The 144179-nt window shown below is 42.9% G+C and overlaps 6 protein-coding genes across 16 annotated transcripts; 1 reads left to right on the forward strand and 5 right to left on the reverse strand.

Annotated features, from left to right (window-relative positions):
* Window positions 1–2131: 2131 nt before the first annotated feature.
* On the reverse strand, window positions 2132–17693 carry wapla (WAPL cohesin release factor a). Of its 2 annotated transcripts, XM_053436259.1 has the most exons (21): window positions 17389–17693; window positions 16380–16793; window positions 16128–16211; window positions 15509–16043; window positions 13870–14177; window positions 13613–13734; window positions 11851–11946; window positions 11029–11190; window positions 10203–10339; window positions 9205–9316; window positions 8773–9003; window positions 8505–8616; window positions 8250–8347; window positions 7860–7936; window positions 7191–7366; window positions 6426–6541; window positions 6066–6296; window positions 5514–5724; window positions 5209–5297; window positions 5008–5103; window positions 2132–4059 (listed from the first exon to the last, which is right to left on the reverse strand). In XM_053436259.1, the coding sequence occupies exons 2-21, from the start codon at window positions 16765–16767 to the stop codon at window positions 3994–3996; spliced, it is 3447 nt and encodes a 1148-aa protein (XP_053292234.1). In that variant the 5' UTR covers window positions 16768–16793; window positions 17389–17693; the 3' UTR covers window positions 2132–3993. The 2 variants fall into 2 exon arrangements, with proteins under 2 accessions (XP_053292234.1, XP_053292233.1); XM_053436258.1 differs by having other exon boundaries at window positions 15509–16211.
* A 2962-nt stretch (window positions 17694–20655) lies between these two features.
* htra1a (HtrA serine peptidase 1a) lies at window positions 20656–46108 on the reverse strand. Its single transcript, XM_053435866.1, has 9 exons — window positions 45483–46108; window positions 36797–36896; window positions 35981–36185; window positions 24881–25075; window positions 24768–24800; window positions 24547–24661; window positions 23825–23882; window positions 22826–22921; window positions 20656–21344 (listed from the first exon to the last, which is right to left on the reverse strand). The coding sequence occupies exons 1-9, from the start codon at window positions 45949–45951 to the stop codon at window positions 21176–21178; spliced, it is 1440 nt and encodes a 479-aa protein (XP_053291841.1). The 5' UTR covers window positions 45952–46108; the 3' UTR covers window positions 20656–21175.
* Window positions 46109–48395: 2287 nt separating this feature from the next.
* On the reverse strand, window positions 48396–64483 carry LOC128453148 (pleckstrin homology domain-containing family A member 1). 5 transcript variants are annotated; one of them, XM_053435865.1, is made up of 14 exons: window positions 61067–61205; window positions 60521–60739; window positions 59269–59325; window positions 59095–59140; window positions 56726–56823; window positions 56218–56349; window positions 55742–55882; window positions 54985–55053; window positions 54351–54415; window positions 54143–54206; window positions 53921–54010; window positions 52700–52773; window positions 51372–51446; window positions 50017–50379 (listed from the first exon to the last, which is right to left on the reverse strand). In XM_053435865.1, exons 1-14 carry the CDS (start codon window positions 61151–61153, stop codon window positions 50151–50153), a joined length of 1446 nt encoding a protein of 481 aa, XP_053291840.1. In that variant the 5' UTR covers window positions 61154–61205; the 3' UTR covers window positions 50017–50150. The 5 variants fall into 5 exon arrangements, with proteins under 5 accessions (XP_053291837.1, XP_053291835.1, XP_053291840.1 ...); XM_053435861.1 differs by lacking the exon at window positions 51372–51446; XM_053435862.1 differs by lacking the exons at window positions 51372–51446; window positions 52700–52773; window positions 61067–61205 and adding an exon at window positions 64351–64483 and having other exon boundaries at window positions 48396–50379.
* Window positions 64484–65898: 1415 nt separating this feature from the next.
* Window positions 65899–97116, forward strand: phactr2 (phosphatase and actin regulator 2). Of its 4 annotated transcripts, XM_053435890.1 has the most exons (12): window positions 65899–66195; window positions 85265–85450; window positions 87062–87136; window positions 87231–87371; window positions 90280–90784; window positions 90948–91126; window positions 91407–91563; window positions 91819–91874; window positions 92614–92675; window positions 93106–93243; window positions 95055–95131; window positions 96635–97116. In XM_053435890.1, the coding sequence occupies exons 1-12, from the start codon at window positions 66006–66008 to the stop codon at window positions 96648–96650; spliced, it is 1782 nt and encodes a 593-aa protein (XP_053291865.1). In that variant the 5' UTR covers window positions 65899–66005; the 3' UTR covers window positions 96651–97116. The 4 variants fall into 4 exon arrangements, with proteins under 4 accessions (XP_053291865.1, XP_053291862.1, XP_053291864.1 ...); XM_053435887.1 differs by lacking the exon at window positions 96635–97116 and having other exon boundaries at window positions 95055–96614; XM_053435889.1 differs by lacking the exons at window positions 65899–66195; window positions 96635–97116 and adding an exon at window positions 72435–72582 and having other exon boundaries at window positions 95055–96614.
* Window positions 97117–106785: 9669 nt separating this feature from the next.
* On the reverse strand, window positions 106786–107867 carry sf3b5 (splicing factor 3b, subunit 5). Of its 3 annotated transcripts, none has more exons than XM_053436384.1 (2): window positions 107794–107867; window positions 106786–107401 (listed from the first exon to the last, which is right to left on the reverse strand). In XM_053436384.1, exon 2 carries the CDS (start codon window positions 107369–107371, stop codon window positions 107111–107113), a length of 261 nt encoding a protein of 86 aa, XP_053292359.1. In that variant the 5' UTR covers window positions 107372–107401; window positions 107794–107867; the 3' UTR covers window positions 106786–107110. The 3 variants fall into 3 exon arrangements, with proteins under 3 accessions (XP_053292359.1, XP_053292360.1, XP_053292361.1); XM_053436385.1 differs by having other exon boundaries at window positions 107811–107850; XM_053436386.1 differs by having other exon boundaries at window positions 107733–107839.
* Window positions 107868–117459: 9592 nt separating this feature from the next.
* oprm1 (opioid receptor, mu 1) lies at window positions 117460–141628 on the reverse strand. The gene is made up of 7 exons (XM_053436941.1): window positions 141360–141628; window positions 121453–121805; window positions 119897–120072; window positions 118993–119171; window positions 118211–118391; window positions 118033–118100; window positions 117460–117469 (listed from the first exon to the last, which is right to left on the reverse strand). The coding sequence occupies exons 1-7, from the start codon at window positions 141626–141628 to the stop codon at window positions 117460–117462; spliced, it is 1236 nt and encodes a 411-aa protein (XP_053292916.1).
* Window positions 141629–144179: the final 2551 nt, after the last annotated feature.

Here is a 144179-nt window from a genome sequence, read left to right on the forward strand (position 1 = left end):
CAGGGAAATTTGCAAACGCTTTTCTTGGTGGACGTGGGCAAGCTTTAATCTTGACTTGACCAACTCTAAGATGAGACATTACGACTCATGAGTCATTTTCATGGAAAACTTCCTCATCTTTCTGAGACAGTGACTGAATCCAACCTGAGCAGTTATATTAAAAGATTAGAGCCAAACGCAGGAAAGCGAAGGTTTGTAATTTTCCAGGAAAAGATACGGATCAGGCGGCGGATTCAGGAAGTTGTTCCACTTTCTATGACAGTGAGATCTAGCTTTCTAGGAATTTTTTATAGATTTCCTAGGGAATAATTTATATCATATTCAGGGGACTGTAATTTCTCAGAGTTTAGGGAATTTGGTGCAGACTCTAGTTCTTACGCTGCTTTTCCTCTGTGCCGTAATGTTTAATTTCATCTTCCAACCATGTGTATTCTTGAGAAAATACATTCCTCCAACAAATATTATAAAAGATGTGCTATGAATAAAAATAACGCACTGGGGAGCTTGTAGATTTGAGGCACAAACACTTCAGCATGTTCCCGTCTGTTTCATATCTTGGAGCGCAGGTGGTAAACCACTTCCCCCAGCGTGTCCAGTCAATTTGTAAATTTACTGAATCCAGGCGTTTACGCTCGAGAAGTAACTATTGAGCTTATTCATAAATGTTTCACCGTTCTCCGGGGCGTGAGGCTGCATCCGCGAGACGAGTGTTCATCTCTCTAAAGGAGGCCGAGCTGTTAGAGCTTGAGGGGGAATCAGTAGGCAACACCACTGATGAGGAGATACTCGGTGTGTGTGTGTGTGTGTGGTTGTGTGGCGGTGCACAAAAACATGTGTAGGCGTTTGCACTTCAAAGTGGTCAGAGGGTGAGTGCTCACACCACCTAGTGGCATTTAAGCCTTTTCTTTTTCCTTCAGAGGAAACAGCAGGAGGATGAAAATAAAACACACACATTCCTAATTGTAGCTCGGGACCAATCACACCATCGTTCCATTCACAACAAACAAGTGTTTCTGAGTGTGTGTGACAGAACAACAGACGCAGTCACGTGGAGCTAAAAGATCCATTTTGCTGGAGTAAATCTCAACACCACCACTGAAGCTGTGTTGTTGTGTGAAAGAGAAGCAGTGTGTGCGCAGGGGAGAGGTGAGACTGGGGGACAGATGAGGGGAGGCCGGGGAAAAGAAAACACAGCCAGAGACGGAGCGAGTTGAAAGCACGGAGGCTGGGGAAGCTGGAAAATGCAGCTGTAGTTCTCCGCCTAGGGCTGAGCAGCTTCACTGAGAGGCTGCTGATTGACAGGTGGGGAACATTAATCCCCGCCCCCCCCCCCCCCCGTGCTCCGCATCCATTTCTCCCTCACACTCCTCTCTCTCTCTCTCGGTGGAGGACATCCTATCAATCTGATTAACCTATGGAAACGCTGCTTTTTCTCCCGCTCGTGTTTACTCTCATCCACCCCCCCGTCACTGATCATCAAGGTGGTTGGGGGGGATGGGGGGGGCTATCTCGCTGCCTTTGACGGTAATGCGAGGTCTGTCATGTATAATGTATAGCTGTGCATGAAAGGCAGGGGTGTCTGTCATCTACATACAAGACTCCTGCTGTTTGGAATTTATATCTGCGCCACCTCTCAGGTTTGTACATCAGGCAACAAGATGGAATCAGACGCTATATGTGCACTCTACACTCCTCCTTTAAATGCATGAGGACAAATGCAAAAGCCTGCATTACCCCCCCCCCACCACCTGTTGTGTCACTCTACACAACCGCCGCTTGCGTAAAAGCATGTGTTGCCTGAGAGTATTTCACCACATTCCCCACTCGAGATATTTGTTAGTTTGACTCTGGGATAGCGGCCGCAACAAGAATCTTTTGTTTCCATTATGCATCAGTCAGTCAAGCTGAGGAGCCGTGTCAGACAAAGTGTCACTGCTGAGGGCCGTGTGTGTGTTCACGTACACACACACACAGCTAGAACACAAAGATAAGCATTCAGCTGCTACGGGCACGAATACCATAAGTATAATAAACATCTCTTGGGTTTGGTAGTGTTCACCTCCCACAGATCTGGAAATGAAAGAACGGATTCCTGGTGCGCCAAACAGTTCAAGGAAGAAAACACAGGGAGTATATTGAAAGTAGCAACTTCTTTTTCATTTTGAGATACAACTATTTACATTTAACCAAAGACAAAGGTCCTCGAAACAGTACAAACTCTTTTTTTTTTGTCTCATCCTGCGATTTTTTGTTTTTCCAAATGACAACTCAGAAATATTGTATAAAATAAAAATATCAGCTCCAGGGAAAAAAGTAGTCTAAGCATTTTTAAATGTCCATTAACCGCTATGTACAGTCGTATTTACATTCAGACCAGAATTTGCAAAGTAATAAACGGGTACACGGCTGTGTTCGCTGTAGCCCTACAAACCAGAGGAACCTAATCTGTGCACACAGGTATGGCTGTCATTCAAATCAGTGATCGTACATGTGAGCAGTACAAGACGGAGGCATTTCAGAACGGTTCGGCTGCATCATCACAGGGAACATGACAACACATGAGAATAAATAAGTGGGAGCTTAATGTGTGTCGTCTTAATGCAGACACATGATGATACAATGAGATTAAAGAACATCAAGCTACATGTGGCTGGACAGAAAATTAAAACCATCACATCAGGAAACCCCCCCCCTCCCCACATTGATGTACATGAGTGTAAATTTTCCAATTTCAATAAAAGCAACACGATTTAGTTGATATTTCTTTTCTTTCCAACCACTGAGCCCTGTCACATTGGGTAAAATTATAATAAAAAGGTGTGAAAGTTTAGACATGAATGGCATTTCACACGGTGGATTTCAATTTACAGGAGGAGGCGAAGGCTTTAAATTAAATACGTTTAGAAAACATTAACTTCATTCAAAAGGAAGCACAACCTTCAATTTCATCAGAGAATTCATCTTGTCTGTTATACTCGAGGTTAAAAACATCCTGTTGAATTAATTGAAATTCAAACGGTCTAAACAGGAAAGGTAAAAAAATAATTAATAAGAATGTAATTTCCCGACGCCATTATCGGTGAAATAAAGAACCTCCTATCCGAGCTGACACGTCACGGCAGATCTGATTTCTTTAAAAGTGATTCATAATTTGGGTGAAAGAAATAATATGCCCTTAAGGGAAAAAGAAAACATCTAAAAACACATCAGCGAACACCGATCAGATTTGCTAACTCACACAGTTTACAAAGTTAATGGGCACAATGAGAAGATAAAAAAAACTAAACAAATCAAAGCTTCAAAATATTCTTTCCCTTCAACATTCAAACCAACTGCAAACACGTAGGTTAAAATGGATGTATGCATTCGGAACCATTTCACACAGGTTAACAAATGGAGACGTTGTCCTAACATCCATGAAAATGATTGTTTTTCATGCTAATCAATGATGTCACCCTTGGCTTCAACATGGATAAGCAGAGACTAAAATGTAATGATCCATAAAATTTGATTCAGAGGTTCAAACTCCTGCTGAGCGGCTGAGACTTGTACGTCGGAGGGGACGTTCCGAGACGTCGTCTTCTCCGAGTTCTTGTGGACGTCTGACATTCCACGGAGTATTCAGAAGCCTGGTTCCCAGTTACCTGAGGGCGAGTCCTGAACCTTTTCAAGTTGATCTGACTCTAACTGCGGCGTTAGTGGAACGGAAGGAATCTGCGTGACCGACTGTCGGCTACGCAGGGCTTTGGTTCAGAGAGGAAGAGAAACTTTCATGTGTGTGTGATGAGAACGCACGGCAGAGTGCGCCGTGAGCGGTGACAATTCAGTGTGATCACGACACTGGCAGATCGGGTGAAGTCTTGGAAATGCTGCGGAGACTCCAATGACCTGTTGTTGCTCCTGTCAGGCGGGCGGGGGGGAGGGGGGGCAACAGGACAGCCTGGGATCCCTTTGATGTGCAGTCAGAGAGTGAGTCCGCTGACCGGCTGTCTGTTAACAGTTCTCCAGGTAGTCAATGACCCGCGAGATGGACTTCTGTCCCGTGGAGCCTATTTCACACTGTGTGGAAAATAAGAATAGTGTGAGGGGGACAAAATGTGATACTTGGAATTTTTCAGAGGGTTTTAGATTTTGTCTGTGAGAAAAGAAATTGATGGTTCACATCTTCCTTTCTGACAGAATGAGACTGAGGCTAAATGCGCACATCTGTATCTGTTCAGTTTCATGTTAATGCTTGAAATACTTGGTAATTATCCTCCACATTACTACTTGTTGTGAACAGTTATGCAGCTTGGGTGCACACGAATCCCATTGGATGGATTTAATGATGACAGTTTGTATTATAATGGCGGCGTATTACTGCCACGGCCTTGTATAAAAAGCAAAGTGCCTGTAGAGTGCAAGTGATTTCTGAGCAGCTCGGACATTTTAGATGGAAAAGATCAAGAGAGCTTTTAAATATATGTTGGTCACATCTATCGGCTCCACAACCAATTCAGAACTTATGCATTTTCAAACTCTTTGTTAACGAGATCAACAGAAATAAAAGCTTTCCTTTTTATATCTGTATTCTAGTATTTTCTCAGAAAGGAGGTCCATAGTGCAAAAGCTGCAATTAATTAAAGTTAAGAGGGGAATACAGATTTCTGCAGAAACACTGGTCATCAAAAGTGTTTATTTGATCCCAGCCACACCACAGCACAAGAAATGGGCTCAATGGGCCCAATTAAATGGCTTTTGGTAACTTCAATAAAAATGTGCCTGGAGCTGAGGATTGCATCAACACCTCAAGGCGTTTACAAAAAAATACCTCCCGGAAAAGTATTTTTATCACCTGAATTTATAGCTCATCTTTTTCGAGGACTCATCTGATGATTGCTTCCTGCTCAACCGTCTCCTGCTCAGTTTCTACACGCTCGCAGACCCTAACACTATAATTAATCTCACTGTGTCGACATCATGGTGCAGCACTGATGACACAAAGCATCTCTTGACAATCATACTCACAGTGAGGTTCATGAAACTCAAGAATTTCTTCAGCATTTCTGTCATGATGGAGAAATCCCCTTTAGGTAGATGCTTTCTCACAGTAGTCACGTTTACCTGGGAGGGACAGAGAGGGGGTGGAATGATGATATGAAGATTTTCGAGTGGGAAACAATCTCCAGTCGTTTCATGTATGTTTGCGATCCTGTCTGATTTACTCACCTGGCTGCCCTGGCACAGACAGCCCAGCAGCAGAGCGGTGTAGGAGGCAGCGATGCTGTCCTCCATATGCTTGCCTGCGTGCTGCAGAGCTACAACAAGAACAAGCGAGAAAGAAACAGCTTCACTATTACAGGCTCACACACTGCTGTTTTGGAGAGGAGGGTTTCAGACTCATAGCAGGAGCTGCTGAATAGAAACAAACATTGGCTGGAAACATCCTGCGAGGAGTTTATATTTCTCCCTTATCAGGATTCAGTGTGTTAAGAAGTGAGAGGTATCACGCATGAGATAACTTCAACACACACCTTTATTTAGGTCCAACTCTCCATCCTCCTCCTCTTTCTTCTCGGGTTCGCTGTCGTTGGTCTCGTTGGTCTCGGACGCCACCCACTGGATCTCTCCTGACGTCTCCTGCCACTCTCCACTCTTGTCCAGTGCTGGCTTGGGTGCCTCACAGATCAAGTCGTCAGTCTTGGATTCAGCCAGGATGGCAGCGCGCTCTCTCTCCAGGAAGTGCTAGGAATTAGAGAAATAAACAAATGTCAACTCTAAACAAACACTGAGGGATCGTCTGCACTGAGGAGATATATGATGATACAGCAGTATAGCATCCTTCATATTAATCAGTTTGACAGAAAAGTGTCTGAACTATCTCCCTGACAAAAGCAGGTGAAACACTGGATCACATGTTTAAACACTACACTGATTTCCCCTCAGGGCTGCTCATCACTTGCTGTTGCTGCTCACATCCTTACTTCAAAAGAAATCATGAAAATCTCTCCTGGAGAGAGCCAGGACAAAAACAGATCACAATGACTGCTGTGATACTTATTGAAGAGTCCTGGCAGAAAACCTACTTTCACTAGAGCAGCTAGAGCACCAGAGGGGCTGGGCTCTTCAGCCTCGGCTGCCGGAGACTCAGCTGTGCTCGGCGTCGTCGACTCTGCTGCTGTGTCTGATTGCGTTGGGTCAGCAGGTAGCATCAGGCTGTCCTCCAGACAGGTGTCGTCCACGATGTACTCCATGTCCACCAGGCCGTGGCGGTTTCTGGAGCTGTACTCCACAAGGTTTATAAGTAGACCCAGTCCCTGGTGAAGAAAACAGAATACACAAATGAGACATATGCGGGTACAAACTAACTCAAAGCTTATCCAGGTTAGCACAGCATCGATTCAACAGTAGTGTTGTTTTGTTAGGTCCAAAAACGTTGTACTTACCAGTACTCGTATATCAAAGCGCTGCTCCTGGGGGATGTAACGTGGGACTCGGACAACGCAATTCAGAGCAGTTACAAGGAGTAGCTCCTGCTCACCTGTTTTAGTGCTGCCCCACTCTGAAAACAAGAATAACATCATTATTAACTACTGCAGATATTAACCGTCAGCATCCCCTGTGAGGAACCTGAATATTACATTTCATGGCAGACAATAGCTAAACCAACTAGGTTTGAGTGATATAATTAAAGGCTCCATGATTACATTACATTAATAAGACTTTAGATGTTGTCATACTATGAAAATGTACGCATGCAAAGAAACTAGAGGGCCCGCAGGTAGCCAGTCCATGTGGAGAGCAGAAGAGGCGGAACATATCGACTGTAATGCATCGGCCATCTGCTGTTTAATTTATCTGTTTTCATTTGATAATAGCTGTTAATAGAGATTAGCCAAAACCTCTTCTGGACCAAAAACACCTACAAGGTATTGGTTTGTGTTTTGTTTGGACAAACGTTCAACTTGTTTAGACTCAGACTGTAAACAGTCTCTGCAAATGGAAGATAGTCTTGGCCTGAATGTCCACCGTCTACACCGGAAGCTCCAGAATATTTCCCATTGTCCCCAGATGCCAATTCTTTGCCAGGCAGCAGCTGATAGGCTCCATCATTGCTGAATTATTTACTGGTTGTTACACTCCAGGAATTTCAGGCAAAAACTAGCAAATAAGATCCAGTGGAAATAATGCAAGGTTGTAAATGAGAATACCATTGTCATGGGTGAGGTTGAGCAGCACTCCTATGATAGCTCTCATACAGTCCTCCACCGCCTTGCCGACGTTACTGAAGCTGCAGTGGGGCAGCGTTGCACCCGACGATGACAGGGAGCTGTTGTTCAATGCCCGGCTGTAGCGCCGAATCATATCCTCACAGTACCGCAGAGCACTGAAAAGGAATACCAAATTGTTGAGAGGAATTAAACAAGCAGTAATGACAGATGTTTCCAAGAAAACAAGCACAAGGGTGAAGGAGGGGGGAGGTTCTGTCGGCTTTTGTGTGCATCAACCCCACTACTGCAATATTAATCCAAGTTTAATCAGTGGTTAAAAATAAATTCTAATTTTACCTATAATGCCCATTAAGACTACTTGGAAATCTTTATGGGCTCCAACAGTAACAATAACTTAATAATTCATTTAATTTTCTTTCACCTACAGTCTATGCTACACTAATTACTCCTTTGCTTCATAAGGTGTTGTGTTTTATTTAACAGGTCTCGGTAATAGCAAAAGCTCCATAGGGACACAGTGGAATATGACGGGTAGAATAGTGAAACAAAAAGCACAAAGGTAGCCTGACTGAACTGAAATAGAAAGAGCCTCATTATGTGTCTGTGTCCAGTCAATAACAGCCCCGAGCTGTATCTGGTAGTGCTCACCTGGCAGAGGAGACAATGAGCTGCGATTCTTTGTAGGCAATCAAGTAACCCTGGTTTTCTGGGTTCTGAACTGTCACCTGTCGGCAGAGGACGAAAGAGAAATATAATCAATACCGGAGAAAGAATATTGTCACGTTTGAAAACAAGTCAAGAATACAAAAGTGAGGGGACACACTTTGCCTCAGACTTTTGATCGATGACATTTTAAGTGAGATCCAGTTGATAAAAGACGATCAGCTTTTTAAACAGCCTTTTATCGGTGAAAAATAAAAAGTTACCAGCCAATTCAAGGCTCTCAGTGCTAAATTACCCATGTCCTGGAGTCTCACTCTTATAAGACTTTAGAGCAATGGAGAACCCAGTTTGACAGATTAAACCAGCAGTACTTACACTTTCAAGCACTCTCAGACACCTCTCAGCCCCCCACAAAGACGCCACGAGGTTCTCCTTGTCATCCTCTTGGCTCAGGTTCTGCACACACTCTTTAACTGCAGCAACACAACACAAACCACACAACCATTAAACATGCTGTCAGCCACTTCAAAGTCAACAGCTTTGACACTCAACCTTGGAAAACACATTTGCACATACACACTGGTATAGAGGAAAATGGCCACATTAACATTGCATCTCACACACACGTACCTTTGTCTACAATATGATCCAAACCTCCCAGCAGCCGCAGCTCTTCTTTGAACCAATCCCCAGCTCTCTTGGAGGTTAGAGAGAGCAGCGTCTCCATGGCAAGGTGGCCAGTCTACGAAAGAACAACAACAACATTGCATTACACTTACTGTATCTTTGCAATTACCTCTTTATTTGGAATTATACTTTTGGAAAAAATCGGAGAAAGTGAATAGCTTACAACCCAGAGGTTAAGCTTTTTCTTATGAGCTACAAAAGGTAAACACACCGTTATGTTTTCCAGGTCGAGATGCTTATTGTGCACAGTCTCGCACAACTTCCTGATCTTCTCCTTGACCTTGGCGACCTCCTTCTCTGTGAGCTGATCCTGGTGGCCTGAGAAGTCGTGGTCCATCTCCAGCAGCTTGATCATGAGCTCCAGACACGCCCTGTCCAGATCCATGTTAAGACGATCCCGACTCAGAATATACATCAGGGAAGCTGTGCACAGAGCGAGATTCTGGTGGAACGACAGAGACAGACTTTAACAAAGTGGTGCAGCACAAACTGAGGTCAGACAAGGTGCCCATCTATCACACGGTAAACAACAAGAGCAGTAATTATTAAAAACCTTAAAAACCACAACAAAAACAATGCTGACGTTTTTCAGGGAGACTTAGTTTAACTGGAAAAGCAGGTCACAGAAAAGAGTTTTACTAACCGGGTGTTGTGGTGAATCACTGATCATATTGAAAACCGTTGCAACTTTCCCTCTGGCTCGCAGGTGCATCCTGAAACCGGGCATGGCACACCTCGTGGCCAAGCTGATTACACTGCAGCAGGGACAGAGAGGGAGGAATAAATGAAGGATTGTACATCTGGTGGGTGAAATATTTTTCAGTCTAAAAACGATGAGGAATGATGGAATCATGTGGAGCAGCCCACTTTTAAATCCCCATCACTATTTCTGATGCCTGTCACCAACGTGGGCTGTTGTGTATTTCTACCCTGTCAAAAATGTTCACCCTGTTCTCTCTTCACAGCTAAAGCCGGAAAAACATTCCAGGGCTGGACTCCCTGCAGCGTTTTCTGAAGCCAAGGTTGTCTCTCGTGAGCAGATTCAATTTCCACAATACAAATTCTACAGAAAAACAAATTTTATCCTGGCATATTACCTCAACTTTCTCAACAATTCAACAGAGAAGAGAAAGGCAAAATATAGGTATTTGTTCAGTGCATTTTGTTTATATATCATTTAATTTGTTTTTTGTGTTATTTTGAGATAATAAAAATCAAAACACTAATTACACCACAAGAGGATTCTTCATCATATCTGTTCCTGTCTTTGTTATATTGCATATGAAGTCTGAAAAGAATCTGGTTATTCATTACTCTGTATTGCTGCCTCCTGTCGCTGATAGCGTGGTAATCATTCCGTTTACGTTAATTAGGGACAGTTGCACAAAAATTATAAAACTCTGATCAACTGTTCCTCCAATTGGTTTATAAATAGTTGTATCTTTAACAACAGTTACGAGACAAACTCTTCAAGTATTCATTCAATTTGTTGAGATATTTCTTACTAGTAGAATTGTTGATACTGATTTCTTATCAGTATCAACAATGTACCAGTGGAAGAAAAAAATGTCAGACACTTATGGCATCTGAGTGCCCCGATGTGAAAATGCCACAAAGAAAGCAGCAGAAGTGTTGACTGACCTAAGGCATCTTGTGTTGAGTGGCTGAATGCTCTTCAGTCCCGTCTCCAGGTACTCAAAGTCATCTGTGAACTCTTGGTTCTCTCCGAACTCCACCACATCGTTGAAGTGCTTCACGTGCTGCACCACCGTGTACAGCTGATGGAGGAGGAGGAATGGAGTTAATTACAGTTAATTGGGAAGTAGTGCATTTGTTTGGAGATATAATCAACACACAAACAAACATACATTACTCCACTGAGAGAAGTCCTATTGTTAAATTCCTCTCTACTGGTTCCATTAGCAACAAGAGCTGACTGTGCTAATACCCGTGATCAGTCTGCTCAGCATGGGGAGTTGGGGCCTGATCAGCAGTAGACTCAATGTGTTTACCAATAGCAACAGTCATGCTGTGTGTGTGCTCAGCATGACACAGGAGGGAGGACCTCATCTTAAGACACCCCCAGTGTTTGGTGACAGCTTAGCTGAAGCCATTTTACCTTGGGGGGGATCCACGGCAAACAGATTGATCTGCGGCCGGTGAGCCCATCTGTAAATGACACTAGCTGTAGGGGAGTTTAAATTAACTGCAACAGTTTTCACTGCCACCTCCAGCCCACACTGGGGTTCAAATAAACAATATTGGACTTGACATCATGCTTCAAATGAATCCTACGATTATACTGCTTTAAATAATAAAAGCAGCTTGTGCAAGTCTAAAATATGCAGCTTAATTATTTGCAATATGCAAACAAATAAAATGAGGTGAACACAAATAAGAACTTAACCACAAAAGATGTTCCTCCGCATAGTAAATCTAAATATACCACAATGTTCTCAAAACTCACCTCCTTGTGCTCCTTCCTGCATTTGAGCGCCGTGACAATATCCTGGTTGAGTCGCGTGGGGAGGGTCTCTGACTTAATGACTTTGGGCGGAGGTGGAGGGGCTTTGAATAGGCCGTCATCTTTATTTGAGTTGCTGTCTTTGCTGCTGCTTGATAAAATGGCCTAAGGAGGAAAAGAGGTGGAGAAATGGAGCTCATACCAAAGCCATAAAATCTGTTTAATGACATGTCTGGAAGATTTACTTCAGCTGAACAGACTGTTAAGCACACAAGTCTTTGATACGTGTTGTTAACAGACGTCAGATGCGTTCGTCTAAAGTTAACAACTTTTAAATCGTAGTTGCCAGACTGTGATCAAGTTGTCTCTAAAAACTATAATTTCATTAAATGACATCAACACAAAATGAATAAGTAAACCTTGGGCCACTTGTCTGGTAAAGCTCCGGGTGAACAGAAAGAGACTAATTATAGTAATTCATTCACAAGTGTTGACTACTAAAAGAACCCCGTATTGTGGAAAGTAAAAAATGGGGAATTCTGGAAATAAATGGTACTAGCTATTAGCAATTGCTTTACATAACTCTAATATTGCTGGCTTTGCTCGTGTGCAAATTGAATGCATTTATTTGAAAACAAACTTGTCAGCACAAATTTATAATGATACCTTGCAAACAGTTAAGTTCATGACAAGATTCCCTGTGATTAGTTTGTTTAAAAATCACAATACAGCTAAACATAACATAATATATATATATATATATATATATATATATATATATATATATATGTATATATTAACACCACAAAGCAAATAATATCTTACTGGAGCAGTTTGAGCTCGAGAGAGTGGAGGCACTGGAATCTCCTCAGGTTCTGGTTGGTTCCAGTGGCGAGCGTTGTACACGGCCTTAGCAGGTGACTGAGACAAAAATTGAAAAACATTAGTTAAATACTCGACATGTTTGTTTCATGCACATTCAAGTATTGTACTAATGTATAAACATAATTATGGTAAGACTCTTCTGACACCTAAGGCTAAAGCACCAATAGGATAAAAGGGTCTCTGTGTGAAATCACCACTTTTTAACTGCATCATCACAGATCTTAATACAATTTGGAGCACTGATTTGAACATATGGGAAACTTATGTAACATAAATTCCATGTCTAAAAGATAGTAATTAATGTAGATATGGGCTACCATGGTTTTAACTTAATTGGGGGGGACCCTGTGACCTATATTAAGAGAGTGCCTGTGAAAGTCCCAGAGAAATTGCCCTCACATCCTATTAAATCAGTTTTCCATTGCTCAATAATTATCTTAAGAGAATACTATCCTCAATATAAAAATGACAGTATAATGAATTATGTCAGCTTAATTTGAATTATTAATTTGAAAAATACTTTCCCAAAAGTTTGCTTATAATCAAGCAAAAAGAAACCTCCAGAAAGTTTGGGCTTTGGTTTTTGTGCTGTTGCTGAGATATGAAACAAGTAGATGCAGTCACTGTTCTATATTTTGCTCCTCGCTTGAAAGAATAAAGATACTTTTGTTGTCTTAAGATTTGAGTCTTCTAACAACTTAAAAAACAAAGACTAAAGTAACAAGTCCATATTAATCTCTATGAATCATTCTGGCATAAACTGAAGTTATTATTGTGAATTATTACAACTGAACAGATAAATATTGCATAGTACACTCATGATGATAGACTTAGACAACAGCAGCCCAAGTGTGAAGCAGAACAGTCCCCAAGCGCACAAAACATTTCCTGAAAACGACACATTGTGCAACTCAATTATATATCACAAAGACAATGTTTGGAGTTTTGTTGATGACAGAAGCACTAAACACACAGGATTAGGAAGACAGTCCACAAATAACCCAAAGCCACAACAAAACATGATTCAGACAAACAGAGCAAATGTAGGCATTACATAATGTAGCACAAATCAAAGCAGAGTTATTCGGGTAAATATTGGACTGAACAAGCTATAATGTTCAGATCCCCCTCAATAATAAGACCATACAGTGCGTGATACTGAACACACATTCACCCCTTTCATGTGAGGCTGCTGTCACAGATTAATCCTTTGGCATCAGTGTTCAGATACCCAAGTATGCAACAGTGGTTTTAGTATGCATTACTGCTGACGCAGAGTTGGATTACACTAAATGACATCCAAATAAATGTAGGTTTCAGTTCAGCCGTTCTAACGCCTACTTGCTCTATTTTTCTCTGCTCGCTCCCATTATCTCTATTTTTAGACAAGCTGGGTATTCTGTTACGTAACTGTCATTTAAACATCAATAATAGACGCCAAGTTCAATCCTGGCCGGAAGGAAGGTCGTGAAGGCAGGTTAGATAACACACCTTGACCCGGTTATATTGATTGGAGACTCCTCTTAAAACTGAGTAAATCTCAATAGGTCAAGAGATGCATGCCTGCTCAGTCTGAGGGAGTAATTGCAAAAAATCTAATTGCCAATTATTCCTCAAAGGAATTGGTGCATAATAAAGGGGAAAATTAACATTTGACTGAAAGCAGGCAGACCATCAGAAACTTTCTAGCATGCTCATTTACCTTTTTGGGTCCACTGAAGATTTTTTTGAATCCAGCATCCTTGGATTTGTCACCCTGCTTCCCTGAGCGTCCTTTCTGCCCCTCAGGTCCTCCAGGACTGGATTCATCATAGTCCAAATTATCTGTTGGGAGAAACCAAATGGGTTATCTGGGTAATCTGAAATCTCCAAGTAGAAAAAAAAAAACTTGTACTATAAATCTCAATCACAGCATCGCCAATTCTGATTTAAAAACTCCTTTGACATAGGCCTGCCCACCTGTGTTGCTGCTGGCCTGGCTGTCCTGAGAGTCACTGGTATGAGGGCTGTCCACACTGGAGCATAGAGCGGCCAGGGCTGCAGCCGCCTTCTTGGCTTTCTTCTCTTTGGCCTGAGAGCTCTCGTCATCACTGTCACTCTCACTCAGGTCATCGAAGCCGAAGTATTTGATCTTGTAGTTACTCTTGCCTGCCATGGCGGCATCGGAGCCGTCCTCACCCTCCTGGTCCTCTTTGTCCTCAAATCCAAAGAACTCTAGCTTGGACTCAGCCTTGGTCTTCCTTGTCTTTGTCTGAGTGGGTCGGAACCTGTGAAGATACATTGAGGGTTGGTATTGAAAATACGTCTGTACTGCTTAAATTCAGTCACTGGTGGGTGTAGTGGCATTGTATAAAATTATAGAAATATCTACATATAGCGGTTAAGTGTATGCATTTGTGACAGCCTCGTTAGACCAATGTAAACATAGAGGATTAGTGGGATTCATCAAATTTGTACACAAGCTTATAACTTAACCGTAATACTTCAAACTGACTTGACTGAGAAAAACAGTAATAAAGTATGCAACATTCCAGCCATTATCAGGTAAAGACATAAAATTGAGAAGGCAACATCTCCAAATAAAGCAAAAATGTTCTACTTGAATTATACTAGTTTTTGTCCATTTTAACTGAAGACAAGAATAACTTTGGAGAAAGTAAGTTTCCTTTCAGACACCAATAATGAGGCCTAAAGCTACAATGCAGTGAACATCAGAATCTGAACAAACCATATTTAAAATGATTCAGTCTTAATAGTTGTTTCAGGATAAACTATAAAACAAAAGCAATCTTTGGTATTTGTGCCTGGCTCATTTAATTTGTAATGCATGGTGCTGGAAACTGAATACTTTATTCATGCAAAATCTTGAATGATTCACAAGGACAAATTTGAGAGAGCTTGGAAAAAAATCAACGATGTCAATTTTATCAGGGTGAATAAAAATGCTGGAATGTCAGAGAATGAAAGTGATGGTATAACTGCTGTTTGTCCCCCATTATCCAGGGGTTTCCCTGATTGTTCAGAGGGTTTGGGGTCTTTGTTCCAACCACCAAGGTTCTAGGAGTGTGAATCTATAAGCATTTATTTGTAGAGGAAAATATATCTAAATATTGTTTTTAGAACATCAAATGTAACCCACTATAAAAAATAAATATTATATTGGGAAAAAATGTCAATTCAATAATTAATGCCACATTTTTGACATTCCTGACCTCAAATTAACTTTTAAGATTATGTAGACAGACATTAGTCAGTGTCAGTCCTGTCATGAATGTTAACATACAGACAGCTTCTGTCAAAGCAAATACAAAGTCTCTTTGCTCTGCTGTGTGTGTGTGAAACGTTTCGAGCTGAACCCCACCCTCTGTAAAAAGAAAAGAAGGGGGGGTTGGGATCGGAGAGGTCAGGCGGCTAAGAAGCTGTCAACACTTAGGCTGAAGAGGAACCTCCATGTGTTATAACTGAAAAGAAAACCCCGCTATCATCCATTCCCACGATTTTAAAGAAAACCATCGAGCTATATATGAAGGGTTTTGAATGCAACTTTGTGATGTCCATTATGCAGTCGGTTGAGACACGTAGAAATGCAAAAGATTACCTGTTAGTTTTGGGTGGTGGCGCTTCAGACTTCTTTTTCATCTGGCCCACGTCTTCAGCAGGGGCAGCTGGAGTGACCAATTCATCGCCACCTCGCTCAATTGAGTCCTGGATGGTGACGTTGCAAACGGATAGACAGGAAGGGTGCAGAACTGTATAATCCCGAACCCTCCCACCGCCTCTGCCTGGAGGCTTGGCTGCTGGTTTAGTACCACTAGCAGTACTACTTGCACCAGCAGGAAGGACACTGTTGGGTTTGACTTGGGCACTCGCAGTTTCACTGGGCATATCGTTGTTTTCAGCAGGTTCAGAGGCTGTTTTGTTTAGCTTGTTAGGCCGCTGGTATTTCTTGGGGTTAGAGGCCCTAAGGGTGAACGGGGATGGAGGGATGTTGTCCACAGGTTGTGGTGGAGGCTGTGTTGGTGGTTCAAGCTCAGCATTTCTCATCTCTTCTGATGGCAGCTCATCATAAGGGGAAGACATTTGAAAGTCTCTGCCACCACCTGCTGCACCACTGGACTGTTTAAGGTAGGTGCCTACATTGGGAGAAGAAGAGATGGGCCTCTGGGATGCTGAGAATTTCTGATTAGAAGGGACTGCGTTTGAAAAAGAGGCTGCACCTGCAAGTTTCTGGTTGCTTTCTGGTGTGCTTTTAAACCGGGACTGGGCATTTTTTACAGCCTTTGCTTCAAGCGTTTGCTTGCCTATGAAAGAAGAAGACATTTACAGATGGTTACATAAAAAAACTGTCATCGCAACTAAATGGAAGGCAGAAACTATCTGCAATGAATGATGAAAAAACTGGTATGCAACAAACAGAGCTGACTATTAAGTGTGAATACATTCGCTGGGTTAACACATTGATTACATACTTGTGAACGAGGCTGCTGAGCTTGCAGAGCCCTGTGCAGAAGTCACAACAGCGGCCGCCCCGCCGCCCTGCACTGCAGTCGTCTTGGACACATCCCCTTCGTTGACTTTCACCTGGGGCTGGCTCTGAGAGGTCACGGTCTTGGACTCATCATCGCTGTCAAAACCGAATGGGTCATCTTCACTGTCACTGTCTTCAACCCGGGGTCTCTTGAGAAGCTCTGAGGCGTCCGATTTTAACAGAGGCCTTTTGGCTCCAAGCTTCGCCTTGTAGGTGGTGTCTCCCCATTTGGTGGTCAGAGTGGACCTCTTATTGGAGAAGACCTCTTCAAATTTAGAATTGGCCTCTCCTCCCTTGCGGTTGTATGTTTTACCGAATCTGGATGTCATGTTGGATGGTTTATGTTACATATTCCCTGTAAAAGAATGCAGAACATCGTCAACAAATAGCTCAGCCAGTTTATATAAATGTGTGTGACAGTTGAATAGATAATAATGTTAATATACATACAGCGTCACGTTTAAACCACGTTTTAACGAGTGTTTTCATAATCAAAGTGGCTAAATGTGGCTACTTAACTTGACGTTAGCTTCCGAGTCAACTCCTGTTTAGCATGGTTAGCTCAAGCAGCGTAGCTTTGCAGATAAGGAATGATTCGTCGTATCTGCGCAACACAACATGAATCTAGGGCCACTTAGATTAACTTTAATAAAGTTAAACCTGTTTAATTACGCGACTAATACCCTGGCGTGGGGGGGGAGCTAAGCTCAGCTGCGTGTGTAAACTCTTCTTCAGGCCTGCTGCAAGCTTGTAAAGTTACCATAAACTTAGCCGTTAGCTTCAAGACGGCTACCTTACTATGCTAACGCTAGCCCCGCAGAGCTGTTGGCGTCAAATCTCGGTAAAACCCTGCCTTTTGGAAATGCGGTGTTAAAGTGAGGGTGAATTTAAGGGATTGTTGTCTGTAATAATCGGGGTGTCTGAAAGATGCAGTAGCGCACAACTCGTACCTTTAAACTCCGGTGACAGGCGAACAGTCCGCTTGTTTGTTAGCCAGCCGGCTAGGCCCGCAGCACGAATCAAGCGGGTAAAGTCCGTGAAACGCTGTGGAAACAACCCAAAGAAACACGCCCGTGGACCGGATATATCCCCGCGGCGACGTGTGTCACCAAAGAAACGCAGCCCGCACCTAGCAGTGGCCACTAAAGTCCAAAAACAGCGGATAATCCGGACGTTTTGCTTTTTGTAGTGCAGCCGTCGGCCATTAAAATATCCCTCCCTCCTCGCTCCCTGGTAAGACCCCTGTGTAGTGCGAGCGAGGCGACCAATCAGCGGCGGGGATGGTTTCCTGTGCGCTGAGACGCCGTCAGGAAACGCCGCTCTGATTGGTTGAAAGCTGAAGCCATAATAAACGACAGGGGGCACTGGAGGATCACGTTAGTATTTATATCAGTGTTACGTTCAAATAACTTTACAAACACATGTGACAAACATGTCATGGCTCCTGCTTTTAAAATATCACTCGTATAATTTAATTGTTTGTATTATTGTGATAGTTTAAAAGTAAAACCAATCTAATTCACTCCAGAGGTGTGGCCTGTTGCCTGGACATCTCTCACTGTTTGCTGAAAAAAATAGGTGTGGAGATAATCAGTTGATCCAGTAGTAGAAAAGACAAATTAGCCCCAGATTGATCAATTACAAAAAGCAGAGAGAGGTCAACGCACTACAAATAAAGAAAACACATGCAAATAGTACAAACACGTGTGAATTAAAGAAACATCTTCACTGACACATGCCCTGCAAAAAGTCACAACACATGCAAATACAGAAACGCTTCCAGGGGGCCCAAAAAGTGAACCTGGCTGTCGTTCAATGCTTCGTAAAGTTCCATCATCACTGACGAGTAGCAGACTTCAGTAACTTCACAAAGCTTTGACCTAGAGCCAGGTTTCTTAATTTGCACGTGTTTTCTTAATTTGCAGTTTGCTTGAACTCTCTCAGCGAATGTATCTCTCACAATTTCTTGAAAAATAAACCAAACAATTAATTAAAAAATAAATGAATGTCATTGTCTTTCGCGTATATGTGTTAATGAAGGTGAATGAATGTGATCTTACTGTGTGATAGTCAATGTCTGTCTACGTTTGCCTCTTTCGCCTCGATTAAGATGTACAATGCAATTCAGCGTAACTCAGCGTTAACATGTTCCTCTATGTTTGTGTCTTGTGTACAATCTTTAGAAAATAATGATAAAGTGACCACAATTCCCATCAGTGGTGCCAAAGGAGAGCAATAAGGTTTAACTTAGAGAAGAAATGTGATTCTATACGGCCCGGTTTGACTATTGTGCCCTCAATGGAGTGAATGTTCAAATATCTTGAGTGTTCTGGAAAGCTTACACATCACCAGCATTGGCACTGGTCTGGGGCCCAGATGGTGTCAAATGAATAAATGGTGTGTTATAAACATCCCGGATCTGCAGGGCAAAGTGCTCCCAACTGTATCAACACAGAAATGACCATTACTCGACCGGACGGACATCACAGCATCTCCTCCACACAGCGTGTACGTCTTCATAAAGACGGGGGCGTGGGGACACTTGTGTGAGAATGGCTCGTCTCAGTGCAAAATGAGAAGACTAGTAATTTCCCTTGGGAGCCATTTGAAATGTTTTCGATGTATTTTGAATTTTTCTTCCCCCGTATCACCAAAAGAAAATAGAATAACTCTCACTCTGAAGGAGTCTGCATTTATCCATGTCAAGGGGTCAGAGTTATGTCACCCACAGCTGTTCTCTAAAGAGCTGGAATATCATGATATCAAAGAGGAATATTATTATCTCAGATGGGAAACATCAAAATTAACAAATTGAACCGGAGGCTTGATCAGTCTCTCAGATCCTATGGTCATGACGCAACACTTGGACAAAGATGAAATATGAAACTAATATTCAGATAATGTAAGTCAGACATAGAGCTACAGATGTCTAGCACCTGCATGCATTCAGCCCATCAGAGACCGTCACCCCGTGTCATCGCTCAGAGGGGGTGAGGTAATGTGGCCATGCCCTGCAGTGACTGATGGTTCAGAGCTCAGGTGCTGGCCGTCGAGCCACCATGACTTCATTGACAGGCAAACTTCACAGCTGAGTCTACATGCTGCAAACGTATACAGTCATCGCTCTGAGTGTTTTGCACCCTGGGGATGAATGACTCAACATTCGCTGTCATTGCCAAGTGAACTAAAGAAATAGAATTTAAACTCGGTGCATAACATGAAATATTTGCAAAACAGCTGCATGGGTAAATTCAGGCAAGAGACTGCAATACTGATACAGCACCATGAGGTGGCGGAAACACTTCCAGTCACATGTCTGCCTAAGTGTGCTTGTTTTTTTAATAATGCACCTTTGACCTTTGACCGCAAATATGTGAATATATCAACTTAGTGTCCTGTTTGAGATTATATTTCAAAGATGTAAAAATATTTTAAACGTCTCGTGGATCCTTAAAATAATATGTGATTTTGATGCATGTCTATCGGCTGCCAAACATCATGGGAAAGCATTTCTCTGTAATACAGCTTCCATGTGGTGTATGGGAATGGAAAAAAGGGAGGGAGAAGGATGAATATACACTGGTTATTAGAGCTCTGGTCTGCAAATCAGATGTAAAAACTGCAAAGCCACACTGATGAATGAGAACATATGTCCCTTTGTCTTTTAAACATATCATGAGACTCTCTTGAAGTTCAGTTTAACCTCTGTGCAGACAGACCATTCCTTTGGGTCGGTTCCAATAAAGAAAACTCAAGCTTCTGCACAGTTTTTCCATCGCAGATTTCCCCGTTAATGTTTTTTCACTCAGGGATTGTCCTGTGTGTCTTGAAGCTGTTTGTAATATGTGTCTGTTTCTGTTGTTCTCAAGAGATGTCTACTTCACCATCTCCGTCTAGCATTTATGTGGCAAGCATGTTCATGGGAGCCCCACATCTGTGGCCACTACGTCGTGGTTCGGGATCTCTGTTTGGCTCGCGCTCCTGTCTCTGAGGTCAGCCTGCAGAGCCCCTGGCCCAATAATCACACCAGTCGCATATCCAGCCCATATGAAGTCAATAAAATCAAATTTAAACCAGATCCTGATTGGTTTTATGTCCCCCTTGTGTGTGTGGGTGTGTGTGTGTGTTTGCATGAGCAACGGTTACGGAAACCGTAAGTTTATATGTGTTTAAAGTGGATGGAGATGGAAAGAGAGAAAATGAGAAAGGGAGCATGGTGAGTGTCAAAACAAAAGGTCAACCCCTTTATTTTCTTTTTCCAGGATACAGCACAAAATCAACAACATTCTTCAGTACTTAAAAAAGGAGTTTAGAAAACAACAATTATACAAATTAGATTTGCCCGAGTGAGTCTATAAATTGTTTTAAAAGGGACTGACTCAGCAAAAAGTCAATATTAAAAAATACACAAGAAGAAGCAGAGAGAAACAATACGCCGATAACCAACGTCTTATGTCTGTGGCCGAACAGCAGTAGCAGTGATGAAAGCATTGAAGACTAAAATTGAAAACACACGTGGAAAACAAAAGTAACAGCACTGCTTTTAGAGCGTCTGTGCAGTCCTTCCTTTCAAGGCAAAACCAGAATTTTCCTGGATGTGTGGCGCCACTGGCTTTTGGCCACAGGGAGAGGGTGTGTCAGTGAAGCCCATCTCCATTATAAGGTCCACTGGTGATAAGTGAAACTTAGCTCCAGCTCCTGTGGTGGGATGTTTTTTCTTAATGTATTTTTGGAGGGTCAAGGGTCGATCTCCATCGGAACAACGGTGAGGATGGCGTCCTCGTTTCCCCGGCGCACGACTACTCTCAGGGTTCCTTCCTTCTTGATGGCGGCACTGACGTCGGTGGCCGTTGAGATCCTCTGGCTGTTGATGGAGATGATGACGTCGTGCTCTTTCAGGCCGGCGCTGGAGGAGGGAAGAGGAGGAGAGTGGTGTTGTGGGTAAGCAGAAAAAGATTTTCAAGCTCTGTACTCTCATCTGACATAAGAGTCCACCCCTTGACGTGGACTAACACCAAAATTGAATGAATCTTTCCCTGACCTATACGTCATTCGTCCACCAGGGTTTGTTGAAATTCATGCAGTTATTTTTGTGTTATCTTGCTTACAAACACACAAATGGACAGGGGGGGGACATAAAGTCCTTGGTGGTAACATTAACAACACTACCATCTTTATCAACTCAATAATAAATGTGTCAGTTTTACAACAATTGCAATAATTACGAAGGGAAACAGTTGGTTAATACTCAACAGACGTAGCAGCTCACAAACAACACAGGATGTGTGTCTAATGTTTTAATAAACAAATAGAAGTTGTACATCTGTGATCTGTGAGCACAATCTCTGTCGCTATAACATCTGTTTACTTTCACGATGCAACGATAATGAAGGAATGAGAGCACAACAAGTTCAGAGTACTCGAGCAAATGAAAACATGTTGAGCAGACGTAGAAAAACCATACGGAAGAAAACAACCCAGTAAACGTGGAATCACACAGTAACCGGCCGCGATATCAAACGCCGACTCCCGACACAGCCGCTTAATCACATCCACATGTAAACACAGACCACCACACCTTCACTTGTAACAACACAAGTGCAGCTCAGTTCCCTCACTACCCTCAGCTGCTCTCACACCTCCGACGCAGCAAATGGTAGGTTCCCTACAGCAGGGTCCGGATTCCCAAAGTTAATAAACCAGCATATAAAAAAACGGAATGGGTTTAAAAGCATGAAAGTTCAGGCTGCAAAATAAGGCAGGGTTTAAAAGGAACCGCAGAAATGTCATTATGCAAAGAAGCAGGGGGGGGGGGGGGGCGATAGGAGCGAGGAGTAAACTCTGACGAGGCCTCGCAGGGGGAGACGCTCCGGGGAGGGCTGGGCGAGCAGGAAAAACCACAGAGCAGCGAGTAACCTCCCTGCGTGAGGCTGAGAAGGAAACAGCTGACCTCAGCATCTCCTGAGCCCGACTGCTCTGGAGCTGTGGTGGTGGCTGATTGGAGTGGGCTGCAGTCGTGGGAGGAGGGGGGATATTTTCGAAGGCCAGGAACTCCAGGCACGCCGGAGCGAGCTTTGAATTTATGTGCGAGTAAGACAGTTGTGTAGGAGGCCGCGTGTGAGTTTCCAGTGTGTGTGTGTGTGTCCATGTGCACGCTTTACAGCTGGTGGAGAGAAATTAAATAAAGGAAAGGAAATGAAATATACTGTCTATTTACATGATGAGAGGCCAGAGGGAGCTCTGTGGAGAGTGATGGGGCTCTTGCGTGGCGTTAATTGCCAAAGACAATACCCGGCGGCTCAGGAAGAGCCAGAAACAACTCGTTTTTGCACTTTACCGGAAAAAAACACAAGTTTGCAGCTAAGCGCACACAATATCACGTCTTACACTGCAGCCGGTGTCTTTGCGATGACCTCCATAACGTAGGCTCCAGAGGTGATGTCAGGGAAGTCGCGGTGTCGAGTCTTCAGCTCTTTGGCCAGACTAGAGGTAGAAAGGAGGACAGGGGTTGATACCGCTACATTTTTCATCTGGCAAAACAACATCCAACTTTACACCTCTTATCCTTAGGGTTATGCCCGCATATCACAGGTTCAAGGTACAGAGACAAACACCAAATGTTACACTTTCATTCACAGCTACCGACAATTGAGAGGCTGTCTTTGGACTGAGGGAGGAAACCAGAATACCTGGAGGAAAACCCACTGCATGCGAATGTCTTATGCCAATTATACAGCAGTATATGTCACATAATTCAATGTGCATTTTAATTTATTTAATTTAATTTAATTGATATAATCGCAAAGAATCTATGTACAGTCATTATCAGGCATGTATAGGCCTGCATTGTCAAATCCTGTACACAGCTTTTTTATCTCCTATGCTTGTTATCTGAGATACTATGCTTGTATCTCTCCTTCTATTGGAACAGGTATGTGACATTTTGGTCATATAAGTGTTTGTATCTAAGCCTCTCTGTTATTTAGTTTTTTAAGTTTATTTGTTAGTTGAATTGTATCATATGCAAAACTACGTCTGAAAACTGATTTTGCTGCAGCAGCTCCACATGTCTGATTTGTCTTTTGGTGGGTTTGTCAGAATAAACTGTTATCGCTCCAAAGACATTCATGTTCTGGCCTCTCCAGCAATAAATCACGAAGCAGACATCGCTAGACTCCAGCGGTTACACAGCCTACACACACATTCACATGTCTTCCTGTGATTCGAACTGGGAACCCCCTCCTGCTGTGAGGCGGCCGTGCCAACCGCTGCACCACCGTGTCACCCTCCAGCAAAACAAACTAACAATCTGAATGTCACACTTTAATGTCGTCCAGTGTAAAATAAAGGGAATCATTCACTGCATTTCTACAGATTTCTACTCACGATGGAGTGAGAGTCATCATCCTCACGCCGATGTATTTCTTCTTAGCCGCTGCTCTCCCTGGAGACAGAAAACAACACAACACAAATACAATCACTCATCCTCTTGCCTCCACCACGCTGGCCTCTTGGTTTTATGAAGTCATTTACTGACCTCAGAACAATTTAAATCCCCCCAGTGTGTTTTGTTTTCTGCATATGAGTGAAAGATTTATTACTTTGGACCAGACTGCGGATTAGTGATCGCCTCACTAATCTTAAACACGTCTCGCAGGGTCGTGTGCACATGTGCACAACTACATGCTCCATCTTCTTTATGTTTCATCATAAATTTGGAGAGTCTTGGTTGTTTAGTTATTTCATCACACTTAAAATCAAAGTGAGACCTCATGTTGGCAGCCACATATTAAACACATGTGTGTGCCGGTGCCGGGGCCAAAACACACTGGGGTGTAGAGCAGAAACATAAAATAACAAATACGGGCATATTCCTCATTGCAGTTTATTTTTAATCTCATAACACTGTGAGGTAATGCTCGGCACAGAATCATAAAACAGAACATTTACTCAAGAAAGCTCAGAGAGATGCTGTGCTAGATAAAATGCTCCTTTACTGTGTGTGCACGAGATCTTGGTCCAACTCTCACAGCCAACTTTCAAAATCATAACAGATTTAGAAGCGATAAAATGAAAACACAGGGAGTTGTGTCAGTGACAGCTCGTACCTCGGGACTGTCTGTCATAGGCCTCTTCCAGGAACTCCCGAATCTTGTCCGAGGGAATCGCAAAGGAAATTCCGGCCGTCACTTTCAACGTGTTGATCCCGATCACCTCGCCATCCTGAAACAGCAAACTCCCACTTAGCTTCTTGTAAAAAACACAACTGTAAAACTAATATGTGGATTAAAAATGTATTAAAATGTAAACAAGTTTTTTTTTCACTTACCAAATTTAACAGAGGCCCTCCAGAGTTGCCGTACTGTCAAAAAGATACACCTCTTATTACTTGTGTTCGTAAGAATGAGTTGAACAATACAAATTCCCTCTTCTTTGACTTACATTGATGATGGCGTCCGTCTGGATGTACTCCATGTCTGAATTGCGGAGGCCCAGCTCCCGGCCCCCTCGCTGGGTGGTGCTGACGATTCCTGTGGTGACGGTGTTCTGGAGGGAGAACGGGCTGCCGATGGCCACCACGAACTCCCCCGGCCTCAGGTCCGAGGAGCGGCCCAGCGGCAGCACGGGCAGCTTGGTCTGCAGGAGGAGAAACACAAGGGGACGGCTGTTCATACAACTGGAGGCCAAAGTTATTGGGAAACAGAATGGAGTCAGGGGCATGAGCTGAGTATGAACATGGAGACCAGTGAGTAGCACGGCCTGGGCCACTGGAACAGGCGGCTGTGGCAGAGCTGGTGGAGCAGATCGTCCAGACACCAGAAGGTCTGGGGTTTGATTGTATGAGTGAATGTGACTTTAAGTGGTCATAAATGAAACACTTGTAAATGTATCTAGTTTTTCCAGAAGTCGCTTCCTGCATGAGTGTTGTTAAGGGCTCAGGGAAGTTCAGTGTCGAATTTAATGCGATTTGGACACAAGATAAACTCAAATTAACTTTTATAAAACAGATGAACAATAATAAAAGCTGATTCTCCAGTTTAAGGTTATATATAAAAAATGGTCAGGTTAAAAAAAAAAATATTCTGCATGTAAAAAACATGTGTTCTGATATTAATAATCTGTTTATTATCAACTTCAGACAGTTTTCAGAATCAGAATCAGAATCAGAAGTATTTTCTTGCCAAGTAGGTTTACACCTACAAGGAATTTGCTCTGGTAATTGGTGCTTTCAATTAACATAGAAACATAAAAACACAATAAATACAACATACATAGGAAAGCAATGAAAAATAGAAAAACCAGTATATATTTACTCACTGTTTACTTCTTATTTACTCACTTTTTTCCAATATCTATACAAAGTAACATTTATTTCGACATAAACATTTCTGAATAAAAATATATAAAAGAGAAAAGATGTAAAAAGTGATATGCAAAATGCAAAACAGTAAACAGTGTCCGATTGCAATATGCAATGTAATGCAGTATAGTATAATATGATTTAATGTGTTAATTTAACACATCCTAAAGGTGTGGGGGCGGAATAAAAGTCTGAGTCAGGTGGGGGTCCCGGGCCTTGTTTATGAGGCCAACTGCAGCCGGGAAGAAGCTGGTCTTGTTTTAAAGTTTTAAAGCGTTGACTGATTTGTAGAGAGTCAAACTCAGTGTTGCTTCAACTGGACTGACTCTATACGGAGCTCTGAGACTCTACAGAGCTGTCAGGACACATGATCATGTATTTCATGAGTGCACTGTGGGAAAATAATTTCAGCAAAAACCTCAAGTTTTCGAAACACAACCCACTCAACGCTGCGTGGCAGTTCTCCCACATTAAAACAATTACTGCTTTCCCAGCGCAGGGAGAAGCGACATTGATGCCAAACATCTCAACTCACATGCTAATAATCCAGATCAGAAGCTTATTGGTTGGACTCTTGCTGACAAATCACTTTAAGCGCAAGTGTGTGCCAACAAACACAGACGCCGGGGAACCGACGGATGCACAGTGACGACCTTAAGCTCTGGTTAACTCGGCTTCAGTGAGCAGTGGAAACCCGGCTGCAGAGAATTGTCTCTCCAGACAGAGAAAGGATATATTTATCCATCCGCAGTGACAGTTTCCTTTTCTGAATGAAATCATCGGTGCCGGGCAGTGCCCACGCACGGCCCAGAGTGTGTGCACAGACCCAGAGCCCCGACGCCATGGCCAGCACTATCCTAGAGAAAGAAAGGGATCCGTGCCCCCCCCCCCCCCCTCCTGTGTATCCATTTTGTTGACTCAGGGATATAAATAGCAGTTGGAGGAGGCTGCAAGGTAATTTAGACAGAAACACAAGCCGGCAAACCCCGACAAAAGGATCCCGGGAAATATGCAACATGCAACACCCAGACGTATAGCAGGCAAATCACAAATCATATTATTCCCAGTCATAAAACACGACACCTCGCTGCCTGTGCCAGCTTGCATACATTTTTCTCTTTTTATGGATGTCTGCAGTAGAAAACATTAAAACCCTCACAACAGGCGCCTGGATAAAAAATGTAGTTTATGCAAAATTAGAAAATCTTACTGTGAGAAAACATTCAACGCACACGTTTGATTCATTTGTCGGTTTGTCGCGCGTCAACGATCTTGACCCCTGAGGTGAAGTTATAATTAGACGATGACAAAGATAGTGATAGCCAGTAACTGAGAAAGAGAACCTTTCAACCGTACATATACCACACACACACACATATTCACATCTACATGCATGCACGCACACACACATACACACAAACCAAGATTCACACACAACTAACACAGATGTCCGAGGCCGTGCTCCTGGGGCCTGTGGCCTTGTTTGTACATTGTAGGGATGTTAAAAGCACACACACACACACACACACACACACACACACACACACACACACACACACACACACACACACACACACACACACACACACACACACACACACACACACACACACACACACACACACACACACACACACACACACACACACACACACACACAGCTGAAGTGTGTACATAAACCTGAGGAAAACATACATTTGGCAGGTGCAAACACACAAACAGGCACCTGACAGGGGAGAAGCAGTGTGTATAATCCCCCCCGCTCTCCTCCCCCCTAAGAGTATAACCAGATGGAGAGAGGAAGCAAGGGGAACACACACACACAAACACACACACAGAGACACACACACAGAGCTGAGAGAGAGAGAGAGGACGTCAGGTGGATGTGAGTCACTGCCAAGACCCTTCAGGACTCACACTGCTGGTCACCATGATTACCATAACAGTTAGTGATACCACCAGTGCCATGGTGACTGTTGCTATCAGCTGAAAACCTTGTATCTCCAAAATGTCGCCTATGAGGAATTCTCTGCAAACACAAAATCCACAACACAATCAGATAGATCATGCACAAAATCAAAATGCATCAGTTTGCCGACAAGCAAGCTGAGCAAACACCGAAGATGCACAACGTTGTGAAAGACCTTCAGCTTACTGATCATGACTGCTCAGCATTCTGGACTCATGACTCGTGGAAAACCATCCCGCTGTGTAAAGTTTGACTCGGCTGACCACCCAAGTGACTCACACCCTGCTATTTCAGAAGCACTGGTACTGGTTCACCCACTGGAAGGACAGCCACACGTGGAGGAGGGCAAGGTGGAAACAGGGGAACAACAAACACCACAACCCACAGGAAGGGAGTTTGAGAATGTGAGACCAGTGAGTCAAACCCAGTTCTGTTTGATATTTCACGGATGCATGCAGCCCGCGCTGGACTAAAGCGGCTTCTGACCCAAATCTTTTATTTCTGTTTTTCTTTTTTGGGGTTTAAGATCCAAAACAGCAACAATCAGGGGAGTATCTCGGAAAAATCCTTTATAGGCAGCTGAGGAGTTCAGATGTGGTCGACGAGAATAGCCTCTAGTTTCTGAAAATGAAAGCCTCTTGTTTTGTTGGGCTGGAGACCACGTCATTGCCTCACATTGTTTTGCTGGACTTTAGTATGATGCCATCGATTTCTCCCTAAAGCAAACCATGTTTTCCAAGTTCTCGAGAGTTCAGATATGAGACGGCGTCAGATTCAAGGAGGGGCGACCAAACAGCTCTGTTTGTCTTCAACAGGGAAGTAGCTGCAGGAGGCTCATGCACCAATAAGTTCCAGACCTTCTTTTCCTCAGTCGTTTGTCCCTGAGCTTAGTTTTGATTCAAAGTTAAGTTATCAGGACAGAAGACAAGCTGCAGAGTCACTTTATAGATCTGTTATTACCTTCGCCAGGAAGGTTTCATTTTCATTAGCGTTTATTTAGCAGGAATACGCAAAAACAATTAGGGATAAATCTGGATAAATGGGTGGATCCAGTCATTTATTTTTCACATTCTTTAACATGATGAGATAGGACGTTAGCAAAAGGCTGTATTCTCTGTGTGCCCTTCTAGCCTGTCTTTGTCTTGGTGGAAGGATACAGTAGGGATGAGGCAAGAACCAATAACTGATAACTGAACCAATTTTGGTCTTGAATCTAGATCAGGGGGCAGAAGTGATAATTTTTTTTGTTTTTCACTTTCTTTGACATTGAGAAATTGGACGTATTTCAACATTTGAATTAGTTTATTTGTCAATTTCTTAGAGAATAATGAATGGATCTTGACAAACATCTTGTTGTAGAGGGGACTGATATCTATAAGTTAGTGGAGATCGGAAAAAAAACCTGGATGTGGTGAATTCAAATGTGTTTTCATAAGGGTTCTAAGTGGCATTCAAGGTATTTAACACTACGCCTTGGTCAATTGGAGTTTCGCTTAAAAAACCATTACACTAACAACCATTTTATGACTAGACGACCAGGTGCAAACTCTAAACCTCAGTCAAACTGGGACAGACTGTGGCCCAGCTGAGGTGTGTACTTATATGCACACAGACACACACAAACACACACACACACAGAGAGGGAGAAGGTTGCCTGGGCATGAACCCTCACAACCTTGTCTGTAAATTAAAACCCACACACCTGGCACTGCTCAGATATACAGCCTCACCACTTCAAAATACACAGATCAGAGACACAGAGGCTGCTTCGCTCTGGGTCAAGTGTGTATGACCCGATCTCTCTATAAGCTCAACTTCACTCACTTAAGCTCCTTTCATATACATGTGACTTTAAAGCAAGGGAAACACGCTTCTATGTGTTCTACCTTGCAATATTCATACATACACTACTTTATAGGGTTGTGCTGTAGACATCTGCCCTCGGGGGGTTGTGCTAATGCAGATAAAATGGAGCAGGTCTCAGCGTGCTCATGTATAATATGAAGTCAGGGGATCAGAAGAGCCGGCTGAGGGGTTGGAGACAGCGGACAGTAGGTGTGGTTGTTTGTGTGTCAGTCTGGGTGCTTGTATGGTGTGTGACTCATGTGTATGAATGCCTGTCTGTGCAAGGGTGAATATTGTTTATTTGATTTTTACGAATAAAAGGTAGCACACGGTATAACAGTAGTTGGGTGGTTTTCTGGTATTAGTGAGAATGCAAAAGTACTGAGATAATTACTGTTTGGTAACAGAACTGGTACCGGATCAGTTAAAATGTGAACGGTACCCAACTCTATACTCAGTAGAGTGCATACCGCGACCCAAATCCCTGGGTATGAATCAGACCTTCAACTAAATGTAATGGGTTTTGAAAACAGGGGTGAAAACATAACCTCCTTGTTGAGGGCAAACATCACAGAAGTACAGAAGGTGAGAATCTGAGCCGCAGACCAGACATGAAATTCATATTTTTTGCTTCACCAAGCTTTTTCCCTGCCCTGTAGGTAACATCAACATGTTCAAATCACACTGGCTGAGCCATTTCCTTGCTGACACCAGTACGGAAACCACTATGGTTTCCATATGTTGATGGGAAGGTTTCTGAGTCTGTGTAAGAGCAAACATATGTCTGTGAGTCCCGTGCGTATCTGCACTTTTGCATGAGAGCTCGGAGGACTCCAGGGCGTCTCAGCTCTGCCCACACACCACAAAACTTTGAACTGCTCCCGTCACAGGGATGAGAGGAGATGAGGTCTCATGCTTTAGGAAAAACAACACCTCTCTTTTATCTGTAGTCTTGGGTCATTTGTATTTACGCTGACCTGAAACATTTCACTGTGAGTAACCTCTTTACAGTTGACCTCATATTTGGCGCTGTGTGTGTTTGGATACGGTCCAACCTTGAACTTGAACATAGACACTGAGCACGCAGGGATGATAATGGCAAGAGTAGAACCAATGAGGGCCACATTATTTCCTATAGGGTTTATATGTCTGCTGTGGTTATATTGTGGTCTAGACTATTCTTTAGGAGACTGGGGGAGCTCACTGGAATCTGCTGGAGGAACCCAGAGGGTCCCTGGATCCCACTTTAAGAACTAAAGGGTAATAGCCCCTTTTGTGTTGCACTTTCATAAAGCCTGCACCCGGATTGTAGAGTATGGCACTTGCAATAAATGAGTTAGTGAGATAATAAAAGCAGCAACTGGCTCAAAGGGAAACACCTTCACCTAGAAACAGTGTTAAGTTTTCTCAGGGGGAACAGGGTGGCGAGACAATTCATCAGAGAAGGATTATAAAACCTCCATTAATCCATTATCTATACAATTTAAAAAGGTTTAAGTCATTTACTTTACTTTTACTTCATTGACGGTTGAGACAAAACTGTTTTGGGTTGAGATGCTGCCTGTCCAGCAGGCTTGAAAAACAATTACACAGCCAAGAAGTAGGCCAAGACAAAATGCATCAAGACCCGCTGTGTGTGCATATGTGTGTGCACACATGCGTCGTTTGTGTGTGTGATTTCTTTGGCTCTTCTCCCCCCTAACTGCCTCCTTGAGCATGGGAACCATTATGGATGCAGGGACAATGGATGAAAGAGAGAGGATGGGTGCGGAGGAGAGGAAGATGTGATTCATTTCCCCTCGGTGTGTCTCTGAAGGACAACGTGCAGCGTCTTTCCACTTGCACTGAGCCTGTCCTCCATGTTCCTGCAGGGAGGACAGGCTCAGACACACACACACACACCCACACCCAAAACACACAGACACACACACACACTAATTTGTCTGTCAGTCCTGTTCATCCATCTCTCGCTTCCTGGGGAAACATTTACTTAATGTTGCTGATGAACAGATAAACAAAACTACAGACGGCTACATGGAGGCACATTCCTCTCTTTCCTCTGTGCACATAAACACAGACACACACACACACACAGACACACACACACACACACACATCCATACTGTATTCCAATAATAGCTCCTTCCAAACCAACCCCAGGCCGATCTGCCAGAGAGAATGATTTAAGAGTCTTGATACCAGGTGACGAGTTGCAGAACACAAACAAACAGAGTTGTTGTTTTTCAGGCGACCATATGGACAACATGAGGCCGGATTTCTCTGCCCCTCGTAAAGCTGAGTTTAGCACGAGGGTTCAGTTAATAGCTCGTTTTATTGGAGTCGACTTCCAAATGTTTTCGGCTTCTTTTGTCATTTTGGGGGCAACTTATCTTTTTCAACTGAAACTTTAATAAAAAACCCTCCTCTTGCCTTTTGAGATGTTCTTTCTAACGATGGTATATTTAGCTACTGGATTTTGTAGTATTTTTAAAAAGCAATGAGTCATTAGGGAAGAAGCAAACTGAGCTGCTTTCAGTTGTGCACTGAACTCTAGATAATCTGCTGAAATTACTTTTTTAAAAGGTAGATATATATACACACACAGTATATTACATATCCCAAAAGCTCTTATTCCTACTACACACCCACACATACTGTGTCTATGCTTGCTGAACTATGACAGGATAATCACCGTTTAGAGGAGTGACTCAGCAAATGTTCGGCTACACCACGAAACAATTCTCTTATTTCTTTGTTACAAAGTGAAACCAAGTATAGAAGAATAAAATCAACCAGACCTGTGACTGCACCAAGTGATAAAATGATCAGGGGTATTATGGAAACTTTTCTTCACAGTGCGTTTGAGTGTTTTGACATTTTTCCAAGACGGTATAGCCTGTGGAAGTTAAGCATCAGTCAAATGTCTTTCAACAAGTCAGAGAGCGTCGGAGTCAGAGCGAGTCGATCCAGGTGAAAGTGAAACGCATTCCAAATCAGGGAGAGTGTTTCCAGCTGGGCCTGACTGAGAGAATTGTGTTAAAGGACTTTTTAAAGCCGAAGAACAACAAGTTCTATCTTTATTGGGTTGTTGCCACATCAAACAGTGCACTCATTAGCCTATAAGCTCACATGGTACTGCAGACATGGGGATCCATTTTCCAGGCCTTGACCACATCTCTCCCTCTCCCTCTTTCTCTCTCTCCCCGTCCCACTTGCTTTCTCTCTTCCTCTCTGACTCTCTGGACAGGAACAAGTGAGTGAAGCAACCCCGCCCCCCCTCCCCTTTTCCTTTCCCCTCTGAAGTTCCAGCTGCTGTATAGACAGACTAATGTATTCCCCAGAGCTGAGGGGCAGACCACAGCCCAGGGAGCAGACTGGGCCTCGGTACCAATAAAATCATTTCACAGAGACAACAGAAAAAGAGAGAGGAGAGAGAGAGGCGTCACTCTCAGGAGAAGTTAACTTCCTCACTCATAAACTGGTGCAATTGTTGATTGAATATCTGTGGCTGATTATGTATTAACCACAGTCGGCTCTGGTGTGCTCAGGGATGGAGATGGAAATGAGAGAGGGAAGAAGTGGAGGGAAGATTTAAGAGCAGTGTTCAGTACCAATCAGAATATGAATCCATTAACTCACATATTGCAATTCTGGTACGAAAACAGCTTAATGCTTGTGGTTGTGTTTAATTTTCTCCACATTCAAAGTTTGTGCGTATTTTAAATGTAGAAAATCTTTATTCTTATACTAAAAAATGTTCACCTTTTTACTTCCTCTGCACTTGCTGATAAGGTTCACGGCTGAAGAGATACCATCACTGTTTTAAGTTCTATCTAAATCCAACTTTCAGTCACTGTAACTGTTCAATCCGTCCGTAGCGATCACTTCCTGAATCATTTTTCGATGTAAGTGATGGTGAACAAGATCCACAGTCCTACAGTTTTCTATAAAAACACTTCTAAACATGTGTTCAACAGTCTGATTCGAACAAAACTTCTCATAGGTATCAAGTCGTCCCTTTGTTTCCCAGACAGTGTCTTTGTGGAGCTGCAGTGGAGAGACAATGAGCAAGATAGAGAATTTGTTCCTGAAAAGACCATAATTTAAGTAGATAATCACAGGATTTGACAAAACACAGACTGCTCAGATTAGCCTTCTATTTTTACACAGAATAAAAAATAGGGAATTTCGTCCCCCATTGCTCCGCCCCCACAGACAGAGACTTAGTGTCTCTCTCTCTCTCTCTCAGCGACTAATAGGTGTTTCAATGAAGACATGGGCGAGCAAGACTTAAGATATTGAAATTAAAGACCCTGTACCAACAAAAAGGGAGATGGATGACTATATTTACACTTTTAAATAAAATGATAAAAGACCTTTTCACTCGTCCCCCTACCTTCTCATTAGAACTCACTCATCCTCTAATTCCAACTTTTATCAACTCTCACTCGCTCTGAAGTGCGCACACACACTAACACACACACACACACACACACACACATACACACACACACACACACACACTCAAGTGACCATCTGAGGAATCAACCTGATTCAACTTCACACAGCGACTTAGACTCTTTATCAAAACATGTACAGACACGGCGTTGAATTTGTTTTTTCACCTCAGATACAGCTCACTCTCATTGGATTCAACCAGACGGTGTCATGCAGAGGAATGCAACAACTACACTCTAAGTGAAAAGCTGGGAAACATTTCTGTAACGTACACGCGAACATTTCTGCAACAACATGAAGAATCCGTCATTCCAGGAATCTGACTGTACACTGCCCAGGCTGAGTGTGTGATGTAAACAAGAAGAGAGAATGAGGACCAGCCTGTCATCAACAGACGGGGCGGCTTTTTATCACAGGATGAGCAAAAACAAAGCATCTGTCACTGCTCTTTTCCTCGCTCTCCCCTCACACTGGCGGCCCGAACAAAACCTCTGTGTTTCGGCCTTCTTTCAGAACCCCACGTCTTTGTAAAGCACCTCCAGTTGCTGTCATGAGCATCTATTGAGCTGCGTCATCCAGCCATGAGAGTGAGCTCCATAATGCATCAATCGGCCCTGGCTTTGTGCCACGCATTCCTCCTTCACTGTGATTAACATGTAACATCCTGGATCCCACTCGTACAGTAGAAACAGACAGGGACAGACAGGGACAGACAGGGACAAGAGTAAATGTGTAGATAACCTCCTCCTCTACAGGAAAATGTTTACCTCTGTGCTTTTAAATATCATTTCTGGCTTTAACCAGGTGATGTGTTTCCAGCGCTCTGTAATAAGCGAGTGTCTCCACACGCTGCTCAGGAGAAGACGTGTGTGATGTGATCTGGTTGTTTTTGCAGACTGTTGTGTTTGAACACCGACAGGATCAGGACTGACAGCCAGACAGCTGCTTGTTAAAGACCTGTTTGGCTGCACCTGCATTCTCACTTCTCTTCACTCACGCTCGGAATAATCTCCAAGATTTAGAAACATTTTTCACGCCAGACTTCAATCTCACGGCTTTCAAACTGCCCAACCGTAAAACAAGAGAATTACTGAACCGTGTGTAAATGTTTGGATCTCAAACCACCAGCTGATGGAAAACGTTGCCAGGAGAACCTGTGGCTGTCTTCTCTTTCCAAGTGACTCGTAAATCTTTGCACTTGTAGTCTATTAATCTCACCATGGAGTGCGACTAGTTCTCTTTTATCACACGAGTCAAACAATTTCTCCACACAAAACACAAACAGTGATTCTTTTGTAAGTGTTTTCGGTCCAGACGACATTTTGGCTGTTCTTTATTAACAGATATCTGCAAATGGATTCATTCATTCACCCAATTGAAAATAAATAGAAACCATTATCTGTTGGTCAGGGTTGATATTAAGGTGGTGGCAACAAACAAATCAATGTATGGTCACTGAGATGTTTAAAAATAAGTTTGTTTCATTTGGAAACTGGGGCAGGTCAGAGGTCATGAGTTCAGTGGGCTCCTCCCTTCACATGTGCCCCAGAAAAGAAGGTGTAGTAAATACCAGGTCTGAACGGGGTCAAAGAATTGAAAGCGGAGATGGAAGCCAACAGATGGAGAACAGAAAGTGGAGTGCAAAAGAGGAGGAGGAAATTTATGATGAAAACTAATGTCTGTTTTAAAGTAACAGTGTCACATCATTTGTTTTCTTTCCCTGTCTTTAAACTAAGTTCAGCTAATCACCTCCTCACTCTTGCTCCAAATTTTACATATGGACATAATTTTCTCATCTCCTTCTCAGCAAGAAAGTGAAGAGTCCCCTAAATGACCTGAGCAGGAAACATGTCGGTGTTTAGAACATTTAACCCAGCACTCTCTTTATCACTCTAGCTCTGTGACTGACCGGTGCATCGATCTTGATGAGGGCGATGTCCGATTTCTCGTCCACGTCTTTGATTTTCGCGTCGTAGAAGGCGCCGCTCTTCAGCTCCACCTTGATCCGGTGTTTGTTGGCCACCACGTGGGCGTTGGTCACAATCTGGCCATCTTCTGCCACGATGAAGCCAGAACCGCTGGCCACTGCCACCTCTCGCTTGGAATAGGTCATCCTGTGGAGCGAGGGAGACAATGGTTGGAGGGAGGAGGACGGGGATAGATTATTAGTGTTTACTCCTTCAACAGGCGTCCTTTAGGAAAACAAAGAAAGACATGAAAACCTATGGATGCTGCACCAGTGAGACTGAAGTAGAAAGCGTGCGAGGCATAAATATATAAACAGTTCAGGCAGGAAAGCATTAGAAGGTGAGCTGGAGAGATTAAAAGAAACATTTCAGCCTTAATATACAGAGAAAACCTTGATGGAAAAGCTGCTTTCAAGTCAACCCCGGATGCACCAGAGGAGGAAGGAAGAAAGATAGAAGAGACAGATCTGAGGGAGAGGGAGATAGAGCATCAGACACTGAAAGACTTTACAGACAGAACAGAGACGGCACGAAGACGAAGAATCAGAGACAAAGGAGAGGAAGAGATGAGAGAAACAGCGAAAAGAGAAGATGTGGGAAAAAAGGTTGAAGCTGGGAGAGAGGTGCGCAGTGACCTGGGTGAATCCACAGGTGGGCTGTAAATTTAAGTGTGTTTCAGTGTGGCCAATACATACACACACTCACACACACACACACACACACGCAGATGCACACACACACTGATGCACAGCTCTTACTTGCGGTAGAGTTCAATGTGAACTACAGACGGAGCAATTCTCTCCACCACGTCGGCGATGAAGTTGTATTTGTGTCTTGGGCTGTCTGGATTGTCCTGACCTTGAAACGCAACACACACACACACACACATAGGATGTTGGATGAGTAACAACAAATAGAAAACACTCTGCATGATGTAAGAGCTGTGTGAGAATAGAAAAACCTTTATCATAACACAGAGCAGGAAAAGAACAGACGACAGTTCATCTGCGGTCGAGACTGTCTAGGTCCGGTCTGACACATGCTTACATCCTCATTTACAAACACGAAGCCCTGGAAAGAAAGAGTTGAAAATAAATACTTAATCTTCACCCTTACCCCGTGGTCCCTAAGTACAACAACTACTCACACACACATATACTGAGAGTGCCAAATGCACTGAATCACCCACCACACCATCTACCCAGCATTGGGCATGTCAGGAAACGTTGACTGATTTACCTGGTAATTAAGTCCTAGCCAGAAGACAGTTTAACCAAAGCTATGAATCCAGACTCCCCAGAGCTTTCCCTCAGAGCTTTTCATCCCTCCATTCGTAAGCCCTCATTTTGCCACGTACCTCCAACTACTCTGTCTCACAAGGGACAGTTTCAAGTCATTACATTCTCCTGCAGGAGAGAATTTGCCAAAGTCAAAGGGGAAGCATAATCCCTGGGATATCAGTGATTACAGTGAAGGGTTAAGGGAAGAGAAAGAGACTTTCCGCTTGAGGTGCACTTAAGCTAACACCAACATGGAGTCAGGGCCGTGACGGGTTCCACTAAATAATATAGAATGAAAAAATTTCTCAAACCACGAGAGAGAGAGTCTGGTGTGATATGATCAACGGATAACATTCAACTGTCAAATCTATGTCTATCTGTCTATCAATCTATCTATCTATCTATCTATCGATCGATCTATCATCTATCCATTTATCCATCTAACATACTGTAGTTTACCCTTTGCACCAATTAGTTTAACATATTGTTAAACTATATATAAAGTATAAAGTACATAATATGGATCTTATTTGGGCATAAACCAAGTCAAGTAAAGGCGTAAAAATACAGCCCTGCAATACGATGGCGACCTGTCCACAAACAACCATTATATATGACATTGTACTGTATATGGTATGTATATATATATATATATATATATACTCACATTCTATATGGACGGTCTAACTTAGTCTTAAATTAACCTAACCCCAAAGTGCATGTCTCTGGACTGTGGGAGGAAATCCCGGAAAGGCCCTGGAAAAAGTTAGGATTCGAGTCGGAAACCTTTTTGCACTGTGATGCAACAATACTAACCACTGTTCCACTGTGCCGCCATTGGAAGCGATTAATCGATTTAATAGTTATTGAAGTTTCTTTTAGTCTGGGCAGAAATGGTGGCCTGATAGAAATTCACTGCCAGGCCTGGAGACGTTTTTTTTTTTTTTAAATGAAACCACGTTTCTCCAAATGTCCACATAGAAATTCCTTAGATAATTTATAGCTACCAATCAAATATTGGATATTATAAATGTCAAACAAGGATTTTATCACAGTAAGAAAGACAACTAATGGAAATGTGATGCTATAGCTTCACACCCGTATGTTTGATGTCAGCTCTTAGAGGATTCGAGATGGAGTGATAGGGTCCAGTGTCCAGAATCTGTTTGTGGAGCGTTCAAACAGTCTCTCAGTCTCTTCAGCTTCACTACTGCTGCTTCCTCCTCACACAGTGGAATTTACAACCCGACACACACGAGCGAGGAAATGTGATGATGAAAGTCCTATAAGCTCAGTGGTGACGATTTGACAGAAATGTGAAATAATAAATCAAAAGTGGCTCAAAGCTCGGGAACATGAGACGGCCAGACGTATAATTTTGCAGCTGAACTGAGATCAGTAAGGCTCTACCGTCGTAGAATGGTGTTGACTTACGACTCAAACTGAAAAGCAGCTGTCTTTTCATACGCCAATAAATTACTAATTCATCTTTAACTTTTAACTCCTGAGATTCAGAGTCGTGTGGAGGGGAATACGGATGTAAAGCTTCCTGATCAGAGTCTGATCCACGTGTGTGCAGCTGACTGAGCTGCTGCCACTTGAAGGACGACTGCAGGTTCAGGGGATGTTTCTCTGTTCATCACCTTCACATCATTTGATACATGGTTTTAAAAAAAATCCATCCTACTGCCATATATACATATAATCTATATAATAATATATATTTAAAGGAGGCCCTGTCATCGCATAGAGGAAAATGAAAATGATTCAAGACCATAATACTCTGAGGAAGGTGATGACATTTCTGCTCTGCGGTAAATTAAACATTCAGACCTGATGAAATTAAAATTCAACACAGATGGAAGCAATGATGAGTGATGGTCGGGAGTGGAGTGACTAAGTGACTCCTACTTCGACACTGCAGTCATGTTAACAATCAGTTGACAAAAACATTATTCCTGGAGTCAAGTCAAGAAAACCATGAAGCTTCTCCTTCTTTCTGTCTGTTTCACACACACATGCTCAAAGCCCCCCCGCCTTCATCGCCCCATATACCCATTACCCTCCCCTCCCCACACATTGACCTTCACCACAAGAATCCCCGCTCAAGATCCCAGCCTCCATTCTTCCCCAGTTTTCCCATCCATAGTACCTGCTGTTTTATTGGCGGCTGCAGGAGGAAGCAGCTTTTTCTTCTTCTTGACACTGGAGACACTCGATGTGAATACAGTAAGGTCAAACTGGGTCAAACGGAAGCACCAGAGCCATGAGACATGGAAACTAAACCACTGAAGAACTGTCACAGTTATGTGTGTCTGCTTGAATTCGGCTCAATAAGCTTCTTCGGTGACTCATCAGATGTGAACGTTAGTGCACTAAAGTGTAAGATTAGGACACATTTGGTTTAGAAGAGGCTCTGCTTGTCTGCAGTGAAGATGTTCTTCACTCTGTTGTTGCCTTTGCCAAGGAGGTTATGTTTTCACCCCTGTACAAAGATTTCTTTGTTGGTCGGTTGGCTTGTGGGTTGGTTAGTTGGCTTGTGGGTTGGTTGGTTTGTGGGTTGGTTAGTTGGCTTGTAGGTTGGTTAGTTGGCTTGTGGGTTGGTTGGTTTGTTTGTGGGTTGGTTAATTGGCTTGGGGGTTGGTTAGTTGGCTTGTGGGTTGGTTGGTTGGTCTGTGGGTTGGTGAGTTGGCTTGTGGGTTGGTTAGTTGGTTTGTGGGTTGGTTATTTGGCTTGTGGGTTGGTTGGTTGGTCTGTGGGTTGGTGAGTTGGCTTGTGGGTTGGTTGGTTGGTTTGTTGGTTGGTTGGTTGGCTTGTGGGTTGGTTGGTTGGTCTTTGGGTTGGTGAGTTGGCTTGTGGGTTGGTTAGTTGGTTTGTGGGTTGGTTAGTTGGCTTATGGGTTGGTTGGTTGGTCTGTGGGTTGGTTAGTTGGCTTGTGGGTTGGTTGGTTGGTCTGTGGGTTGGTGAGTTGGCTTGTGGGTTGGTTAGTTGGTTTGTGGGTTGGTTAGTTGGCTTGTGGGTTGGTTAGTTGGCTTGTGGGTTGGTGAGTTGGCTTGTGGGTTGGTTAGTTGGTCTGTGGGTTGGTTAGTTGGTTTGTGGGTTGGTTAGTTGGCTTGTGGGTTGGTTAGTTGGCTTGTGGGTTGGTTAGTTGGCTTGTGGGTTGTTTTTTTGCTTGGTTGGTTGGTTTTTCGGTTTTTAAGCAGGGCTATGCAAGAACTATAGGACAGATCTCCACGAAACTTGGTGTTAGGGGAATAATATTTATAAGTGTGTTTTGAACCCACATTTCAACTCTGTGATTTGGACTCTAACTAACCTATCTTTTTCATTTCTAAAATACACAGACACAAAGTGGAGACCAGGCTTCAGGATAAATTCAAAACACAATCATTTCAATGTCTGCAGAGATTTATCATGGTCCAACTTTAACGACAGCAGAGAGAGCAGAGAGGAGGTATGGACAGAAGGAAATAACATCAGGATTGTTTGTCTGGTCAGTGCGATCGGAAAGAGAAAAGAGGAAAAACCAACAAAACGTTTCCATTCTGAAAGCAGAAGAAGGATGGAATCACGGGAAAGACTGTGCATGAAAGAAGCCGCAGCGAAGGTGGTCGAGCAGAAAGAGAAATAAGCAAGAGAATCGCAGACCTGTGGAACAGGAAGGAGAATAGACGAGGAAAACAGACAGACGTGTAGAAACAGCAGCAGGAGACTGACAGAATGACATAAAGCACAAAGATGATATTTTAATATTACGTGCGGTTTAGACAAGTTGCAGAAGAATGTGCACGTTCAGCGCAATGTCACCCGCCTGAGTCACAGAGGGAATTCTGCCCCATCAGCGCGCCAGATGCTAAAGATGCAAAGTTCAGTGTTGTGTTAGGTTTTCAGTTTGAATGAAGTCTAAACAGATGGTTAGTGAATCAGCAACTTTAGTCGCACACATTCCTCGTATTAGGTTCTTGTTATGCAGCCAATGAATGAAGTTCTGAGTGAAAAAAATCATCCGACATCCTGGGTATCTAGTCCATCAGATACCGTTGTCAGTATAACCCTCCAATTCTCCACCGTCACTAACGATGATGGTTTGAAAAGGCCCAAAAAGTTAAACAAAATAGGTCACAGCTATATTTCACACAATTTCCTATGCCACAGTGAACAGCTTGAATAATCACCATCTCTAAGTCCAGACACGAGATGACATCACGCACAGTGTAGCTGCATGTGTTTTCTTAACATGGGGCCTGGTTGCAGGGCAAGTTAAAGGTGCTCGGAGAGAGAGGGTTGAGTTTCTTTTCGACTTCAGAGCCAACGGCCTTAATCACATCTGATGCTGGGCTAACTTGACGAGAAGGAGAGACCCCGGATGCCACTGCAGATTTCACTATTCCCCAAATGCATCCGGCGGATCTCAGGTACCAAATGAAATGAGACCTGTTTTATTGCTGCGATGGAAAGTTTCCCTGAGTGCCGGGGAAAATCAATAGCGCTAACCGCAGTCTTGTCTCCGGTTCAGACATGGTTAGCTGTCTAGGAATGACTTCACCGTATAAGTTGCTTACACGACTGACAAACAAATGTGGCCCTGCTGTCAGCACCACCGCAGCGCCCACGCCGTTTTTTGAACCTTTCCCCAAAAATGTGGACTGCTAATTGTGTGTTTCTTTTCCCCGGTGTGCTTTGCCTGTTTTAAGCCGTCAGAGGAGCGACTGTGGCACTTTGAGTCTGTGCCACACATTCCTTACTTAGTAACTGTAAAGCGTGATTTACGAGTGACAACAGAAAGACAGGGAGGAAGAGAGACACTCAGGGAGAGACAGAGACAGGAGGACAGAGTTGGGGGGAGGGGGGGGGGTAAGTTCAATGCTCTGCTGGATCAAGAGTTTGAAGTCAACTTCTCCTCACATCTCTCCTGCAGAACTTCATAATCTTCTTTCCACTCATTTTCAGGTTCTCCAGATTCGCTCAAAATCAGCACTGGGAAAGAATATTTCTTTCTCCTTTACTTTCATCATCGTCATCACATCTTCCAGCTCCCACTCAGTCTCTGACTCTCTGGCTCTTGTTTTCTCCAAAGACTTTATCGTGTTGACCAAGTCGTCTCTGGCCTGACACACCTGTGAGGCAGCAGAGTTCACCTGCTCCACAACCTTCTTTCTTTCATTTACCCAGCTGAGTTCCTTGTTGGCGATCGGCTTCTCCAGATCATTGTCCTCATCAGGCAGCTGCCTCTTCAGACCAGAGTGTAAAACTACATTTATTTTTGAAAATCTAACTTTGTTTGAAGAATTAAAAGTAAAACAAATTACCTCAAAGTCTCTTCTGCTTAGAAATTGTTTGTATTCTTGATGCAGCTGATCCTCTCCATGGGGCTTGTGATCCAGTGTAAAGAACATTTCTTTCAGTTAACAAGGTTCTACTGACGCCGTTGGTGGCAGTTTTAAGAGAGTTAAAAAAAAACACATCTGCACTTTTGCCGCCCAACATGGCTCATAAAATACATATAATATAATCACTTGAAACTATATTAAACCATAGATAATTATTTCTCCATACAAATTCAAACACACACACACACAGACACACACACAGAGAAAACTGAAGACAGATACAATGACTTTACCACCTGTTTCCTCACACGTGTGCAAGCGTGTGCATCTGATAGTTTTTAAGCTAAATCACACACACGTACACACACACTCACACACTCACACACTCACACACACACACTCACACACACAAAGGTTTCTGCAGCTGTCCTTATTAGACTCTGCACTGACATCCATTCATTCTTGACAGCCTGACCAATAACTTATCTTTAACCTTAACCATAACCAGTTTATCCCTAACTTCAACCTTAACCTAACCACAACTCACATCTGACCTCAAACCTTAATCACGATCTCAGAAAGGACGTTTTGCCTGATTAGAACCGAGCTTTGGTCCCTGTGAGGTGTACTGGTCCTGACAAGGTCAGTATTTATGCTGGAAAAGATATAAATACACACACACACAGTACTAATGATGATGAACGGCTCATTCATTGAACTGCACAGAACCAAACTCTCACTGTGCAGAGGAGGTGAAGAATGATGTCTGCTTGTGATGGAGCTCCACTGATTAGGATGAAATGCTTTTCACATGACACTGATACGCTGCAGCTCCACACGGAAACGCTCACATGTCCCGATTATTACAAATGCATCACTCCAGTGCTGTTTCATAAAAACCAACACAACCTGTCCAAAGTTTAAGAACACCCCAGTTTTTCATGTTCTTATTGAGATTTCAGCAGCTTCATTCTGGAGAATAACCTTAAGTGGTACAAAGGCAAGTGATAAACTAAACTAAGCAAGGTTAAAAAAGACAGGCCCTGCCTCATGGGACAATACTATACTACAGGAAGTAATGCATTTTGTTCTCAGAATGATGAGAAGGTACCAAAGGATGACAGACTGAGAAGTTCTTATGTCTTATTAGGTCAGAGAAGTCAATGTCATGGTGGGGCTGGAGGGAAAGAGTTAGGAGGTGGAGGAACACCAGAGTTAGGAAGGTGTCGTCATCTGGGGAAACATGGAGGTCAATGCCTTAATAAAACTCTGTCGAAATCCAATTGTTTCAATTGTGTTCAATAGATCCAGATCTTTGTTTGGATCTGCATCAAATCAAACACACTCATAAATATCAGTCCCTCTAAAGATGCCTGAAATCAACCAAAAATGAAGAAAAACAAGAAATCTCACAATGTTCCACTGAGTTTTGTGGTGATCTCTACAGTAGGAAAACCTAACCTCCTTGGCGGCTTTAACCATGAAGCTGGTTGAACTGGGAAGAGGAGGGGAACATTTGTGGGATCAAGAGTAAAATACATACTTGGTTTCAATGGCAGAGAGAACGGAGTGAGTTCTTCTGCTGGATGAATTAAAGTTTGGATTAAATTTAGTTCAACAAGAAGATTCCATGATTATAATTATTAGTTCATTGTCTTTAATTTCAGAAACTCTGACACATTGAAGAGTCGGGTCCAGAAGTCTGAGATCACTTTCTCTGAGCCTTCTGGAAAAACTGAGGTGTTCTCAAACTTTATGATTTCATTCTTATCAGACTTTGAAAATTCTTTTGTGTCCAGCTAATGTTCAGCAGACTGTCCTGGCACGGAGATTACAGCCATGTGACTGCTGCTATAATGCATGCCAGAGATTATCCACAGGCTCAGATCAAGCTTATACATCATGACTTCATTATTCAGGAAAGGCTACTCTGATCAAAGTCTAATTGTAATGCAGGAACCAGCAGGGACATGCATTGAATGGTGGCTCTTGTTATCCCAGACACACGGGGACTGTGTGCAACTGAATGCAGCTTCTCGTCATAATAGCATCTGTGTCAAGTTCAATCCACAGTGGTCGAGAGCAAGTGGAGAGTGAAGGTGAAATGAGCAGAAACAGCAAACAGGCTATTTTGGACATTTGAACCAGAAGATGCAGAGGTTGGAACAAAGATTTAAGTTGCAGGAGAACAGACATAATGTCTCACACATAATAAACCACGACTGTTCATCCTATGGAGGAAGTAAGTTACGATACAGCGATTCTGTGATAATCGATGCATTGCAAGACAATCACATAACAATACATCCTGATATCTGTCCAACTGAAGAATACAAAATGTTGAAAAGTGCAGGATTTGTGTATTTATTCACTTCAGTCAATTTCACGGTTTGACATAGATGAAAGTCTTATGTGTCGCTTTAGTCTTTAACAAACACCATGGAGCTAAACTACATAAAAGTCACACAAGTGAACAGTAATCAGGCAAATTCGGCTTAAATGTATGAAAAAAAATGACTATAAAATCTTCGTTGCAGATAAACCAGGTAGGATGAACACAAAGTTTTCTAACTTCACTCTGCACTAAAGATTTATGCACACAAACATTTGAAAAGCAAAAGTACATCGTAGAACTGTTTGAGGGGAACTCATTAACGAGAAGGAATAATTATATACCATGAAAAGCAAAACAGTCAAGTTTAGAACAGGCACTCAACTCGTAAATATAGATAAATGGATAGATGGGTAGATGGACAGATGGATAGATGGATAGATGGATAGATGGATAGTTTGGGTCTCTTATTGACCCAGAATCAAAGCCACAGGACCGTTACCTTTCCCGCAGGCTCCCCGCTGGATGAACAGAACAGGTGGCTGCTGCAGCTTCTCCGCCCGGCGGCTCACCCTCTTCAGCTCGCAGATGTTCCGGTAGGACACCCCGTCGCTGCCGCACACCGGGTCGGCAGCTTTGCACACGCACGTCCCGCTCTTGCTTCTCCTCCTCACCGTGACCGTGTAGGCCACCCCGCCGGGGACGGAGCACTCCAGCCCCTCTCCGCACATCGGGTCCCCGAGCTTCCCGTTGCCGCCGCACGCCTCGCCCTCGCCGGACGCGCACACCGAGCAGCAGTGGCAGGCGTCGAGGGTCTGTCCCGCCGCCGGGCAGTCCGCGGGGACCCGGGGACACAGAGACTTGTCGCAGCGAGCGGGACATCCGATCACATACCGGCTGGAGGATTGCGCGTCTGCGGCCGGTGCGGACGCGAAGGCTGCGATTACGCAGAGCGACAGTGACCAAAACATGATTTAAAGAAAGTTTCAAAGAGTTAAATAAAAAAAGTGAGAAAGAGTTGAGAGTCCGCTCTGTGCTGCAGTGTTACGGGACCAGGGAGCTCAGTAGTGTGCGTCTCTACGGCTGGAGGAACATTTAACTCTCGCTCTGCGCAGCCAATTACGCGTTTCACGTTTTTTTTTCTGGCACCGCATCATAGAGGCGAGGACAATCACAACAAGCCCTGTGATTGGTGGGTTTTCTGAAACCTAGTAGGCGGAGGAGCTGCTCTGTACTTTGCTGATGTGACTCCAGGGAAAACTACAAGGTCAGAGGTCAGGGGTCAGAGGTCAAAACCTCTGGAGCTCAATGTCAAACACAGAAAAGATTAGAGACGTTTCAGTCAAACCAGTGTTTGTTGATCTATCTCTCTTTATATTTTTAGCTCATTTAACTTCTCTTAATCTTTTTATTCTATTCTTTTAAGGAATTGTGATTTTTTTTAAATTTAAATAGTTTTCTTTTGATCTATGTTTCTTGTTTTAAATGTCCCTGTATCGTGGGGACATTATGGAATCATCCTTACTTTTTCCTTTAACTCTTTATGTCTGTTGTTTTTTATCTCCTTTAGTTTGCTAAATTGTTTTTGAGTTGTGCTACTTGATTTTATATATTGAGATATATATTAATTTGGTCTTTGCATTGCTTTTAATGTTCCTTAATGTACCCCTGTGTACGAAATGCACTTTATAAATAAAACTCCCCTTATGCGCCACAGCCCCCTTTTTTCTTTTTTACTATTCTCTAGTGAATCACTCCTGGCATCCACACAAGCCTTTATGACTAATTAGGAAAATCAGCGATGGGAAAAGGTTGGCTGGATTGTGGGATTGGTGGAGTTAATGTGGTGCTTTCACGTTGCCTCTATAAACAGCCAAATTTGTTCTAATTGGAAAATTGCATAAGAGCATCGTTTATCCATTAATTATGATTTAATTCCAACTCGACTGGTTCTGAGTCCCCAGCTTCCAGGGAAATAAACAACACCTAATGGTGACATCTAAATAATAATTATCCTCCCATGCAAAGGTGCATAATTCACAGGTTTTTACTATTTTTTTGGTAATGATTAGTGCCTCAGTGACTCAATGGAAATACCACAGAATAATGTATTAATTCCAGTATTAATGGTCCACATCAGGCTGTGGGCGAACAGCACATCTGTTAGGTTGGGACGTCTGTGCTGAGCTGTGAAAGAGTCCAGTAAACGCTGAGGGCAATGAATCAGTGTCATAAAATGCCTCGGCACAATGTGATGGATTATGGGTGCAGGGTTGTTTTGACGGTTTAAATGCGGTGCCCGGGTGGAGGGGGGGCACTCCTCTGAGAGGCTGCGTGGGAATGAAGGGACCGGAGGGACGAGGCCCCCTGTGGTGCACCAGAGCTGCGGGTAACTAAAACCTCTGTATCCACCGGGCAATTAGGAAGGTGGCAGAAAGGGAGGCAGGGCCGCCGTGTGCTCTCTGACACAGAACTGGGCCTGAGGAGGTCAGGAAACTGTACGTGTGCACGACGTGAACATGTGAACCCAGAGCTCAGTCTTTCCTTCGCCAAGAAAACTGATGTTTGTCTTTTATGTTTCACTTCACACGCTGATCTAAAAATGAATGGACGACACTGGTATTTTCAATCATTGCACTCGTAGCATTTGTGCGACCCCTCGCAGCGGCAGCATCATTATCATTTGTGGCAACACGTAGGCGAGACACTGGTGGGAAAATCTGCAGATGAAAACAACCTCATCTCTCAGGAACACCCAGTCTCCGACCAAAGCCAGTGAGCCTGTCCAAGCGAGGATACCACTGAGGTCTGTGTGATCTCTGCAGCGCGGGAGTCTGCAGTGGTGTCTCCACTGGGAGAGAGAGAGAGAGAGTGAGCGTCCACGCCTGAAGCCACAGCGAAGCCTCAGGTCCCACAGACCAGATCGATGAGCAGCTGAGAAGAGGACACGTGTGTAGATGGGATTTAAAAGTGCTTTAGTGCTTCAATAACCTACAGATTGTTTTACTCTTCCTGCGAACTACCATCCTTATCAACTGCCTGGAGTCCACACATGTGATATATACAATAGTTCTGTAAATACAAAGAGTGGAACCATGAACAGCTCCTTATCTAACATATTAAAAATGCTTTATATTTTCAGTGTGGCTCCATGACCTCACTCTGCAAATCCACTGACACAAACTGCATGAAGCAAGAGGCTGTGTATGGAACAAGGACACACACACACTGTACCTGATCATCTGTACTGAAGTAAAATGTCCCTCTCACCACAAGAGGGCAGATTTTGCCTTGATGGTCAAAGGAAGATGCTTATGGAGAATTTCTTTCTTCACATCTCCACAGCCTCACTGTGCTCTTTGGTGATGAATAATAAATACTAAAGACTACTGAATAATACTCGTGGAAGTCTGAGCACATTTTCAGTGTTTATTTCTTTCAAGTCATCCACATAATAAATAGAAACAATTCAAACCAGTTACACAAGACTGAACAGGGGTGAAGGAACATGGCTTTGTTGGATGAAATGGAGCAGGCACTTAAAAAAAAATAAGAGGAAAGATTAGTGTTTGTTATTTAGCAGTGGGACATTGTAAATAAAACCTGCCTGCTACTGGGATAATAACACGGATTCAAGAAAACATCTAAAAGCATATAAAAAAATAATAATTCTGATGCACACGGCTCTATCCTGCAAAAGAACACACAGACGAGCCGCAGGTCCACAAAAACTAAAAAGACAATCTGAGGAATCGTTAACTTGTTAACATGCAATGGAAGTGTCTGAGCTTGAATCTTGTTTGCGTGGTGTTAGTACAGTTTCATCAATTCTTCCAACAACTGACTGCAGCCTTCGTTCACTTTACATAAACCAGTTAGAACCCAGTCTGTCCGGACATGAAGCTCATCTATCGCTGACCCAGCACAAAGCTGTTTTTATTATTATGATTTACAAAATGCATACAAGCTCATGTCTTGTACTTTGTGTTTACTTATAACAAAGTTGCTCCACCCTCCTCCCCCATGTCTTCCAGTGTCCAAAACATGAGTCCACAAAGTGTTTGCTGAAGTACAGTTTGTGAAGATGCTGATTCAGGTTTTGAAGTGATGAATAAACTGTGAACGCTTTCAATTTTGTTTTCTTCTGTCTATTCTCTGCACAGAACTCTGCTTGTGGATTAACTGTAAAAACTGTACATTAACATGTAGTCTACTTCAGATTGAGGTCAATACCAGTCATCTATGAAACTCACGGCGGACAAATAACTGACCTTAACCTTCCACTATATTCAACATAAAAAGTTTAAAATCAAAACATTTGTCAACTAAAAAAAAACAAATCGGACTAAATGAGGCTTTGAGGCTGAAACACATTTGGTCTGGCATTATCAAACACACTGGATCATATACATATTTTTTTGTAACTTTTTTAGCATCTAGTCCTAAATCCAGTGTTAAAATAATGAGCATGAACGGACCACACTGTTTAAATAAGAGAGGTTATGAAAAGCCAGTCCTCAGTTCGAACACTTATTTAAGATATGAGGAAACACCTGGCACCATTAAAAACTCCCTTATTAGTCTTGGAACAAAGTGGTTTACAAAAATCCTCCTCCCCACAGATGCCACTGAACGCATCACTGTACAGGTTCAAATAAAAGGTCTGCAACTGAAATCTAATCCGCACAAGTGAACTAAGGTTTGTACTTTTGTTTGACGACGTCTTCTCTTGGTAAATAAATATGCCATTGTGAGACAGCAGGCAGGCGCGGGGGGGGGGCGTAGGTAAAGAGTGGGTCGTCTTTGGCACACAAATGCAGTTCAGTGTTGACCCAACAGGTTTGTCTCGCACACTGACGGCACTGACGGAGGAGCTCAGCAGTTTGTGATCTGCCAACAGCTTCTGTTTGAAAACCAGCACCTGCCCTCGTTTATTTGCACCTGTCGTGCACGGTTTCCTCTTCGTCCATCCAACATCAACATCATCATCCATCCAGATAAACACGTTTTAATATCCAGGTCCACACTCCGGCTCAGACCTCGCTCACTGGCAAGTCGGCGTCATCCAAGTCCACAGGTTCTGGTTCAGGCATGCGGGGCTCAAAGCTGCTCCGCCGGCGCCACGGTGACTCCTCCGAGTTGGTGATGGTGGTCACAGATGGCTTGCAGGTCACTTTGCCAGACGCGTCTCCTGCAGGGACAGGCGTGCTGGCGTGTGGCTGTGACTGGGCCGTGGCAGCAGGCTCATGAAGTGCTCGCTGTCCCACGCCAGGCTGTGCGCGTGTGCACGTGACAGCAGCCCCCCACTCTGGGTTGCATGGTGGCATGGCAGATATGGGCGAGCGAGGGGCGGGGGGACCCGAGGAGCTACGGTAGAAAGTGGAACGGCTGCCGTGTTCCTGCAGCAGAAACAGGGGAGGGCAGAAGAGTGAGGGAGACAAGACAAGTAGTTGTTGTTAGTAACAAAAGTGAAATCCTGAAAAAGCAGGGTTTATTTGAGAGGAGCTAAAGTGAGTTACAGACTTGGAATCAGCACCAGCATGTGGGGCCTGATGCAGCTTTAAGGATGTAGGTGCTGAAGAATGTAGAATTGCAAGAGAGTGGAGATGGTGGCTGTAGTAGCAGAAGAAGTAGAAGTAGTAGTAGTAGTAGTAGGACTAGTAGAGGTAGCAGTAGCAGTGGTAGTAGCGTCAGCAGGTTTTAGTTTTGGTAGTCTCAACAGGTTGCAGTGGAAGAGCAGAGTGTCTTAGGAAGCAGTGGTTGGTTGTTGATCAGTATTTCACAGCCTTTCATTGTCAGATTTCAATCTCTGAAACACAAAGCAGAGGCATGAGAAGAAAGGCGACGACTCAACAGAGGTTGTGGGAATTAAACAGGCGGGGGGGAGTTGTGCAGTTGGTGAAATGTGGATGTGAAAATAATCCATCAAGCCCCAAGAAACGCCAAACAATATATCTGTCAACACAAAGGTTCAGTATTTTGACAATTCCTGGGACTTTGCGGGCTTGTGAAAATTCCATTAAGTGTAACCTAAGCAGCACAAGTGTAAGTTTCCTTAAACAGAAATGTGAATGTTAATTAATGTGAGACACACAAACACACATGTTAAGAGATTTGTGCTGAATCCAAAAGGTGCAAATTCATCAGATAATCACTGACAATTCCCTTCAGGTCAATTGCAAAAGTGATTAACTGATACGATCACACAAAACTTTAAGCACTTAAAAAAAGAAAATTTGATTTGTGGATTCAGCACTGGTGAGTCCTCGTTTCAACGCTGGTCAGATGTTTAACATTTAGCAGACAGAAGGTGGAGGTGATCAACATGAAAACAAGTGTGTCCTCATTAGCGTTATTGTGTGTATGAGCAAGAGAGGAAACAAAAACATACAGGCAGCGGACAGGAGGGAGGAGGAGAGACAGGCAGGATGTCACACATCTAAGACAGGTACACAGCTGCAGCAGACTGCAGAGATAACAGAGCATGAAGGGAAGAGAAACACAAGGTGTGAAAGACACATGTACCCAGCAATAAAGAACAGAGAACACGGCTATTCACGGCTAAGTTGGTCAGGAGGTTCAAGCAGTGAGTGTGTGTTTGCTCATGGATTGTTCATCAACTCGTGTGTACACCTGGTATTAACAAGTGGGTTTTCTGACCCGATCACAAGTGGTCAGGTCTAAGTACGGTAGTGAACGCACTCAAGATGTCTTCTGACCTGCTGCAGTTTCACTACAAAACTAACTTATTTTTCTCTTCTCTGTGATTGTTTGAAGCCACCGACACAAGATCAACACTGATCACCACCCAATGATCGATACTTTCCTGTAACTGGTAAACATCTTTACTCACAGTGAAGCTGCATGAGATTCATTCAGCTCCTCTCTACCTCTCTCTTTCTCACTCGACACACAGACACACACCCAAAAAGTGACATCGGACAGACTTATGGGTAAAAACAACATAACTTGGTCTTCGTGAACAGAAATGATGGACGTGTTTATTTGCTTAGAGGGCGGGGAGGTGAGATCCCGTCCGAGATCCGTATGTGGGGCCACATGTTAAACCCAGGTGTGAATTAACACACTCAGAGCTGTCCACTTGTTAATACCAGGTGTGTACAGGGCCATCAGCCATCATCACTTATCATGAAAGCTGTGGAAGTGAAGCCATAAGGGACGGGGGGAGGGCAGGAGGGAGGGAGGGACTGCAAGTTTCTCCAATAGTTACATGGTCATATTCCAACTGTCTAGTGTCATTCTGTAACTGCAACAATATTATATTTTAGCATTTAAAAAGACCTGAGGTGTGCTGGATTTGAGTGCAAGAGAAGAGAAGCTCAACCTGAGCTCTACAGCTTCTGACGAAGATACATGTATTTTACCTGTTTTCGCTGGAAACAATCTAAATGCAGGGGATCAAAATTTTGAGCTGAGCTAAAAGTGACAGTTCGCCATTGGAAAAGAAAAGCAGAGGAGGAAGAGAGGTGGATCAGAGAAGCATTGAGGATGAGGGCGTGGAGGGAGGAGCGCTTGTTGGGTTATCACAGCCATATGTAGGGTGTGGTTGGGAAAAAAAAAGGAGCATCAGATGTGCAGTCAGATCTGATCTGCCCTCATAATGTCTACAACCACAAAGGGTCAGCCAGTGAGTGGAAAACAGTTTTAAAAAAGGTAAACTTATAGTTTAAAGGGGGGGGTTTAGACGAGCTGACATACGTGCTGCTGCACTCCCCGATTCGGGACGTATACCTCTGTATACAGGGGTTCGACAGCCGTCTGGCCTGCCGCATCTGCAACAACACAGTGCAAAGCAGGATTAGAGCAGATGGGCCATCTGCCCACGGGGAGAGGAGGAGGTGGAGAGAATGTGACAAAGGAAGAAAGAATGGAAAAAAGACAAGAGAGGCACAAGAGAGGGTAAACTGAGGTGAGAGAAAAACAGGCATGACAGAAAGAAGACACAGGAGGCAAGAAGGAGGGAACTGTAGAGAGCGTCATGGCGGACGTGTTGAGAATAGTTCCAGTCCAACCAGAAGGAACCAGCTGCAGCCCAGGACGTATGGAACCGGTTCACTTCTCTCTTCACTGCTGCCAAGTCTACCTGCCTGTCTCCAAGTATGTAAGCTGCTGACTGAACTAATTAAGCCGTCGTAAAACTAAACTTTATGTTGTCACACTGACTTCATGAGCTGCTGGAAAGTGAAAAGTGGTGATAACAGATTGTTATCTTGTGAGCTGAGGACCTACTTAAGTTCAGATCAGCAGAGTCACCCGGGTGGTTCCAGGGTTACGTCAGCTATGAACAGCAACGTCCCTGGTCCAAGTCCAGCTGGAGACATTTGTTGCTTACAATTCCCCGTCTCTTTCTCTCCCAGGCTCTTTCTCTCCCCGTCTCTTTCCCTCCCCTCACCTCCTGTCATCGATCAACTGCCAATAGTCCAATTAAGAAAAGGCTGGTTGTTTCTTAACAGCCTGTTAGCAGCTGTCCTAAGACTCTGTGCTGATCTAATAGGGAGTTAAGACTTACTCCAGAATGAACCAAGAAAAATGTAGCTTCATCGGACTTGTTGTCAGACTTTAAAACCAACTATATTGCGGAGTTTAATGTTGTTAAGAACACGTGAATGTTCTGAAACCTACTGTCGCCAAACTTCTCATCTCTCACTTTCAGCTGTGTGAGCTCTCGTGTGAGCAAGAAACTGCAGGAAATTTTCAATAGCTGACTTGAGTGTCAGAAAAAAAACAGTCAGAAAAGACAGAAAGTAATTTGAATAGTTTCAGTTAAAGTAAGATAAGTCTCAAGTTCTGCACGTTAGAAGTGACAGATCTGATTTCCCTTTTCCACAGGTACACGTGAGGTCAGACATGAGTCGAATGGTGAGGACTTGAATATATGCCAGGGTGGCACTGCACTCTACAGTAGTGTGTGATACATACTGTGGCTGCAGACCTCCCGGGCCCCCGCTGAGCCACAATGGCCCCTGAGACAGCCTTGATCCAGCTGTGCATCTCCTCTGGACTGTCTGCCTGTTGGATGCAAAGAAGAAGAAAATGACAGTGAGGAAACAGACAGAAGAGAATGAGACCTGTGAGGAGATCAGAAGGAATTGAAAGGTATGAATCAACAGCATATTGATATGATCATAGAGAAAGATGCACCTGTATGTAGAATGTCCTTGATGTAGTGACGACTTCAAAAAGATTATCCCTCATCATAATGTCACTACAACAAAAAGTGGAAAACAAGTCAAATCACATTCATCTCATCGACCGAATAATCTCTATTTAAAATCAGAAAACGTAGACACCACCCCCCTCGGACAAAAGATTTTCTCACACTGGCAAAATGCTGGGACATGTTAAATACCTCTGTTTGCACTCCTGGACTTTGTGAACTTCCTTCAGTGGGATCATTCTCAGAGGCTCTTTATCCTAAAAAAAGGTAAGAAAAATAATGAGTAAGTTAGAAGAATAGATAACAATAACACTAACAGAAGCCATAACTTGAAATGAACAGTACAATTATTACAAATGCTTCTGCTAATGTAGCGGGTACAAACAGTTTTTCAAAGATTTGGGAAGAAGCAGCAAAGTAAAACTCTGATGGTTGAAACTTTCTTGACCTGGCCATTTTATCCAGCAGACAGAGAGTCTGTGTCCTTGGGGCCTGTTGATAGCCAAACAGACAGATAAAGCTGTCAAATAAGGGCAGACCTTGCCAAGTACTGGGAATGGGACGTGCAGTATTGTCCTGAGGACAGTTTGTATGCATGTGTGTGTGTTTGTGAGAGAGATGCCAACAGGGGAACGAGGCATGATAGGACATGTGAAATGAGGGCCTTGAATTCCACACACACACACTGTGGATAAAATATGTTCGAAGTCAGGACTGAGTGTTTGCTGCTACTCTGCCTCAGACTGTGGGGGTGAATCCAAAACACATGCACCATCCATATAAACATTCCTTATAGACTTCACATAATTGAATCAAAGTTGATTACCAGATCAGACTTGAAGTAACTCATTGAGTTTTCCTCCAGTAGGAAATATCGACGTTTCCAGTTCCTCATCTGGGGGAAAAGAGGGAAATTATGATCAGAACTTTTGGCAAATAATTTCCACGCGACACAAGATCTGTCACAATTTGTATCAATAATGAAAAGACAAGAACTGTTTCTAGATCCTAAGCATTTTAGTTAAGATTGGTTCAAACTGCAATTGAGCGTTTCCTTAGGCGACTAAATTTCTTTCTCTTTATCAAGCTAAAATCTCTTGTAACATTGCTCTTGCACATCACACGGAGGGCTATTTTTATGGATGTCTTGTGGCAATTTCAAACACTAACTCTGGAAAGTGTCCAGACAATAGCGTACAGAGTATTCCATTTATACATGAAGAATGAAGCAGGAGACTCTCCCCACAGATGTGTTCAAAACAACTTGACTTTCTCTCGAGCGTTCGGTCCGTCATGCTTTTGCTTTGCTGCTGCAATCTCACATAGGCTCATTCAGCCTTTACATTTTACGAGGGGGCTGGTAGAAAAAAAGCCTCTAACTTTCTCTGACACTTGTGTTTTCACAGTAACAGTCCCTCCAGATAATTACAGGAGATTTTACTAAGATCATTGCATTTCTAAAAGTAGCTGAATTGTGATTGTGCCATTAATAAGAAATGCTATTGCATATCTAAGGTTCAGCTCGGTAAATGCCATTGATTTTCAGAGAAGTGGACTATAAGACGAGAGTGGCAGGTACTCACCACAGCTCCTTGTTTGACACAGTAACCTGACTTTATGACGCTGTGTTCCTGCGTCGGCCTGCTCAGGAAGTACGGCAGCTGGCTGTGAGAGCGCTGCATGGCGTCTCGCTCTGCTCTGTCTGCACCATCACCGCCGTCACGCTGCAGGGTGAGGGACATCCAGGAGGTTGTAATTGTAAGTTACAACAACATTTCAAACAAAAATAAAAGCAGCTTTTCAACAGTCTGAGGGCTGATTTCTGTTGTGGATTCTATGACCAAAAAAAAACATCTACCACATGTTAGACATAATCTTGACTGCAGGGTAATTTAGCACAATGAATGTACATTACTATAAAAGACAGAAACAAATCATTTAATAAAACAAGACTCGTCCGTCAGCAGTTTGTCAATGTTTCCCTGTAGCTTTCAAAATCGCTTATCTTTTAACAATATGTAACTGGAGTAATGTATGTACATGTGTCGGTCATGTCTACCTGTGTCTGGGTGACGATGGGGACTCCTCCAATAATCTCCGTCTTATAAGACACTTGTTTCTTTGGTCCTGCGACTTCTGGCAAAACCTTCTGGTTCTCTGCATTCTGTTGGCCATCATGCGACTTTGGCACCTGAAGTACACACAAACAGTTCAGAGTTATTAATTAAAAGGGAAAATAAAACCCTTCTATAGAAGTTGATGAGCCAAGACCACGCTTTATATCCATTTCCTATCTGGATGGTGAACGCTTCATGGAGAACAATGGAATTGACCCTTCATCCAAGTAGTAAGTACAACAATACAGCATCCTGTTAGTCATAGCGTGACTCACTCTAGTTTCATGACAGTCCACTCATTCATATCTCCAGAGGAGGAAGAAATACAAGTTCCTCAGAACGATAAAACATGAGCCAGGAAGAACAGATGATTACAGCTGAGTCAGGAGTGAACTGTACATCTTGTGCTTATCTGTGCACACTGTGTGTATGCACTTGTATTTGTCTCACAGTGATTTTGGTGGCTTTATTGAGAGCGTCGACCCAGTCCACGAGGTCCTGCTGATCATTGGCCTGCAGGAAGAACTTCCTCATCCCGGCATTGATGACTAATAGATCATAAAAGAAAGGAAACCGTGGGAACAAGAGGAAGAGTGAAAGTATATCCAGGCCTCTTTTGGTCATCTTGAGTCAGACTCGGTTACAGTCTAAACTACACCATCTGTTTCATTCTGTGTTTAATATGAATCACATGCACGTAACTCTACACGTAGACAGATATACTGGGAAGAGGCATTGACTATCTGTGCTTTTGGCTTAGTGTGGAAAATTATGAAGTGAATATCAGTGGAAGGAGAACAGATCCACTGCCACTGATTTTACTTGTAGTGGAAAGAAACTGCGCTAAGGGACACACATGCACGCTACACAGCTATTTTATGGTAACCATATTACCATGATTGGTATTTAGCCTGGGACAAGTGTGATCACTTTAGTAAACTTGTTCCAACTGTACTAGAATGTTGTCGTGAGGCAGAATGAAATTTGACGGAGCCTGCCGCCTCCCAATTCTCTATGCAGCAAAATCCCTGATGGAAGAACCATAATTAATAAATACTTATGAAATGTTTCTTAAGTGCTGACATTCTCCAACCTCTTAAAAGGTGTCCCGTGACCTGTTTGACCATCGGTGGCGCAGTAGAGCAATTTCTCTAGGAGTATGTTTCTGTACTGTGTCTATGTTGATGTCTACCAGCAGGAGCACAGGGACATGCAAGCATTCCACAAGCACAGAAGTGACTGGATAATTTCAAGCAATGGCAGAGAGCAGTGGTGCATAGCAGTAGTTAATAGACGTAATGTGCCCTAAAAGCTAGCAAGGCAGCAGCACGACAGAAGAAGCGGAAAAACAAAAGTGACTGCTTAAAACTTTAAAAAGGCTTTTCAAAATTGTTCGGGTTGGGAAAACATCAAACTAATACGTTGTTGCGTATAGTCAATGGAAGGCGCCACACACTCCCTCACTCTTTTCATATTCAGAAAGATGGGAAAGACAAAGCAGCTCATCTTCAGTATAATCTGGAAGTTCCCAATTCCTCAGGTTCTAAATTTGTCAAACCTAAAACTTTAATCCATGAAATTTGTTCAGGTGCAAATACAACCTGATTAAGTTTAGGAAATCTGAAAACAGAGCAAACACATGAACAAACCCAGAGGTCATCAACTGCTGTAGCCTCCTGCATCGTTGTGTGTTGGGTAAACAGACACAGTCGCACAAAGCTGCCTGATCAATGGGGACGAAATTGTTCCACCAGGTTATATTAGATGTAGTCCTGGGAGAGTGATCCCTCATATATATATATATATATATATCCCTCAACTACTTTGCGTCTATATCGTATCATTAGGTTATTATTACTCGTGTGTCAATGTAAAAGTAGTTTTTTACTGTTGTATTTCTTTCAGGTTGGAGATCATTTGAACAGATTTGTATCCAAATGCAGTTAATAATTATCATTTCTCTTTATGGATTAATCTGTCAAACATAATTGATTAGCCAAAATTATGAAAATGCTGTAAATGATTATCAAAGTTGTTGCCAATATAATTAATCAAGTAGGAGACAGCGCAGCCAGTCTTATCTTTTCTTTACCATAAACTCACCCACACACACTTATGTCAGCCCTCAGAGCTGGGAGAGTCTGTGTGTGTTTTTGTTCAAGGGTTCAGATCACGGTCAGTACTTGTGTGTTGTAAATCAGAGGTTATCAAACAGAAATACAACACATATCTAATCGGGGACTGGGATGTGGAAAATCCTTTTAATAGAGCATTCTATGATTGACATTTTCATGTTCACATGTTTTTTTTAATCTGGGATTAAAGTTATAAGCAGACAACTTTGATCTGCACAGAGGGAGGTTGTTTGACATGTTTTATAAGTTTCCTCCATTGGCAACTACTTTGCATCTATATTTTTTGCCAGCTGAATGTCCGTCCCCGAGCACAGCACCATGTTCATTTTAGGGATTTCAAAAAGAATCCTAAACTACTGGTTCTATTTTCCAGTGAATGGTGATATCTGTCTCACTTTCTCTGCTGTATGTGTGTGTTTGGAGCCAGTTCCCAAGTCTGAATGAGATTCTCCACTCAGTAGCAGTTTTTTCCGACACCAGATATGTACATGGTATGTTACCTATCATTTTCATAACATGGTATAGTGTGAAACCAGTATACTGCTGCAATCCTGGCCAGTATAGAACAAATTAAACTTTAAGAAATTAGGGATATTCCGTTAATCTTGTTAGTATAGTAAGAAAGTATTTTGTAAATGCTTACAAATAATAACAGACATTGTGTGATGATCAGTGTTTTCTTACCGAAGCAGAACTCTGCTTTAGGCCTCAGCTTTGTGGCATCGCTGACCTAGAGGAGGACAAACCACTGCAACTGTTAGATTATCTGTTCAACCAAACACGGTAAACACTATTATTCTATTAATAAATAATAGTCATCTTAGTGCCAGAGAAGCTTCAGTGGTTATATTTGTGTACCTTAGAGATGTAGGTGAGCTTGAAAGAACCGACGCATTCAGAACCAACAGGCAGGTTCTGTGGGAGGAAAAAGAACAAAATATGCAAAACTAGAAAACTAAAAATTTGTCATTCTAATAAGGGAAAAGGCCAATGTGGCAAAAGGGCAAAGTCGGTCCTGAAAAGCAAGTCAATGTTATGGAGTAAGTACAGTATACTTTGGCTGCCTTCCATGATAGTTAATTTCAGTGTCTTGCTGTGTCTCTGAAACTAGGGGAACCAGATTTAACATCATTAAATTTTAACCTTTTTCAATCTATAAAAGGAAAGGGACTTGCTGAATTATTCAAAATTCACCCTGCACTACATCATTTATGGATACTTCATGTAACAGCACACTTACAAATACAGTATTTGCAAGCCAACACGATGTATAAACCAAGAGGAGAGTTACACTATAACAGCTATGGACAAAGGGTCATAGAGGAGAAAATGTTGACCCTGCAAATACCATTGTTCACTTCATGGTCAAATGGAGAGCACTATATATATATACTATACACTATATATATATATATATATATAACATAATTCAATATACATCAATGTTATCTATTCTCAGATGAGGATATTTTTACTAATAGTGAAAGTTCTGTGAATCGCAGGAAACATGTAATGTAACCAGAACTGACGAAACAACGCACTGACAAACCTGGAACAATTTCCGAATGAAGATGTGAAGATTATCTCCCAAAAAATTAAATGCCACATATTCCAAAGGAAAATGGCACATCAGGAATTTAAAGGTTTCATGTCAATGCCACCTGGAGCGAACAAAGTATAACGTTGAAGTCTAGTTTCTGTCCTAACCAAACTGAGGGATTGAACATTCGCAAGTAGAGTTAAATCTGTGAACTCATTCAAACAAGCTTGAAACAGAGAAACAGCATTAGCACTGACCTACTCCTGTGCCTGTAACATGTTCTCCCCAATTCCTTTCCACTAGAATTACATAATCCAAGTTTCCCCATCCTTGTATGACCGTCTAGCAATGGAAATACCTGTAACTACCTGTAATGAAGACAGAAACCTGAAAGGTAGCCTGCTGTTCGCCTGAGAGATGACTGTCAACACTGATAGCTTCCATTAGCTGGAATGCAGTTGCTCAATAAATCGTCAAATCAAACATATGTTGTGAAGTTACCTGCAGGGTTTTTCTTCCCCATGAATAAAGCTAAGAGCTAAGTTAGCACAGCCCTGTGTTAGTAATTACCTGCGGGTTGTCCATAAACCACACCAGGCTTCCCTGCTGGGTGTCCAGTATGAAGTAACGCCGCAGGAACTTGCCACTGCTCTCATTTTCTTCGATGTCCAGGAAGCCACAGATGCGGTTCTGTCGGTCCACGTAAGGCATCTCGCTGCCGGGACATTCCCTGGCCTGCTGGGGCCAGGAGTGGAGAGGAGCAAGGGCAAGTGGAACTGGGAAGAATTCCTGAAGGACAGAGAGAAAGGAGTGCAAAGAGAGGGGGTTAAGGAGGACGGTGGGGTAAACAAGTCTTTGTCTTGAGGCTTGCAACTGTGTCCCGCTCCCTCTTTCTGTCTGTATCTACTGTATCTGTGCTCTGTCTGCCACCTGGAGCTCACTAGGCTACAGCCTGCATGGGGATCATGTGACAAAACCACAACCCCGCCTTTATCCTTTTACATCAGCCTCGCCCACTTGCTCCCTTTATCGTTGGCTCTCTCTTAGTCCCTCTTTTTTTTTTGTCTGTAACACATGCTACCCTCTGTCCCTCCCTCCTCTATCTCCTCCACCCACCCGTGCTTGTCCTCTTTCTCCCTCTTCTCGTGCAGGACTCCCTTCTCTCTCACTTTCTGTGCCCTCTCCTCCCGACTGTGCTCTCATCCGATTTGGCAAGCCTCTGGCCGGCCCCTTGTATCCCCTCCCTCTTGCCACAGCTGAGCACCCACTGGAGCGTGGTAAAAAAAAGCCACTTAGCTCAGCCATGTTGAACAGAAAGAAACAACACACACACACACTCTCAGGAGTTGCACGGTAGAGAATAGGCAATATTTAACCTGCTGAGGTGAGCCACAGCCCTAAAACCTACAGCTCACTTATTGCTAACCTGTTTTCTTTAACGTGTGCAAATGCAAGCATCTCAATGTCAAACGCAGTGTCGGCAGTGCAGCGTTACCGTGGGCATATTGTCACATTAGCCTGTTTAAGCTGCTGTCTTCTTGGACTGGGCCTAAAATGTGTGCGTGAGATGAGTCTGTGGAAAGGGAAAGATAAAGACGTTCTTTCTCCATGATGTTATGAGCACTGTGTGGGTGGATGGGGGCAAAGCGGGGACAAAAGGCCTGGTTGTTGCGTGTGGACTCTGGGCTGGGAGCCTCTCAACTAGTCCCTGCATCTATCCGAGTCATTCCATTTGACACATAGGCGCGAGAAAGCAGCAACGCGGCTCACACAATACAAACACTGATTGTCATGCGGGAGTGAGAGACGTCTTTGTTGAGCTAAGAGATCCCGTAAATGAGTTGCTCTGCACATGTTCATCTGCATGCATGCTTATGCATTTCAGTAGAGCAGATTAGATATTACAGATGGTGCAAGACAAAATCCCTAGAGGGTTAACAGCAGCCCATGTACACTACATAGGTGTTTCTCTCAATTTCTTGCATATTGTTGGCAGCTCTGTCTATTTCTTATGGAAAATTGGTATTTTAATAACAGAGAGATTGAATCAAACATTTAAATTCTTTAAAAACCTATTGGCCATATACAGACCACCCAGCAAGATTATCAGTTACTCTTGTTTGACAATTTATAAGTATGTGTTAAAATAAAAAAAAAATTGCGATTCTTTAAACTAGTCCACTACCAAATTCAACAGGCACTGGAATTGAATAGTTGCATGCAGATTTAAGACAGATCTGTGTGGGTCTCTTCATTTTTTCCGGAGATGTATGTAGGACAATATTTTACACAAAAAGAAAATACTTAATACTCCAAAAAGTTGTTTTTCACCTCAGCTCATTGCAGCCTGTATTATTACTGTTCTGTTTCACCGTCACCTTTCTTACAGTGTTGTATTTAGCCACAACAGACGACAGACAAATATACTGTGGAACTCCTGCTAAACACTAACCAACAGCAGACACCTTGACTAAATGAATTCATGGTGAATAAAAATGAGTTATAAATGTCTCCTGACATCTTTGCTGTCTTGAATTATGTCTGTCTCAGACGATAAGCTCAAAAAAACACTCAGTAAGGTTTTAGCTGTTAAAGAAAAGGAACAAGAGTGAGAGAGGGAATGACTTGCAACAGTAACTCGGTCGGTTGACCAGTAGCCACTGGGAAAGTGACCCATCTACAGACATCCAAATGAACAAACGTTTAGGTAAGAAGCCAGACTATGTTGCACTGTCAGGTGGCTATAGAAAGCATGAGAACATTTCAAATCCTTTCACTACAAACTTTTTTACCTCACGTTATTTGGAAGTGAGATCACTCCCAACATGTGACCGATTGTTTCAGAACTTTCACTTCATCAGTGGGAATATTTTGCTTTTGCTTTTCTTCTTCTGTGAAAAAAGAAGCTCTGCCTCTGAAGAAGGTCGGATAATGCTGCATGATATAAGTTGACTTCTTTCTAGGGCAAACATTCCCCCCTGGTAAACTAACTCTTCTTTACATACGCTGGAAGGTGTTGTCCACCATCACATGGCAACCAACTGGTCACACAGGACCAGTCATAAAACAACAGTAAGCACCAGCTGGATAGCCCAGTAGAGAATTTTTGTATTTTCCTTTCATGATCTTAGACCGCTGCGACACAGTCCAAAGAAAAACAACAGCTGGAATCAGCAACTATGTGTTGTTTTAATAACCACTGACCTGCGACCACCACATAGAAAATACACAGCAGGTCACTAAGGTGTTGATGACAGAGTCAGATGAACTCCCAGAGGACGAAACATTTAGTTACTGGACCCCGATTGATCCACACAAGACCGTGTCAACCACAAACTTTACCAGTGCTCTAGAGGTTTCCATTAGAGTAAACTTACTCACCATCTTTGTGTTGACTGTTGGTCAGACATTAACACTGTTGGAGACATTGGTGTACACAATGTTCGTCTACACTAAACACTAATAACGGACGATGCAATGTGAATGTTGACCCCAGCCTTACAGTTCTTCTTTGGTGGAGTAATGCAACCTTGGCTGATGAGGCAATTTTATAATTTTTTATTAATTATTATATTACTTTGAGGTCAATCCAAAATATGTAGACCCTATGTTAAGGACTAAACCTGGAACTTGTACAGATGCCCCATTTTTGTCCCGGAGGTGATCCAGCCCTTTCAGGACATTAACTTTTTTCTTTCTTCTGTAGTGTACATTTGGTATAACTAAGCCCAATTAGATAAACAATCTCCAGGATGAATACTTAAGGTGTACTGGAGGGACGAGGGAAGTAATAAAGTGAAAGGACTGCGATTCAATGGGCTCTTGACAGGTCAAAGGTGGGACAGGTCATTCCAGTTCGGCTGAAATGAGCAATTCCAGGGTGTCTGGATGCAACACACGTTTGACAGACACATGCTGTGTGGGGCTTTCACATTTCTAACAGCAGAACAACAGGAAGATGCAAAACCAGTCAACCTTAAACCCAATGTCTCGAGGCACTGAAGCAAACCAGCTTTCAATAAACACACACAAAACTATTATTTCACATTACAGCAGTAGCATCAGTAACTGTGGCTCCCTGGCCTGAAGTTAACTGAGGGGGTGGTGGGGGGGGGCATGTCTCAGGTTAGCCTAGCTGTTAGCAACTAAAGCTACCTCACACAACATGACATTAATTCACCTTATACAGTAAACAGCCCGCTCTGTGTTTGAATGTACGTTAGCTAGCTAGCTGTGTCTGCTGTGTGGCTAAGTTAAGTTCCCTCACGCACGACTCACGTTATCCGAGCTAACGTTAGCGCCTCGTCTCACTCCACAATAACGCAACTTCAAACTGTCCGAAACAATAACGCAACAGCGTCAACTCGTTAGGTTTCAACGTCCCCCCGGGGGCGGCTTACCGGAGTCTTCCGGTCTGTGGCTGCAGCACTGACGGCCCGGTGTAGTCGGTGGTTGGCGGTGGTGTCCTCTTGAGTCTCAGCCCATCTCTCCCCATGAAGCAGGACAACTGGCTTTTTCAACAAGCTAGTTCGCGGTGACGCCACGCCTACTTCCGTATATAGACACGTACGTGAACGCCGCAGTGGACGCTGGGGTCGTACGTCCACGTCGCCGCCATATTGGAATGGGATGTACCATTACGAGGGTGGTGCGCATTTAAAAAAATAGGATTGAAGACCCAATAACCTTAACATGTTCCAACCAGGTTATATTATTTGTTTCTGTGGTAAAGTGTTTATTTATCTAGGAGGGTTACAAAGAGTTGTATGTCCATTTTTTAAAATTAGAATCTAGAAAGTTGGGCCGAAGGGAGTGGGTTTGGTTATATCTTCGTCTGGGACATGTTTATGTTACATGGACAAAATGATGACGATAATAACCATAATCATAATCATAATTATTCTGACAACAATAAGAAGAAGAAGATAAAAAAAATCTGTATAGTACCTATCTAAACAAGGTTCCAAAGTGCATGGCAAAAAACAAAAGAATTACAAAGTGAATGACGTTAAAAGCCGAAAATGAGGGTAAGCGTAATAATAGAATCCTTTAATTAAGTAATGATGCAATACTTAATATACATACGTATGTATTTGCTCATATGTTTAATTTGCCTTATGTGAGGAGTAACATCCGATATCAACATTTTAAATTTATTCAAGTTACAATGTGTTCCAGTACAGTCCGAGGGTAAATGTTAGCAACTGAAAAAGAGCAGTAGACGAAGCTTAATGTGGATCATGCTTCAGAAGTGTTTTGGACATTTAGATGGTTCTTTCCCCACATAGAAATATTCACCTTTTCCAGCATCACCAACTCAGACTACATCTGCAGGCGAGTCAAACAGCAGCTGAGTTCATTATATAAGGTGATCACAGGGCTCAGTGTCCTATAAACAAAGTACTTAGTTTGGATTTGGATCTATATAAAAATCAATACAAAACAGCTGCTGCTCCATTCACACTGGAACTAATGTTTTATCTTTAAGTTATGTTAACCTATTTTGTGTATCTACTAAGTAACATCAATAACATAACAACACCACTAATTCTAATAAATCTGCAGCTTTAAGCTATCGATGTGCCTTTATTATTATTCTAATATGGTTAAGGCAGTTTTGATCACATATTATCATATGTTCTTGTTGTTTTTTCTCAGAAGATACAGGCCACACAAGCTACATTCAAATACTTCCATTTATACATTTTATTTATGTAGGGAAACAGCAGAAGACGACCTCACATCATGAGATAATCATTTGCTATAACATCCAACACCTAAATCAGGGACCCAGACATTTATTTAGCCTTTATACACTCTAACTAAGAACTAAGAAAATAGAACAGGTTTAGCAGTTAATCAGACACTTGGCAAGTACTATTTGATATAGTCATCCAACCTGCAAGTCAGTCTGAGGTGATGGGCGTTGACAAGCACAGGAGCAAACACGCACACACACAAAGTCTGACTACTGCAGAGGAAAAGTTAGAACAGGGGAAGAGAAGCTGCTGCTTCTGTTGATGATGATGAAGAAGATGGTGAGGATGAGGCTTGTATGAGTTCCTGCGACCCCTCAGGCTGGTGTTTGGCTACAGGACAGAAGGAGGTGATGGGAGAGGAGGAGGACACCCATCCGGACTTGAAGCACTTTGCTCTGCTGTGGCCTCTCCCCAGACACCGCTCTCTCAGTGACACCTCCGGGTTTCGCTCCAGGGTGATGACCAGGCTCCGGGGAGCCCGCTCAGGTAGGACGACCCAAAAGTCTGATTCCTGTTACAGTTTGTCAAACGGCTGCTACGATGCCTCCGTGTTTCATTGCCAGCAAAAATTGGCTCGATTTCCTTTGGTGTTGCAAGTTATACCAGTTGCTCTTGGCTAGGCAGCCTCTCTACATGACTGATGAAGCAGCAGTGACTTCCTGCCCTGTAGAAATACTTCCCCCCTCTCTTAAACACTCTTTCACTCTCTGTCCCTCTGTTTTTGTGCCTCTGTATGTCTTAAACAATAAACACTTTGTCAGCTCATTCTACAGACCTATGTAAAAAGTTGATCATTATACATTATAATCTAACATAAGATTTCCTTCCAGATCAACATAGCAAATGTGAGGTTTATTGTTCAAAATATGGCATATGAGTCATCACTGTTGTCTTTATATGTCACATAATGAGTTAAATGTAGATCTCCTGTGTATAATGAAAGTGATTTTAGGGTTAACTGCACCCAGAAACTTAAATATCAGCGCTTGGAAAAAAGGTAGATCATGAAGAAAAGGAAAGACATCAATACGTCTAATCAAAAATAAAAAAAAATCTGCAAAAAGTGTCTATTTCTTTGTCACTCAGCAGTAAATCATATGCAGTGAATACTTAGTTATCCTTGGATGTATAAGTGTGTGGTTTAGTTTTCACTTTGACATTTGCAGATGATTTGAAGGAGTAGTAAACCCATGACACATAAGGCCCCTGGGGAGATGAAACCTGTTCACAGACATTGCTAGACCTCGTTTTCAGTGTCAGTGTCACAGTTTTTCTGCCTGAGGCCATTGGCTGTTGAGTCGGGCCTGACATTCTTATTTATTGTCTCTGTGGTTAGAACCACTTCCCATCAGCCGTATTCAGTGTTTCAGCCGAGATGTCATCCTGCAGCGGTGCCCTCCACTCAAATTACACGCCTACGCCCACTTTGACAAACACTGCAGGCATGAAATGTGCTAACGTTCCCACTAGTCTGAAGCTTGAACTTCCTATTTGAAATTACTAGAAACTTGACTTAGTCAAAAAATTTATCACAAAACCTGATTGTTATATTATTAACAGTCATACACAATCTCGACCTTATTCATGATAATATATGTAGTGTAGATTATAAACTTAATTTAGCTAAAATCACAAAAGATAATTTTCATGTTTACTCTGTGTTGTGATTTCGTGTAAACTGTGCAGTTTATAAAACAAACGCCAGATGGAGCCAATTTACCTTTTACACAGAGTCCTGAAAACAAAGCGCATTGAAATGGCATTTGACACATATGGTGACGTTATAGTTTTACATTGGTCCCACAGAGTGATGCTTCAGATACATAATAATCCATTTTTAACTCAAGTTATGATTACACAAGTCTCCTTAATCCTTGTTAGTATTACACTCTGTGAATCCTTTAACAAAGCTATTACACTTGTGGCAGAAGTCACTTCCAATATACAGAACATATTAAAGGTTCAGTGTGTAAAATTTAGTGACATCTAGTGGTGAAGTTGCATGTTGCAGCCGAATATCCCTCACAAGAAACATGAAGATGAACCTGTTGAAACCTTCAGCTGACACAAAACTCAAAAGGTGTTTTTCCAGTTTGGACTACTGTAAAAAAAAAAAAAAAAAACATGGCGGCCTTCATAGAGAGGAGTAACACACATAAATATAAAGGGCTCATTATAGGGTAAAGAAAACAACAATTCACCAAAACCAAACACACTGGAACTTTAAATGTAAGTTCAAGGGCTTATTTGAAATCAGTAACTCTGCCATAGGCAGGGTAGAGTACATTAGATATCACCAGTTATCACCAGTTTTTATATAAATGTTACTTGAGGAGAATAGTTCTTCTTTAAACATGAATTCGTCATCAATATTATAAAAATATTGAAATAACAACACAATTGCACAATGTGTTGAGGAGTGATTTTAACAAAACCTGCAGCTGAATGAGATTTTTATTGAAAAATATTGAATATTATTGATAATCCAACCCAAGAGCGTAGTTTTTTATATTCATAGGTTTATGCTGAATAGCCAAATGTGTAATATGTTAATAAAAACACCTACATTTAACCCTTACCCTATATTCTATCTCAGTATATTAGAACAGGAGAATGCACATGAACGTGTGTCTAAATAAGAGCTCACATTAGCGTAGGGCCTGGGTGTTTGTGAGAAAAATCTATTTGGAGTAATGTTCAGCTCCAGATGGAAAATAGCACGTTGTCTTCTCAAAGGTCACTGTAACACTCCCGTAATTACACAGGCAGAGAAAAGAGGGAAGATGAGAAGAGGGAGATAATAGAGAAGAAGAGAACGGAAGAGGGCAACTATCGAAGGCGAGGCCAAGAAGATGAAGAAACAATAAAGGTCGACAGGAGGAGAGAGGAGAAAATAGATGGGTTAATGGAGACAAAGACAATTTATGTAAACAGCAAAAAGGCAAAAAAAAAGATGATGCAGAAACAGGATGATTGAGGAGGACGAGGAGGCAGATGGAGGGGCTGGAGAAAAGAAGAGGACAACAGAGGAGTGTCGGTGCTCTCTGCTCCTACTGGGTACTCTCCTCGAAATAACATTAATTACACACTCTCTGAGTCTGCAACAACTTGTTAAATGTGCAGTAATGTAGAGAACAGGCCGTCCCTCTCCACTGCCCACACGCTGGCTCTCCTCAGACACTGAAGCCTTACCAGCCCCAAACCGACCCCAAAATGTTGGGTGAAGCTTTTCCTCTTTCTGCTGCTGTGTCACTTTTGATCACCAAGGTTTTTACAGTTCGTCCTACAGGGGGATATCAATGTCAGCATAGACACTTCACACAGTAAAACCCAGGGCATTGAACCACCAACACAAGTGGGATTCATCCTCTTGGGACAATGAGTGTCTGCACAAGATTTGGTCTGAATTTATTTTACAGTTCAATGAGACCTAAAAAGCCATATATAATTTAGACAAAATAACATAATCCCTATTAGACAGTAAACGACCTAGTAAGATGTAACAAGCTGTACATATATGAAATTATACATAACTAGTAATAATATGTTCCTCATTTTACATTGACCCTAAGAACTGTTATCAGACCATTTAATGCTATTAGGATTTCAGTCTAAACTTAAGAGTTGGGCCCATTTTCACAACGCTTCTTGTGTTGTTTTAATTTTAATTTGATCTTATTTACGTTTTTTCATCTGTTACATCCTCTATTCTGATCATCTCCTGTTTGGTCATGACGTGTTGTCGTGCATATTTGCATTTCATTATTGAATCTATGCATGTCATATAAAATGTGCTATATAAATATACGTATAAATCGTATAAATCATGACTCTTGTCCACCGGGAGCAATGGTCGTTACTGTCTGCAGTGGCAGGTGGTCTGGATGGTTTGATGGGTCAACAAAACTTTGGACTTTAACACAGGACGCCGCAGCCGCCACTGACAACACTGGTCTTTGTACAGTGGTGGATTTAACCCATGATTGGAGACATGATGATTGTAGCCACCACAATGATGCTTCTCTTACATTAACCAAAGCTGCTTTCAGACGTGTACTGGACCTGGCAGTGCCTCCGTATTCTCTCCAGAGGAGAATTAAAGACGCTGCGTAGTTTCTGTGGACCTTCTCCACCCGGCCTCTTGGTATACTGTCCGTAGAGAACCAATGGGATTCACCACGAGCGAGTGGGGGGGTTGATGACGCATCTAACACATAACAGATGTAAAAAGAAAACAAATTTCTCCCAGGTAGAAAGCGGTGAATGAAGATGTCAAGAGAGAAAGTGGTGATAAGAGCGGATGCACTAGTCTGTGTGTGTTGTCTTGAAAATCAGGTGATCTCCACAGTGGAGTTAACCTGTCACTTCCTGCCTCTGCCTGCTGCACCCGGCTGCTCCACCTCTCGTTTGAATAATGCAGAGGATTAATTGATGTTGTGAACGCGTCTGTGCAGGGGACTTCCTGTTGGGTTGTGCATGTGCAAAGAAGTGGATTGTGGGTAAACCCCATAGCCAAATGTTCGTGTTTTACCAGCAGGTCATCATGAAAACAGCTCAAGTCAAGTATGTGCCTAACTGTAACCACAGCGTTTTGGTATTGTAAAATGTTCTAATAGTTTTTTAATAGGGATGTGTAACATATCTGGGGCAGATGACTGATGTTATCCTGCTGGTCGGTGGGAGGGGGTTGAGCTTGTAAATTGCTTCTTTGTGTTGTTCTAAAAAGAAGTCACAAACATTTGTGTTGTGTAATTCAGTGAAACGTTTGACCTGCTGTAATCTCATTCTGAAGTAAACTACACCACAATATTATTCAAAATACCAAAGCATCCTGTCAACATCACATTCTTTTTCTCTATACGTGCAATTTTCTTGTACTCATATATAACTTTTTCGAAACAAAACATTTCTTTTCTTTGTTGTTATTCTCATGTAAAAAAAGGCCTAATTGAACTAGTGAGGGAGGGGTGCATTCTTTTTTCACCCACTCTCTTGAGTCTGAGACTGTGTGTGTGTGTGTGTGTGTGTGTGTGTGTGTGTGTGTGTGTGTGTGTGTGTGTGTGTGTGTGTGTGTGTGTGTGTGTGTTGTGGAAGTTGATGAGCCAGTTGCTTTTTCTTTTCCCTAGTGGGGAGCAGTTTCATTCGGCTGCATCAGAAGTCAAAGCATCAGTAACTCTGTGTGGTTACTCACTAACCTTTTTAACTTTATTAATAGATGTAGAAACGCCTCAACAGCAGATGGACAGGATGTTATCATTACTCTGCAGTGTCGCTCAGGATGTGTACATACAGCAAGTGTTTGTATGTGTGTGTGTGTCTTATGGAATTATAATAAAGACATGAGATTTTAAGAGTTAAGAGATAAATGTAAGTGTGCACGTCTATCTAAAGTTATTAGGGCCAATTTAGGTTCAATAACATAACATTTTGTGTGCCTGCGTGTGTGTGTGTGTGTGTGTGTGTGTGTGTGTATGTGTGTGTGTCTGTTTTGAAGGGGACATGTAAAACCAATGATATACAGATGACGTACTTACTGGGATGAGTGGCTCTTCAACCTGCCTCTCAGCTCATCTTCTATTCTATATCTGCACCTGTGTGTCCTCTCTATTTCTGCGTCTGTGTGAGGGTAACTCAACAGTATATGTGTATTGATTTATTTAGCTTTGAGATTATTACTGATGTTATGTTTATGACCTGCATTGTTTTTATCACGACGCAGTCACGGTGGCGCCATGGTATTTATCTGTGTAGTTTATTTTGCCATAATATCCATTGTCTTCCTGAGTAACAATAATGCTTATATATATATGCATATTCTATATTCTATATTCTATTCTAAGTAAAAATATATAATATGGTACTAATGGAGAGATTGACAGTTAATTGTGGTTTTATAATGAGCATGCTAAAGATTCAATAAGCAATTTGCGTTTTTTTCTAGAGTAAAAATTAATGATCTCGTGTTTGTAAATTTAATATTTTTCTCGTTCATGAACAATAGTTGGACAAATGCAGTAATGTGAGGAGCTCACTAGACAAAAATAATTCTGGGAAGATTGTGTGTTACATGTTCAGAACGATTGAATGACATAACCTGTCTTCTATCTGCCACTATAATAGTGATAATCATCTGCTGAATATAGACTGACTGGCAATAAAAATATAGGTGAAGAAAAAGTGCAGCAAAGAAAAGTAAACACACTAAACACACAGATTCCTGCTGAGGTGACGCATGTCTCTTTCTTTTTCCTTCTCTTTCTCTATACATTCGTTCTCAATATCGATTCCTCTCCTCTCCTACGTCACGGTGGGACCTCAACACAGCAGGGAGATTGAAAAAGAAAATTAGACATGGAGGAGACAGACTCAGTTGCCAGAGGACGGAGAGAGAGAGAGAGAGGGGGATACACATAGATTGAGAGAGAGAGAGAGAGAGAGAGAGAGAGAGAGAGAGAGAGAGAGAGAGAGAGAGAGAGAGAGAGAGAGAGAGAGAGAGAGAGAATGAGGAACAGAGATGGAAACAAACATTAACTTTTAATGCTCTTTATTGGAGCGAGGGGAGTCAAGGGGGAGGGAGGCAATGAGGGAGGGTGAGTAGCAGACAGTGCAGGGAGGGAGGGAGGGAGGAAGGGAGGGAGGGAGGGCGGAGTGACGAAGGAGGGAAGTAGATAGCGAGAGAGAGAGAGAAAGAGAGAGAGAGAGAGGGGAGGGGAGAGAGAATGAGGAAGACTGTGAGGAAGGGAGGAGGGGGAGTCAGTGGGGGGTAGGGAGGTAGGGAGGGAGGGAGGCAGAGAGGTGGTGTGTCGGGAAGAGACGAGGATCAACTCACACTGCTGATAACATTACCTGAGGGTCAAATCATGGAACATGATGGTGAGTTTCCTCCTCGTATTATACGCTTCTCTTCCCCTGTGCCTGTGTCTCATTGACTATTAGTGTTTGTGTGTGTGTGTGTTTGTGGGGGTTTGTGTGTGTGTGTGTGTGTGTTTGTGTGTATGTGTGTTGATTCAACAGAAGGCTTGTTAGTCACACACACACACACACACACACACACACAGTTTATTTCCACTTCTGCTTGTCCTTATATGTACCTCTGGATGTCACCTGTTTTGCCATTTACATGTAAACGGTGTGTGGCCATCTGCAGAAAGCTTTAAAAAGACAAAACAATCAGTTGAATTGATTTCAAAAAGAGGCCTTGATGAATTTAAACATGGACACGACTCAGTGCAGGTGTGTGTGCGACAGGAGCATCTGAACATTGTTGTCTGAGGATCATTCGGCCCAGTGGCTGCAGAGGAGCCGGAGATGTTTTTTTTCTAGTGGACCTTTGCCATGGTTTCATAATCTCAAATAAATATGGCAGTAACAACAACACACACAGTCGTGCATTACGTGCAGGTACACTACTTTACAGACTCTACCCAGCTACACCCTGTTCAATATTAATAAGATGCTAATGCTGCAAGTGGAACACTTAATAACATTAAGGTTGGCCATATCATCACTTAACCAGGCTCCTGGTGCGCGGTGAGGGCCGGTTCTGCTGAGGACAGTTTCACTTAAACATTGTTTGGCAATGCTTATGAGGCAATGAGGATTCTGTGCTTAACTGTAAAGGCAATTATTGGTTTCATAAGTCTGCCCACAGTTGCATTATAACATTTCTTAAAGGGCTTCGACAAAGCCACATCCACACTAATGGAAGCAACTTAATTGCCGTCGTTCCTGTAGAGGAAAGACACGTAAGACCAATAACTCCAGCTGGGCTTGTGTCAAAGCCATCTTGGGTCCACTGGACTGAATGACAATGATTTGTTGCTGCATCGGTTGGTGACACACTCAGCGGGAGGAGACAGGCTCGGGCTATATCGGGCCCCTGTTATCTAATATAGTTTAATTACTGTTTGCAGAGGTTGTCATAACTTATCACAGCGTTAAATAGACGAAAAACCTCCAGCTGCCATGTGCTAATAAACCCGAGAGCGAGCTCTGGAGTTTGGGCTCGTAGCTGTTGTGTTTGCGCCGTTGTCTCAGGTAAGCTTTACAACAGTAAACCCACTTTAATCCATGATCCTTTATTTGTGTGTGTGTGTCTGTGTGCGTTGACAGAGACGTGGCCTGCGTGCTGAATCGGACAAAACAAATGTCTGCTGCTGTGAATTTGTGAAACGGCATTTTGCAATGCAAAGCAGTATCTGTGATTGTGCACACATGCATATTCATGTTATATGATATGTGTGCGTGTGGACAATGAGAGTGAGGCTCGGCCATGAAGCCCGTCTGCGTATTTTCTCTGCACACTGTTGAGCGTGTGGTATTATTATAGAATAGGAGATTTGCAGTCGGCTATTTACGGAGACAATATTATACAGAGTTGTCATGAGCACAACACGATGGTATTTATTTATCTAGTGTTTTTCAAATTGTTACAACCACTCAAAGTGCAGTTTTACCATCCACCCGTTCACACACACATTTACACAGTGGATCTATGTGCAGCACTTCCTCTAGCACACATCATTCAAACACCGCCGGCAGACTTGGGGTTCAGCACCTGCCCAAGGACACTTTAACCTTCTGGTTAGAGGACAACCCGCTGCACCTCCTGTGCCACAGCCGCCCCACAATGCAATGCACGACACGTCCATTTTGTTAAGAAGTTACACTTTTTTTCTTTGAGGGACAAATCCAGTCACCGTGACAGACTTTGACCTTTGACACCCTTCCATCCAACTCTTCTTTTTTAAAAGAGAAACATACTTTTGTTGATGTTATAAATAACCGAAGGTCTTAATTGGGAGGGGGAAATAATCTTGTTTGAGAAAATGATGTATTATTTTATCTTGCTGCTCAATCTGTGCGACTGCTACTTTCAAACCAAAGCTCGGTGTGTCAGCTAGCTGGACCCGGATGAAAGCAACCATCGGCAGCCAGTCTCCATAATAACGTCCTGAGCAACAGCCACACGACACACAACCGAGCAAACACGACAGTGGACACTCAGAACAGTTGATTCTCCAATTGGCAGTGGCTCTCCTCGAAATCAGTGCAGATGTGGCCTTATATAGTTAGGATATGGGGGTGTAGAAATAAATGCTGGCTGGTATTTGTTTACTCTCCCAATTCCCTGTCCTCTCGCGGCCTCATATCACACACTTGCGAGGCCCGGACGAGGCTTGTGTTTTCTCGATGTCTGTGATTCTGAGACGCGTTTACGTTTTCTCGCCACCGTGGCATTTATTTGGTGTGTTGATATGATTACAGAGCTCCAGAATATCAATCTTTCCTCTCGCTCTTTCTGTCCCCGTCTTCTCCTCCGCCCGTCTCTCTCCCTCTCTCCCTCTCATGCTCTCAGGCTGAATGTCTGGCAGGATGTCAGCTATTGATTTATACAGGCAACATTTTAGCAATGATGGCAGCTTATGGGTTGCGCCAAACAGAATACAACAAACAGGAGATCAGGTTTCAGACGAGTTGGCTGGCAGATGGGAAGAGGAAGAGAAATGACAGTAACCACTTCTGTATCAATACAACAAAAGAAAGGACTTATATCACCTGAATAGGAATGTACATTGGGTTATAAAAGGGCAGCAATGGAACAAGCACAACAGGCTTCCTTTCACTGCGTGGATGTGGGTCATGTGCAGGAACTACGTTGGCTCCCTATTAAGTTACGATTTTAGATGATTATCGGCAAAAGCCCATGTGCTCCGCAATTATTCCAAGAGCAATTTTTTGCCTCCACAGATGAACGATAAATGTCAGCTCACAAATACCAAGAAAAAGTCAAAAGTAATGAGGATGAAACGCCACTAAAGAAATCAGTAAACCTCGCTTCAAAACTCTTATTCTCTTAAACTCTTACTCTTATTCTTACTCTAAATATTTAATTATCATGACAAACGGAGCAAGAGTCAATGTTTAGGTTCTTACGTCCTCAATAATCAGCTTTTTTATTTGTGTTGGAGATATTTGATCAAGTTTAACTGAATGTGGCCAAACAACCCCACAAACTATTACAAAAATCGATATTGTGCAATTACAATATTCCTCAAATGAGTAGAAACCCAATGAAATCAAATTTTTCCACATTGTTTTCATGTTGGATCAATTATGAGGAGCAGTTTCCCTTCGCTTGAGGTTTAACCACATTATCTTGTTGACCTCTTCTGCAATGGTTTAATGGATCCCAATCAGACTTGCAACTCCAATTATTGCCAACCAGTGATGGATGGAAACATGCATTAAATTGTATTTTCTGTATTTGCGTAAATATTGTGGAAATTCTTTTACAATTTGCGTTAAATTTGGTTGCAAGCTCGATGATGATAAGAGGTTTATGATAAAAGGGGCATTCATATTTATACAAAAATATCTGTAAAGGGACAAATGCCATGATAGACATTTTACAGGTTACTAACAATCCCAAGGATACTGCAACTTGTGCTATCCGTATATATTTGATAGATGAAGATTTGGACCAGTGAAGCTCCAGTGAGATTCAGTGAATCAGTTCTGAAACCATTTATCTCCAGTTCTTCTCAGGTGCGTGTGGTTTGCTTGTTGAACAGAGTCCGTTGCCCGCTGAGTCATACTTGACTGTTTTGACAGTTTGTGGTCTGAATCGTGATCCTTGTGCAGCGATGGTACAGTCCCTGACTTTCTAAAAAAGAAGTAGAAGGTAAAAGTTCTAAAACCTGAACCACGCATTTAGGCATGTAAAGGAAATGTACACCCACACATGCTTATATAGATTGCCTGTATTTGGCTTTGACATGGACCCTTGCAGAAACACAGTTTAATAAATAAATGAAGGGGAGGAGAGAAAAGCTCTGAAAAGTACCACTTAAACAATTATTACCTCCTTGTTCCGCTTAGGCTACTACTTAATATTTGATGATTCCTTTCCTTTCCTCTGGCCCTCCTCCTCCTCCTCTTCTCATGTCTTTTTCTTTTCTTTTCTCGGCCAATGAAAAGGTCAGTTGATTCTCTTTGACTCTGAACATACTCCCAGAGATCTCTAGTTGGGACATTTGGATTTTCATGTAGAGATTTTCAGAGAAGAACCAGATTGATCTTCATTAAATCCAGAGGGAGCTCTTCCCTGCGTTTTTTCAAAATGGCCTATCATGAATTTGTGCCCAGGCATGTTTCAAGATGCGTTCAAACAACATAACAACATCTTTATCTCTGCATTTTTTTATGGAAAAGCTTTGACTTTCTTGACCTCTCTGTCGGTTTCCTGCCTTTTGAACACATGAACACATTAACATTCACCTTTGGTCATCTCCTCGTACAAGGACTGCTGAGTGCATGGAAAATACATCTTCTCACTCTGCTGTTTAGTAATCTGAATTTGAAACTACGCAATCTTCTAAGATGTGGTGGTGGGTGTTAGGAAAGAAGAAATTGCGAAACATTACGTGATCCAGCAATTTGGACCCAGTGTATCTCCCTCTGGCTCTGTGATGATCCTCTTTAGAGTGGATGTCAATGGACTTGGCATCAACAGCAATGTTTTCCACTGTCCTTTCTGTGTTTCTAACAACGTGCAGCCTCCAACAAATGCAACACGCTCTGCTGATACAGCGAGGTAATGAGGTTACCTCTCTGTGAATGCTGACGTCGTCAGTTTCCTCTGTTAACTTAACCAAATCCCTCCGTCCCTCTGTCCCTCACATTCTATCACCTCCTCACCGACGCTTCCTTCCTGTCTCAGTTTATTAAGTACCATCTTTTCCACTTCAACTAAATTATGTATTCCTGTTCAGTGACGTCACTGTCAGACGTAGAGGCTCGGAAGTCCCTTATTTATTTATTTAAATCCAATCAATGAGTTGACCGACAGGGGGGGATATATTCGTACAAGATGTCGGCTACAGGATGGTCGTCCCATTTTTCCTGTGTGTTATGTTTTGTTTAGTTTTCAACTTTAGTTATATTTTGTCTTGCTGCTTCAACCAAGAGAAAGATTGTGCAGTGGTGATTTCATACATGATTACACTGTCTGTGACCTCGTACCATTCAATGACTTAGGGGAGGAAAGGTGGTCTCCACTGTAAGAGCAGAGCACAGCAGTGTGAAGTTAACACTAGATGGCAGTCTTGGCTTGAAACCTCACATTGTGTGTGTGTGTGTGCGTGTGTGTGTGCGTGTGTGTGCGTGTGTGTGTGTGTGTGTGTGTGTGCGTGTGTGTGTGTGTGTGTGTGTGTGTGTCTCTATGTTTGTCAAGCCTGGTTCTGCATGGTCTCAGTTGACACTGTTGAAAGAGATGACAGATAAAGCTCTCTCTCTCTCTCTCTCTCTCTCTCTCTCTCTCTCTCTCTCTCTCTCTCTCTCTCTTCTCACACATAGATTATACTGAGTGTCGCTCTGTGGCAGCGGTGTTTGGCTTGGTTTGCCACATTCGTCAGTGTCGTGACGTGAGGTCATGAGTCCAATATCAAACAGATATTATCTCTGTGTCCTTTTATCCAAGCTTTTTTACACACTGAAAAAACCCGACAGATTTGGCTCCCATTTGAAAGCTGCACTTAGGCTCATCTCATATTTTCAAAAGAGCTTACACTGCAGAAACGGGTTAGTGTACTGGCCCTCTGCCACCAGCTACACACACTGCACATGCCCTAATATCCTAGGTTCATTATGGACCCTATAAGTTAAAGAATCTTTGAAAGCCACACTGGGTTTGTTGAACCAATGCTATCTTGGTTTGCTCAAATTAAAGTAGACAAAGTTATACAATTTAAAGCTTTAATTTGAAAAGAAAGCAAAACTGAGAGTTTTTCTGTTCTTATTTTCTGACCAAATAATTGATATAAAAGGATAATTACTAATTAAAATTATTGTAAGTTGCTAATCAACTTCCTTACCATACCTCTTACATATGTAAAATAGATCTAAGTTGTATCTTTATTATTATTTAGTGAATTAAATACTCAAAAATGCTCAAGTGAACATTCTAATTTTACTTTGTTGTCTGACCAATAGTTGAATTAACTTTCATATAACACAGTCAATCCTAAACTGTGTAGATGGATGACAGCTCCCCAAAACGTGCATTCTACATTCAACATGCGTCCACGTGCATGACACCTTATCCCCCAACCTAAGATATTTTTATTTATTTTATGTCAGAAACAGTATCGACAGGCAGACTGGGACATTTAAATGTGTGTGTTCTCACATGCCTCGCTTGGACATGTTCCGGACATTGTGCTGGGGGTCTGGCAGGGGGAGTTCTCTGAACTTTTTGTTTCAGCACACCCAGAAAAACTTGCAGGACAATGTCCGGACTTCAGCCCTCGCCCCAAAGCCGCTTGTGAGCGCGATTTCTCCGCTTTTAAACCTTCCCGCTCCGGCTGCACCTCGCTGTCCATCAAGCTTTCCAATCTCTCGCTGGGTAAACTGCTGGAAGTGTCGGAGCTCCTCACCCTTTGACCCCGGCAGCGCCTCTAATCTGCGCGGAGGAATGAGAGGCATTCTTCAGCTGCTGCAGCAGGAGGTGGAGGAGCTGCCGGTGGGAGGGGAACTAACGACGTAGTAGGGACCCAGTCAGTCAGTGAAGTTTCCAGCGACTCGGCCATCACGGTCCGGAGCTATCCTCCCTGAGATGAGCGCGCTCGGCGGAGGGGATTTACGCGGGGAAACGAGGCGGTGAGCGCGGGGGTTTAGTGGAGCGCGGTCCGGCTCCGGATCATCCGAACATGGGTCAGACGGCCGTGTCGGCTGTGTCCCAGCCCGCGAGCGGTGAGTGTGTGTTTCTGTGCATGCGTGCAACATGTTTCTCTCTCTCTCACACACACACACACACACACTTACACATTCCGCTATCTTCATCCAGGAAGTCCTCTTTTTCATTTCTGTCGAAGCTTTTGCGCACAAACAAAGCGCGCGGTGGTTTCCTGCCGAGGGGAAGTGAGTGAACTGTGTTTTTAAAATGAATTTCAAACTCTCTGACATCACCGTGCGAGGCTTTGTGAGGCTGACACGGATTCAGATCGGGAACCAGGGCTGGGGAGTCCAGGGTTTGACTCGTGTTTGTGTACTTTAGCTGCCAGTTTGACACATGAACTGGGGCTTCGAACCATGTTTGTTTACCCACAGAGGAGCGTCAGAAGCCCAGGGTTTACAGCTCACTCACGATCAGTACCGTAATAACCGAGAATATGCCAAGTTTACCTCAGTTCAGGGTATTTCTTAAGGTTAAGTACAAATATTGTGGAAAAACATAACGACACAACAACAATAAAGTCAATATTCACTATCTTATCTTAGATTAAAAGTGCAGGAGTGTAATCAACATGCTTGTCTTGTCCTCTCCCTATTCTGTAGTAAATCATCTTACAAAAAACAGGAATATAAATCCACTCCTTCCATTACATAGCAGTTGTCTTCTCAGATTTCAGATGTCACTGGCTTTCAATTCCTCTTCTGGTTCTTTGTGCCTCTCGTGGAAATGTTCCATCGTATCAAACCGTCTAAACTGAGATATTTGCTTTGTTTGATTTTCCTCTCTTAGTCAAGTCTCAAAGAATCACCCCACAATTTAATTTACATACTTCTGAGATTGGTGCAACAATAATAATAGCCGCGTCCCAATTAAGCGGCCGCATCCTTCGGTGGACCAGGTCTAGTCAGTTTTACCACTGGAGGCAATTATTAGCCACGATCTGAAGTACTATTGATTAGTGCACGCAGGGGTTGTCTACCACATCTTTGCCCATAACTCAAGATTCCTTTAAGCAACGTTGATTTAACTCAATGACGACATTTGTCCCATGTCCCGGACATACACAGGATGTCTTCACATCGGATGAAGGGAAAACAAATGATGACATTTTCAGTTCATTGAATAGAAACCTGTATACACTGAAGACCACAAACATAAAATACTGAAAAAACACCAAAACACTGCTGCTGCTAGACATTTTCCGTTTTTTGTGTATTTCTCTGTGCCCCATGATGAAATAACAGACATGATACAGACTAACCAGCCGGGTTTTGTGCGTGGGATCAATGCTGCGTTTGTAATGAGGAAGGAATTGCAAGCCATGCTTCTAAAGATAAATATTTGTTTGAGCAGGATATTTTGGCTGTCACCAAATTGGACCACCATTTGAGAAGTCAAGCCTTTTCCACAGATGGAGCTCCAGCCACCCACAAACAGGAGTAACGGTCAAAAAAAGAAACCAGTCCTCTAAGTCTCGATCCAAGTGATATGGCTCTATAGGCCTATGCAGCTGTAAAATACTTTGAGAATCTGTGTACACATTCCCTGAAACTCTAGTGAAACTATCATTTCCACCATTCATCAAAAGCAGAAATATAAACCGTCGCCAGTTCAAGGAACTTATGAGTGAGCATTATTAAACAGAGATATTTTAACTGATGGAAGGAGAACTTTACTTCCTCAGAGAACTACACTGGAGCTATGATAGTTCATAGTGAATTGAATATTTTTTTGCTTTGGACTGTTTGGTTGGTGAAATTTGAAGACGTCACCGTGGCTTCTCGGAGATTACGATGGAGACTTTTCAGGGGGATCAGTGTGTTCAGTGTGGGATCGTATAGACCTTGGTCTTTTCTGTGTGTGAGTCATAACTGTAAATATTTACCATCCGTCCACATTTTGATGGGAAAGCTTTGAGGCAGAGAAGCAGAGGAAGTGATCAAGGACGCCAACTGAAAACCAAACTGGACCTTCTTCTTACTCTGTCAGCGTTTACACTCAAACCGAGACTGTTTTGTTGCGCAGTAAAGTCAACATGCATAGGAACCTGAGGCTATAATAAGGATTTATATGCTCTGTATTGCTGTATTACGGGTTACACAATGAAGATGTGCTGGGCTTTGAATGCTGAATCTACAGTTCTGAGAGCAGGAGGGGGGGGGGGGGGGGGGGGGGGATTGACCCTGTTGGGGTATCACGGAAGGATCAGGACATGAAGCTGATATCCTGTGAGCGCTGACGTCTGATTCCTTCCTGTTTGATTTCCTCCTGGTGTGTCACTCTTGACCTAATCCCAGCTGCTCGGTCCTGTGAGGATCATGGGTTGAGGCTGTACTGTAGCTCTCTGTCCCACGTTGGACTGAGATTTGGAAGAAATTACCCAAGTGTTAAAACTGGAGCTTATGCCCGACATCGCCCCCCCCACCCCCCGTCCGCTCTCGTCCAACACCTCCTGTTGCCTTGTTTTCTTCTTCTTTCCTTCTCTACGCTCCTCGCTCCCATATTTTTCTTTTTGCCCCTCCTCAGTTTCCCCTTCTCTCTCTCTTTTTCCCCCTCTCTCTCTCTCTCTCTCTCCCTCTCTCACCCACTCAGTCCCTTTTCCTCCGTTCGTGATGTCTGGCTCTTCCCTCCCTGGTGACTTGCAGTGAAGGAAGGAAGCCTCTCCCTTTCCCCTCCTTCTCAACACATGTTCCTGCCATAAGGTCTGAAAAAAAAAGAAAAAGAAACACGCTGGCTTTGTCACAATACACCACCACTTCATCCCGGGAATATCCTATCAGACAATTCATGACAATGAAAAACATGAAGAAAATAACAAAAGGCCTGCATGAGTGTCATGGCGCAATATTCTCGGTTTATTGAAAAATAAATAAATCCTGTGGGGTTAGTTTCCCCTCAGAGCTCTGCGGTGTCTCCAGTTGTGTTTCTGATTATTCCGTCCACTTCCACAGCTGCTATCCAAATCCTGATTCAGCCTTCTAGTATGACACTGTGAGTCAGTAGTTGCAAGAAAAACACACGTTGGTATGAAATCCTGTGTGCAATCATGGAGTCGTGTCAGCAGTTGTTATGTGTAATAACATCCCTGGGTTAAACTGGGCTGGATTTAAGCCACATTGTTGTAATTAAAAAGCTGTAGTCAGCATTATTTCGGTAAAAGTTTATTGCTTCTCTCGGATGAATCCGTCTCGCCTGAAAAGCAGGATTACTGTTACCATTACTGTATTGTTTTCACTTCCTGTGTGTGGTGGAACGTTTTTTTATTTAATTCACTCAGGTTTGCTTAAAGGTCAGTTATTCAAATTTATTGGTCAAATTTCGGGGGAAATATCTCCTGGTTGCCCGACGTCCTGTGTGCTCCACTCTGCAGCTCGAGCTCTGAGGGAAACTGAGCCACCCAATTCCTGCCAGACAGCAACAGGGGGCGTCGATGTGCATGCACAGGGGAAGCATTAGAGTAAGAGGAAGAAGAGGGGAGTTGGGGGGGGGCAGTGGAAGTGAAAGGTGGTAAATCTGCCAAATGTTTATGTGGTGAAATGTACACCGGGTTCATTAACTGCTGGGCACTATTTCGGTTCAGGCAGGATCCGCTACTGCAAATACGTGATTTGATTGGCTGATGCCTGTGCTGGAGTGTTTGTTTAAATGTGATTTGATTGGCTGGTGCCGGGGCTGCTGCTTGAAAAGTTGAGCTATTTCTAAAGTTCTACCAAAGTCAGTGTGAAGCAATGGAACCACAAGGCAGTTGTGCATGATGTCACCCCATTCAAAGTGAATACGCAGAGTTTCCGTTGAAGCCTCCAAAGATCGTTGGGAAGAAACTGTAGTCATGGTTTACATTAAATTTATCATTTTACGTGACTGTTATAATTTTTCGTTTGTATGCTTTGAGCTTCGAGCTTCATTAGATTCTAGAAGTGTTTGTTTCCTGACAGTGGTCCATGCTGTCACTTCCTCTTCGACTCACATTAACACATTTTCAGTGAATGAACATCGGCTCATTTTCAGTTCAAAGCATAAAAATCATTTTATAAGCCTCGCTTATGGTAAGTGACTGATTATGCGATTTACTGACTCATCAAATTGTGAGATTTTAGCGACTGAACCATCTCATTGTCGACCTTCCCTTTTTCTTAAAGTGAGCTTCTTCTCACTGAACGCATATTAAGAAAGAAAACTGTGTTCAAGTCGACAATAATCGTTGTTTTGCTCCTCTCCTCTCTGTCTCTCCTCCTCTTTTCTCTTCCCTCCCAACTTATAATTGGGACCATTGTCCCTATTTGGTTCCCACTAGATGTTTAATCGTTAGACTAATGGTGATGATAATCGCTTTTACTGATTTTCCCATCATTAGCTGCTGAAATGCACCTATTGTGATTTGATATCAACACAGGAACAGGAAATGAATGTGTGTAAGTGCGTGCGTAGATGTGTGTGTGTGTGTAAATATATATAAATTTGTGTGTGTGTGTGTTTGTGTGAGAGAGAGAGGACTAAAATGGTGTCTGGGGAGAGCATGTTCTGGCCTGATCTGCTCTGCACTTTTCCATGCCGTTGTGCTCTTAGTTCCCATGTTGTGTACGTACACACAGTGAGGATCAGCACATGAGCAAAATCCAAATGGGAGCAATTATCGTACCGACACAATTATTTTAACATCTATATTTTATACAGTTCATTCTTCAGCAAAAGGAAAAAACGCTGTGGTCATTGCATCCTTTAATTCTATTGCTTTTCATTATTGAAAGATGATGAGACATCTGCTTCTTGACATAAGATTCTTTCTTTATCTTATTGATAGTCCTGTGCAGTATTGATTGTGTTGTGTAGTCGTGGTATCAAGGTCCTGGGGACACACGCTCGACCAATTGCGAGTTCGTCCCAGCTGTCAATCAAGAGGTTTCACCTTGTTTTCATCGCATCAAAGAACGTTCATCAGTGTGATGAGATCTACCTTAAAATGTATGACTTTTATTGGCCCATGTCCCATCCACAACATGGAGGTGGCCACCAGGGGGCGACCAGGACGCTTTGGCTTCACTTTTAGGGAGCTGTCATGTAGTCCATCTTTATACAAATGTATAACATTGGTATCGTTGGTATGTAAATCTCCATATATGGCGAAATACAACCTTTATTACGTTTCTGTCTATTGAGACAGACATGAGCTGGAGTTCATTCATCTTATACATGTGATCCCTGTGGTTTTTGTGTCCGTGACATGTCCGGATGTGAGTAAGGCGTATAAGTTAACATTCCCGAGAGGCAATGGGTGAAGTGATTTCAGGTCACAAACGATTCGATGCATGTACACGGAAATGATAAACGTTTGATCCCTGCAGGCCTCTGTAGGTTCAGGCTCGAGTGAGTCAGCAGAGTTGTGGAGCTGAAAAAACAAAAACCTTCCTCAGTTTGAATCTGAGGAATCACACACCACCTCTCTTTCCTCTGTTAGGTTCCGGTATGGTGCACACACACACACACACACAAAGACAGACGCACAGACATGCACACGCTAATGCCTACACTTGCACACACACCATTCACTCACTGCAGTTTTCCAGGAGGTTCACAGCACATATAATCTTTCAACAGGAAGAGGAGGAGTTGTGGAAGGACGGGACTCTCGCCACCCAACACACACACATGAGACCACACACTGTAAATACTGTACAGAAACAGAGTTATATATATTCCTATTTTCATACTGAAGGCTGAGTTGTGATGTGGGAAAGATTTACGTCAGCTAGATGGTTCATTATGAGCCCTTTCCGTCTGGTTCTTACCCTGATTGTATATTCCTCCATGTGTGTCTTCTAGTTGATGGGTTGGAGAAATCATCATCGTTGGCCAGCTGCGACGTGGTGGTGGACAGCGCCGCCAATACCCAGAATGCCCCTGCAACGCGGCAGCAGCGAGGCAAGCTGTCGTCACTGGGGAAGCTGTTCAAGCCCTGGAAGTGGAGGAAGAAGAAGACCAGTGACAAGTTCCAGGATCTTTCCAAAGGTAGGACATGTCCTGTGTGTGTTTTAATGACACTGTATGAACAGTGTCCTCTGATTTGTTCTCCCCAATCGAGTGTCTGTGCAACATCGGGGCTTAGATTTCTGGATTTGTGCAGAACATTAAGTCTGAACTGGAGCGGCTTAGCTCCCTGAAGAGCTTTAAAAGGAAAAGAGCGAACAGTTTATGCTCGCTGATTTATTCGTGTCGTCTGCAAGTTTCACAACTCCACGTCCCTCCAGCTAGTTTCAGGCTACTGTCGACATGTGAACTAACTAAATGAGAAGTCGGCCTTCAAGTTCCTTTTTCCTTTTGTGCATCTCATCGTTGTGCCCTGAGAGCTTTTAATGTTTGTTCCTTTCACATCACGTAGGAGCTTCAAATTAATTACACGATTGTTCCCTCTGGGACGGGGGTTAGTGAAGGAGTACAAGTATCTAAAGGAGTCACGGGAGAATGGAGCAGGAGCTGTGCTGGCAGATTGGGGCAGCATCAGCAGTAATGTGGAAGGCAACCGGTCAATCCAGGTTCTGACCTTCACTTGTGGTCATGAGCTTTGGGTAGTGACCAAAACAATGACGTCCTGGATGCCTTTTAATTGGAGGTTTCTCGAACACACACCCTACTGGGAGGAGTCTCGGGGGTTGACCCAGAATTCACTGAAGGGATTATTTATTAGAACTGGCCTGGGACCCCCTCTGGAGGGAAGTGTTGCTGGGGAGAGGCATGCTGGAACACCTGCTTAGCCTGTTACCTCTGCAACACAACCTTTGATAACAGCAAGAGGATGGACTGATTGATTGATTGATTGATTGATTGATTAATTAATTTATTTGAATATCAGTGTGTTCTCTTCTTGATCATCGTTGGTTGCTGTAGCTGCTCCGGTGTGAACTAAAACCTCTTTCTTGATTTTGATTCCAAATAATCCTTTGGTATTCAAAGAAAAACTGTATTGAATGCTGATGACTTTACCAAATGGTCACTATGGATGCTGTTATAACTTCATACTAATGCAATTTGAATCTTGTGTTTGAGCCCAGTTATATAAACCATGTATGCGGAAGTGAAAACAAACTGGACACTAATAGGATTTAACATTGCTCGGAGCATTTGGCCTTATTTAGCTATTGTTCATTCTTATTTGTATTTGCGTACTGAACAAATCCACTAAGGGCTTTGCTTTCAGGGCTTTCTCACAATTAGTTCCTGATAATAATCGAGTGAAAAGTTGCCTGATTGTTCCTCAGAGCCCAAGTTGATGTCCTCAAACGACAAAGTTGTTCAGTTTACTATCATATGAGTCCAGTAAAGGCAAACCCACATATCTGAGGAGTTTAAATCAGCACTTTGGCTTCGAAAACAGGATTAGTTCATTACTTTAATGGCCACAGATTATTCTTTGTTCATTAACCAGTCATTATCGACTAATCTAAAACAGAATTAACTTTAGTTCCTCATCAATGCCGTGCTGTTGTGTTGAGGAGGAACACGGTGCAGCTGTTGTGTGATGATTCTGCAGATTTCCGTGTAGGTTGCTGCGACAGATCTGATGCAGCAAAATGAAATGGAATCCCCCTGTTGAATCACACATTGACCGTGTTCATCCCTCAGTTCTAGAGAGAAAAATCTCCACCAGACAAACGAGGGAGGAGCTGATCAAGAAAGGAGTTCTCATCGCCGAACAAGGTTTGTCTCATTGCTCGTTATTTCATTCAAGTATACCAACACCATATATGCACCAATTTTCATTTACAGTTACTGTTTTTTTGTCCTTCTCTAGAAGAAGCAAACAACAGTCAAAATCTCAACGGCCACGCCACGTCCAGCGTGACGTCGGAGGAGGTCAAAGTTGACATCGAGTCACCAGAGGTGCTGCAGGAGGGAAAGGCCTCTGGGCCCGGCTGCACCGCGGAGAAAACAGGTAACTGAGGAACTAACTAACAGGACTCTCTGTCACACTGTGGCCTGAAGTGTTTGGATTAATTATAGAATAAGAGTCTGAAGAATAAAACTCTTTCTCTTTCTCACAAGTGAAGGTTTGTGGTAGAAATCCTTTCTGACAGAGCCGAGGCTTCAATCTTCCAAACACAAAGTGAAACATGTGACTCAGGAATATGAGACTTTTATACAGCTCTTCAGAAATTCAATTTTATATATTAAATCAACGTTGCAGCTTTTTTTAGATGTTGGTTGAATTTGCTCCTCTCAGTCATGGAATGCGTTTGACAGCAGTTTTTCCAGCTGACATCGAGTCCTCTGTGGAATCTGACCGGGCCCTAATGTGATCATATAGATATTCCCATCACAGGTATTCTCAGTCTGAGCAGATCTGCTAATGCCTCCCTCCCTCTCCCCCGAGGAGCCAGGCCACTGCTCTTCCTTCTGATGCTGCTTAAGTGTTGTGCTGTTTTCATCTCAACCCTGTTAGCATTGAACTCTGAGCCATTTGTTTGTCTGTGTGTCAATAAACATGAAAGGAACAGACAAGGACCACTGTAGAAACACAGTGTGAGAACACACGTGTCCTCACACTGGAGGTTTGGAAGGTTAATGGGTTCATTCTATCTGTGAGTCTGATGGAAAGAGACTTTTCCATCATCATTAGCTCCATGTGCATTGTTCTTTATTTTCAATCGTCTCCCTGTGTTTGTCTGCACAGATTTACATCTTTTTTTCTTTCAATCTCTATTTTCTATTTCAGAAACTATTTCAAAAAGTGAAATATCCTGATTAAAGTCATAAAGTTGTAATTTTAGACGCCGTGTCATTGTAAAGGTGGAATATCAGAAGATCAGCTTGTCACCTTAGTTAAAATGAGGAATGTGGAGCATCTGATATACAATAGTGAGGGTTTCAAAAATAAATAAATACAAATTATCTTTTGGCTCATCAGCCTCACGTTATCACAAGATTCAGGTCTTTGAATAGAGACAAGAGATTGTGTCTATCCTGAAGAAAGAACTACAGGGAGGAGGAGGAGGAGGAGGAGGAGGAGGAGGAGGAGGAGGAGGAGGAGGAGGAGGAGGAGGAGGAGGAGGAGGAGGAGGAGGAGGAGGAGGAGGAGGAGGAGGAGGAGGAGGAGGAGGAGGAGGAGGAGGAGGAGGAAATTAGTTTGTTCATGGTCGACTGTATCGTTAGTTACATCTTTAGGATATTTACAAAGAAATATTTTGTCATGCGATGCTACAACTTTTTTTCTCATTAATGTTCAGACTTTATTCTTTTAATGTTCAGATTTTTTTCACGTTACTTTACAACTTTAATTATTTGTGTAATATTATGACTTTTTTTCTTGCTGTTTACAACTTCATTTTGAATTCTCAAGATCTCAGACTTTCATTTTCTTGCGTTTGGACTTTATACTCCTTACCTCGTTTTAACCTCTTAACACCGCGGTTCTGCTTCCTGCTTCCCCTGCTCTGCTCAGAGAGGCGAGACACTAAATCTCTCGCCCGGGCAAACCCGGTGCGACCTCACGACCTCCAAGCTAAAAAAACGCACGGTGCCACCCTGCCTGCCTCTTCCAAACCCGCAGGGGGCGCTGCAGCAACAAGCCGGCACAGGGAGGTCGCCTCTGGGACTAAAAAAACAACTAAAACCACAGGCAAGACTGGCTCGACCACTCAGGCCAAAGCTAACCTGAGGGGCACTAACAACACTGGTCGTGTGATCGGTAAGTTCAGCTGGTCGGAGCCTGAAGCCAGTTTTCCTCTTGACGTTCTTCCCTGCCTGCCGCCCCTGCATGGAAACTGTGCTTGTATCAGTGTGTGAAGGGAAAGAAGACTCCACCTGGAAACCCCCTGCGTTGTGTTCACTGTCTTCCATTGTGTGTGTCTGCCCTGTTTCTCCCTAATGTTGTCCTTATGATCTCTATGTGTCTACTGCAAAGTGCTGAATGTAAAGCAGCCCACAGCCCATAATACTGCACATGATGTTCATCGGTTGCTATAAATGTTTTTTTTTTTATTGAATAACATCTGAAGTTCCTCCCCCCCCTCCTTTCCCCCCCTCAGGCTCCTTCCACCAGCAAACAAAGAAACTATACAGACACTTATAGAAGCTGCTTCACTCAGTATTACCTTAGGGATTGTGTATTTGTCTTGGGGTCAAAGATGTGATTCGAGATGGTTATATTGTGGCTCACAGCGTGTTCTCATACATCAGTGCCTTAATGCCTTAAATCAGATAAACTGTGGAATGCATATGTACTTAATAAAGTACTGAAGCTATTAAATGATAAGTAAATTATATAGTCAATTGTCAATGTGAATATCCTTGAGTGTTGACTGCTAAACTGTGACAGGAAGTATTGCTTTTTTTTTGACATTTTCACAAACTTTCTGGCATTTTACAGCCTAAAACAATCAAATTATCAAATTGATAAATAACAAAGGACACTAGATAAATGAATGGTGATAACCACCAGGCCTGGTTCTGCTGTATATTCCATTTTTCTTCAAATTTTGTATAGATATCTGCTCATTTAATCACCTAGAAATTAAAAGTCATTATTTTTCTATGGGTATAATAAAAAATTCTTAACTACACAGTCTGTTGGATACTGTTGCATTATGTTTTTTAGCCAATAGTCAACAACAAACTATAAACAACATGTTTTTCAATATTTGAAGATTTAAGGTGGACTGTGAGATAAATACTTGCGCGAGACAAAGCTTTTATATAGACAGAAACATAATTACACCGACATACAGTTGTCCTCAGCCTGTGGGAGGAAGCTGGAGGAAGTTGGAGGAAACTGGAGCACCTGGAGGAAACAGACTTTTCTATCTTTCCTTTCTCACGTTGTCGTTCTCCTGTTTCTTCCTCAGCTAAATCCTCCCATCCAAAGAAGACAGGAGGCACTGCAAAAGCCACCGCCGCCTCCACCTCCACCTCCACCTCCACCCCTCGCTCTCGTGCATCTAAGGACGCGGGAGCTGCAGCACAGGTCGAGGGAAAAGATGCAAAGACCAAGCAGAAATCATGCATTCCCGTACCTCAAAAGCCCACCGCAGAGACTCCTACTCCACCTGGGGGGTCAAAGTCCTCGCCCCCTTCCTCACACACGAAGCACGTCTCATCCAAAGCCTCAGGCAGTGAGACGGAGGGAGCTGCTCCCCAGTCTGCTCCCAGTGCATCGGCTGGGGGCGAGGAGAATCACAAGGCTCCTGAATCTGCCGTCCAGCCTCCTCATGTCAACACTGATACAGAGGACACATCCTTCACAGAGGTAGAGACGGAGACCTTCCCCCAGGGGGAGAAAAGGGAGAGAACAGGAGGAGAGGAAGAAAAGAAGAAAGGAGAAACCGATTCTGCTGTGGAGAACAGTCCCAGGTGAAAATACAGTTGGGACATGCAAGCTCGTGACACAAACTTTCTCCTCTGCATGTCATTCCTACGTATGAAGTAGATTATATATCTGCACAGTTGCTCTAATAAAACAATCCATCTGTAATTTTATTTAATTCCTCTCTAATATATCCTGTGTTCCCTGCAGGTCAGCTGAGGGCCGAGCTGAGAAGCCCCAGGGCCTGAGTGTGAAAACAGACCAGGCCGAGGTGACGGTGATCCCTGATAGGCCGAGAGACAGCCAAGCTAGTGACTCCGACTCCGACGGTCCAATCCTGTACCGGGATGAGGAGGAAGACGACGAGGAGGATGACGAGTACACAAATAGTGAGGCATTAGTTTAGTAAAGTCACTGCTTCCTTACTGATCAGCAACTGAAAAGACGATGGATAGTTGAAGCACGTATTTGTTAGCTCATTAACCTCCATCAGACAACAGTTAATATTCAAATACAGCTCGATTTTATGTGATTAATTTCTCACACTTTGAGATGCCTCGCTTGCCTCATTGATGCTTGATTACTTTCTGCAGCAGATCTCTGTTCAGGTTGTTTTTCGAGGCCCTAAGAAGCCTCAAGCAGCTTCACCACCTTGCGTCTCTGTTCCAGGTTCTCTGGCCAGTAAGATCCGCCGGCGGGACACGCTGAACATCAAGCTCAGGAACCGGCCCAGCATGAGGGAGCTGGAGGACAAGAACATTCTGCCCCGGAGCTCTGAGACGGAGAGACTCGAGCTCCGCCAGAAGATAGGCAGCAAACTAGTCAGGTACACACACACACACACACACACACACTGGAACACACACACTCAGCACGCTGTGAAAATGTAGTTTGGTGTGGATGTTCATCATCGACTTGGCCGAGATGTGAAGTCACATGTTGCTTGTTGTGGCTACTGGGAAACAACACAAATTGTTGCTCCAAGATGTTGCTCCGGAAAATCCTCTTATTTATCTGGTAAACTCTGTGTATTGTTTAAATCCTCTGCTCCACGTATGAGATCACACTTGTCTCTTTTCAGACGCCTGAGCCAAAGACCCACCACAGAGGAGCTGGAGCAGAGAAACATCCTCAAGCGTAGGTTTCTAAAATACACTATTGAGCTGAGGGGAGATGTGATATTTATGTTTAGAGGCTTAAATAGTCATATAAGCAGCTTTCAGACATGATCAGCAGATTCTGTCCAGTGGTAACAACACAGGGCATTCAAGTGTTTTTAATGTGACATAACTCATTCAGTATTACATGAACACTTTCAACCCCATGTGGCTGCAGTAAAAACAAGAGATGTACGTATGAAAGATGTATACGTTCTGTTGCTCTTACACAGATTTGAGGTTTGCAATATGTAACGTCTCTCTGGAGAGATGGTTTGGATTGTAAAAAAACACAACCTCAGCGTTTCATAACTCCAGTCTCTGATGTGGTCAGCGTGGAGATCTCTTCATCTACCAAGAAGCACAGAGAGAAACTCAGTGTGAATCCCAGACGGCTTGTAGTTCAATCTCTGATGGGATGGAAAGACGTCAAGGAGTTTACCAGTGTGTTCATTTACACACATATATGCATTACGCACATTAGGACACAACAAGTGTCTGTGTTACGGATTCAACTCACATGATTCATTCAGTCTCTAGAAAATAATGAATCATCATCTCTCCCTTTTGGTTTTGATTAAATTAAGACGCTCGTGCTGCTTCACAGCCGCGGACTCACTTTAACACAGACCATCACATCCCCCAGTTATAAATAGAAGGAGAAGCTTGGTGTGGACACATTAGGTTTGAAAATGTCTCTGCTGGTTCTCTGCATGCAGAAAAGAATGATCTGGAGGCGCAAGAAGCCAGGCAAGAGATTAAAAGGAGGCTCTCCAGAAAGGTACAGTAAACAACAACTACACACACACACACACACACACACACACACACACACACACACACACACACACACACACACAAAAAACACACATATTTATGAGAGCACAGAGGAGACGGAGTCATTCTAAGTTTAGCAGCAAATTAGTTTTGATTCGAATGAGTCACATTAGGAAACAGAGTTGATGCTGTGTGCGGTGAAATGGGCCACCTAGTGGACACGGATGGAATTAAAGAGTTCTCTGCACCTCCAGCTTTGGTGATAGAAGACACAAGAATGTTTTAATCAATAATTACTTCGTACAACATTAAATCACTGGCAACAAATACTACAAAGTTAGATTTATTATAACTTAAACACTGGGAAGACGGTATGAACTCACTTATCTGTCCCCTTTGTGTGTGTGTTTGTGTGTGTGTGTGTGTGTGTTTAGTTGAGTGTGAGACCCACAGTGGCCGAGCTCGTCGCCCGTAGGATCCTTTGCTTCAATGAGTACGTGGAGGTAACAGACGCCAAGGATTACGACCGGCGGGCGGACAAACCCTGGACACGGCTTACTCCTGCTGACAAGGTACCAACGTCCACAACTTATCAACCTGCTCTTAGTCCTTGATTCATATTCTATCACGTCGCAACATTAAGCTTTTATTCAGCCGGGAAATAGCAGGTGAACTACAATTGAAGTCAACTGGGCTCTTATGTGGAGTCCTGACTCAGAGTCAGAGTTATGGATCATTGCACAGTGTTGAAATCCTGACTTCCTGCAGGCTAGATGAGTTCATCAGGGGCAGAAAAAGGCTTTTTATTTCCTTTGTGCACAGGGAAGTTGTCATGTTGAAAGTTGTAGTTGAGGTTGAATGAACATATATGCATGCAATGATATTTACTCACATCTCGTACTGTTACACAACATGGTCACATACATCTGAGAGCACTTTAAAACCAATCAAATCTTTATTCAAGAGAACTCTTAAAACACTAGACAAAAAACCTATATACTACCATTATTGTAAAATTACAAATAAACACAAAATCATGGACTTCGATAGTTTTCAGCTGTTTTTGGATGTCTGTCTAATCTTTAAGGTTCTGAACGGTCTAGCCCCTCCACCATTACAGAATTTTATAAAGAAGAAATCCCCTACAATAAATACACGAGCACTAACTAGAGGTGACTGCGAAATACAACGCCGCAAGACCAAATTTGGTCAAATGGTGGTGTCCATCAGAGGAACACAGTCCTGGAATATATTACCAACACATGTTAGAGACTGTGCCACTTACACCACCTTTAGAAAAAACCTTAAACAGTGGTTAGTAGCAAGCCAGACCTGCTCTCATATGTAACCTTTGGTCATTCTAATTTTTTAACATGGACTCTTGATATGGGGACCTATTTTGTGTGTAAAAGTGTTTTTTTAATCTATTTTGTATACTGGTATGTTGTTTTTATGTTCTTGACTTGCCTTAGGACAACGGATGAAAATTAGCAATTTAGCTAACTCCGGCATATTTATATTGATGCTCTGGCTGACATATTGATTAATGTGCACTGTCCTAATCAAATAAATAAATAATAATAATAACACAATGTCATCATCTGCTGCAGTGTTAGTGTTTGTCTTTTCTGGAAATGAGCAGTTTGACCCAAATTAAACTGAAATAGAATACTCAGCATACTTGAGATGTTTAGAAACATGTTCCTGCAGAGAGAATAGAAGAGCACGTATGTACCAGGTGTGTAATGACTCACGTGTCCTTCTTCATTTCCTCAGAGGAGGAAGAGGCAGTTCCTGGGTCAGGTCTGCCCTCTGCTGTTCAATGTCAGGAACTGCACAGCACGTATAGATCACATGTCCCAGTGTGCCTCCTAAATTAAGAGAGATGTGCAAAATCAGTACAAATGCAAGAGAGCAGGTTAAAGGCTGCGTGAGTAGAGGGACAGGGCTTCATGATACCTGTATATTGAAGGATTTCTCTGACCAATCAAATGCATGGCTCCATTTTTGGTTGGTGGTATTATTATTATTTTTATTATTATTATTATTATTATTATTATTATTAAGCAAGAAATCAATATAATCATGACATATTCAAAACATTTTAGACAATTATATATATTTTGTTAGTTCCTCACCGATTTTTAGAGACATCACTGATTTTTGTTGTGTGTCTGTTTGTGTGTGTGTCTGTTTGTGTGTGTGTGTGTGTGTGTGTGTGTGTGTGTGTGTGTGTGTGTGTGTGTGTGTGTGTGTGTGTGTGTGTGTGTGTGTGTGTGTGTGTGTGTGTGTGTGTGTGTGTGTGTGTGTGTGTGTGTGTGTGTGTGTGTGTGTGTGTGTGTGTGTGTGTGTGTGTGTGTGTGTGTTTGTTCTGCCCCCCCAGGCTGCCATTCGGAAGGAGCTGAATGAGTTTAAGAGCCGGGAGATGGAGGTTCATGAAGACAGCAAACAGTTCACCAGGTACTCGGTCGATGGCCTCCACCATTTAGCTGCGACTCTGACGATAACTCGCACTTCATTAGTAATTTATCACTGTAAATCCTGCTGGTTATTAGCGCACATTGATCAATATTTATATTATTCCGGTCCCCCCGAAGCCATTTCCCCCAACCACATTAAAGTCATGATATACACACAGGGCGACTGCAGTTTATTAGCATCAGGCATTGATCTGCAATAAAGTTCAGGTTCATTCTCTCATGTGTTATTAGATCTGCTTGACATGGTTTTGTATTGACGTGTTGAACGGAGCAGAGAGGAAATGTCCAGCAGTAAAAACCGATACACCTTTCAGAAGAACTACTTTTATAAAGCTGCACAGTACAAGTTGAGAAGTTTGGATTCGCCATTAATAGATAATTCTCAATATCTATCCACAGGTTGTTGTCAATTTAAAAAGAAATAATTATTCCTCCTTTTCTTTTTGGTTTTGTCCAAATCTCCTTGTGTGTGTTGTTCTCCCCCTTGATTTTCTCATGCATCTGTCTCATAAATCTATTAAAAAAAAAGAGCAAATAGAATCCAAGCACTGTTTAACATTCCGTAATGATTAACTCACATTTATCGTCCTTATCTGTCGCTGTAACGTTTCAATCAGTCGTAAATCTTTGCTAAGAACACACACGACTACGCCAGGATTCAATCTCTAAAGCCAGTTACAGTGTCCAGAGATGGGACTCTGTGGATCTGAACCAGCAGAGAGTTCCTGGCCTTTGCCCAGTTTCCCACATTTTTATGTGTTCAAGTGCTTTGTCTGAATCTTTTAGTGTTTAATTAGAACAGCTTTATTTTCATGGGGCACTTTGTGACTTCCCCTTTGAAAGGTGGGACATTAAATCAACTGTATATATCACCTTACTTACACTGGAGGCCCTGTCATCATGCGTTCTCAGGCTAGTCAGGGGCATGGAGAGTAGGGAGAGGAGGGGCGGGGGGGTTGGAGGTCAGGCTAATAGAGGAAGAGAAGGAGTTTCTTTAGGATGCAGAACTTGACTGGAAACATGTGAAGACTGTCAAAATGTCTGCTACGAAAAGTTTTTACACCCACTGTGAATTTATTTCTCTAGAGGAGAGGTGCTTCACAATATAAAATATAAGTGCAACATGGTGAATCACAGAAAAGAGAAAAATCGTACACTTGCTTTGGTCACATTTTGATTTAACCTTTTTTATTTTCTATTTTTAATCATTTTGTCAATAAAATATCAGAAAATGTGTGAATGATCATTAGAAATGCAGCTGGGTGATAGAAGATATTGTTTTCTTTTTAAGTTAATGTTCCAAAATCCAAATAAGTATTCATGTTACTCTCATGACAAAGATAAGCAGAAGTTCACAGGAGCTTGTTGAGCTGGAAAGAAGTGTTGATATTTTTTCTAGATGTTTTTAAAAAGATTTCCTTACTTAAATGCTGGAAAAATTATGTGGGTTATTTTAATTCATGAATGAAACCTGTGTTTTCAGATTCCATCGGCCCTAGAGTCGCCCGCTGTCAGCCGGACGTCAGCACCACGACCTCTCGGGGTCGGGGGGGCCACAGCTCCCAGCCCTGCGGACCCTCAGCGCACAGCTCAGTCCACTTTACTTACCCCTGATGTATTTATATCCCCAGTGACAGCTACAGGTTGTGTCTTAAGGCCCCGGCCATCCACAGGCTCTTGTGAAACACATCACACAAATCTTTAGCTGTAGAACCATTTATTTATTGCATTTGACCAGAGCCTCCTTTTTTTTGGATTCACTTCCGGCCTTCAAGTTTCCCCAGAGGTAGAAATGGGTGAATCTGCCCTCGTTACAATGAATGTGGCTCAAGTGTACTTTCGAGTTTTCGTACATGCTGTGGTTTGCCTTGTCGATAACTGCCAAACGCCCATATATGGACATCCTCCTGGAGCAGGAGGTGCGAGTGATTGGATGGTTGTGTGCTGTTGTCACGGGTCAGGGAGGGGGGCGGGGGGGGGGGGGGGGGGCTGGCTCTGCTCCCATGTGCCCCTCACAGCTCAGTCTGAAATACTGCAGTTCATTCGGTTTCAGACACATTCAAAGTGTAACATTGCCACTAGGGGGCGTTATATCATCAGGGTTGTGGCCCGTGAGGATGCAGCCGTTTGTGTAGATGAAGAATAAACTGCGAATGTTATATTTATAACCGCTGAGGGAGCTGTGGGCTCCTGAGGCTCTCACAGCGTAGTGCAATGGAAATCACTCGGAGTAGAGCCGCTGCTAGTCGCCCGGCCCTCGTCCTGATGGTCCGGTGCCATCACTCATCCTGCGTTGAGTCATCAAGCTTGTAGGGGATGTACTTTCCGTGCTTTGACTCCGGTATCTCATGTTTAAGGCCTACTCAGAGTGATTTGGTGCCAAAGAGGAAGAGGAAGAGGAAGCCAGATCTGTCTCCTACTGGGTCCAGCTTGTCGTGTGGACTTCACATGAAGGTTCTGTGAAAATCGAGCAGCCAGGGAGGGTTCAACAGCTGAATGTTAAATGTGACGAGGGTCGTTAACGATGATTTGTATTTGGCTGAGAACCCAAAACATATAACTTCAGCTGTCAGAAATATTGAAGGACTCATAAAAGAAGAAGAAGAAAAGAAAAAAACAAAAAAAACATGTTGCCTACTCATTCCCGTCATCTGAAAGTCAACAAACACACTCGACTCGCGTTCAAACAAAAGTCCTTGTCATTCCAACAACTGAAGAGGAGCCAGTCGTCCTCTCAGAGGCCGCAACATGAAATGATGCGCGCTGATGGCAAAAGATACCGACAGTATTCATTCATGTCAATATCTATGTTCTTGTATATTGATTATTTTGTACAGGATGTATATGGAGCATGTGCATACATTTAAATCCCCTTGACTACCAATATGATACAATGCAACGTCGATGTGAATGTTTTAAGCTCTGATTTAAGTCGTCCTTTTTTTATTCTATCGTCTCGTGCGGCGCAAACACAGCCGCTGTTTCTGGTCTGTCTTTATCAAATCTACTGGTTTCCCGAGCAAACCATGGATGAGACATTCTGCAGGTAAATAAATCCCATTGCTTCATCCTCTGCTCAGTAGGTGCAGTTCAGCCTCTTCATGCGTAGTGACTCAGTATCTCCTCAGACCGTACGTTACCTTGTGCAAACTCGAAAAAAGAAACAAACAGTAAACAGACTGTAAATAAAGATGGAAGACGCGTCTCCACTTCCTCCCACTACCCAGAAATGAAATAACCTGAATGTGAACGCTGCCATTCTGCGTATTTGGAGCCAGAGTCTGTGCGGCTTATTGATTGGAGGTCCCACCAATACACACACTCGACCAATCATGAGTCAGTCAGTTAAAGTTAAATGAGACAAAGCAGATCTGGTATCACTTTATTTTAACCCAGAGCGCTGTATTTAACACTTAAAGACAGGATACAGTCAATGAGTTAATGGTTATGTAGTTGTAAACAGATATAAAGTATTTATCAGTGTATTTTTAAACTCCTTATATGAAGCAGAGACACATTTATGAACAGTTTACAACAATTACATCCATCTGATACAATGTTATTAACCATTTATAGCATCGTTCTTAAGAGACTACATTATACTGTGTTACAAATGTTTACTGGTTATAAATTTTAAAATGAGGCAGTAAAATAAAGTGGTACCTGATAAGAAGCTTTAGATATATATGTGTTATCTAGTCCAGGCAACAGAGTTGTGCTTTACCTTTTAAAACATATGTGACTTTATAATTACATAAAGGGGAAAGCTTTTCTGGATTATTGCCACATCAATAAGTTTGTCTTTCTTCGGAAACAGTGATGCCTTAAACGTGAACTTAAGTACGGCTACTGTTGCTTTGCAATTACGGAGACTTCCACCGTTTGATGGACATGTTTACACGTGTGAACGTCTGCTGCCGTGAAGCGTCCCTCATCACTTCCTTCAAATCCAAACCCACATTTCAGACAGGAGCCATCACCAGATCTCTGCTGCTGCTGCTGCTGATCCAAAGTCTTTCATAATCTTTTCTCGATCCTGTAAAAACTCACAGGGAGGCGACATGACTCGCCTCGGGAATCGATTTCTCTTCTTCTAACTCCAAAGGCAGAAAGAGGCTCAAAGCAGCAAAGACCCAGAACTGAACGTGTCACACGGACTATAAACACCTTTACTGTATGTTTGACAGTAAATACTCATCTTTGAACTTATATGATGTCGTATATATATATATATATATATATCCCAGAAGTCCGTACTGTTACGTGCAAACTGTGTATATTGTTTTTGTATATAAAGAATCATGGAAAAAGCATCAGTTTTGTCATAATTCTCTTTTCATCTTTCTTTATAGCGCTTACTGAGATGAAGACAATTTAAAATTCCATTGAGGCCAAAACTTGAGTTGGGGAAAATGTGCACGAATGGTGTTTGCCCCGAGGCTACAAATAACTAGATCCTTTCTGTTTGTCTAGACTTTATAACTCAAGATATTGTATTTCTTCATACCCAAACAATACGTCAAAGAAGGAACTTTTCATATATCACCCATTTTCTCAGTGTATTACTGAAGGCTAAGATCCTCCTTGCAGAAGTCAGTTTTCAGTCAGTCCTTGAATTCCACATTATAATTCACTATTCAAAGACACTGGTGAGGTTTTGTCACTAAATCATTTCAATCAATCCCATTATATCCTTCGTATTTAATGTGAATTAAGCTTTTACAGTGTATGAGATCAAATTAACAAAGCATTCATCTTTTCTCATCACCTTCCACGAGCCCTGATTTTAAAAACCTGTCAGTTCCTTTTCCCTCAAACTGAGTCTCTGCTTCGGTTACAATTGATCCGTCGGCCTGTTGGTCCGTTCCACACTTCACTGGAATATGTCGACTGTAAGAGATTGCTATTGGATGCCATGTTGCCACGACAACAGAGATGCATGGTGCCCAGGGGATGAATCCTGACGACCTCAGCGTTCCTCTGAACTTTCATCTAGCGACTAAGTGAGGTTAGCATGTGGGTGGATTTGATGGAAACGTTTCATTACAGTCACGACACATCCTCATGATGAAATGTAATAACTCATTTCCATCCAGCATCAACATCTACATTTTTTACCTTATTTTATTTCATTGATGAAATTCTTACAAAACCAGTCTTTAGTGATATTTACCAAAATGTTTTTTATTAAGCTCAAAATACTGATACTAACGAGTACTCACCCTATTGTAACCCCAACTTAAATGAATTTGACAAAAGCAACAACTGTAAACTTAAAGCAATACTATGTATCATAAGTTTTACTGAGCAACAGCGCCCTCTGCAGCCACACGCAGTAATTCGTTCTGTTGGGCTCCGTATCCAAACGATCAAGTGGTTTTTGTATAGACAAAAATAAAGTTTATCAACGTGTAGACCCCCGCTGAACTGCAACACAACTAATCAGTGGATATTACCCATCATCCCCGGCACCCTGAACCAGAAGAGCTGCTGCTGTATAAAAAAATCCCCAAGATTCTGTTTGATCTTTGAATACTTTAAAAGTTGAATCAATAAAAACTGGAGATAAACTTTGCTTTTTAATGACTTCTGGTTATTTTTTAACTGTGGCTATTACAGTTGAAATTGCAAATGCAGAACAATTCCAGTGACTCTTCTGTGTATTTCCCAAATAACAATATCATTTTTAGTTTGCGATAAACACACAGGACTTACAGATGAACCTCATCCAACCATCGTCTGTGCCATTAAAACTTTATCTTTCCAGCTAGAGTTCTTGTCTATATTCCAGATAAATGGGAGTTCAGTGGAGGCAGTTTGTTTGTGGTCGCTGAGTGCATGTCTTCTTAATTAATGTGTGTGTTGCAAACATCTGAGCCTTTGAGCAACTGTATTTAGCCTGTTATGGGAGGTTTCCTCGTCATTGGCCATTAAAGTATCAAATTTCAGCCCTTTCTACTCTAGCCTGCCAGCTTTTAAGAGGATGTGGGCGTAATGGAGTTGGGTTGGAAGAGCACGAAAAGGAATGGAGAGGGTCAAGGAAAGTAGGAAGGAGGAGGCAGAGGATGGTGCTGGTAGGAAATGAGCTTTGGAACAGGTCTGACGGTTCGGAGGCGATGCGGCGTGACCGCAGGGACACGCAGGTTGTAAATTAAAGTTTCTGATTGGCTTTTTTACGTACGCCCACGTGTCACGTGTGTAGCCCTTTGTTTGATAATAGAGCAGAGGAGGATGGTGAGCTACCTCTCCTCTGGTGGGGGAATCTGAACGATGCCCTTCTGCCCTCAGTGATCATAAACCTCCTGCACTCTTACACACACACAGACAAACGCACACACACAAACACACACACACACACGGCTGTGTTTTCTGACTTACATTGACTGACACTTACTCAAACCTTAATCATAATGTTACTACTTGCCTAACCCTCACCCTTAACTTAATCCTAGCTTTTACCTTTACCTTAACCCTCATGTTAATCTTTACCTTAACCTGAACCTGAACCTGAACCCTAAACCCTAAACTCTAACCTTTAAACTTAAACCTGAACCTGAAGAGCAGGTCCCCACAACATGAGTAACACTAGGACCAAGCTCACACAAACACACACAGAGTTTTGTGTAGCAATCCTTATTAGGACTTTCATACATTGTGGACAGCCAAACCAAAACCTTCTCCCCATCCACAATCATGACCAATTCATAACTAACTCTAACTTAACCCAACCACAAGTCAAATCTTACCTCCAACCTCAGGAAAGACGAGGGTCTCATTAGGACCTTGGTTTGGTCCCCATTAGCTTATCGTTTATGCTGGAAAGGTCCTAAAGAGTCAACAAAAACAAGTACACACACACTTTTCTTCAGCTGGGAGCACACACTCTTCCCCCTTAAATTCTCACCTTTATGTTATACTTCACCACGGCTGTATTTTTCAAAGCTGACCTCTAAACCCAAATGTTAAATCTAGACTGAGGATATGGAACTGAGCTGTACTGCTGATCCTGTGAGGGTTGGGGGAGCTGGAGCCAATCCCAGCTGACACTGGGCATGTTTGACAGTTCAGTTAAACTACCAGTCCAGAAAGTTTTACTGTCTCTGCCCAGAAGTTATAGCAGCTGTAAAGCACACGTGCACTCACACTCACACACACACACACACACACACACACACACTGATTCTCTCTCTCACTCTCCAAGTTAATGACGTTTCCCAGGCAGGGTGGGAAGTTAGTTCTGTCGCTGGCACCGCGCCTGGAGGGCTCGGCCCTAATGCAGGTCCTCTACTCCATTTCGAAAAACGTCTGGACATTAATCATCGGTCGATATCCTCCGAGGTAACAAAAAGTGTGATTATTTGACAGTTTATTCTGCCCCAGTGGCACTTTTCAAATCACAGTCACTCCCCTTCTCTAATTACTCGCTCTCTTGTGTGAAATGAGGGGTAATAAAAGATTCAATCAATGCACGAAGGGAGGAATATTCTGAGATCTGAGTAATTTTCTGTGCTGAGAAATTGTGAGAAAAGCATGTTTGGTGAGAAACGTGGCTGATCAGTGTGAGAAGCTGCTTCTGAAACAGTTCAGATCAGACGCACATTGAAGCACTTTGTCACCAACATTCATTGGTTTTCGTCTTCTGGTGCCATATATTATATTATTCCTCAGGAAGAGGAAAAAATAAACTTTCTGCTGCAAAGTCATCAGAGCGTGATGGAGAATGAACAAGGGAGCAGAAAGTGAAGAGAGGAAAAGAGGAAGTGATGAGGTTCTGCAGGAGGGGGGGGGTCGGATGAGCAATATGGAATTGAGGGGGGAGTGTTCAGTGGAGGGGAAAAAAGTGGAGGAGAAAAGTTAACACGGGCGAGATTGGATCAAACAGGTGGGTGGCGTAGAAGGGCAAAGATAATTGGATTGCGGGAGCGGACGAATCTGACGGGCGAATGTGCTTCCTGGACCTTTTCAGCGTTTGGCTGAGTGCCGTGTATAATCAGAGGGGGGGGGGGGGGGGGGAGCAGATGTGGAACATTAGTACCAATGCAGAAAAGGCCAAATAGTTCAAAAAGGCAAAAAGAGAGATGCCTTTGCGGTCTCCCTTGTTAACAGAGCTTTCAAAAGGGCCTGAGAAGGAACAGGAGGAATTGCCGATGTCACAGGGCAGCAGTGATGATGAGTTATAGATTCACTCAGTGGGTGTTGGGTGGTGAGATGTTTTCAGGTCTCCGATTATTGACCTTAATGCGATGGAGGCTCGTATTTACAAGAGACTTAATAGTTGAACCGATACAAAAGGAGCTGAAATTGATTTCTTGGTAGGTTTCAGGTCAAAGGCCTCTGGAAATGAGAGAAAGTGTGAAATGAAGTGAGGAAAACAGTTCAAAATGGCAATGTATTTATTTATTTTATTTCAGACTCACAGATCAATTTCAGTATAAAAATGAAATAAATAAATGACTAAATACAGAAAAATATCAGGAAATTCACACATCACACATTAGTTCCAGTTTCTTGTGTCACGGTGGAGCCTCTGATTCTTTGAGTCTGTTAATCGACACCTATATTAATAAATTCAACGTGTGACTTACAATTTAATCAAATGAGCATATAATAACTTTCAAATCAATCACATAAGGTATAAGGTATATAGGGAAGTATTCTCAGAGAATCACCGTGTCTATTGAAAATAAATACTGAGCTCACATGATTCAAACCTTGTTACCAAAGTGGGAATAAAGTGATCTCAAGGCTTCTGTCTCCTTCCCACAGTTTCTTTCATGTACCACTTAGTGCTGCCACTTCAATGTTGCCATGGAATACAGGCTCATGAATAAAATGATCAACTGAGGTAAATGGACTGTATTTATTTTGCACTTATCCAGTTTTATGTACCAATTAAATCACTTTACAGTGCAAGTCGCAGTCGCCCCACACATTCATACAGCGCCTCTTTACACAGAAGACACATCAGAATGCAGACTGGAGAATCTGGGGATTGAACCAGTGGACGACCCTCCTTACCTCCCGAGCCACTCACACTTGTTCAATCAATCAAATTTTACTGATATAACCCATAATCACAAATCACAATTTGTCTCATAGAGATTAACAAGGTGGGACATCCTCTATCCTTAACCCTTCAGTTGTCATAAAAACTCAAAAGGTGTTTAGCTTGTCCTGTCTGGGCTACTGTAAGAAAAAAAAACAATTTAGATAAAAAACATCACTAGGATTATTTATTATTCAATTTCTGACAATAGATCCCTTTCACCTAAATCTAACACACTGGACCTTTGAGTATAGAATATTCAAGCAAATGTATACACTTGTGCATATATTGAAGGTTGTGTGTTTGTGTGTGTGTGTGTGTGAGTGTGTGTGTGTGTGTGTGTGTGTGTGTGTGTGTGTGTGTTTGTGTGTGTGTGTTGGCAGGCAGGCAGGCAGGTCTCAGTATTTATAGTCACAGTGAAGGACTCCAGAGCGATGAACAGCCCAGAACAAGCTCTTTCTGTTCTCATGTCTGCTGTAGGAAACACGGACTTACATTAATACATGAAAGATGTGTTCCACATGCTGCCAAAGACCCAGGGCAACACTCTCCTCTCTCTCAGGGATCATTTCAGCAGTGGGAGCTAGAGACCTCATCATCATCCTTTCTGTTCACTTAATGCAATCAAGGTTCCCTTCTTCTCCCTCGGTCTCCTGCTGCAGAGGGTTCTCTGAGTGCTTCACTCACTCAGAGGGTGTTATATGTGTTCTTGAGAGCCTATAATCAAGGAATCAAAGGAACGCCCACCACAGCCAGCCCTATTACCATTAAAGAAGGTTGGCATGACCCCACTGATGTAACTGGAGATTGATTTGGACTGAGCAGCAGATTTCTATTTGTGTGCCTGTGTATCTCAGGGAGAACAAGTCAAGCAGTTTAAATGTACTTCATGTGTGTGTGTGTGTGTGTGTGTGTGTGTGTGTGTGTGTGTGTGTGTGTCCGTGTGTGTTTATGTGTGTGTGTGGAGACACATCAATATCCCTCATGTTGTTTTCTCGCCTGACTTGGCTGCTCCGTCTCCACGACTCTCACAGTGAGGACAGATGGCAAGGACTTACCCTACTAAGAAACCCTCCAGCAAACACACACACCCACACACACAGGCTTGATGCACAACACAAGAACTTCCTTGGCCCCCACTGACTTGTCTCTCAATCCAACAATGACTCATGCACAGCGTCCTCTCCCACCATTTTGGTAAATCACCTGAAGTCAGCAAATCAAACCCGAGCGCCTGCTGCTCTTTCCCGGCCTCACATCTCACCGAGGCTTCTGTCCACTGCCTCAAACACTCCATCACATCTCTGCTTCTCAGCTCAACCTACCATGGACATATAATCAGACATAATGTCAACTATAGAAGAGACTTTACACCTTTAACACAATAGTGCGATCATTTACTGAGCTGATCTGTGTGTACTGAAACGTGTGGGTGGATGATTGGATACGTGAGAGTGTGTGTCTGTGTGAATGTGGTGCATGTGTGAGACACTGTGTAGGTGGACAACAGGCCAAACACATTCAACACTTAAATGTACAGCTTTGCAGTAGATGCATTGTGTATATATGCAGCTGAAAGGTATTATATAAATATCATAGCTCAAGTTTTATTTCCCAAACTGATTAGAAACATCTGTATTTTAATATTTATTATAAAGTCTAAACGTGTGTAGATAAATTTGTTTTAGGTTTAGTTGAAAGGATGAGTTTTTAACCCACATATTTCCTTTATCAGTTATTGTATCTTAATTTATGGATATGATCCATTTTTTCTTCTTTCTTCTTTTCATATTTAAGTTTTTACAGTCTTAATTTGTCGTTCTTTATCTAATCTCACATATACAATTGATAATGAAGCACAAATACCATCAGTACATGATATCTACTGTCCATGTATGTCACAGATGTCTTATCATCTTAACGGCACTGAGGAAATCTTCAAACGGCTGACACATTGAAGGACATTGTTTTTTGAATAGGTGGAGAGACATTAATAATGCAAGTGGCTCCTCAGTAGACTACATGTCACTGGAGGGTTTAACAAGTATAAATATTATGTAAATCATGTGCTGAAGCCTCAAAAACCTTCAGATCCCTTCTAGGACATTCAATTCGAGCCCTTTTCACATATTTCCCAGGACAAATTCCCTTCCACCCAACAGGCCCAGTTAGAGTCACACATAAGGTTAATTACTGTTCCAACACCAGGGCTTTTTATAACGAGGACAAGCAGGCTTTACATAATCTCATTTAATTAACAATTAAAAGAGACGGAGGCTCAAATGTGTGAACACGGCTCTGTGGTGTTGTGACAGGGACAGAAGACTACACGGTCTGTTGCCTTCTCTTAACGCAGAAAAACAACGTGCGAGTTGTGGAACACAGACAGAATTGTTTTCAACTCAAAGGGAGCACATGTAGATTTACTAAATGTAATTCTTTAAATCTGAACAACGCCCGTCTCTAATTTTGCACATAACATACGAATTTGAGGACCTAAACATTCAGGAAATTCAAGGAGCCATGAACGCCCTGTGATAAGAATCAATAAACCATTACATGTAAATAATGACGTGACCAGGCCGACATAGAGAAAGACTGATTTTAATAAAAGCACATGTTTCCGTGAAGAATACAACTCTGTTAGTGAATACAAACACAGGCCTTTGTACACATGTTTACTTCGATGTTCTCTGGTTAACGTTTGGGGCTTGACGCTCTTTGTTTGTTTGTTTCAACTTCCCTGAAAGACGTAGACTTGTGAAGGGGCAAGAAAACAACACAGGTCTGAGCCCTGAGTGACCGGTCAAGACATTTTAGAATCACAAAAAAAATATGAATGTCCAAGAACAATCCCTCAGAAAATATCCCCTACAAAATACATGACATGGGGGGGGGGGGCGGAACTGTGGTCTAGGCATCGTCAGGCTTGTCTGTTGGAGGCCCGCATGGCTGCAGCATCTTCTCCATCAGGTTGAATCGGACCCGCGCCTTGCTCTCGTTCTCGGCCACGGAGAAGTAGTTGAGCAGGTCGAAATGTCCCATGTAGGAGCAGTAGGAGTCCCGGTGCTGGTTCACCAGCCATTCCCACTTGCTGGTGTCGGCGTGTCCGGTGCCGATGTACTTGGACTGGAGATGCTCCAGCTGGCTGTGGATGTTGTAGCGGTCCGTCATCGTCGCTCAGGTTTCGGGTTCACAGACGCTCTAGATGGAGGAGAGAGAGTAAAACATAAACATCAATGCAACGGAAGTAATACGAGCAGAAAATATGAGATGTACCCACATCAGCAAAAATTTGGTTAAAAACAACTTAAACCACAAGTTTGGTTTAATCGTTCTACAGTTGACTCGATAACTGTTTGGATATAACCGGAGGAAAAGAACTAGCTTCATCGCTTTGTAGCTAGCGTTAGCATGCTAGCAGTCAACGCGAGGCTAGTTAGCTGCTGCTAATCCAATAAAAGTCTCCATGACTCGACGCCTCTCGCTAAATAAAATCATGTTAACGATCATTTCAGATATAAAACACACGTACTGGATGATAACGCAGACAAGAGGAGCGACAGCAGAAGTTTTAAACAACAAAGCGCTCCGACCGCGATTAGCAACTTACCAGAGGAGAGGTGACTTCCGGTATTGTCCTACTGTTAAATGAACCGGTGGGGGGAAAGGCTGTAGCTTTTTTTGTTCCCCCTTCGATTCAGAAGAGGAAGAACACAAACAGTTACAAAATAAGTATAAATAAATATGAAATAATAGTAAAATAAGACATAAGACATTGATGGAAAAATAGCAGAACAAAACATTGAATACAATTAAATAAATGAGGTAAAACGGGAAAGCTTACAATGATATCTATCCTGGAGAAGTAAAAGAAATAAGGATGTAATCAAATCTGGATGAAACTCAATCCATTTTTTTTGTATAAATTGCGATTCTAGTAATATATTTTTGTCATCGAATTACTAAGATTTTATTTAAATTAAATCGAAAACTTTAACTCACATGGAACAGGCTGAGTTAATTCATTTTATACAATTTAGAAGGACGTCTGCCTGAAACTCTGAGATTGCCATATTTCTGTGTGTTGCCAGATTTTGGTGATAGGGAACACTGAGGAAAACACCTCCAATCATTTTAAAAGTCTGTTTATTTTTGACTCATTCAGTTCCCTTTCTTAGTACGTCCCCTTTCTTTACATTAATCAACAGCAGTTGTTGAGATATTTAACTCAGATCCTCAATTAGGAACCTCATGGTGGCGCTGGCAGGAAAGTCAGGGGATCAGAATTGATTATGAATTTACTTTGGGAAATATCAATAATCATACAAAATGTCATTTCAATCAGTCCTATAGGTGTGACTTGAATATCTGAACCAAATCTTCATGGTAATGAAATATTAGTATATAGCTGCTGAAATATCTCAACTCGGACCCAACTGTGAGACTGTCGATCAACACTTTCATCCCTGGAGCCATAAATACAATTTCTCAATGTTATTAAGAAGGGTGTCATATCTTCAGAGGTGACTTTAATATCTCACCGATGTGTTTACTGTCTGCCTGGAAGAAAACACACAGTCGAGCTGGTTCCATATCCAAACATGATTTCTCATTTGTAGCCTAAACAGATTTGTTTCTCCTCTTGTGGCATATTAATACAGCCTGTTCAACCCCCCGCAACTGTTCTATTTGGTTTATCTGAGTGTAAATCAATTAAACTGCAGCATTAGCAGTGTCCCTTGTGTTGAATATGTTTTTATAACTAAAGCAAATTTCCACTCTCAGTCCCCCGAGGGGAACAGTTTGCACAATCTGACTTGCACAAGCTCATCTATTTTTGGACTTGCAAGTTTTGTGGTCAATTATTCTCTCGTCGAATGAGTTGTTATCCTTTGTTGGGCTGAGTCAACACATTGTGGTTTCTCGTTAGAAACTGCAGAAGAACGAGGGAGGCAGAGGGAAGCAGATGGCAACAACGTTCGAAATAGATCACACTCACTGGGTTAGACTGCGTTAACATCAGAAACACAAGATGTCCGTCTGTGTGGCGACATAAAGCCCTCATACATAAATATAATGTGGCTGATTGTGTCCTGGAACGTTGGGAGTGTTACTGCTTTCGTTCCCTCTCGCCCACTTTGAAAGATTTACATTTGCCATTTTGTATTTTTCTAGACCTGGAGCTGTTCATAGAATGTAGATTTATTTTCCCATATGGCTCACAAGGACAAAATTGCCTGAGCCTTTACAAGTTAAGACACAAAAGGGACTGAATTTTCTATAGCTGTTGACGGTAGTGATATAACCTGATTTCTGGTTTCTATAACCAGAAATTGAATGTTTACTGTGGTAATGGAACTTTCTCAGATCAAAATAAAGTGGAATAAAACTGGCAGTAATATAGAATGTGTATAAAGATGGACAATGTAGCCAGAGTCTTTGCAGTCGTGCTCGGGGGATGGAGCCAAGGTAGCAACAAGAAAGCATCCACCACAATATCAGATTATTTCATCGATGTTTACCTTCAGGTATTAATTAACTTAAAAACATGTCCCCCGAGGACTGATCGCCATTACTACTGGTTGTCTGCAAACCCCATCAGACTGTGTAGGAAAAAACGTTAGATAAGAATAATAGGATGGAGGATAACATGAAAGGAAAGTTCATTTGACAGTATCGCACTGCAATGTGTAAATTGTCAGGAATGGAGATTACATTTCTGCAAAAGCCTCTGGGAGTCAGGTCATGGCTGTGTCACACCTCCACTGTATCTGAGACTGATACTGTCTCTATTTCACAGCCCAGGGGGATTGTGTGATTGTGCGATCAGTTGCCGTTCCTTCTTGCTGGTGGTGTCGTGCACCACCAGCAAGGGGGGGGGGGGGGGGGGGGGGGGGGGGGATTAAGCTGGACTGAATGTTCCAGTCCCTCGCTGTAAGAGACGCTGAATGCACAATGAGGCCAGCGGACAGTTTGGGAGATGTGGGATTTGCATTCGAATAAAGATTGAATTATATGCATGTCATTAGAAATGAGCTAGAAGGGTTCTCTGCTCGACAGTAAGAGGCTGCGCTCTGCTTCGGCTCCCACTTCTCTCTCTCTCTCTCTTCGTGTTTTATCTTGGTCATTATTCACCGGCCTTTTCTTGAGTTCATGAGTTTCCATGACAAGGACTGCAACTCATATTAATAAATGTGGAAATTGTAGAAGTGTTTTTGATGAATAAGAAATGATTATGGACTTATCTGCAGTACTTAAGAGGAAAGGTTTGGGTTAGAGATTACAGAAATATTATACAGGCTCCATATTTCCCTATAAGTTCACAGAAAGGATATGATATTAATAAATCTGTGAATAACACTTCTCACATTTGTATCTTTTATTTTCCTTTGTGTTTTTTTTATTGTATATTTGACCTGTTTTATTACCTTTAGTGTAAAAAAACTGATTCCACTCTGCTGAAACATGCAAGAAATTTCTTATCTTATGATTATTTAATTCATACAAGAGTTCCGAGTTATAAGTATGGATTGGTGCAATTTGAGGCAGATCCGAATAAAAATCTGAATAATGAATTTAAACACAGTTGTATAAGGTGATTTGTGGGTCTTGGTGGAGGGATGTGCTCTACTGAGGGCCATTCTAGTTTTTAAGGAAATTACCGACCTTTGTTTCTGGAAAACTATTGATTTTCATTACGGAATAATCCATTTAAAAATAATTAGTCTTCCATAAATTTGGAAGACAAGTTGAAGTAAGGAAAGTCAAAATTGGAGAAGCAAAGACTGAGATTTATTGACTTTTAAGCCCCTTTTCCACTAATCTAAAAACTCCACTAATGCCCACTATCATCTGGCTCTTGTCTGAAACGGGAGCCTCTCAGCAGAACCAGGTTTTTATTGGAATGTGCAACAGGGATGTTTTCTTTTTATCTCTCAAAATGCATCACCGGCACGGCAGCGAGGCGAGAGAGCTTCTCAGTGGTCCGCAAATTTGTATGTAAAACAGGTATTAGACCAAACTCAATTATTCCTTCATTAAAAGTCAGGTAAACACCCAGAACTTCATCAAACCAACTTCTTAAACTACATGCTATAAATGGGGCGAGTGCACCTTTCAGGCCGATTGAGAGAAGAATGATTTCCCTGATGTCTTCAGGTTCTTCTCAGTGTGGGATTTCTCTTGTGCAGAAAAAAAGGTTCATTGCTGCACAGTGTGTACACGTATTGAAGGAAAACCTTGTGGGAAGTGGCTCATTTTTTGCGAACCACCGTGGATGTTTTCTCTGTTAAACCAACCTCATGAACTGCTCCAAGGTCTGTGGAAGATGCTCACAGGCTCGTAAAGTGCTCAGGGCTGCTAAGAATCAGATTTACTGTCCATTTCCCCTTGAATCTATTTAGTTTTGGCTCAAAACACATTTTGTTGCACTGTTATCTCACTTTTGCAGAGCTACATCTAAAGGGTGTGATTATTCAAACTGTGGGCTAGGCCCATGTTTTTAGTGAGCCATCCGGGGAACTGCAACGCAAAGCACAAGAGGAGAGGGAGGGTGAGCCTCACAGTCCCGCTGAGTGATAGCCTAGTAAAAAAATATATTGAGTAAGTGATACATTTTAAACCAACTGTGTGTAAGAAGGAGCACATCACCCCCACCACCAGGCGTCCCAGGCAGATAGAGAGAAGACGTAAAAAACCAACTGCACCCTGTAGGGCTGTTACACGAGGGCCGGTGGTCAGTTGGGAGATAAATCGAGGCGGCTCATTGGCCGACTGACAAACTGCTGACTTTTGCTCCGTGGCTACTTTATCGTCAGATGAAGTCATGAGATGGACGACAGGTTTTGCAGGACTCAGATCAGTCAGAAGCATTTCCTCAGCCCTGACGGCTGGTTTGCTCTCCTGGATTTGCCGCCTGTCCGCCTACTCGGGACAATCCAAGAGTTTCATTTCCCCGTCACACCTGAGACTCTGTGTCCAGCGTGTTCCTCTCGGTTAAATGATGACAGCCACTGAGCCATTTATCTGGCTGTGAAATAGCTTGAGGAAACGATGGCCCTGTGCTGAGTAGCTGGAGTCTCAAGGCCTGGAGGACTTAAATCGGATTTGGCACGGCTCCGAGCACACAATCTCACTTTCCCCCCGCTCCTCCCATTTTTAGAATTAAAAAGGATGGATGTGTACTAGCTGTTAAAAGCTAATTAATTTCCCCCGCCGATCGCAGGCCGTGATCTGTCAAGAACCTGTTTAGTCACAGCTTTGGTTATAAGTGCGGGGACGCTGGTAGTGGCAAAGATTACACACGTTTCCCTGGAGCCTTGGGAGCAGAACCACACTGTGCAGAATGAATAAGCAGATCCATCACATAGGCCACAGCCATTAAGTTTTCATTTGGAAACACATCAACTCTGCTACACCGTTTGGAAATGCTGCTGGTTCCCATTACAGCCTGGACACACAGGAACTGCGATGTTTGCTAACCGGGTCATTTCAGGCACGAGGTAGCCTTCCCTGATTCGTCCTGTCACGTACCAGTGTACAACACAACATGGATCAGTGTTGCTGACAATGTTGATTTTTTAAATATTCGAACAATCTGCAGCTAACAACCAAAACTTACTGTTTATGTCGCCACACGCATGTCCAGTGTACAAGTGTGGTCACATGATGTGCGTTTCCAGGTGTGTTAGTAGAAGTGGCTCCAAATCCCTATGGACAGAGATCATCTTATTTTGAAAAGGCTGTTATCGTAGTTGTTTGGATGTCGACTTAATGTTTTTATTAATACCACGACTGCTACAGATATTGGGCTGATGTACAAGTTCTGGCATTCAGCAATCAGCATGATCAAATCACATAATGTGCATCTTGATATCACACAGTGCAACACTTTGGTAAACAAGTGCAGAATCGGTGTTCAGATGCAGTGTAATCATCTCATTACGCTTATCCAATATAAACAATTAAGACAAGATAGAATATGCAGATTTTAATCAAGAGCTGCCCCGTGTGCAAAATATCATATTACGGTTCTAGACAGTTCTTCGGTTTTCTCCTCGAGACCTTTGGAAAGCGAGCTCAGGTCTGGTTGAGCGAGAGATGAATTCCCGCCGAGGAGAGTTTGATCATAATCATCATGACAGGACCAATCATGCTGCCAGCTCCAATAAGGAAAAGCCCTTATTGGACATGACAGGACACGGTTGAAGGCATGTACACAGACAACATGCCACAGACATGCCACAGACATGCCTTCACTCTTCTGAGACTGTGCTGACCAGGATTTCAGGCGTGTACGTGGTTGTTCCTTCAATTTCTCTGTTAGTTTTCACAGCGGTTTTCGAGCGTTTCCCCACGAGGGAAGTTACCATCACACCTTCCCTTTATTACCCATAAAGCATCTCAAGCCTCAATGGTTCAATACCCATTCTGTGAGGTCAGGGCAGGTGGAAGGTTTCACCCGTCTGTGCACGGGGGAGGACTTTTTATATGAGGTCTGTGTGCATTCAGCCAAAAACCTTTTTGTTGAGACATAGACAGTCATTAAAGACAGATGACAGTCTACTCCCGTAAGTGAAGCCAGAGTCTCACTCGCCCCCTGGTGGCTGTCTGAGGTATTGGTCATAAACCCTGCCATCTCCATGTTAGCGGTGGGGACGCTTACCACACTAAAAAGTTTAAGATGGTTTCTGCTGGAACCTCAGTGAGAGTGAAGTGAACCTGTGCTTGATGTCGACGTCAGATATTTGATGTATAAATAATGTTAGAAAAAGCATGTGTATTTTTTTATTTTTAAATAATGTATGGCAATGTATTGATTTATGCTTATTATTTATTTTACAGAGATATCCTCCATTCATTCTCAAGCTCTTGGATCCTTGTGTTTAAATGTGCACACCGGATAAAAGATGTGCTCATGTTTTTGTGCATGCACAGCTCACTGGTACAGCGTGACTTACTAGGACAGTGAGCTTACACACACACACACACACACTAACACACACACACACACACACACACACACATCCACACACACTGACGCAGCACTTTATGGCTGAAAAATGAGGATCACCAACAGTCACAATAATCATATTTTCACATTAGCCTCATCTTTTGGGATTTAATAACAGTTCTAGGAATAGGACAAGTGATTGATGGGTATACATCCCCAGCTCTCTGAGTGCACAGGGGAGACGAGCTGCATTCTGTCTCAGGTTCAGACTGGAAACCGGACATGTGTGCGTTGGAAAGAGGAGCCGAGCACAGTGCAGATGATACTTTATTCAGATGCAAGAAAAAGTCATACAGAGAGATTCAGATTTACATTTGATTCCATAGACAAGGATCTGAACAGTAACATTAGACGCGTCATGTTACAGCGTGTCATTCATGAAGTACAAATTATCCTCTGTACATTAGATTACAAGGAGTGCTCCTCAAGATAATAGGACAAGAATAAGTACACCGGCATCGTGGGCACAGATCAGGGGACAGCATCAGATTCACTTTATATAAATGTATCTTTATGTAAAGAGTCTGTTCTGTGTCACTTGCTGCACAATGTGTTTTAATGATGCAGAACACATTAATATCAATTGTCATCTTTGCTGTTAGACGGTTTGCCGTGTCCCAATTCATGGGCGCCACCTCTGGTCTGGTCTAAGAGGCTTTTTCAAATTTGGGCCCCCATTGTCACTGCAAGTCATTCGTTAGACGCTTTTATCCAGAGCAACTTACAAATGGTGCGTCCAATATCTATTAGAGGCCATTTAGGGGTTCAGTGTCTTGCCCAAGGACACTACAGCACGCAGATGGGGAAGACTGAGGATCGAACCTTTCCGGTTGGAGGACGAACACTCTAACCCTCAGCCACAGCCGCCCATTGTCCTGCTCTCACGCTGGACTCACACGTGTGCATGCTATAACGGGGGGGGGGGGGGGGGGGGGATTGACACACAAACTGTCAATCCAATGCTCAAGAGAAGTACACAGGAAATAAAATCCGTAAGCAGATCAAATCCTGTTCACCAGCTGCTTCCTCCTCCTCCGCTTTTTTGCATTAACACAATTTGATTGACAGGTGCCTCCGTTGTGGCATGAAAAGTTTCTGCCACTTACGTTGCCACACACAGCGACAGGATGCAACAGGGACAGTTGTGTATTTGCTGCATGCAGCCTACTCGCTGACTGTAGCCGAGCTCGCTGACACATAAATCTACATAATGAAGGTGAAGAAGCACATTGTTTGGAATTCACTCAATACCCATCCACATTCATTTGCTCTGCACTTGTGACACATCATCTTGACACCAAGGGAATTTTATCTGTGAAGGATAAACACTCGAGCCTCGTGGCACTTAGCTCACTCACACACGCGCAAGATATTTTATTTCTGCTCTTCATTCTCCAATCTCTTCCATGCATATAGATGACGTTTGGGTTCTAATAAACACTTGAAATACAGCAGGTGACACGTTGATGCTCCAAACCGCTTAACGCTTCAGTTATAATTATGATAGATATTTGTTTATTCACACAGTTTGGCCAATAACAGTTTCTTTCATTGCAGCTGGTGGCTCAACTGAAAAAGAATTATCTATTTTATTTCATTTCAAAATTGAGCTGAAAGATGTGATACTACAGTGGCATCATTATCTATCCTTCTTCTCCAGGCTAGTCAAAACAAATTTCCATTTTTACACACATTGTTCTCTGATGAATATTCAACCCCTCAGTTAAAAACAGGGGAGATTCAAAGTGACAGAAATCCATATTTAGCAGCACACAGGCTTGCTGGTCCACTCGCTTGACGATTTCTTGTTGCGACATCTTAAAAAAAAAAAATCAACACAGTACTTACAGTATTTTACACGGGAGATTAATACAATCATGTTCATATTTACAGATCTTTAGAAAAGAAAAAACACTGGTGCACAGAATATCAAGCAGAGCTCCCGATGAAGGCAACTGGCAAGAAGAGCACACGGCACGACACGTAAGCACAAGCAATTTCCACAGATCACGACACACAATCCTGCTTGGCTCATTTGTTAAACACTCCAGAGGAGAAGTGACTCCATTTACATCCATAACCCCCGTAATGGCTGTCACGCCTCCGTTGATCATACACATTTAGAACCATATGTCCGCTCTATAGGCTCCAGCAGCACGCGGTGGGCGCTGTGCAAACAGGACCACCTGTCTTCTTTGCTGGTTTCAATGACCTCACAGTTCGGCTCAAGGATCCAGAGGGAAAAACAACATTCAGGGAGTTCAGCAGAGAGAACATTCAGCGCTCCACCGTACGACAACTTACTGGTGAGTCAAGCAACAAGGCAGGAAACGTATTTACAGAGAAGGGAAAGGAAAGGAGGGGAGGGGACAGTAAACGACCACGAGGGGTTAGGGTGGTTGGAGAGGAGAGAGCTGTGCACTGTCAATCCACCGCAAGTGGCCTGAACTCCAGCGTAGAACTGTGAATATAAATCAATGTGCGAACGCTGGAAGGCGAAAAATCCACAGAGACACGGGATGAAAAGCACAGCTGGTGACATCGTAAAACCCCTTCATCCACTAATGCCTTCATGTGGTGACAGCCTTTAAACCTTTGTTCTCTCAAATACATGTGAATGATTCAAGAAGAAACACCGGAGGAGGAAATGTGACAGACGGGCGCGAAAGGTAGAAGATAATTAATTGATTTTTCTTCTTCTTTTTATTTTTTTATTAGCCGGGACAATTAGTGATAAGGTGAGGGTTGGGATGGATCTGCTCAATGAGCTCTGCTGACAGAGGAGAACAACATCACATGAGAGGCTCGTGAACGTGGCTTTCATGGATCGATCTATACATCTCTCTGTACATGCTGTATTCTGTCTGTCTTTTGTGATGCCAAAGGAGAAACGATGGAGATTTTAGTGGCGTTAATGCACAATTTAGTGCAACAAAGTCTTCAAATAGGAGGATGCAGTGTTTTATGGAGTCTTTAGTTTAACGTGTGTTATCTGTCTCAGTTAAAGCTTTGCACAGCCACGGGGGTCAGTGCTGTGGTTAAGCTCGCAACACAGCAGTCGGCCAAAAATCGCCTGTGCCGCCGAGTCTCAGTCGTGTCCTGGGATTGTTTGGGTGTATTTGTGTTTCAGGAGTGTGTCTATGTGTGTGAAGTCAGAGCCCTATGGTGACCTGCGTGACCTCCGAGTTGAGATCGTCGTTGGCAGCGCCGCCACAGCAGCGGGAGTCCACCGACGACCCCTCCAAGGCTAGTCATACCTGCAGAGAGAGGAGGTACAAACGGTGAAAGACTGTTCTGATTGGCTCCAGCCCCCCTCACCCCCCCCCCCCCCCCCCCCCCGCGCGACCCTCAGAGGATTAGCGGTATAGATGATGGATGGAATATCTATACAACTCATATTGTGTACAGTATACTCAATGTAGAACCTTGGATTATTGCCTGCCCATAGTCGTATAGTCAAACACAAACCAGTGAAAAACTGTTTGACATCTTGGTAAATACGATGAGAGGTTACATGACACAATCCACTTTTCACAAAAACAAAAGCGGTAATTTGTGTTATAATGGGGCAGTTGTGTGTCTTTGAAAAAACGATTGCGTCGCATTGGTGCGACTGTGGCGTCTCATTTTGAAAGCTCCTTCAAAGGGCGGCCAACAAAGTGTCCTTCAGTAAACAGGTGAATCTGTCTTGGGCGAGCTCATCCCAGAATACATCAGGTGCTGACGACAAGGCTATGGAGCAACGTGGGAGGCAGGGACGAACGATGAAGTGGTACGAGCTGAAGAAGCTGGTGGCAGGAGGCCACACCATTTTGTTTACGTGGAGCAGTCCGAAGCATGTGGCCCCTGAAACGAGCTTCTTGACCAGATGGCGTCCCGGCGGGTCACCTGGCACACTCACGATTTATGCTGAGCTAACTAGGTGCTGACTGTAGCTACATATTTACTTTGACAATGGAACAGCTTGTCAAATGAGCTATGAGCTTGTCAGTGACTACCTGCTGATTGGACCTTTCTCCTGTGTTTCCACTGTGCTCACGCTGAGGGAGCTTGCGGCTGGTGACTCCGGTCCGGGATGAGGTCTGCATCTCCAGCACAGACGGACTCGGGGTGCAGAACTCACGGAAACAACGCTTGAAGTTCTCGTCCAGGTAGCCATAGAGAACCGGGTTCAGACTACTGCAGGGGGAGAGAACAAGGTCACAGGTTAACTCTTCGAAACTTTACTTCCTAGTAATTAGGGGTGAAGAAAATACAAGTCGACATTTCTCCATAACGCTCTGTTATCTGCACGTAATCAGACTTTTATTGGTAAATAGCACCAATCATATCATTTCACAGATAAAACATCTCTGAAATAAATACGCTTCAGCAACTGTGCAATTACTGGATAAAAAAAATACAATCATCTCAATAAAATACAAGCAATACCCAGCGGATTGTCAACATCATTATCTCTTCCGAGGAGGTGATGTCTTCACCCCTGTCTGTTTGTTGGTTTGTAGATTACACAAAAACCACCAGATGTGTTTCTACAAAACTTAGTGGAAGGATGAGGCTCGGCTCGGGGGAAGACACCATTACATTGTGGTGCAGATCTGGATCAGGGGGCGGATCCAGGATTACCTTTTCACTTGGTTTATCATAGCAGGATGTTTTCAACGTTTCTGTTGTTTTCTCCGGGGATATTTAGGGAATTGATATCTACGACTATGAGTGTGCGAATTTGGGATGTTTGGATGTTTGGCTAAGACTGCCACCGTCTACCGGGTGTGCGTACCTGTTGGTGTAGCCCAGGGCGATGCAGAAGTGCCAGGTGATAGTCTGCAGCGTGGAGTTGGGGATGTTGATGAGAGCGGTGATGATGACAAAGATATGAATTGGCGTCCAGCAGACGATGAAGACGGCAACCACCACCAGGACCATGCGTGTGATCCGACGCAGGTTCCGGTCCTTCTCCTGTGGGCGAAGGAGGTAAGTGGTTTAGTGGCCGAGGATAAGTGGAAGAAGAAAAGGAGCGTTGGAGGAAAACAGGAAGAAGCACAAAGGGAACAAAAAGCAGGAGAGGTAGATGTAGATAGTAATGATAAGAAATGGGAAAGGTAATAAGTGGAGAAGGTGGAGGGGGACTGGAAAAGGACAGATGAATCAGAGAATGCATGGGGGAGGAAGACCGATAGATCGGGAGAAAGAGGTGGGGGATGGACAGGAGGGGTATTGTGAGAGAGAAAGGCATAGAAACGAGAAAAATTATGATGAAAGGGAAGAAGAGTGGTTGAGAAAAGTGTTGTGGTAATTGAAAAGCAGGAAAAAGGAACAAATCACGTATTCACTTTGATTTTCCATTTGCATCCATTGTACATTATATATCCACATTATGACAAAGTCGATTGTTGCAGTCGACGTTTGCAAGAATTTCCCCGAGACTGAAGGTAAATAATTGTTGTTGGGCCATTTCTTCTTAGAAATAATCACAATTAAGTCACGGCCTCAGGCGGATGGTGATTTTATCCTAATTGGTTTCTCTTAAGAGAAATGAGGGCCTTGTATTTGCTTACTTAATGCTTGTGGTCAGAAACTCCAGATTGCAACTAATTAAAAGCCTGAGGGCATCAAATGTGCAAATCAATTCCAGCAAAAAACTGGCTCATGTTTGTTCAAGTAAAAATGATATTTCTATTAACCTGTGAGCCGGACAGCATGCGCACACTCTTGAGCCGCAGGATCATGAGGCCGTAGCAGACGGTGATGATGAGGACGGGCATGATGAAGGCAAAGATGAAGACGCAGATCTTCAGCAGAGTGTCCCAGTACCAGGACGGGTGGGGGAAAATCAGCTTGCAGTCCATAATGTTGGAGGCTGTGCAGGATGAAGAGGAGACATACTGTACATGGTCAGAGGTTAACAGAGACACGAAGCCCCAGCACATGCACACGATTTATTCAATATTTATTACATCTGCCAAGGTTTTTTTATGTTGTTTGTTTGTCAGCAGGATTTACGCAAAAACCTCCAGGACGGATTCTCCAACGAGATCTTGATGGACGGACGGGACACGAGCCAAGGAAGAAGCCATTACATCTTGGCGCAGAGCTGGACAGAAAGCTTCTGACATTTTCACTCGTTTCCCAGAGAATAATTTATGAATCATGATTAAAAACATCAGACACATTAAGGGAACTGATTTCTATGAGTGGAGAAAGTCTGGTGCAGCTTGATTGATTTTAAGAGAACATGGGCCTAGGCGAAGGGCTGGCTCCACTGGACTCGTGTCTCTTCTTAGAAAAAAATGTACTTGATTTGTCTAAGATGTATTTGTTTAATCTAGTTATATACAAAGGACCCAAATGCAGTCTAGTTGAGTAATAGTATTTACTAGGGAAATAGTATGTACATTTGTTAGAAGCGTCAGATTTCCAAAAACTCCAAAGAAAAATGTGTGTGCCACATTTCCTAAAGACTAACCACGAGCTGTCGCCCGTAAAATGTATGTAGGCATTAAATGTATAATTTCCCTAAAATGGAGAGCCACTTGAACGCAATCCCTTGAAATTAAATTTCTTGGTGTCCTACTTTCCTCTTGCTTGATATTTCGACCATGAATCAGCATTGGTTTTCCTGTCACTTCCCATTTCTCTCCTCTCGTTTTGTGTCGTCTCCTTTTCTCTTCAAATCTCTAATAAAGGCACAAAATTTCCCCAAAGACAGCGTGGTGATGTCGCACCACTAATGCACAAAGTGGTGCTCATTACGAATGAATCTGATCTGTTCATGCAGTTTACTCTGCTGGGAGCTTTTGAGTTCCATCAATTGAGATTGTTTTTATTTTTTCTCTTTCCTTCCCCCTTCATAATGCTGTCATGTCAGTCGGGCGTACAGCATTCACCACAGCTATTAAGTGCAATTACATGGAAAAACATTTCTGTCTTTTCTCATTTTTATAGAGCTTGCTCGAGTTCATAATTGCCCTTTAAAGCTGGAATGTAAAGAGTGAACTCCCTTTTTCCTCCTACTGTGTCGTCGACCATGGATTAGAAAAATAAATGAGTGCTTCTCACACCCCTGCTAGTTCAGTTCTATTATTCTTGATTGCTATTCTCTCTATAATTATACATAGCTTGCTGGAGGTTTAGAGGTTTCTCTTCAAACACAATCACTCAATTTATAGTGCGAGCGTTGGAGAGTGGTACACAGCAGCTAATCAGGAAAAATTGAGCTTTTTTGTTTTCTTGTGCTTACAAGAAGTGTTGGCGGTGGAGGCCATGACCATGACAGGCAACCCGATGGCCGAGGAGAGAATCCAGTTGCAGACGTTGACAATCTTGGCGTTGCGGGGCGTCCTGAAGTCCAGCGCTTTGACCGGGTGGCACACGGCGACGTAGCGGTCGATGCTCATGGTGGTGAGCGTGAAGATGGAGGTGAACATGTTGTAATAGTCGATGGACATCACCATCTTGCACAGGATGTCCCCAAACGGCCAGGTCCCCATCAGGTAGTTGACGCTTTGGAACGGTAGCGTGCTGGTGACCAAGGCGTCGGCCAGAGCGAGGTTGAAGATGTAGATGTTAGTGGCCGTCTTCATTTTAGTGTATCTGCACAGAGAGAATGGATTTATCAGGACCTGATCAAAAATTCATGACAAAAAGAGGGAGAAGCTGATGGAGAAAGAAAAGAGCAGATTCAGTGAGTTTGAAATGTAAATTTCATCTTGAGATTCACATCTTCGATGAAGTGTGAGTCTCTCCTCTGATTCCAATCCTCTAGTTATATGAGGAAACCACTTCCTGCTAAATATATGCCAAAAAAACGAAATGGCATTTTGAAGCCATCTTCCAAGAGTCCTTGCCACATAATGGGAGTTTGATACCGCTGAGTTTTTCATATAAACCAAAGGATTACATGTCCCTTTTATGAGTTGAAAATACTCTGCTTACTTTTCAGATAAATTAACCTTTTAGAAAAATGCCTGGATTACATGAAAAAAGCATTTTCACCAAGCTGGAAATCGGGCTGTTCACGAAAAGCTGGAAATAAAAGGCAATCATAGCAGAAGGTGCTGCATTAGCCGGGTAAAGTATCCTGGGATGCTTTGTGAATAATTTAGCTCCCTTGTGTCAGAAATAGGGGCATTTTGTAACAGAAGAGTTATGGTTTAATAAACCATATTAGGTCATATTAAGAAGCTGCCCACAGCACTAAACCCCGGGAGATATCATCCAGAAATATACTGCAGATTTTGCATCGATGTTGATGAAATCATCATTCTTCCATTTATCACTGTATTTTCCAAGATCTGTACAATTCAAGGTTTTGTGTATTTAATTCTGCACTCAAATGGCTTGTTCGAAAAAAGCAGCCCTTCAAATTTGAAACATGAGGGGACATTCAATAGCTTAGAAAAAAATATTCACCCAAAACTCCATTAAATGTGCATAAAAGGGTCACGTTCACTTTCAGGTTCTATGTTCAAGTAGCTTTTTATCATCTGAATGAAGCATAATCATGGAATATGGAGCACGGGCCTTTTCCAGTGAAAAGACAAAATGTCCTTCATCGAATCAATATGGTGAAAGAACAAGAGGTTGTTCAAAGAGAGCGGAGGACAGTGGAGTGTTTACAGAAAACAGAAGTAAGACATGGACCCATTAGCACAGGAGGATGGAACACAGACTGTTTAGAGCTCTTGTCAGGAAAGAAATATTCTGTGTTTAGCGTTTGCTGTGGCTGAAACTGGAGCACATCACAAGATCTTAAGAGACGCATGTTGGATGTCATAAAACAAAGCCCCAATAATATTGTTTATACAATAGTCATGAATATTTAATCATATATCCCATTATGGTGACCAAACATTTCTAGACCAGTGTGTATAATCCAGTTTTCTATAGTTTCACTTCTATGGTGGACCAGAATGAAAAATCAATATACTTAAATGATCAAATCCACACATTGATTGGCTAGCACCTCCGAAATAGGATAATAATTAGGATTAATTAGGATATCTATATTTTCTTTTCCGTCTTGTCCATTCAATAATAATTATATGAGCTACAACCATCAACTGGTTTACTCAGCTTAGCGTGAAGACTAGCAGCAGGTGGTAAAACTGTTCACTACCTGTCTGTACCTCTGAAGCTCACTATGAAACATGTTCAGTTAGGTTTGATTCAACCAAACCAAAACCCAAGTGGAACAAAGACAACACGTCATGGGTCAGATACACGTTTGGCACTGAGCAGTCAGCCGGGCAGACTCCGAGAGGAACGGTACAAATTCAACAAACGTAATTCAACATGACAGTGATCTTTAGAAGTGCTGCTGGTTGTATTCTCTCATTTGAATGACATATGAAAGCGTGATATCAACTTTCTCGTCCAACTCTGCCTGAAAACTGTGTAACTCGTCCTTATTAATTTAATTTCCACACGGTGATTGTCCTGCTGCTGCACTGCTCCTTTCAAACGCTACTTAGACACATCCCTGCTGAAACGTTATTCAATTCACCTGGACTCATAATGTGACAATGACACATCACACCCAGTGGCCTTCACTGTATTAAACCCAAACTGTCACTCCGGCGCCCGAGGCAATTTACTCCTGTTTTGTTCTAGCGCTCTCCTCAATAATCTCAAATCCTCTTAACGACCACACACGATGGTTAGTTCGTTAAATTCTGATTAACTCCAACACTGACAGCTTAGTGGTTTGTTATTTCAGGCTTTATTTGCACGGGGACCAGCGTGACGCCTCGAGACGCAGGAGAAGCCGTCACCCTGCACTGAGGACCGCGCCCAAGCTGCATGCAATTTCCAACATCCCCCTGATTGACTTTGAGACTGTCTGCAGCTCCAGGTCTGCTGTATACGTCTGAGGCCTGTTTACGTACAGGCTGCCGCTGTGGAGGTGAGCGGCCTCGTTTAATCTACACTAATTCAATTAGCTGTTTTATTTATTTCCCAGCTTTCATTAAATCTTTGCCCTTGAAGTTCTGTTGCACCGATCCTTCCTCGTCATTACTTTGTTGATTATATTATGTTGATTGTATCTATGTGTAACTAATTCTAGCAAACAAGGTTACAAAGTGATTTGCTGAATATTTGGGAATAAAACATCATAGACAAAAAACATGATAAAAAAAAGAAAGATAACATGAAGAAAATATTAAAAATAAACAACATCAACAAAGATCTGGCATACAAAGGCTTCCACATAATAAGATAGTAATAATAATGATTTAAAAACAGATTAAGTGGCGGCATGTCTTTAGGAAGTCCTCAGTGAGATGGGAGCTTGGGCCCCGGTGATAAAAGCCCTGTCACCTCTATCGTCCTGAACCACAAGCAATTATTCGTGGAAAGATCTAATGATTATAGCTTTGAGCATATGGGAGTTAGTAGCTGTGTAATTTAACTGGAGGGGCCAGACCATGCTGAGTCTTAATATCAATCCTAATTTTAACTGTCAGCCAATGAGCGGAGGAAGAGATATGAGGAAATGCTGGACGTCGGATAAAGAGCGAGCAGCTAAAGCCGAGACACTTGTTAACGTTTGCTCTCGTCGGTGTGCTGTTGTGGTTTATTTTCATTTAATCGATTTTTCCAAGTTAAATAGTTTACATTGTTCCAGTGTCTGTGAGTAGAAGCCTCTTTGTTCTCGTTCTTTAATGGAAAATGTACTGTTACTGCTGCCTCAATGTCTTTTTCAAAATAAAAGAAGGAGACATTACTTTTTCTAAGGGGAAGCAACAAATGGATTGTATTCTTCAGGTTCTTTTTCGAGTCTTATCAACTACTCAATGTGCTTTTCAGAGCAAGATGCATTCAGTTATTCACACACAAAGTACAGCGCTCCTACACAGTGGTTTTTACAATCCCACACCATTCTCACACTGTCAGCCCAGTCGTCAGGACTGGAGCGATCAGGAGTTGAGTATCTTCCCCAAGGACACTTCACAATGCAGCCTGGAGGAGCAGTTGACCCCGCCCCCCCTCACACCACAGTCATCCATGTGGTAACAGGACATCCAATCAGCAGACCAGGGTTTAAGTCCTGGGTCGTGTGTGTGGTCGTTTTCACCTTGGCTCAGGTTAGAAAAAAGGTTTTTCATTAAACGTCCCTTATTTAAAACACTTTTTGTTTTGTGCTCAAGGTAAAGTGATCATATAAATATATATTATAGATATTCAACCAGAACACGATCTAAGAATTAGCAACTGCCACAAGAGCAAAAACCTAACCATGAAAGTTTAATGATGCTGAACAAATACAAGGTTACTCTGTGTTGCTGCTGCAAATTAGTCCTATATGTATTAACGAACTGATTTCTCGCAGACAAGATGATGTTTCCCTGAAAAGAGCGACCACCAGCAGCTATTTCATCAAATTCAAAACACCTTTACGAGCTGTGCCTGGTGTTATATTAACAAGATGGCTATTGACTGAGGAAATTAACACACAAACACATTTACTAAGTGTTAAAAGAACTGTTAAGACAGAAGCAATTATTGGACCGAAACTGTTCATACAACAGATACAGATCTCCTGAGAACGGCTTCTCGTTTGGGAAAAACATCTCTGCTGAGAAAATAAAAGCTCGGTTTTTTGTTAGATAAGAAAACGCTCTCATTTCATAACAGAACAAATGCAGTATACCAGCTCGCACTGAACCAGAGAGGAACCGAAAAGAAATATTTACAGACAAACTGGCAGCGTTGATTGAAAAGATGAAAAACGTTCGGTGAAGCCAGACAGACGTAACCATCTGAAAAGAGGAAAACTACATTTCGTTGCTTCTGAGAAAAAACAGCACTTGATGACTGAAAATTGTTCCATCTACTTCTAAACTGCCTGGACTTTTCCTGAACCGCTGGAGCAAAGAGGCGGAAGATAAAGATGTTCAGTAATGGACCTTAAAATCCTCCAAAACAGTCCTCTCGGTGAAATGGTGTATAATTCATGGCCTTCCATCAAACCATTAGCTGTGGTTTCTACCTTGGGGAGGTGGGGTGGGCAGGTGGATGGAGAGCCAGGTCTTTTCATTTCTCCTTTTGTCCTCATCACTTTTATTTCCTTTCTTTATATGAGAGCAAACACATTTGGTAACATCGGTAAATCATCTCCGAGACGATTCGGAAGAGAAACAGATTCTTTGACATCATCATCATCTGCTGACGGTCAAAAAGAGACAAAAACGTCCATGTGTCCTCAGTGAGGTCCTCAAATTGATTAATAATCAGTGGGACACATAAAAATATGAATTCCCTCATATAAATACATTTCCATGAAAACGCTCTAAAACTTATAGGACTGATGAGAATTTATTATTTAAAAATTCTACAATATACACAAATTCAAAGGTGTTAGATGTGACCATGGGGCTCAAGTTTAATTATAATAAAAAGCTCTTACATTTACGTACAAAAAAGTTAATGAGGGAGAAAATTACAATCACCTCTGACCTGTGTGACTAATAAGCCTCATATGTGGCTGATTCTAGTGTAGTTACAGAAGCAGTACATTCAGTGGGGATTATTCTCTTGATTTAGAAATCATAGGTTGTCAGAGCAAGCTTTACATTACGACTCATTGTACGTTATGTGTTAAGGTGGCCTCTAGTGGCTGTAGTAATTATGACAAGGCAAAGAAGACAGTTAATTCGAATTCGCAGTTTCAGAGTCCACCAGTCTGCTGGGGTCTGCCTTGGTCCTAACGATGGAAAATGTTTTCACGCACCGATGTCCACTAGGGACAGCACGGACCCGGGTGTGGATTGTCCAATTGCAGCCAAGCGGGACTTAGTCCACAGAACCATGAGGCTGCATCACCACCGCTGCACAAAGAGCTGCCCACCTGTTTATTCAACGTCGGGTGACACTCAAACTCTTTGTCGAGCTCGAAAACCCGGCCGCACAAAATTCCGCTCCACTCGGCCCTGCCCCACTTTAACAGTGAGCAAAAGTCACTGCAGAGCCCTCACAATAAATGCACGATAACATTTCCCAAGTAATTGTCTCTCTGACTTGCTCACTAAATCCAATACGGTGGCGCTTTTATTCTGCAACACAAACCTGAACACCAAACGCACAATAAGCGTTACAGGTGTTACCAGTCGAAGCCCAGTTGCACTACAACAAAAGACCCAGAGTGGTTCCAATTATTTTTCGGCAACAAATAATGTGCAAACCACGTTTCCCTCTGTTTCTTACCAAAGAGCCGTTGAGCCTGTGACTGATGTTAAGCCGAAAGTGATTCCAAGGCGAGAGAGAGAAAAACCATTCTGTCCACACAGCAGGTTCCCTCTTCATGGAAATTGTTCACCGCTTGAAGCCACTCTAATGTGCCTGAATGTTAATTAGTTGATCACTGTCTGTTTTCACATGTGAGGCTCATGCTTCACCATGGCAACAACTGAGACCATGCAGGGGAAAGTTTTGTGTTGGGCATGATAACAATAATATCCTAACACAATTTCCGGGAATCACTGTGTTTCTGTCCTGCAGCGGCTCTTTCGATCCACTTAAAAAAATTGGTGGGTGTATTTCTGAGGATCTGAGGAAGCACAGAGGCGACTGGGAGGTGTTTGGAATGAGAGTTTCTAGAGACTCCCTGTCTATTTCGTATTCTGGGATGAATTTGATGATGAGGTCAATGTTGTGTTACGAGTTTGAAGAGACTCCATTAGCCCCACACACCGACAGCTTCATTTTGAAACACAAAATTTAAATAAAAAGAACATAAAGATGACAAAACATCTCTGAGAGCAAACACCTGTTGTGAAATTCCTTGGTTTGAATGTTTCTCCGAGCAAAACGTAATGTGATTTAATGAGCCTTTTATTGTTTTGTCTACAGGCCAGAAAATAAACATCATATATATGCTGCGGGATGTTTTCGAGCTTTCGTTTCGCGTTTTTATTTCATTTGATAAGTTCTTTCGATACCTCTGGGCTACGATGTCTAATGGGTTCAACACCAGCCAGCTAATATCACCTCCACTCTTCATTCTGCGGCCAGGGCCCCTTGCAAAGAATTTCCAATCTCAGTGGAGAAAAACAAACCTTAATCAGAGTATTTCAATTTAGTAAATGGCCCTGTAGTAACACACAAAAGCAAAGGGAAACAGATGTGGTGACAAATATGTGCGATGACGGTTAATGGAAATAAAAGTGTTTACATGTGATGAGCTGGTCATTGTTAGTTTTTGTTGCTTTAGATGTTTTACATTGATATTTCTGGAACGTCAACAGATTATAAAGCTTTGTGTACATTAGGATTGGGACTGTGGTGAATCCGTCTCGCCCTTCGTCGTCCCACATTTCAACAAACGTCAAGATGGAACTTACACACTTGTGGTCGCCCGTTTGGAGCAGAATCATTTTCATGGCTGTAGTTACACAGCAGGCTAAACACGATCCGTCACGACCCAGTGAGGCCGGACGGTGCGTGTGTAGCCTCGTGCATGATTCATGGTCTGCTGCTGGGTGCAGATAAAACATGAGGCCCTGGTAGCAGAAACAGACGCCGCTCATGTGAGTAGAGATCTGTGTGCCGCTGGCCCCGACATTAACACTGCCCATGCACGCTGAAGAGCATGATGTATTAGGATGGAGCTCTGTGTGTGTATGTGTGTGTTTGTGTGGGGGGGGGGGGGGGCTCACGGCTGAGCACGTGTTTCTCTCCTGAGCAGTGACAGGAAGCCGAGATTTGTATTCGTGTGTACAGCGCATAGGTGGTGTTTAAGTTGAACATTTCTATCGAGCTATTAACGTATATCATTATCGGGTGCATCAGAACATTTATTCACAGACTGCAATGACGTCAACCGGGAGTGTGGATTCTCCAGAGCACAGACCAGATGGGTCCCTGCAGGTCGGGCAGGGTTCAGACAAAGATTTTGACATTTTTCGGTCACGTTGACTGAGCTTTCTACTTGGTTTTCTAATACTGCCTTAGAAAACGTTGGGCTCAGATTGAGCTGGGAGACAAAAAGCAGGACGACTGTCAGGCTGGCGTCCGGCTCATTAGTTCTCTCTCCTGTTTGCACAGAAGATTTGGCTCCGAGCGGCACTTCAACACATTCATAATAAAATACAATCAAATATTGCCAGAAAACACTCAGAACTCTGTGATATGCAACATTTCTCACAAATCATTAACTCAACCAGAGATATTAAGGGGGAATCATTATCACAGTGTAAACAGCAGGACAAAGTTAATACTTTCACATACATATGAGTTATGTCTGCCATCCCATCGCTGCTGAGGAACAAACCAACACTTCTATCATAAGAGCTGCTCTAGTTCAATCACGGTTCATTTCTAAATTTGCAGTTTACATGATCAACTGTTGTAGAACAGACCTACAACCAATCAGATCGACGGAAAGTGAGATGCTGCGCAGAGCATCCATTGGGCACACCTCTGTCAGACATCAGATCCAACCCGCCCCCGTATTAAATACTTAAATGGCTGTGATTGGTCCAATCAGTGTCAGGATGCACTGTTGACTGGTCTAAATGGGAGGTGGCCTGGGGCAGTGGATAGATAGGAGCCGTTGTTATCTCTGGTATCTGCTGTGAGGCGGCTACAGCTGCTGTCAAGTCTCCCAAGAGGATCATTCAAGTTTAATTGAATGTGATTCAGAAGGTTCAAATGACTTGTACCGTTAAAGCTGAAGTAATTTATATTTTATTGAACAGTTCAAGTATTAAAAAGCATTATAAAATATGCACTATGACTCCTGTAATCTTGTGTGTAATCAAACCGAACTCTACAAAGTACCATCAAAAGAATATTTTAAATGACTGCAAAAAAGCAAGAAAAAAGCTAAAATAATAAAGTGAGAAAAGTACCATAATAACACCAATTTATCTCCTGTCCTAACTCTCTTGGAAATCATTTCAGTAAAAGGAAGTCATTAGTGGGTCGCTGCTGGGAACGCGGTGCAGTGGAGGCAGATTAAATGTTGGTAAATGGAGCCACACACACAGTCAGTGGCTGTGACTGACTGAGATGCAGCGGTCGCTCTGTCCTCGATAGGAAAGCACTTAAGAGACGTATTCAAATGCATTATGTTGACACTTCAGCGGCTCGAGGAGAGCTTAGAGCAAATAACGGCTCATAATCGAAAAGGTCTGATAAGAGATATAATAATGGTATTTTGAAAATGGAATAAGAGATATTTTTTTAATGAACACTGATTCAAATGATCCACATTTGTATTATGTTGCTTTAAGCTTTGGAACATCAGACCAGACGGAACCAACATGTGAATCATAGTTCCCGGGACATTTCAGTTTACCTGAGCAAAGTTTAAATAAACAATAACAACCGGAACACACAGTTCAGGTTGTGTAATTGTCACTTAGTTCAGTTTAAGCACAAAAATAACCAGGTCAGGACAGGAGGTGTTTAAAATAAGTTCTCTGTTAATGCTTGAGGACCTTGATTGACATGGTTACAATAATGAATGCTTGGTTATGGTTGTTGATAAACAACCTTCTTTTGTTGGCATATGTCACTCAACTTCCTCCCTTACTCATGTCTTTTCTGCCATAGCAACAAAGCTATGGGTCATAATCATTTTGTTGTGTAGACGACCTTTATGTTGGGTTACAGTGATTTTGTTTTTGTTTTGGATGCCTCTGAATTCCTGACTGCCGACCTGCTCACCTAACGAAAGTCGAGATAGAAACTGTTTATCAGGTCTGTCGTTGTTCACCCTTTTCTCGACGTAACAATATTTCCATAACCTCAGCTATTATCAACTTAACCTCGATTAATAATCATTTTTAGTATTTTAAACTATAATCCTAATCTGACCTTTATTTGGACATGTTTGTGCCTAATCCCTGAAATTTACCTGTAGAGTTGTCATATTCCTTTGAGGGCACAGACTGATTTAACCATCCTGTTGATAACATGATGTCAGAAAGTTGGACATAGGATATTAGGGTTTATTTTGGAGGACTCATTGGCTAAAAGGCCTGAAGATGTTGAGCTACAGAACAACTCCCTCGTTGCATCTGTGTTTTGTGTTTCCAGAGGAGCTGTTTAGTTTGTGCAAGTAACCAGTAATGGAGAAAACGGCAACATTACAAAGAGTTTCAAACACAAAGAGACGACAGAGAATGGTCCTGTTGTTTTGTTTTCATTGTGTTGGTTTCTGGTGTTTGAGTGGATGAAACAAATGAAAGAAAAGGAGGCAGAGGCGTTAAGAGAGAAATCCTGAACGTCTCTCTCCAAAAAAGACATTTTGCTGAACGTCTTTCTTTTGCCATCAGCAGTAAAAGTTTGTATCTCTTGTTAACTCACTTTTGTTTCCTTTAGCCGCCTTTCATCCTTCACTCTTGTTTGCTTTAACCTCATTTGCACACTTCCTCTTTATTAGGTGAAGTTCCTCCTTTCCTTTTACAGTTTTTCTCAGTTGTTAACACACAAAAAGCGAAAATTCGGCACAATTTGCACAACCTTCACTTCATGTACCAATCGCTCGACCCAATTTGGCACTACTTCACACTCCCTTATCTGCATTAGACTCTGACTTTCCTTGTTTACACTCTGATGTCAATTACACATCACCTTGTTGTCAAAACACTACACACAATGTTCAGTTGTTGCACACACTTCTCAAGTAAAATCTCAAAGCATCAACCTAGAACACACAAATACTCAAATCTCTAAACATTCAGGTCTGTTGAGCAATTTCACCGCATTTACACAGCCGAACAGGAGACTGAAACTGTAGATATGGTTCGTGAGAACAACTCTATCACACTCAGATAAATAAAAACTAGGATCCCTGGCTGACCATGCTACATTTAGAAACGTCCATACCGTCATTGGAATGTATTCTTCATAGGAATGCCATGTGGATGAAACAAGTGTTCAGGGTCCCATTTGAACGGAACACAGCCATCAAGGAGTTATGGTGAGAGTTTGTGCTTGTAAGTACCAACATTCAGCACTGACACATGCATGTATTGTACCTGTAATCCAATATTGTTCCTTTTCTATAGTGTCTCACTGTAGCCCACTGTGTTGACCTCTCTGTGTCCATACTGTAACTTACATTCTCATGCTGATCCAGGAGCATGACACAGCTCATGTGTTGTACCAGCACATCTTTATTGATGAGGTGGGATTCAACCTGGTGAAGAGGAGGTGACGGGGCAGAAACCTCATTGGCCAGAGGGCCATTGTTGAGGTCCCTGGCCAGCGTGGTGGGAACATCACAATGTGTGCTGCAATGAATCACCATGGGATCTTGCACCGTCATGCCCACCTAGGGTTCTATAATGCTGCCCGTCTCCTCATCTTCCTGGATGGCCTGTATGACCTGCTGGTACCACCTGGCCAGATAGATGATTCACAGTGGATCAATCACGTTGTCATCCGGGACAATGTGAGCTTTCAAGTGTGTGAGTGGTTCCAGGACCACCCACATTTTTCCATTCTATACCTTCCACCTTATTCTCCTTTCCTGAATCCCATTGAGGAATTATTTTCAGCTTGGAGGTGGAAGGTATATGAACGGAACCCACAGGACCGGGTCCCACTGCTCCAGGCCATGGAGGAGGCCTGTGGCGACGTGAGTGTCGAGGCCTGTCACCATTGTGTGTGTGAGGTTTTTAGTTTTCTGTGTGCAGTTTTGAGAAAGCCGTTATTGTTTTAAAAAACGTGTGTTAACGATTGTGAAAAACTGTAATTTTTGTGAAGGGGGGGGGGGGGGATGAGCAGGCCGGTTTACAGTACTTTACTGTTCTCTGTGTGTACCGAAATAAACCTTTTTATGCTGCATATTTGTGTGCTGGTTTATGTTTGACTATGAAAAAAGTAGGCCTAAACTGAGACATTTTACAAAAGGAGAAATGGCTCATTCATTCATATGGTGTGTTCCATTTTGATGATTGTGTTTTCAATTTTTCACTTCAGTGTGCTGTAAATGCTTGATAGTGTGCAAGCAAATGCTTAGTTGTGTGTTCCCAATGAATGGTATGTGTGTGTCATTTGACAATATGGCTGTGTGTACCAAATGAAAACACGAGTTCCATTTTGTGAACAGGTAAGAGATTTGATGGCAAAGAGTCATCTTGCAAAGGGAGTGTCAGGTTTAGCATTTTGTGTGTGAGGTTTTCAGTTGTCTCTGTGCAGTTTTGAGAAACGTGTGTTAACAATTGTGAAAAACTGTAAAGTTTATTGATCGCCTTAAACATCTCTATTTCCTCCAGTGCTGGAGGGAGTACTCAAACATTTGAAATTAATAGACTAAAATGCACTCAGGTAAAAGTGAAAGCACCACATTACTTGGATAAGTAAGTATTTGCTTAGTAAGCTTAGTCTGAAATAGATAGAAAGTGATCCAACACAAATATTCATAGAGATATTTAAGTCTGTCTCTGAGCCGAGCACACACAAAATCTGAAATAGGAAACTGGAAACAATTGGATAATAAAAGTAAAATAACCCTCAATCATTGGTGTGAAATGGGTTTTTCTGTGCATCAGCGAGGGAGAAAGAGAACATTGGTCTACACACAAACACACACTCACATACAGACACACAAAAGGAGAGTTCCAACTCTAAAAGTCAGCGACTGTGGTTCAGCACATCAGGCAGAGATGGACGGTCACTGTTTTGACAAATGTGCCGCCGTTCAAGCTGAAGACCGTTCGCAAGAGGCTGGCGAGGATTCATACAAACACACATTGTGATGAAGAATTACACACACAAACAATAACTCACACAAACATATTTCCTCCCTTTGACACACAACTGAGCGTTAATCTTTCAAACCTACTGCAGAGGTTTGGTGAGAACATTAGAAGGGAAGTGTTTCTGTACGTAAACTGGAAGTAAGACTCTGAGTGACAAATTCACATTTAGCCAATATGATCCTAAATGGTTTGGCCACATCAAACAGACTTGCCAATATATATATATATATAGAGAGAGAGAGAGAGAGAGAGAGAGAGAGAGAGAGAGAGAGAGAGAGAGAGAGAGAGAGAGAGAGAGAGAGAGAGAGAGGATGGGAAGCCAGTGAGGGATCATGTTTTTTATTCCCTGCACTTAAGAATCTGGCAGGTTGGTCAGAATGCTTGTATTTAGGTATCGAAAGCGGCAAGAATTGAATCTTAACCATAAACTGTAAAGATAGATGATGTGTCGGCTCTTAAAAGTGATGCAAAAACATCTGGATCGCCCCTAGTGGCTAGCTGCAGTACAGCTCCCCACCTGCCCCTTCCAAGCACACACCCGATACATCTTTCCCAAAGAGGGTCTCTGTCCTTTTATGGTAGTTCTCCTCACGCTGACCGTTCTTCAAGGGTTTAATTTATTATTTGACAAACAGAGTGAAATGTCTTGAGTGATTGTTGGGACTGACTTACAATTGGTTGAGCCTGTGTATCGTTTTTTTTTAGGAAGTGGAGAAACGTCATCCATCTTTCTACACAGGCCTCAGTGCCGTCATGACAGCTAACAGAAGCTGCAAAAACAAGCCCCTAAGACGCTAAGGCTGCCATGTTGAGACATCACATTTCCAAGTACCCAGAGAAACCCAGAGTATGTGTGTGCTCACTGATTGAAGCGTTTAACCAAAACATTCATCAATACCGAGAGGAGACGTTATTGGAAACTGACCGAATCTGAGGAGGGGATCAATGTGTTAAGACAAACTGCGCTGGGGCATGTGTAAAATGAATCAGCAGCCACCGCTGTGACAGTATAACACAACCTCCTTCCAACACAAACACACACACCGGCTAATCACAGGGGTTGTACAAACCGATTGATAATTGAAACAAATGGTGGACGAGCACGAACAGAAACCTCAGACACACGCTGACCCATTTTCCTCCTGCTGTTTCTGCCGCCGTCGTCTTTACAGGCAGAGTGAAGGAAAAGGTCCCTCGTGGGTGTTTGTGTGTTTACAGCAAACCCCCATTCTGTGTGAGTCCGCCACTGTGTCGTATTTGATGCAATCTTTTGTGATGTTGTTGTTGTGTGCATTGTGGAATGTATTCATACCAAGGACAAAGTCAATATCAAGTCTTGACAGCACTGACCTGAAGCATTTATGTTGTGTTTATATGAAACCGGATGGCTACTCAACAGTCCTGGTCTTATTCCTCTCTCTCCTCCTCCTCCCCCCCCCCCCCCCCCCCTCTCTTATCTCTCATCTCTTCCCCATTTTTCTGTCTGGTTCTGCCACAGATTTTCTTCCAGTTAATGATTGAATCTTTTCTCTCCACAGTCGCCAAAGTGCCGCTCATTGTGGGAACCGAGTTTCTCTTCAACCTTACTATGTGAAGTGCCTTGAGATATTGTGATTTGGCACAATACAAATATAATTGAATGGAATTTAGAGGGTGGCACGATGGGCACAGCTCTTGCCGCTGTCTTGGTTTGAATCAATCAGAGCCATTGTGGTCTTTGAATGTTTTTGAATGTTTTCCCTGCGATAGGATGGCGACTTATCCTAAACAGCCAGATATGGAAGGGAAATTGTCATCACAAGCTGCTGATAGTTTACATTTTGCTATTATTACCAATGCAGCATAAGTTCTAAACAGGCCTGTTTAGAACTGAACATTTCTATATGAAACTCTAAAAGTGACTCAGTCTGCAGAACCCTGAAGCTGCTGCACAAAGAGCTGTTCACCTGTTTACTCAAATCTTATTAATATGAGCACATCGCGTGAACTTCTTTGGGCCCTTAGCAATACACAAGCCAAGTTTAGCAATAAGCAATAAGGTGAACTGTTTTTCGAGATATGTGAGCTGTTGAAAGACAGATTTCTGGAATAGATAAAACAGGTTTTTAGGAGACTGACATTAACTTATAGTTCGGATTATGTAGATCACAGTGACATAAATCACACACACTGCGTTTACTCAGGAGGCAGTTTATTATGTTGTAATCGTAGGTTTGGCAGCCGCTGTGATTCACTCTCGTAATGGTTTCCCATCTCCAAGAAATATGACGGGGAGCCAGTCTGGGCCAAATCCAGATCCTCAGTGACACTGGCAATGGAAACATGAACCTAGAGATGATCAGCGTGTTACTTAGGAACGCTGTTGTCAATTTACTGAAGAGAAGAGTGTCTCTCTGCCCTTGGCCACCCTCTTTAATGCACATCCGAGTGAGGCTGTTGTACAACACAGAGAAAAAGGTTTGACAGCTTCCAAACTAGTTCAGATCCACTGTCGATACTTTGAAAGGCGTTGATGAAGAGAGACATTTCAAAAAGGACTTGAATGAGTCACTTGGTAAATGACAGAACAACAACAGAGCCCATCAATTATCAAGTGGAGAGGGACCTTTGTTCCCTCCTCTTCACTTTATCATCATCTTTCATCATCTCTCCATCGTCATAAAAGATCTACTTGAAATGAGCTTTTCTATTATCCTGGAGATCGCTCACTTCAGTCTCTTCCAAATCCTCTAAATTCTCAACACATTCTCGAATTATTATTCCTTCTTTATCTTTATCTCAACAGAGCATCTGTCGATTCCCGACGCTCAGCGCTCCGTCTCTCCAGCGTCTCTCCAGCGGAGTCCAGTGGTGTTAGAGAGGACATTACTCATCGACACAGGAAGGTCTAATTATCTCCCTGCATGCTCTCTACTCATGATTGTCTCCCTAACAATGAAGTGCACAGTGTACCTTGTGTGCCGCTACACTAATTCAGGGAAAGTGCCGTACATAATTCCAGCTTGAGCTTTCAAACTGATAAATAATCCTGATCACTGAAACTCAGGCAGGTTTGTGGCAAACGCACGAGTTGAACAATTAATGGCGAGGACCAGCTGATAGCTTTCTGGATGCCGAGGGCAGAGGTTAGAACACTGAGTACATTTCTCTACACAGGTCAAGAGCCGGGTCAGTTCTCCTGAGCAAATATTGTAATTGCAGCATAAAATCCGTAGTTTGTCGAGCTGTCCTCTTGTCATCGGTTAACAGCAACCGAGGCCGTCATACACAATAGCTGTGCAGCTGTAACACAACTGAGGTCAGGGTGAAGAGTTTCTACTGTTTACAGGCTGAGAGGAGGGAGGAGAGGGATGCACCGAGTGCTGCATACTACGCACAAGCACACGCAGTGGAGAGCTGCTCTATGTGGCTGGTGTTATTCTGGGTTGGCACTGGCTTTGCTCTCCTGGAGAACTCAACGACCCACTGGGTTTACCTCCAAAGCTCTTCTCTGTTTATCTGAACCAGTCCATGTGCCATACACTACCACCACCTACATATACACAGCCACTTGTTTGGGTTAATGAGAGGGGAGCCATTCTCTTTTATCCTGTGCATCTCGCCCTCCTGATTTTTAATTCACGCTAGTAACTATGGTCTCTCTACATTTAATGATTCTTTCATTTTGCAGTAAAGAGAATCTCTGAGTCTGTATAATAATTAATTCTGAAGTACAGCTGCAGCTAATAGGAGGCTTCGTGGTCTAAGTTCGGCCGTTTTCAGACATGAAGTCAAGACATTTTCTTGAGAAATTAGGTTTCTGAAAATCTGAATCCTTGGTAGAGCACGCAAGAGGCATGACATAACCTATCAAATCTGATATGGAAATAACAGAGTCAACACAGTCTGTGGATGTTATCCCCCATCAACGACAGTCATATCTCTTTAGAAAGCAGCTGTGATTGACAAGAGAAACATCTCCACCCACCAATAACCCTTTAGGTGCACATTTTCCACCTTTTTATCATTGCTTGAAAGCACTGTGACTGATTTTCTCTCGGGCTTTGAGCTTTGACATTTGCTTCTGAGCGTTAACCCGGATGCCTGGTGTCGAGAGCACATCAAAAGGCTGCAGGTTAGTTGTGTGAAGCTCAGCCCGAAGCCCCCGCTGGCTGTCAAAGAGGCAGCGGGGGCTCCACGAGGAATCCACAGCAGAGGAGCAATAATGATCCTCTAAATGCATTCGTCTTGTGTTTCTAAGAACCCCCCCGACTCTCAACATAACATCATATTTCATGTGTCCTGGGTTTCTCACATAAACAGCAGAGACACAGATGTTTAGAAGTTCTCTCTGACATCAGAGAGCTGGGTCATGGAAAAATGTGGAGGATTACGTGGAGGATCACCAGAATCACATCCAGTGTTTTCTAGCTGTATGGGGGGGGGGGGGGGGGGGGGAGTCATTTTGCATTCATCACTATCAAAAACGCCTCCCAGTGTTGCCATGGTAACAGCAAAACCCTTCCGCACTGGCAGCATATTCCTGGTGGGAACCCGGTGGTTTCCGTTCAACCGCGATTGATTTTTCCGATTGAGTGTGTGTGCGTGTGTGTGGGTCTCGGCTCGTGTTTGTTTGCTCACGAGAAGTTTGCGGATGTTAAGTGCGGAGCGAGCGGACGCGGGGCAAAGAGAGTGGGCAAACGAATCGGAGAGATAAGGAGAGAGCGGGAAAAAGGTTTATGGCTTCAAGGTTATCATTACGCCGACAGTGAGGAGGAAACCACATGACAAAAATGCATCCAGAGCGGAGGCGGAGGCGGAGAGTTTAAGACTACATCTCCATTTCCAAGTAAATATACCCACTATGTGTCATTAGCTAAATGGCTGTTCACTCTCTATCTGCCAACAGAGACACAAAAGACCAAGAGACGGGAAGGGACAGAGGGACAGCCAAAGAGGCGGATGAATGTTAATGTTCCTGATGGATTGCAGTTCTCGGAAGGACTGAGACTCGATATTTCATTCGTCGAGTTCAAAAAAGTTGCAGGAGCCCAAAACAACTTCACATACACACTCTTGACTTCCACACACACACACTCGATGGTTGCCTGTCAGTGTCAGGGATCAAAGGACGAGAGGCCCAAAGCTCGAGCAATTCCCTTCACCGTCTATCAACAGCTTTCAGGAAAAACCAACACAGAATGCTTAATACCATCCCGAGTGGCAGCTCACACATCATAAACACAGTTGAACCTCTGCCAGCCGGCCACAGACAATTAGATCCCCTCATTCAAGAGACACTGTTTATATTTCAAATGGGGATTTGACTTCCGTCTGCCTGCTGCTCTTCCCTTCTCCTTGTTCCACTCCATTTAGTCGCTATGTGTAAAGTGCCAGGGGGCAGGGCCGTCAAGAGTCATTTGAGGTAGAAAATGTTTGACAGAGATGCACGATACAAATCCTGAAGAGAGATGTGCACATTCTTCAGCGAAAACAGAACGATTCAGGTTAGAGCGGGCGATGTGCGCAGGGAGGAAAATGAGATCTGATCTTGATATTGGAAACAGGGGAGAAGCGAGGTGAGTGGCAGGTGTAACAAAAGCTGTTCCAGACATGCACTCCGGAGAATATCCTCACATCCTGACTTTCTCCAGAGGGTTGCCATTCACCTGTGAGCAACCTCAGATATCTCTGGAGCATTGAGGTGGTCGGTGGCCCGGCTTTGGGGGGGGGGCAGGAGATAACGTATGAATTCCAGCACATGGACACCGGCATCGGCCCTCAACCCCCGAAAGCTCTGGAATCTCGTGGTCTTTCTACGTTGATCTCTTCTTAGGCATCTTCATCATATATGGCAACACCAGATATGTGTGGGTTGCGTGTTAGAATCCTCATCAGTGTGCCCACTCTCCAGGTTCCTTCTCACATGGGCTCATTCAGACATTCTCCAGAGGTTTGACTCGGGCCGCTGGCAGGAGAAACTCCGGAGCCTCAAACTCGGACAATTGCGTTCCCAGGTGACACCCCCCCTCCGGATAATTCCAGTGCATGTTTGAATAAAGTGATACATTGTCGTAAAGAAGTGCATAAAAAGAGAGAAGTTGCTTCCTCATTCACTTTATGGACTCTATTGCACCAATAAAGTGAACAATCACAAAGTAGAACAAGGAAAATGGACAACCCTCCACTTGATGTCCATTATCCTCCCCTCCTAACCTTCTCAGTGCCCACAGTCAACCATCCAACTTATCTGTGTTGTCCTCATTTCCACCCTCTCTCTCTCTCTCTCTCTCTCTCTCTCTCTCTCTCTCTACCTGAAATATCGGAGAGCTCTCGAGGGTCAGATCTTCACGTGTAATTTTAGGCCACTAACGAAAGTAGTAATACATATTTGCGATAAAAAAACAGTGGATAATAAAAACCACACGGATTCAAACACTTAACTGCACACGGTGAGTGGTTTTAAGTGTTTTTTCTAAAGGCTTCAATAGGTCCTACAAAATCGGTGGGGAGAGTTTTCCACTTGGGGCCAGAACTTCCACAAAGCACGAGCAACTTTAGTTTTTAATTGGACACGTGAGTCTCAGAACCTGCAGGATAAAACACCTCTGCTGTGTGGAGACATTATAAAATGTGACTGTGTCTGGAGGAAAGTTTGAAATGTTATTTAAATGAGATGCTGTTGTTGGCACACAGCAAATTTAAGTCTTTTGATTGTAGTGATTGTCGTCTTTTCTCAAACGTCAGTCAGGCTGAAGCTTCAGAGTCTGTTGGTCCATATATGAGCCACTGTATGTGTGTGTGTGTGTGTGTGTGTGTGTGTGTGTGTGTGTGTGTGTGTGTGTGTGTGTGTATGTGTGTGTGTGGACATGAGCTTCCTGCTGCATCATGCTTCTGTTTGCCAGGTCGACGTGGGAATAGCAGCATTATGTCATAAGATCTGTTTACCAGCTTCACTCTGCATTGTGGATGAAAAGACGCACGTAAAGAGGGGACGGGGTCGCTCTGGTCTATATATCACACAGTTTGCTGTTATGTATGCACGCTGGCTGCGCTTCTATGAAATATGGAGGAGTGCGTTCCGTGCAGCAGCTTTTCTCTCCCCCTCCATCCCCTCGCTGTGCTCGCTCTCTGCGCGCTGGAGCAACTTGCTGCAAGGTTGGAGGCATTTTACGCACGAACGGCAGCTGAGCTACCCGCGCGATCACACACACGCACACACACGCACACACACTCGCACACACACACACACACACACACACGCAAACGCACACACACACATCCATCTTTATGTCCAATATGGTTCACACAGCAACAGGTTGCCAGTAATTTGTCTCTTGAATAGTTTATAGCATGTAAAAAGCCTGATTGTGCAAAAAGCACGTCCACACACACACACACACACACACACACCTCAGTGTTGTGTACATTTGGGAGTGGGCCACTTTCTTACCTGACGATGATGTACATGATCAGCACGTTTCCCACCAGCCCCACCACGCACACGATGGAGTACAGAGCCGTGATAACGATGGCTATGATCACCGGGTTGGCGTCGGTGTCGCCCCCCCTGTGCTCGCCGTCGCATCGCACCTCCGAGAAGCTCATGGTGTTGTTGTTGTTGCCGCTGGTGAAGTTCCCGCACAAGCCGCCGCTGCTGTTGTAGAGCCCGGGGAGTTGGCTCCGGTAATCCGCGCCCGTGCCGTTACCTGCGCCCTCCATGGTTGGTTCCTTGAGCCCGGTGAGCGTGTTCGGGGGGGAGCGGGAGATGCTGTGCGTCTTCGGCCGCCCCTCAGGTGGCGGTGGTGCCCGGCACGGCTGCTGGTGGTGCCCGGTGAGGATGCTGGTTGTGCCCGGTGAGGATGCTGGTGGTGCCCGGTGAGGAGGCGCCGGTGAAACGTGACACTTCACCGTGTGGAAGAATGTGGCGGCGCGTGATGGGTACGACAGCCTGCGCGAGACTCGGTTAACTGAAGGAGCGCGCGCGGCACAGCGAGTCCGCACGGGACAGGAGAACGAGTACTAATGAGTTAGTTCACTTCCTCACGTCCTTCCCTGGTTCCTTCCTCTTTGGCTCTCTCCCTTCCAGCCTTCACTTTCTTTCAATTTGTCAACTCGTTTCCTCCTTTGATCCCTTTCTATTGCACCCCCTCCCTCTCTCATCTCGTCTCATTCCTTCTTTCCTTCTTTCCTTCCTTCCTTCCTTCCTTGTTACTTTCTTCATCCCTTTCCTCCTCACCTTCCTTCCTTCCTTCCTTCCTTCCTTCCTTCCTTCCTTCCTTCCTTCCTTCCTTCCTTCCTTCCTCTCTCTTCCTTCTCTTCTTCCCTTGCTCTCACTTTGGTCATTTCCTTCTTTTATTCATCTTTTATTTATTTATTTCCTTTGCACCCCACCCTATATCTTTACCTCCTTCCTTCATGTCTCTTCTTTCTATTCTACCCTTTCTCTTAATTTGCTCTTTTCCTATTATTACCCCTCCGTCCTTCCTTGTTCCCCCTGTTTATTTCTTCCTTCTTCCATTCACTTTATCCTCCTTAATTTCTTCTATCTCCCTTTTCCTTCCACCCTTTCTTCAGCATCTTCCTTCATTCATTCCTTCCTTCCTTCCTTCCTTCCTACTGTCCTTCCCTTTGTCCGCCATCTGTCCTATTTTTCATTCTTGGTTTTTCATTACTTTATTTCTTCATCCCCTCTTTTCTATCTTCAAATCTTTGCTCTTGCTCCACTTTATTTGTTCCTTTACTCCTCTTCCTTCCATCATCCCCTCCTCTGTCTCTCCTGGTAAACTTCTTCGCTGCTCACTTGTTCATTGTTTTAATTGTTAACATCATTTTTATTCCATCATTCCTTCTGCCCCTGCTCTTCTTTTCCTTTTCATCCTTCTGTTGTCGACTGTTTTGCATCCATTTCTCCTTTCCCTCCGTGTTCGCAATATTTTCTCTTCCTCCGTTGCTCATTTAATTCACCTCATTCTTATGGTCCCTCAAGGGGCAATGCCCTGGTTTACATTATAATCATTATTATCTACCGAATGAAAAAAACAACAATATGGTGATAGTAGAGGTGAATGTGAAACCTGTGGGCAGAGACAGCATCCTGGCAGCAGCAGGAGTCAAGCCTCACCCAGACAAGAGGAAAGTACAGACTGGTTAAGAGGAGTATGGGGATTATCTGTCAAGCTGTCCATGCATGTAGAGAACATGTAACGCTTTAAAGAGTCCGATTCCTGTTTTCTGAGCCTGTATTGTAATGAGCGAAGCAGAGCGGGGGAATGCAGCGTAGTGTAATCCAATAGGAATTGATTTTAATCAAGATAATGTCCCTGCTTGTCTCATTACAGTCTCACAGAGGCACGGATTGGGCAAAGATCATTTCACTAAACGTGCCAGGGGCCTGATGGGAGCAGAACTCAACACCGACGTTTTTGCCTCTCAAAGTCAACACCATACAATTGTTTAAATGTTTTACTGTTGCTTTAATCAACAGAAAACAACAGAATAATAAAAAGTCATCTAATAACATTATGGGAGAATACAGAGCTGCTCCCGAGGAGAGAGACTTTTATCCCTTTTCATCTTTAGAGACGTCAACCCCGAGGTTTCTTAGACTCCGGTCGTGACATAACTTACTTTCCTCCGCTGTTTGTTTTTCATATTAAAAAACAAAAGCCCCTCAGTCCTGATCTGATCATATCAGAGTTTGATATTTTACCGAGCAGATTAACTTCTGTGGCTAAAAATGTTTCCCTTGAACGTCTAACTCGAAGAAGGTCAACTTCCCCGCTCGGCTGTGTTTTGTGCCGATAGACGTATGATTCATAGGTGTTATTGCACCGAGAGGCACCGCCGTCTCCATTTACATGAGCAGGGCACAGATGGTCATCAGCGTTTCAAGGAGAAGTTAGTTTTCATCACATTTATCCTGATACAAGTGGGAATTTCACACTGAAACGACTGTAAATGGTGAACTCACTTTGTGTGTCTAAGTCTGACGTAGCTGATGGTTTTGGATGAATCCACCGACTGGGGGTTAGGAAGGAACTTGGTTGCAGTTATATTTGTGGAAGTATCGTTCATCTACTTTGTGATATTTGGGGGATGTTGTAGGTAATAGCAACATCTGGGATCTAACAAACCTACAGTGTTACGGCAAATTCCAACTATACTTCCCCCCCCCCCCCACCCTGGCTTGGACTGCCACACACCATCCTCCAAACACTGAACATTTGAACATTTGAACATTTGTACTATACTGTTACTTTTTTTACTACTG

The sequence above is a fragment of the Pleuronectes platessa genome, chromosome 12 (genome assembly GCF_947347685.1).
Source record: "Pleuronectes platessa chromosome 12, fPlePla1.1, whole genome shotgun sequence".
NCBI lineage: Eukaryota > Metazoa > Chordata > Actinopteri > Pleuronectiformes > Pleuronectidae > Pleuronectes > Pleuronectes platessa.

Excerpts from the sequence above, each read along its gene's own strand:
- wapla (XM_053436258.1), bottom strand. The coding sequence starts at position 16,767 with ATGACATCCAGATTCGGTAAAACATACAACCGCAAGGGAGGAGAGGCC. Across the intron at positions 8,348-8,504 it reads GGATCATATTGTAGACAAAG|TTAAAGAGTGTGTGCAGAAC; the intron begins GTACGTGTGTGT and ends GTGTTGCTGCAG. Across the intron at positions 5,725-6,065 it reads CTCTAGCTGCTCTAGTGAAA|CACTTCCTGGAGAGAGAGCG; the intron begins GTAGGTTTTCTG and ends TCTAATTCCTAG.
- htra1a (XM_053435866.1), bottom strand. The coding sequence starts at position 45,951 with ATGTTTTGGTCACTGTCGCTCTGCGTAATCGCAGCCTTCGCGTCCGCA. Across the intron at positions 23,883-24,546 it reads CTATGACAGACAGTCCCGAG|GGAGAGCAGCGGCTAAGAAG; the intron begins GTACGAGCTGTC and ends TTCTGTCTCCAG. Across the intron at positions 22,922-23,824 it reads ATGATGACTCTCACTCCATC|TCTGGCCAAAGAGCTGAAGA; the intron begins GTGAGTAGAAAT and ends TTCTACCTCTAG.
- LOC128453148 (XM_053435865.1), bottom strand. The coding sequence starts at position 61,153 with ATGAGAGCACAGTCGGGAGGAGAGGGCACAGAAAGTGAGAGAGAAGGG. Across the intron at positions 59,141-59,268 it reads AGCTCACCTACATCTCTAAG|GTCAGCGATGCCACAAAGCT; the intron begins GTACACAAATAT and ends GTCCTCCTCTAG. Across the intron at positions 55,054-55,741 it reads GTGTCAAACAAGGAGCTGTG|ATGAGGAACTGGAAACGTCG; the intron begins GTGAGTACCTGC and ends CTTTTCCCCCAG.
- phactr2 (XM_053435887.1), top strand. The coding sequence starts at position 66,006 with ATGAGTTCCTGCGACCCCTCAGGCTGGTGTTTGGCTACAGGACAGAAG. Across the intron at positions 85,451-87,061 it reads GTTCCAGGATCTTTCCAAAG|TTCTAGAGAGAAAAATCTCC; the intron begins GTAGGACATGTC and ends TTCATCCCTCAG. Across the intron at positions 93,244-95,054 it reads GGCTTACTCCTGCTGACAAG|GCTGCCATTCGGAAGGAGCT; the intron begins GTACCAACGTCC and ends CTGCCCCCCCAG.
- sf3b5 (XM_053436384.1), bottom strand. The coding sequence starts at position 107,371 with ATGACGGACCGCTACAACATCCACAGCCAGCTGGAGCATCTCCAGTCC.
- oprm1 (XM_053436941.1), bottom strand. The coding sequence starts at position 141,628 with ATGGAGGGCGCAGGTAACGGCACGGGCGCGGATTACCGGAGCCAACTC. Across the intron at positions 120,073-121,452 it reads CTCCACCGCCAACACTTCTT|CCTCCAACATTATGGACTGC; the intron begins GTAAGCACAAGA and ends CATCCTGCACAG. Across the intron at positions 119,172-119,896 it reads GCATGCTGTCCGGCTCACAG|GAGAAGGACCGGAACCTGCG; the intron begins GTTAATAGAAAT and ends CTTCGCCCACAG.